We start from the raw sequence: 144,179 nt of genomic DNA, 5'->3' as shown, positions 1-144,179 counted from the left end.
GCCACTTATCAGCCCAAGTCTGGATATTGTCCAGGTCTTGCTGCATTTCTACACAGACTGCTTCAGTATCTGAGGAGTCACGAATGGTGCTGAACATTGTGCAATCATCAGTGAACATCCCCACTTCTGACCTTATGATTGAAGGAAGGTCATTGATGAAGCAGCTGAAGATGGTTGGGCCCAGGACACTACCCTGAGGAACTCCTGCAGTGATGTCCTAGAACTGAGATGATTGACCTCCAACAACCACAACTATCTTCCTTTGTGCTAGGTATGACTCCAACCAGCGGAGAGTTTTCCCTCTGATTCCCATTGACTCCAGTTTTGCGAGGGAACCTTGATGCCATACTCGGTCAAATGCTGCCTTGATGTCAAGGGCAGTCACTCTCACCTCACCTCTTGAGTTCAGCTCTTTTGTCCATGTTTGAACCAAGGCTGTAATGAGGTCAGGAGCTGAGTGTCCCTGGCAGAACCCAAACTGAGCTTCACTGAGCAGGTTATTGCTGAGCAAGTGCTGCTTGATAGCACTGTTGATGACACCTTCCATCACTTTACTGATGATCAAGAGTAGACTGATAGGGCGGTAATTGAACGGGTTGGACTTGTCCTGCTTTTTGTGTACAGGACATACCTGGGCAATTTTCCACATTGCAGGGTAGATGCCAGTGTTGTAGCTGTACTGGAACAGCTTGGCTAGGGGCACGGCAAGTTATGGAGCGCAAGTCTTCGGTACTATTGCCGGAATATTGTCAGGGCCCATAGCCTTTGCAGTATCCAGTGCCTTCAGTCGTTTCTTGATATCAAATTGGCTGAAGACTGGCATCTGTGATACTGGGGACCTCAGGAGGAGGCCGAGATGGATAATCCATTTGGCACTTCTGGCTGATGGATGCAAATGTTTCAGCCTTGTCTTTCGCACTGATGTGCTGGGCTCCCCCATCATTGAGGATGGGGATATTTGTGGAGCCACCTCCTCCAGTTAGTTGTTTAATTGTCCACCACCATTCATGACTGGATGTGGCAGGACTGCAGAGCTTAGATCTGAACCGTTGGTTGTGGGATCACTTATCTCTATTGCATGCTGCTTCTGCTGTTTGGCCTGCAAGTAATCCTGTGTAATAAAAACAGAAAGTGCTGGAAATATTCTGCAGGTCAACAGCATCTATGGTTGAAGAAGCAGAGTTAATATTTCAGGTCTGTGACGGGTCTTCTGGTCAAGTAGTCCTGGGTTGTAGCTTCACCAGGTTGACACCTCATTTTGAGGTATGCCTGGTGCTGCTCCTGGCATGACCTCCTGCACTCTTCATTGAACCAGGGTTGGTCTCCCGGATTGATGGTAATGGTAGAGTGGGGGATTTGCCGGACCATGAGGTTACAGATTGTAGTTGAATACAATTCTGCTGCTTCTGATGGCCCGCAGTGCCTCATGGATGCCCAGTTTTGGGTTGCTAGATCTGGTAGTGCCACACAACTCAATGTGAAGACAGGACTTCGTCTCCACAAGAACTGTGCGGTGTTCATCCCTACCAATACTGTCATGGACAATGCATCTGCGACAGGTAGATTGGTGAGAACAAAGTGAAGTCTATTTTTCCCTCTTGCTGTTTCTCCCACCACCAGCCGCAGACTCAGTCTAGCAGCTATGTCCTTTAGGACTTGGCCAGCTCGGTCAGTAGTGGTGCTACCGTGCCACTCTTGGTGATGGACATTGAAGTCCCTCACCCAGAGTACATTCTGTGCCCATGTGGCGTTCAACATAGAGAAGCATAGATTCATCAGCCGAGGTGGGGCAGTAGGCGGTAATCAGCAGGAGGTTTCCTTGCCCATGTCTCACCTGATGCCATGAGACTTCATTGGGTCCAGAGTCAATGTTGAGGACTCCCACTCCCTCCTGTTGAGGACTGTCAGGGCAACTCCTTCCTGACTGTATACCACTGTGCCGCCACCTCTGGTCGGTCTATCCTGCCGGTGGGACAGAGCATACCCAGAGATAGTGATGGTGGTGTCAGGGATATTGGCTGTAGGGTATGATTCCGTGAGTATGACTATGTCAGGCTGTTGCTTGACTAGTCTGGGACAGCTCTCCCAAATGTTAGTAAGGAGGATTTTGTAGAGTTGACAGGGCTGGGTTTGCCATTGTTGTTTCTGGTGCCTAGGTCGATGCCGAGTGGTCCGTCCAGTTTCATTCCTTTTCTTCGGCATTGCAGCAGTTTGACACAACTGATGAGCTTGCTAGGCCATTTCAAAGGGCATGTCGGCCAGGCCAGATAAGGATGGGAGGTTTCATTCCCATTCCTTCCAGATGGTTTCATGGTCACCACTTTTTTAATTCCAGGTTTATTAATTGAATTCAAATTCCGCCATCTGCCATGGTGGAATTCGAACCCATGTCCACTGAGCATTATCCTGGGTCCAGTGACATTCCCACTGTGCCGTCGCCTCCCCCAATTGGACTGGTCGCAGGCAGTAATATTATTGGTGCTGAGCAGCAGGCTGTATGAGAACTGTCACAGTGATAAACAGCAGCACAGGAAAAGGATTGTTGTGTACAGATCAAAATCTGCATCTTGCTTCTGCAAGGCCTGCAAGGAAGGCAGCTGCCGTCTGTTAAAACTGGGATGGGCCTGCATGAAAATTGCAGCAAGTTTTATTGCTTCATTTTCTCTGTCTCACCCTTCCTGGAAAATCTGGCATTGTCTACTTTTCCAGCCCATTCTGGGAACGAGATGTCGTGGGAATGAAAGCTGAGATGCTTGTGTGTATATTACTGCATTATCTGTATAAATTGAGAAGTCAAGGGTCTGAACTATGCACAGGGGAATTGCTAATAGCATCCCTCTCTTGTCTCTCTAATTTATCGATCAGTGTCCTTCTGAAATTTATTCTTTTGTCTCTGTCAAGCTGCAAATCTCCCATTTTACTCACTCTTCCTCCAAGTGTCGCCAACCCAGCAGGATTGCCCCGGAGTCTCCAGGAATTGCAGATTAATCTCGAGAACACTGCTGCAAACAAAAACCCAGGGGAAAAATTTAAAGGGCTTAAAACAAAACTACGTTTTTTTTTTAAATCATTTCCATCAAACACTTTCATGTATAAGTAATAAAAATATTGGATGGGGCAGGGGTGGGTGGGGCTGTTTGACTGACAGTCATGCTTGATCCAATCAGGTAACAAAGGGTCTGTTAGCTTTCCAATTGGCCGTGGGAATGACGTGTGCTCATACGATGAACCAATGGCAGGAGTGTGGGGGTTCGAGATGGGAGGTCATGTGATGAAACCTCCAGCAATTCAGCCAACCAAAGAGGCCAACATTCCTCTTCCTCCCCGACTTCTCTGTGTTGAAATCAAGAGTCATCACACACCGTCCCCTACTCTAACTCAATCTTCGGATTTCTTCCTCTCCCTCGGTTTTCTTTTCCTCCTACAGTCTACAGGCTTTTAAATCCCAAGCTTGGCCGCACCTAATCTAACCTACCTATTTGTCGCTTAACCTCATTCTTACGCTTCTCAACTTTGTCATGCCCAATATTCTGGGCCTCGGCTCTTCGCCTTGGTTTCTTAATTAAAGAAAAACATCATAAAGAGACAATATCTTCAGCAGTAGTTGTTCACAAACTCCTCAGATACTGAAGCAGTCTGTGTAGAAATGCAGCAAGACCTGGACAATATCCAGACTTGGGCTGATAAGTGGCAAGTAACATTCACGCCGCACAAGTGCCAGGCAATAACTATCTCCAACAAGAGAGAATCTAACCATCTCCCCTTGACATTCAATGGCATTACCATCACTGAATCCCCCACTATCAACATCCTGGGGGCTACCATTGACCAGAAACTGAACTGGAGTAGCCACATAAATACCGTGGATACAAGAGCAGGTCAGAGGCTAGGAATCCTGCGGCGAGTAACTCACCTCCTGACTCCCCAAAGCCTGTCCACCATCTACAAGGCACAAGTCAGGAGTGTGATGGAACACTCTCCACTTGCCTGGATGGGTGCAGCTCCAACAACACTCAAGAAGCTCAACACCATCCAGGACAAAGCAGCCCGCTTGATTGGCACCCCATCCACAACATTCACTCCCTCCAGCACCGACACACAGTGGCAGCAGTGTGTACCATCTTCAAGATGCACTGCAGCAACGCACCAACGCTCCTTCGACAGCACGTTCCAAACCCGCGACTTCTACCAACTAGAAGGACAAGGGCAGCAGATGCATAGGAACACCACCACCTGCAAGTTCCCCTCCAAGAGTAAAAGGGTAGCTAGGGAGAGAGTAGGTCCCCTTAAGGATCAGTGTGGTAATCTATGCGTGGAGCCACGGGAAATGGGCGAGGTCTTAAAAGAATACTTCTCATCTGTATTTACCGTGGAGAAGGTCATGGAAGCTAGTGAGTTCAAGGGAGGGAACACCAATATCCTGGAGCATATCAACATTACAAAGGAGGAGGTGTTGGAGGTTTTGAAGCGCATTAAGGTGGATAAATCGCCAGGGCCTGACCAGGTGTATCCTAGGATGCTATGGGAAGCAAGGGAGGAGATTGCTGGGGCCCTGGCAGAGATTTTTGTATCATCGTTAGCCACGGGTGAGATACCGGAAGACTGGAGGATAGCTAATGTTGTGCCTTTATTTAAGAAGGGCAGCAGGGATAAGCCAGGGAACTGCAGGCCGGTGAGCCTTACATCAGTGGTGGGAAAGTTATTGGAAGGGATTCTGAGAGACAGGATTTATATGCATCTGGAAAGGCATGGTCTGATTGGGGATAGTCAGCATGGCTTTGTGCGTGGGAAATCATGTCTCACAAATTTGATTGAGTTTTTTGAGAAGGTGACCAAGAGGATTGATGAGGGCAGGGCGATGAATGTTGTCTACATGGACTTTAGCAAGGCCTTTGACAAGGTCCCGCATGGTAGGCTGGTCTGGAAGGTTTGAACACATGGGATCCAGGGTGAGCTAGCCAATTGGATACAAAATTGGCTTGGTGATAGGAGGCAGAGGGGGGTAGTGGAGGGTTGTTTTTCAGATTGGAGGCCGGTGACCAATGGTGTGCCGCAGGGATCGGTGCTGGGCCCTCTGTTGTTTGTCATATATATTAATGACTTGGATGTGAATGTAGGGGGCATGACTAGTAAGTTTGCAGATGACACCAAAATTGGTGGTACAGTGGACAGTGAAGAAGGTTGTCTAAGGTTACAACAGGATATAGATAAACTGGGAAAGTGGGCAAGGGATTGGCAAATGGAATTTAACGCAGACAAGTGTGAAGTGATGCATTTTGGGAAGTTAGACCAGGGCAGGACATATACAGTGAATGGCAGGGCCCTGGGGAGTGTTGTTGAGCAAAGAAACCTTGGGGTGCAAGTACATAGTTCCCTGAAAGTGGCAACACAGGTAGACAGGGTGGTGAAGAAGGCGTATGGCATGCTTGCCTTCATCGGCCGAGGCATTGAGTACAAGAGTTGGGACGTCATGTTACAGTTGTACATAATGTTGGTTAGGCCGCATTTGGAGTACTGTGTGCAGTTCTGGTCACCGCACTACAGGAAAGATGTGATTAAGCTAGAGAAGGTGCAGAAAAGATTCACAAGGATGTTGCCTGGTTTGGAGGGCTTGAGTTATAAAGAGAGATTGGATAGGCTGGGTCTGTTTTCCCTGGAGTGAAGGAGGCTGAGAGGGGGCATGATAGAGGTATATAAAATTATGAGAGGCATAGGTAGGGTAATCAAATCTAAATCGGGGGACATAATCACTGACCAACGCAAACAGATGGACCGCTGGGTTGAGCACTACCTAGAACTGTACTCCAGGGATAATGCTGTCACTGAGACTGCCCTCAATGCAGCCCAGCCTCTACCAGTCATGGATGAGCTGGACATACAGCCAACCAAATCGGAACTCAGTGATGCCATTGATTCCCTAGCCAGCGGTAAAGCCCCTGGGAAGGACAGCATTACCCCTGAAATAATCAAGAGTGCCAAGCCTGCTATACTCTCAGCACTACATGAACTGCTATGCCTGTGCTGGGACGAGGGAGCAGTACCCCAGGACATGCGCGATGCCAATATCATCACCCTCTATAAAAACAAAGGTGACCGCGGTGACTGCAACAACTACCGTGGAATCTCCCTGCTCAGCATAGTGGGGAAAGTCTTTACTCGAGTCGCTCTGAACAGGCTCCAGAAGCTAGCCGAGCGCGTCTACCCTGAGGCACAGTGTGGCTTTCGTGCAGAGAGATCGACTATTGACATGCTGTTCTCCCTTCGTCAGATACAGGAGAAATGCCGTGAACAACAGATGCCCCTCTACATTGCTTTCATTGATCTCACCAAAGCCTTTGACCTCGTCAGCAGACGTGGTCTCTTCAGACTACTAGAAAAGATCGGATGTCCACCAAAGCTACTAAGTATCATCACCTCATTCCATGACAATATGAAAGGCACAATTCAACATGGTGGCTCCTCATCAGAGCCCTTTCCTATCCTGAGTGGTGTGAAACAGGGCTGTGTTCTCGCACCCACACTTTTTGGGATTTTCTTCTCCCTGCTGCTTTCACATGCGTTCAAATCCTCTGAAGAAGGAATTTTCCTCCACACAAGATCAGGGGGCAGGTTGTTCAACCTTGCCCGTCTAAGAGCGAAGTCCAAAGTACGGAAAGTCCTCATCAGAGAACTCCTCTTTGCTGACGATGCTGCTTTAACATCTCACACTGAAGAATGCCTGCAGAGTCTCATCGACAGGTTTGCGTCTGCCTGCAATGAATTTGGCCTAACCATCAGCCTCAAGAAAACGAACATCATGGGGCAGGATGTCAGAAATGCTCCATCCATCAATATTGGCGACCACGCTCTGGAAGTGGTTCAAGAGTTCACCTACCTAGGCTCAACTATCACCAGTAACCTGTCTCTAGATGCAGAAATCAACAAGCGCATGGGTAAGGCTTCCACTGCTATGTCCAGACTGGCCAAGAGAGTGTGGGAAAATGGCGCACTGACACGGAACACAAAAGTCCGAGTGTATCAGGCCTGTGTCCTCAGTACCTTGCTCTACGGCAGCGAGGCCTGGACAACGTATGCCAGCCAAGAGCGACGTCTCAATTCATTCCATCTTCGCTGCCTTCGGAGAATACTTGGCATCAGGTGGCAGGACTATATCTCCAACACAGAAGTCCTTGAAGCGGCCAACACCCCCAGCTTATACACACTACTGAGTCAGCGGCGCTTGAGATGGCTTGGCCATGTGAGCCGCATGGAAGATGGCAGGATCCCCAAAGACACATTGTACAGCGAGCTCGCCACTGGTATCAGACCCACCGGCCGTCCATGTCTCCGTTATAAAGACGTCTGCAAACGCGACATGAAATCGTGTGACATTGATCACAAGTCGTGGGAGTCAGTTGCCAGCATTCGCCAGAGCTGGCGGGCAGCCATAAAGACAGGGCTAAATTGTGGCGAGTCGAAGAGACTTAGTAGTTGGCAGGAAAAAAGACAGAGGCGCAAGGGGAGAGCCAACTGTGCAACAGCCCCAACAAACAAATTTCTCTGCAGCACCTGTGGAAGAGCCTGTCACTCCAGAATTGGCCTTTATAGCCACTCCAGGCGCTGCTTCACAAACCACTGACCACCTCCAGGCGCGTATCCATTGTCTCTCGAGATAAGGAGGCCCAAAAGAAAGAATAGGTAGGGTAGATAGCCAGAGTCTGTTTCCCATGGTAGGGGTGACTAAAACTAGAGGGCATAGATTTAAGGTGAGAGGGAGGAGGTTTAAAGGGGTTCAAAGGGGTAAATTTTTCACACAAAGAATAGTGGGTATCTGAAATGAGCTGCCTGAGGAGGTGGTGGAGGCAGGAACAGTAGCGACATTTAAGAGGCATCTGGACAGGTACTTGAATGAGCAAGGCATAGAGGGATATGGAATTAATGCAGGCAGGTGGGATTAGTATAAATAGGCATTATGGTCGGCATGGACCCAGTGGGCCAAAGGGCCTGTTTCGATGCTGTACGATTTTATGACTCGATGACTCCAAGCCACACACAATCCTGACTTGGAACTATATCGCCGTTCCTTCACTATCGCTGGGTCAAAATCCTGGAACTCCCTTCCTAACAGCACTGTGGGTGTACTTATTCCCCATGGAATGCAGTGGTTCAAGAAGGCAGCTCACCACCCACCTTCTCAAGGGCAATTAGGAATAGGCAATAAATGCTGGCCTGGCCAGTGACGCAAAAATCCCATGATTGAATAAAAAATAATCTTTTTGTTAAACTTGGGAGGGGACAGGAAAGAGCCAGGTAAGGTCTCGTCGAGTAATGTGCTGATGTGATTAGTGAGAATTCGATCATTGATATGTGATATCTTCTTCCTCTCTTACAGAAGTGGTAAGTAATGTCTTTGTCACCTCATGCATCAAGATATTGAATGGACCTCACCTCCTCTACCCGCCAGTGTCCTTCTTCTTCCAGGACTCAGACACTTATTACCAGTGTCCTTTCCAAGCTCCACAGGCTCCCCACCTCCCCATCAAGATCCTTGACCTGGTCCACAAGTCGCCCCTTCTTCAGCTGTGTGTGTTATCCCTCATCCTCCACCCTGCATGTCCCTCAGCTCCACCATCACAGGCCCATTGGTCAGTCTACATCCCTCAGCTCCACCATCGCAGGCCCATTGGTCATACTACAACACTCAGCTCCAGCATCGCAAGCCCATTGGTCAGTCTACATCCCTCAGCTTCACCATCGCAGGCCCATTGGTCATACTACAACACTCAGCTCCAGCATCGCAAGCCCATTGGTCAGTTTTCATCTCTCACATCCACCATCTCAGGCCCATTGGTAAGTCTACATCTCTCAGATCCACCATCGTAGGCCTGTCAGTCTACATCCCTCAGCTCAACCATCGTAGGCCCATTGGTCAGTCTACATCCCTCAGCCCCACCATCCGAGGACCATTGGTCAGTCTACATCCCTCAGCTGCATAATCGCAGGCCATTGGTAAGTCTACATTTCTCAGCTCCACCATCGCAGGCCCACTGGTCAGTCTACATCTCTCAGATCCACCATCTCAGGCCCATTGGTAAGTCTACATCTCTCAGCTCCACCATTGTAGGCCCATTGGTCAGTCTACATCTCTCAGCTCCACCATCACAGGCCCATTGGTCAGTCTACATCCCTCAGCTCCACCATCGCAGGCCCATTGGTCATACTACAACACTCAGCTCCAGCATCGCAAGCCCATTGGTCAATCTACAACCCTCAGCCCCACCATCGCAGGCCCATTGGTCAGTCTACATCGCTCAGATCCATCATCGCAAGCCCATTGGTCAGTTTTCATCTCTCACATCCACCATCTCAGGCCCATTGGTAAGTCTACATCTCTCAGATCCACCATCGTAGGCCTGTCAGTCTACATCCCTCAGCTCAACCATCGTAGGCCCATTGGTCAGTCTACATCCCTCAGCCCCACCATCCGAGGCCCATTGGTCAGTCTACATCCCTCAGCTGCATAATCGCAGGCCATTGGTAAGTCTACATTTCTCAGCTCCACCATCGCAGGCCCATTGGTCAGTCTACATCCCTCAGCTGCATAATCGCAGGCCATTGGTAAGTCTACATTCCTCAGCTCCAACATCGCAGGCCCATTGGTCAGTCTACATCCCTCAGCCCCACCATCGCAAGCCCATTGGTCAGTCTACATCCCTCAGCTGCATAATTGCAGTCCATTGGTAAGTCTACATCTCTCAGCTCCACCATCACAGCCCATTGGTCAGTCTACGTCCCTCAGCACCAAAATCACAGACCCATTGGTCAGTCTACATCCCTCAGCTCCAACATCGCAAGCCCATTGGTCAGTCTACTTCCCTCAGCACCAACATCACAGACCCATTGGTCAGTCTACATCTCTCAGCTCCACCATCGCAAGCCCATTGGTCAGTCTACATCCCTCAGCTCCACCATCACAGGCCCATTGGTCAGTCTACATCCCTCAGCTCCACCATCACAGGCCCATTGGTCAGTCTACTTCCCTCAGCACCAACATCACAGACCCATTGGTCAGTCTACATCCCTCAGCTCCAACATCGCAAGCCCATTGGTCAGTCTACATCTCTCAACTCCACCATCGCAGGCCCATTGGTCAGTCTACATCTCTCAACTCCACCATCGCAGGCCCATTGGTCAGTCTACATCTCTCAACTCCACCATCGCAGGCCCATTGGTCAGTCTACATCCCTCAGCTCCACCATCACAGGCCCATTGGTCAGTCTACATCCCTCAGCTCCACCATCGCAAGCCCATTGGTCAGTATACATCCCTCAACTCCACCATCACAAGTCCATTTGGTCAGTCTACATCTCTCAGCTCCACCATCACAGGCCCATTGGTCAGTCCAAATCCCTCAGCTCCACCATCTGAGGCCCATTGGTCAGTCTACATCCCTCAGCTGCATAATCGCAGGCCATTGGTCAGTCCAAATCCCTCAGCTCCACCATCACAGACCCATTGGTCAGTCTACATTTCTCAGCTCCGCCATCACAGACCCATTGGTCAGTCTACTTCCCTCAGCACCAACATCACAGACCCATTGGTAAGTCTACATCTCTCAGCTCCACCATCGCAGGCCCATTGGTCAGTCTACCTTTCTCAGCTCCACCATCGCAGGCCCATTGGTCAGTCTACATCTCTCAACTCCACCATCGCAGGCCCATTGGTCAGTCTACATCCCTCAGCTCCACCATCACAGGCCCATTGGTCAGTCTACATCCCTCAGCTCCACCATCGCAAGCCCATTGGTCAGTCTACATCCCTCAACTCCACCATCACAAGCCCATTTGGTCAGTCTACATCTCTCAGCTCCACCATCGCAGGCCCATTGGTCAGTCCAAATCCCTCAGCTCCACCATCACAGGCCCATTGGTCAGTCTACATCCCTCAGCTCCATCATCGCAGGCCCATTGGTCAGTCTACATCCCTCAGTTCCACCATCGCAAGCCCATTGGTCAGCCTACATCTCTCAGATCCACCATCGCAAGCCCAGTGATCAGTCTACATCCCTCAGCTCCACCATCGCAGGCCATTGGTAAGTCTACATCCCTCAGCTCCACATATCGTAGGCCCATTGGTCAGTCTACATCCCTCAGCTCCACATATCGTAGGCCCATTGGTCAAGTCTACATCCCTCAGCTCCACCATCACAGGCCCATTGGTCAGTCTACATCCCTCAGCTCCACCATCGCAAGCCCATTGGTCAGTCTACATCCCTCAACTCCACCATCACAAGCCCATTTGGTCAGTCTACATCTCTCAGCTCCACCATCGCAGGCCCATTGGTCAGTCCAAATCCCTCAGCTCCACCATCACAGGCCCATTGGTCAGTCTACATCCCTCAGCTCCATCATCGCAGGCCCATTGGTCAGTCTACATCCCTCAGTTCCACCATCGCAAGCCCATTGGTCAGCCTACATCTCTCAGATCCACCATCGCAAGCCCAGTGATCAGTCTACATCCCTCAGCTCCACCATCGCAAGCCCATTGGTCAGTCTACATCTCTCAGCTCCACCATCGCAAGCCCATTGGTCAGTCGACATCTCTCAGCTCCACATATCGTAGGCCCATTGGTCAGTCTACATCCCTCAGCTCCACCATCGCAGGCTCATTGGTCAGTCTACATCCCTCAGCTCCACCATCGCAGGCCCATTGGTCAGCCTACATCCCTCAGCTCCACCATCGCAGGCCCATTGGTCAGTCTACATCTCTCAGCTCCACATATCGTAGGCCCATTGGTCAGTCTACATCTCTCAGCTCCATCATCGCAGGACCATTGGTCAGTCTACATCCCTCAGCTCCACCATCGCAGGCCCATTGGTCAGTCTACATCTCTCAGCTCCACATATCGTAGACCCATTGGTCAGTCTACATCCCTCAGCTCCACATATCGTAGGCCCATTGGTCAAGTCTACATCCCTCAGCTCCACCATCACAGGACCATTGGTCAGTCTACATCCCTCAGCTCCATCATCGCAGGACCATTGGTCAGTCTACATCCCTCAGCTCCATCATCGCAGTACCATTGGTCAGTTTACATCCCTCAGCTCCATCATCGCAGGACCATTGGTCAGTCTACATCCCTCAGCTCCATCATCGCAGGACCATTGGTCAGTTTACATCCCTCAGCTCCATCATCGCAGTACCATTGGTCAGTTTACATCCCTCAGCTCCATCATCGCAGGACCATTGGTCAGTCTACATCCCTCAGCTCCATCATCGCAGGACCATTGGTCAGTCTACATCCCTCAGCTCCATCATCGCAGTACCATTGGTCAGTCTACATCCCTCAGCTCCATCATCGCAGTACCATTGGTCAGTTTACATCCCTCAGCTCCATCATCGCAGGACCATTGGTCAGTCTACGTCCCTCAGCTCCATCATCGCAGTACCATTGGTCAGTTTACATCCCTCAGCTCCATCATCGCAGGACCATTGGTCAGTCTACATCCCTCAGCTCCATCATCGCAGGACCATTGGTCAGTCTACATCCCTCAGCTCCATCATCGCAGTACCATTGGTCAGTTTACATCCCTCAGCTCCATCATCGCAGGACCATTGGTCAGTCTACATCCCTCAGCTCCATCATCGCAGGACCATTGGTCAGTCTACATCCCTCAGCTCCATCATCGCAGTACCATTGGTCAGTTTACATCCCTCAGCTCCATCATCGCAGGACCATTGGTCAGTCTACATCCCTCAGCTCCATCATCGCAGGACCATTGGTCAGTCTACGTCCCTCAGCTCCATCATCGCAGGACCATTGGTCAGTCTACATCCCTCAGCTCCATCATCGCAGTACCATTGGTCAGTCTACATCCCTCAGCTCCATCATCGCAGGACCATTGGTCAGTCTACATCCCTCAGCTCCATCATCGCAGTACCATTGGTCAGTTTACATCCCTCAGCTCCATCATCGCAGGACCATTGGTCAGTCTACATCCCTCAGCTCCATCATCGCAGGACCATTGGTCAGTCTACATCCCTCAGCTCCATCATCGCAGTACCATTGGTCAGTTTACATCCCTCAGCTCCATCATCGCAGGACCATTGGTCAGTCTACATCCCTCAGCTCCATCATCGCAGGACCATTGGTCAGCCTACATCCCTGATCTCAGTAATTCTTGTCAAACTACTTCACCACAACCCCCTTTCTCTCTTCCTCCAAAGGGAGCTTTATAACCCACCTCTTTAATCACGCCCTCAGTTTGTTCCCTTCGCCTTGCCATCTCCTGCTTGGCCACTGCGTGTTTACAAAAGACAAAAGGTGTGCTGAACACTTTCAATTGAAGATGGTTCCCCTTTTTCGGAGCGGTGCCAGCTCAGGGAGGGGCTGCTCATTGGACTCAGAACCTGTTCCGTTTTACCACAAGGGCTGCTGCAGAGGGAGCTCCTGCACAGACTGTACAAATACAAATTTATTAAAACAAGCTTCCATTCTTTAAATATTGTTTCCCACTGACTCCTGCGATGATGTAATTGCATTCCTAGTTGTGTTGCCTCATTCTCTGAGTGTTTATTCGTTGGGTTCGTTTATCACAGCACACTCTTTAAAAAGACACTTTTTGTAATTACAAGCTTCACAAACGTGGTGCAATCATCTGATGTTTCCTAATACTGTGAGCACAAGCTTGGCTGGAAACAGCCCAGCCACAGTGAGTGAACTTGACATCCATTCACCTGCGAGACTGCAGCTTGGGCAACTGCCAGACCCTGGAGCAAACAATAAGCCTGGAGCACACATGCTGATGTGTATTAGGGGGCCTGATTCTCCCACTACTAAGCACAAGCTGCTCTCAGTCCTGCTGCAGACCCACTGCCAATGTACCCAACAGGCTAAGGAATTTTACAAGTCAAGACCTCAGGCACTGACCCCAGCAGAGAGACTCAGATGAACAGAAAACAAATAAGTGTAAACCAAATACTTGCAGCCAATCACAGGACAAAGGACCAATGGGAGTGGGGGGGAGGGGGCTAGTGATAGTATGAATTCTGTACTTACAGCACAGAAACAGGCCATTCAGCTCAATAGCTACATGCTACCCTTCTCCATCAAATCCCATCAACACAACCTTCGATTGCTTTCTCCCTCATGTGCTTCAGAAGAACATCTGCACCTAATATACTGACAGTTCCTGGAATTTTTGAGCACCCAATGTTACAACTAGTTCATACTGAGGTTGATTATTTAATGTTTAGTCAAAGATCAACAAAAGACAATTTGATTGAAATAGTACAGGGGTGATTAATGTATCATTGTGGTAGCAAGCCTACCAATCGCTGGCTAACTTGGTGAATACAAAAGAACACATGACAGCCGGTATCTAGAAAAGCTCTTTGGATAAAAGGAACAGGTTCGACCTCAGCATTTAATATTGCATCTTCGATCACTACCTTCTTAGAAATAGCTGTAGGTAAAGTCTGCCATTCTGTGTTAGAAACATAGAAAATAGGAGCAGGAGTAGGCCATTCGGCCCTTCGAGCCTGCTCCGCCATTCATTATGATCATGGCTAATCATCCAACTCAGTAACCTGTTCCAGCTTTCGCCCCATACCCTTTGATCCCTTTGGACCCAAGTAATAGAGTGGTGCAGTGGTTAGCACCGCAGCCTCACAGCTCCAGCGACCCGGGTTCAGTTCTGGGTACTACCTGTGCGGAGTTTGCAAGTTCTCCCTGTGACTGCGTGGGTTTCCGCCGGGTGCTCCGGTTTCCTGCCAAAGACTTGCAGGTTGATAGGTAAACTGGCCATTGTAAATTGCCCCTCGTGCAGGTAGGTGGGAGGAGAATGGTGGAGATGTGGAAGAGAATATGGGATTAATGTAGGATTAGTATAAATGGGTGGTTGTTGGTCGGCACAGACTCAGTGGGCTGAAGAGCCTGTTTCAGTGCTGTATCTCTCTATGACTCTAATACCCCAGAGCCATGTGTTCAAATCACACTATAGCAACAGGAAAAATTAAATCAATTGAGATAAATCTGGAATAAAAAGTTAGTTTCAGTAATGATTACCTTGAAATGACCAGATTCTCATAAAAGTCCATTTAGTTCACCAATATCCTCCACTTACGTGGACAGCAGCAGGCCTTCTACAGGATCAAAGACCTCAGCAACGGAGGTCCTGCCCTTGGAGAGCTGCTAGCCAATCAGAGGCTGGCAGCTGCAGTTCTGCTGCTGGAGGAGCACCTACCAGAGGGCCGAGGAGCATCGCTGGACCCAGGCCACAGGTAGGTCAGGGTGGGAGTCATGGGGTGGGGGGGAACATGGCTCTCAGCAGAAGCCCACCCCCCACCCCTGCTCCTGATGCCAGGTACCCCGTTCAGGCAGTAAGTGCCTTTTAACACAGACCTCCCCCCCTCCCTGGAGCCAGGAAGCAGCCCGCATAGTTTTCTGTGCCCTGCTTCCCATACAGCAACAGGGCTGCCTGCCGCACAGCTAATTGTGGCTGCAGAGGGAAGAGGTCCTTAATTTGGGGTTAATTGCCCAGTTAAGGACTTCAATTAGCAGCCGGGCGGGTAGGCCATTCACAGGCCTTCCCACCCCGGACTAAAGCTTGGCAGAGACAGGATGGTGGTGGGAACCCCACTAATTAGCCCCCAACCACCATCCCACCTGATTTTATGCTCTCCCCACCTCCAAACCTGCCATGGGGGAGAGCATAAAGTTCCTCCCAGAATCTACTCTGGGCAGAGTCTTCAATGTCCATCACCAAAAGTAGCTCAGTAGCACCAATGCTGACTGAGTCCTGAAGAAAATATCTGCCAGGCTGGGCCTGTGACAGGTGGTGAGTGACCTAACAAGAGGAAAAACCAATTGACCTCATTCTTACCAATCTACCTGTCACAGATGCATCTGTCCATGACAGTGTTGGTAGGAGTGACCATCACACAGTCCTTGTGGAGACAAAGTTTCATTTTCACACTGAGGATGCCCTCTATCGTGTTGCGTGGCAGTACCACCATGACAAATGGTATAGTTTAAGAACAGATTTAACAGCTCAAAACTGGACACCCAGGAAACACAGTGGGCCATCAGCAGCAGCAGAATTATATACCACCACAATCTGTAACCTCATGACTCTCACTCTACCATAACCATCAAGCCAGGGGATCAAACCTGATTTAATGATAAGTGTAGGAGAGCATGCCAGGGACAGCACCAGACACACCTCAAAATGAGGTGTCAACCTAGTGGAGCTACAACACAGGACTATAAGCATGTTAAATAGCAGAAGTAGCATGCTGAAGACACAGCTAAGCGATCCCACAACCAACAGATTAGAGAAACATAGAAAATAGGAGCAGGAGTAGGCCATTCAGCCCTTCGAGCCTGCTCCGCCATTCATTATGATCATGGCTCATCATCCAACTCAGTAACTTGTTCCCGCTTTCTCCTCATATCCTTTGATCCCTTTCGCCCCAAGAGCTATATTTAACTCCTTCCTGAAAACATACAATGTTTTGGCCTCAACTGCTTTCTGTGGTAGCGAATTCCACAGGCCACCACTCTCTGGGTGAAGAAATTTCTCCTCATCTCAGTCCTGAAAGGTTTACCCCGTATCCTTAGACTATGACCCCTGGTTCTGGACTCCCCCACCATCGGGAACATCCTTCCTGCATCTACCCTGTCAAGTCCTGTTAGAATTTTATAGGTTTCTATGAGATCCCCCTCACTCTTCTGAACTCCAACGAATATAATCCTAACCGACTCAATCTCTCCTCATATGTCAGTCCCGCCATCCCAGGAATCAGTCTGGTAAACCTTCCCTGCACTCCCTCTACAGCAAGAACATCCTTCCTCAGATAAGGAGACCAAAACTGCACACAATATTCCAGGTGTAGCCTCACCAAGGCCCTGTATAATTGCAGCAAGACATCCCTGCTCCTGTACTCGAATCCTCTCGCTATGAAGGCCAACATACCATTTGCCCTTTTTACCGCCTGTTGCACCTGCATGCTTACCTTCAGCGACTGGTGTACGAGAACACCCAGGTCTTGTTGTATATTCCCCTCTCTCAGTTTATAGCCATTCAGATAATAATCTGCCTTCCTGTTTTTGCTACCAAAGTGGATAACCTCACATTTATCCACATTATACTGCATCTGCCATGCATTTGCCCACTCACTCAACTTGTCCAAATCACCCTGAAGCTTCTCTGCATCCTCCTCACAACTCACCCTCCCACCCAGTTTTGTGTCATCTGCAAATTTGGAGATATTACATTTAGTTCCCTCATCTAAATCATTAATATATATTGTGAATAGCTGGGGTCCTAGCACCGATCCCTGTGGTACCTCACTAGTCACTGCCTGTCATTCGTAAAAAGACCCATTTATTCCTACTCTTTGTTTCCTGCCTGCCAACCAATTTTCTATCCTTTGCAATACATTACCCCCAATCCCATGCGTTTTAATTTTACATGCTAATCTCTTAAGTGGGACTTTGTCGAAAGTTTTCTGAAAGTCCAAATAAACCACATCCACTGGTTCCCCCTCATCAACTCTACTAGTTACATCCTCGAAGAATTCTAGTAGATTTGTCAAGCATGATTTCCCTTTTGTAAATCCATGCTGACTCTGCCCAATTCTACCACTGTTCTCCAAGTGCTCTGCTGTAAAATCTTTGATAATGGACTCTAGAATTTTCCCCACTACCGACATCAGGCTGACTGGTCTATAATTCCCTGCTTTCTCTCTACCTCCCTTTTAAATAGTGGGGTTACATTAGCTCTAAGATTAGATCTAAGCTCTGCAGTCCTGCCACATACAGTTGTAAATGGTGGTGGACAATGAAACAACTAAACGGAGGAGGAGACTCCACAAATATCCCCATCCTCAATGATGGGGGAGCCCAGCACATTCAGTGCAAAAGACAATGCTGAATCATTTGCATCCATCTTCAGCCAGAAGTGCCGAGTGGATGATCCATCTCGGCCTCTTCCTGAGCTCCCCAGCATCACAGAATCCATTCTTCAGCCAATTCAATTCCACGTGATATTAAGAAATGGCTGAAGGCACTGGATACTGCAAAGGCTATGGGCCCTGACAATATTCCAGCAATAGTACTGAAGACCTGTGCTCCAGAACTATCCGTGCTCCTAGCCAAGTTGTTCCAGTACAGCGACAACACTGGCACCTACCCGGCAATGTGGAAAATTGCTCAGGTATGTCCTGTATACAAAAAGTAAGACAAATCCAACCCAGCCAATTACCACCTCACCACCTCATCAGTCTACTCTTGATCATCAGTAAAGTGATGGAAAGTGTCGTTGACAGTGCTATCAAGTGGCACTTACTCACCAACAATGTGCTCACTGACACTCAGTTTGGGTTCCGCCAGGGCCACTCAGTTCCTGACCTCATCACAGCCTTGATCCAAACATGGACAAAAGAGCTGAACTCAAGAGGTGAAAGTGACTGACCTTGATGTCAAGGCAGCATTTGACCAAGAATGGCATCAAGAAGTCTGAATAAAATTGAAGCTCATGGGAATTGGGGAAACAAATCAGGGGGAAAACTCTCTGCTGGTTGGAGTCATACCAAGCGCAAAGGAAGATGGTTGTGGTTGTTGGAGGTCAATCATCTGAGCTCCAGGACATCACTGCAGGAGTTCCTCAGGGTAGTGTCCTAGGCCCAACCATCTTCAGCTGCTTCATCAATGACCATCCCTCCATCATAAGGTCAGAAGTGTGGATGTTCGCTGATGATTGCACAATGTTCAGCACCATTCGTGACTCCTCAGATACTGAAGCAGTCTGTGACTCTGAGTGACTCTGAGTAACTCTGCACTTATTAAAAGTTGGAGCAATCAGCAGCAATCACCAAACAAATCCAGAAATCTCAAAGTCCTCCAGCTATGTAACTGCAACTTGAGAGCTAGCCACCAAAGCCTTTGACAAGGTCCCACATGGGAGACTTATCAAGAAAGCAAATGTACATGTGATAGAAGGTAACTTGATAAGGTGGATTCAAAATTGGCTTAGCTGTAGGAGACAGAGAGTGATGACAGATGGTCGTTTTAGTGACTGGAAGCCAGTGTCCAGTGGCGTACCACAGGGATCTGTGCTGGGTCCCCTATTGTTTGTCATTTATATAAATGACATAGATGACTATGTGTGGGGTAGGATCAGTAAGGTCGCGGATGACACAAAGATTGGCCGAGTGGTTAACAGTGAGGTGGAGTGTCTTAGGTTACAGGAAGATATAGACGGGATGGTCAAATGAGCAGAAAAGTGGCAGATGGAACTTAATGCTGAAAAGTGTGAGGTGATACACTTTGGAAGGAGTAATGTGACACGGAAGTATTCAATGAATGGCCTGACACTGGGAAGTTCCGAGGAACAAAGGGACCTTGGCGTGTTTGTCCATAGATCTCTGAAGGCAGAAGGGCAGGTTAATAGGGTGGTGAAAAAGGCATATGGGACACTTGCCTTTATCAATCGAGACATAGATTACAAAAGCAGGGAGGTCATGTTGGAGTTGTATAGAACTTTGGTAAGGCCACAGCTGAAGTACTGTGTGCAATTCTGGTCGCCACATTATAGGAAGGATGTGATTGAATTGGAGGGGGTGCAGAGGCGATTCACCAGGATGGTGCCTGGGATGGAACATTTAAGCTATGAAGAGAGGTTGGATAGGCTTGGGTTATTTTCGCTGGAGCAGAGAAGACTGAGGGGTGACCGAATCGAGGTGTACAAGATTATGAGGGGCATGGACAGGGTGGATAGGGAGCAGCTGTTCCCCTTTGTTGAAGGGTCAGTTACTAGGGGACACAAGTTTAAGGTGAGGGGCAGGAGGTTTAAGGGGGATTTGAGGAAGAACTTTTTTGCCCAGAGGGTGGTGACGGTCGGGAATGCCCTGCCTGGGAGGGTGGTAGAGGCGGGTTGCCTCACATCCTTTAAAAAGTACCTGGATGAGCACTTGGCACGTCATAACATTCAAGGCTCTGGGCCAAGTGCTGGCAAATGGGATTAGGTAGACAGGTCAGGTGTTTTAATGCATCGGTGCAGACTCGATGGGCCGAAGGGCCTCTTCTGCACTGTATTATTCTGTGATTCTGTGAACATGTTTAACCATGTGAAAATAAGCCTCAAACAGACTGACAGTATCTACTGCCTGACAATAATATTCATTATAGTGTTTCATTTCTTTTGTTAAACGCAAACATTTTTAAAAATTTACAATTTTTTCAATGCCTGCCAAATACTGTTCTCTAAGATAACTCTTTCGTGCATGCAGGTCAGGAAGGTTCCAAGTTGTTTATCAGTGTGTGCTGTGAATGATCTCGGTCGGCACGATAGTGGGAGTACTGTAGTTGACATTGGAGCTTAAATTGCAATAACAAGTTGCATAAACTTGGTTTGTGTTACTTTGAGTTTCGAAGTTTGAGTGATGATCTAATCCAGGTATTATCATGAAGACTCCACCTACCAAGTATGTGGCATATTAAGTTTGTAATATGAACAATGATTTTAAACTGTTGCTGGAGTGAAGAGATGACTTGTTTAAAGAGATCAGCTGTGGCTGGAAAACATTTGTTTCCTAAGAGACAGTGCCTGGAGAGACAATAGAACAGCTACCTGATCCAATTAAACCAAATGGATTTTGATCACCAGACATTGAATGTGAAAGTAAGCCAGCATTCCAGGGTGTCTGCTAAGATGGAAAATCCACAAACGCAGGAGTTTGTTAAAACAACTAGTCACATGACCTACATCTCCTCTACATTGGGGAGACCAAGCGCAGACTGGGTGACCGCTTTGCGGAACATCTCCGCTCAGTCCGCAAGCAGGACCCTGAGCTTCCAGTTGCTTGCCATTTCAACACTCCCCCCTGCTCTCATGCTCACATCTCTGTCCTGGGATTGCTGCAGTGTTCCAGTGAACATCAACGCAAGCTCGAGGAACAGCATCTCATCTACCGATTAGGCACACTACAGCCTGCCGGACTGAACATTGAGTTCAATAATTTCAGAGCATGACAGCCCCCCATTTTACTTTCATTTTTAGTTATTTTTTCTTCCTTGTTTTTACATTCTTTTTTACATTTTTTCCAATCTTTTTTTTGCATTTATTTCATTTCATCTTAGTTTGTTCAGTTTGCTTACCCACTGTTTTTTTCAGGTTTGCACTTGCTGCTGTTCAATATTCAGTGTATTAACACCTAATCTGTACTAATGCTTTGTCTTTCAACACACCATTAACATATTGTTTGCCTTTGCTCCGTGACCTTTTGGTCAGCTATGTGGCCTGGTCCAATCTGCACCTCCTTTGTTATCTCTTGCCCCACCCCCACCTCACTTGCTTATAATCTGTGACTTTTCTAATATTTGTCAGTTCCGAAGAAGGGTTACTGACCCGAAATGTTAACTCTGCTTCTCTTTCCACAGATGCTGCCAGACCTGCTGAGTGATTCCAGCATTTCTTGTTTTTATATTATATATTATATTAGTCACATGACTAATCTGCTGGCCCAGGTTTTTGTTTGAACTGCTCACAGCATAGTTCGGGTCAGTTTGCAACTGAACTTGGCTGAAGAGAGCCTCTCTCCTGGCTAGCACTCTCTCTCTCTCTCTCACGACTCTCCGGATCCACTGAAGTCATTTAAACCTGAAGAGAGAAAAGACTCCTACATCGAAACAAGTTTGAAAGCATCCACTGGGCCCCAATGAAATGTCAAGATTTAACTGCAATCAAAGACTCTACATCGAACGCAAAGGACAGTAAATAAACCCATGCTATTGCTTCAAACTTTTCCCCTTTATTCTTTCTACTTTTCTGTCTCTATCTGCGTGTGTGTTTATTGCGTATGCATGTTAGTGTGGTCGCGTTGCGGATTTGTAGTCATTTTAACCGAATCGGATCTTTAAGTTTAATAAACTTCACCTTTGTTGTTTAAATCTAAGAAAAACTTTCTGGTTGATTTCTTTGCCTTACAATTGGACAGCAGTGAACAAGGATTCACTGAGGGGGGAGCTAAAAACACAGTGTTTTAAAAATTAAACCCTGTTACAGTCAATCCAGGCAAAGGCTGAGAGGGAACCCCTGGACCCCTATCTCACCTGGTCGTAACAGTATTTAAAATGATAAAAATGGGTTTTATAGTTTCACCGTATCTACCCTATTTCCTCTTGTCGGAAATTCAGAACAAGGAGGCATAACCTTAAAATTCAAGCCCAGCCATTCAGGAGTGGAATCAGGAAGCACTTCTTCACACAAAGCGGAGTGGATATCTGGAACTCTCTCTCCCAAAAAGCTGTGGATACTGGAGGTCAACTAGAGTTTTCAAGAACATTAGGTGAAGGTATCGAGGGATAGGCATCAAAGGCAGCTAAATGGAGTTGAGGTACAGACTAGCCATCACCTAATTGAATGGTGGAACAGGCTTGAGGAGCTAAACGGCCTGTTTGCATTCCTATGTATTTTTTATTCGTTCCTGGAATGTGTGCGTCACTGGCCAGGCCAGCATTTATTGCCCATCCCTAATTGCCCCTTGAGAAGGTGGTGGTGAGCTGCCTTCTTGAACCGCTGCAGTCCATGTGGGGTAGGTACACCCACAGTGCTGTTAGGAAGGGAGTTCCAGGATTTTGACTCAGCGACAGTGAAGGAATGGCGATATAGTTCCAAGTCAGGATGGTGTGTGACTTGGAGGGGAACTTGCAGGTGGTGGTGTTCCCATGTATTTGCTGCCCTTGTCCTTCTCGTTGGTAGAGGTCGCGGGTTTGGAAGGTGCTGTCTAAGGAGCCTTGGTACATTGCTGCAGTGCATCTTGTAGATGGTACACACTGCTGCCAGTGTGCGTCGGTGGTGGAGGGAGTGAATGTTTGTGGATGGGGTGCCATTCAAGCGGGTTACTTTTCCCAGGATGGTGTCGAGCTTCTTGAGTGTTGTTGGAGCTGCACCCATTCAGGCAAGTGGAGAGTATTCCATCACACTCCTGACTTGTGCCTTGTAGATGGTGGACAGGCTTTGGGGAGTCAGGAGGTGAGTTACTCGCCGCAGGCTTCCTAGCCTCTGACCTGCTCTTGTAGCCATAGTTTTATGTGGCTGGTCCAGTTCAGTTTCTGGTCAATGGTAACCCCCAGGATGTTGATAGTGGGGGATTCAGCGATGGTAATGCCATTGAATATCGAGGGGAGATGGTTAGATTCTCTCTTTTTGGAGATGGTCATTGCCTGGCACTTGTGTGGCGCGAATGTTACTTGCCACTTATCAGCCCAAGCCTGGATGTTGTCCAGGTCTTGCTGCATTTCTACATGAACTGCTTCAGTATCTGAGGAGTCACGAATGGTGCTGAACGTTGTGCAATCATCAGAGAACATCCCCACTTCTGACCTTATGATTGAAGGAAGGTCATTGATAAAGCAGCTGAAGATGGTTGGGCCTAGGACACTACCCGAGAAGGGAGTAAATTATGCTTCAGTCAGTAACCCTGAAAGGAAAAGATCAGGTAGCTTCCTGCTCCTGACTGCTTGTGCCACCTGCTGCAAGTGCTTAGGTTAAGTCAAGATTGAGCTGAGCTGTGACAACCTCCATGGCCAAATATCCTATCAGCTCTCACTGTCCAGATTCACATAAAATAGCAGAAACCCTCATGATCAACCATGCGGAAATTGGAAAAACTAAGAAGGTTCAGAAATAGCCTCAAAATGCTTCCAAATAGTTCTTATTGGGTTACAGCTCTGACAGCGGTAGTGATAGGGGACAGTATAGTGAGAGGGATGGATACTGTTCTCTGCAGGCATGGCCGGTAGTTCTGAATGTTGTGTTACCTGCCTGGTACCAGGGTCAAGGACATCTCCTCGTGGCCAGAGATGAACTTGGAGAGGGAGGCAGAAGATCCAGTTGTCTTGGTTCACGTAGGAACCAACGACATAGATAGAACTAGGAATGATGATCTGCTGAGAGATTTTGAGGAGTTAGGTCCAAATTAAGATAAAAAACCTCAAAGATCATAATCTCTGGATTGTTACCTGAGCCACATACCAATTGGCAGAGGGACAAGCAGATTAGAGAATTAAATGTGTGGCTCAAAGAATGGTGTGGGAAAAGGGTGTTTGATTCATGGGGCACTGGCACCAGTATTCGGGAAAGAGGGAGCTGTTCCACTGGGTTGGGCTCCACATAAACCAGGCTGGGATCAATGTCCTGGGGAATCATTTAACTATGGCTGTGGATAGGACTTTAAACTAAAAGAGGGAGGGAGGATTCAGGTGAAGGGAGATTTAGAAATCTCAAGAGAAAAGTGAAGGTAATAGAGCAGTTTAGCGATTTGGGTGAATACAAACAGAGTAGGGCAGGAAGGGACAACAGTTTAATGGTAATAGTGCATCAGCTAATAAGGTACATGCAAAGAATAGTGGTAAAATATGAAATTAAAGACTCTTCATCTGAATGCACGAAGCAGTCACGATAAGGTAGATGAATCAATGGCACAAATAGAGATAAATGAGTTAGATCTAATTGCCATTACAGAAATATGGTTACAAGGTGACCAAGGTTCGGAAATAAATATTCCAGGGTACACAACATTTTGAAAAGACAGACCGAATGGAAAAGGAGGAGTAGCATTGAGAGTAAAGGATGATGTAAGAACAGTAGTGAGAAAGGAGTTTGGCTCAAAAGATCAGGAAGTAGAATCAGTATGGGTGGAGATTAGGACTAACAAGCATCAGAAAACGGTGGTGGGAGTAGTTTATAGGCACCCTAACATATTTATACCTTTGGACACAGCATTACACAATAAATAATTGGAACTTATAACAAAGACAATGTAATAATTGTGGGGGAATTTAATCTTCATATGGATTGGACAAATCAAATTGGCAAAGGTAGTCTGGAAGATGAATTTGCAGAACGCTTTCATGACAGTTTCCTGGAAAAATACATTATGGAAACCGAGAGATACAGCTATTTTAGATCCAGTACTGTGAGGGTTAATTAGTAATCTCATGGTAAAAGATCCATTGGGAAAAAGTGATCATAATACAACTGAGTTCCATATTAAGTTTGAAAGTGACATACTCCAGTCCCAAACAAGAATCTTAAACTTAAACACAGCCAATTACATAGGTATGAGGTGAGATCTGGCTGAGATTCATTGGGTAAATATACTAAAAGGTATGGCAGTAAATAAACAGTGGGAAACATTTAAAGAAACAGTTCAAAATGTTCAATTAGAATACATTGCTTTAAAAAAACTGTAGGGGTGGCACAGTGACGCAGTGGTTAGCACCGCAGCCTCACAACTCCAGCGACCCGGGTTCAGTTCTGGGTACTACCCGTGTGGAGTTTGCAAGTTCTCCCTGTGACCATGTGGGTTTCTGACAGGTGCTGCAGTTTCCTCTCACAGCCAAAGACTTGCAGGTTGATAGGTAAATTGGCCATTGTAAATTGTTCCTAGTGTAGGTAGGTGGTAGAAGAATGGTGGGGATATGGTAGGGGATATGGGATTAATGTAGGATTAGTATAAATGGGTGGTTGTTGGTCAGCACAGACTCGATGGGCCGAAGGGCCTGTTTCAGTGCTGTATCTCTCAATGACTCAGCAAGAAAGACTTACTAGGGAAGTTAAGGATAGTATTAGATTAAAAGATAACATGGTAAAGAATTGTAATGAGCCTGAGTGTTGGGAGTGTTTTAAAAACCAGCAAAGGATGACAAAAAGTTGATAAAAGGGGAAAATAATAAATATGAGAGTAAGCTAGCCAGGAATATAAAAACAGATTGTAAGAGCTTTTACTAGTATATAATAAGGAGGAGAGTAGCTAAAGTAAATGTTAGTCCCTTAGAGGCTGAGACAGGAGAAATTATCAAGAGGAATGAGGAAATGGAAGAGATGTTGAACAATTATTTCGTGTCTGTTTTGACAGTTGAAGACACAAATTACATACCAGAAATCGAGGGCAACAAAGGGGATAATAAGAGTGAGAAAGCTAAGGTAATTAATATCAGCAGAGAAAAGGTATTGGAGAAACGTAAGAGACTAAAGGCCAACAAATCTCCAGGAACTGAAGGCACACATTCTAGTGTCAAAAAGAGGTCGTTGTAAATATAGTTGATATGCTAGTTCTGACTTTACAAAATTCCCTAGATTCCAGAACGGTCCCAGTGGATTCAAAGTTAGCAAACGTAACAACGCTATTCAAGAAAGGTGGGAGAGAGAAAACAGGGAGCTACAGGCCAGTTAGCCTGTCATCAGTCATTGGAAAAATGCTGGAATCTATTATTAAGGAAATCTTAACAATGCACTTAGAAAAGCACAGTATGATCAGACAAAGTCAACATGGTTTTCCGAAAGGGAAATCATGTTTGACAAATTTAACAGAGATTTTTGAAGATGTAACTAGTCGGGTAGTTAAAGGAGAACCAGTAGATGTAGTATACCTGGATTTCCAAAAGGTATTTGATAAGGTGCCACACCAAAGGTTAATATGCAAGATAAGGGCTCATTGAGTTGGGTGTAATATAATAGCATGAATAGAGGATTGATTAATGACAGAAAGCAGAGAGTAGGGATAAATGGGGCATTTTCAAGTTGGCAGGCTGTAACCAATGGAGTGCTGGGGCCTCAGCTATTTACAATCTATATTAATGACTTAGAAGAAGAGACCAAGAGTAATGTCTTTAACTTGGCTAACTACTAAGTTAGGTGGGAATGGAAGCTGGGTGGAGGACACAAAGAGGCTGTAAAGAGATATAGACAGGTTAAGTCAATGGGCAGCAAGGTGGCAGATGGTGTATAATGTGTGGAAGTGTGAAGTTGTTCACTTTGGTAGTAAGAATAGAAAATCAGAATATTTTTAAAAGGCATAAAATTTCTAAATATTGATGTTCAGAGGGACGTGGGTGTTCTCGTACAAGGAACACAGAATGTTAGCATGCAGGTACAGCAAGCAATTAGAGAGGCAAATGGCATGTTGTCCTTTATTGCAAAGGGATTAGAGAACTAGAATAAGGAAGTCTGGCTACAATTGTACAGGGCTTTGGTGAGACCACACCTGGAATACTGTGTGCAGCTTTGGGTTTCCATATCTTGTCCTGGAAGTAGTACAGCGAAGGTTCCCAGATTCACGAGATTGGTTCCGAAGATGAGTGGCTGGGGTTTAGAAGAATGAGACATGATCTCATTAAAACATACAAGATTCTGAAGGAGTTGACAGGGTAGACACTGAAAGGTTGTTTCCCCTGGCCGGGGAATCTAGAACACGGAGGCAAAGTCTCAGGATAAGGGGTCGATCATTTAGGACTGAGATGAGGAGAAATTTCTTCACTCAAACAGTTGTGAATCTTTGGAATTCTCTACCCCAGAGGGTTGTGGATGCTCCATCAGTGAATACATTTAAGGCTGGGATAGATAGATTTTTGGTATCTTGGGGAATCAAAAGGTATGGTGAGTGGGTGGAAAAGTGGAGTTGAGGCAGAAGATCAGACATGATCATATTAAATGGTGGAGCAGGCTCGAGGGGCCGAATGCTCTCCTCCTGCTCCTATTTCTTATGGTCTTATGAACACCCTAGACCCTAAATCTAACCATGGAGTTCTTTCGATGCCATCCTGGGTGCCCCTTTTATCTGTGCAGGTAGAGGATAGAGGGCTTATACCACGTAAACACACAGAAATTATGGAGATGTCCACATTACATTCTCTAGATATCATTTTATAATAAATGAATTCAAACTGTGGGCATTTCTGACTCAAGTACAAAACCAACCTGGAAATTGGATGGGATTGTTGTCAGAGATCCCTGCCATCTTGCACCCACTTTACTCTGGTGTGCCCAGTGGGAAAAGTATTCTCATATCTTCAGGAGAGGAAGGGGAAATAGAAATAGAGATTTGGGTAGGGGAGAAATAGATTTGTGCAGCCCTTTTGCCCCAACAGTTTTTCCAAAGAAAGTGATTACCAAGTTAGAAATGTGAAAGACGTGGAGTTGAAATTACTGTCTGAGAAAGGGCCAGATATTCATGGAATCCACCTCATCAGATATCAAGCCAGCTCCCGTAAATTAGACTGATGATGATATCTCATACATGGCTTACACATAACTTCCTCTTCCTAAGATGTGTTCAGGGATGCGGGGGAGGGGATGTCATATAAAACAAGGCAGATCAAATGCACCCGGTGCTATCTTAAGGTGAGGCCCTTCAAACTGTTTGCAAAGTGTGTCCAGCACAGCTGCAGAAGGTCACAGACACTCCTCAGAGTCATGGGAAGAAGCTTCTATTTAATATTGTCTTCGCTTTGATCTGACTGGTGGTGCTGTTAATTTAGGAAAGATGCCACAGGCGAGCTCTTTGCAAATTTTTCCATGTCATGTTATAAACTGTCCTGCTAACAGGCTGGAAAAATACAGGTCACAGCAAAAAAAGGAGGATTGTGTGTGTGTTACTGTCACTGATCACATTCATCAGAAATTGCCAAAACCCCAACTCCTTAAAGTGCCATCCTGCGCTTCAGGAAATGCAACTGTTTGCTAATTTTCTCTCCTCTTACTGGGTGCAGCTTCTATAATGCCAAGCACTCCAGTGCTTCACCCAACTGGCCATTCTTTAAGCAGGATATTTGAGCACAGTGGCACCATAAAGGAGCCTAATCCTGTCCTGTCTCCAACCAACACACATATCTTCCACTAGGAGGCAATTGGCTTGTGGTCAGGAACATGAACCCTGGCTGATATTTCTTCTCCCTAACTCAAGAGCACTGCGAATAATGATCATCATCCTTCAGCTACCTACCCAGGTCAAATAACTCAGTGTAAACAAGGGATGGAGCCTTGTCTGTGTAGCAGAGTATCACACTGGGTGGTATTTCTTTCACTGAGTGCAGAGGAGGCTCCATGATATATGTTGCTTAAGAAATTGCAAATGAAACATGAAGCTGACTCTTAACAACTGGGGAGTAACTGAAAGCACAATATTTAGCAGTCAGGAGGGTGTCAATATGAGTTGAGCACGACACTGGGCAGTGCAGCTCAAAAATTGCGTGCTCTGATTTTTCCAGACCAGTTCTTCGAGGTACTTGCTTCTCAGTGGCAATGGAGCTGGTATCGTAATTACAGAGCCACAATGCCCTGTTGACCACCTGAGACCCACTCATGGAAAGGACAGACTTCATTTAAATTAACCTGTCTGGGACCTTCTACTTGGGGCTTGTTTGTATAGCATCTTGGGATGTTTCACTACTTTAAAGAAGCTATATAAATGCAAGCTGTTTCATGTTATTATTGTTTAATTTTTTTCATCAACATGTGGGCCATTCTGTCTTGCACTTCTTTGTAAGGTGCAAATTATTGAATGGATGGGAGGTGGAGAGCCAAAGAGTTCAGAGACAGAATTCCAGAGAATGGGGTCCAAATGGCTGAAGGAACATCCACCAATGGCGAGGCGAAGGGATTTTCTGGATGTACAAATGACAAGAGATTAAAGAATAGAGTTCTCAGAGGTTGTAGGGTGAGAGGGGGTTTCAGAGATAGGGAGTTGTGAACATGAAGATGAGAGTTTTAAGTTTGAGATGTTAAAGGACCTGGAGCCAATGCAGGTCAGTGAGAATTGGGGTGATGGCTGAACAGGAACTGGTTCGAGTTAGGATATGGGCAGCAGAACTTTGGATAACCCAAAATTTATGCAGGGTGGAGAACGGGAGGTAGGCCAGAAAAGCATTGGGATAATAATGTCCGGAGGTGACAAAGGCATGGATAAGGGTTATAGCAGCAGATGAGCTAAGGTAGGGGCAGAAAAAGGCAATGGTTTGGAGGAGAAAATCAGCATTCTTTGTGATGGAGAGGATATTGAGTCAGATACTCCCCTCTGGAGTAAATAGGACACTGAGGTTGCAAACAGTCTCAGAGGGTTGTGCGGCTTTGGAAATCACTGCCTCAGAAGGTTGTGGAGATGGAGACATTGAATATTTTGGTAGATAGATTCTTGTGAGGCAAGGGAATCAAAGGTTATCGGGGGTAGATGGGAGTGTGGAATTCGAGACACAAACAGATCAGCCATGAGCTTATTGGATGGCGGAACAGGCTTGAGGGGCTGCATGGCCTAATTCTGCTCCTAATTCGTATGTTCGGATGTGGTCTGGTTCATTTCGGAGACAGTGGCTGGGGAGGGGGAGGAATTGGTGCTGAGGGAAACGAATTTATGTCAAGGGTGAAAATGAAATGTGTTTTGGAGACAGTTATGTTGGTGTGTAAGTAATTGTTTATTCAGCAGGATAATAATTATTGACTGTGTATCTGTATGGATTCACTATTACTGAGGTCAGGGCCCCTCACTGTGTAACTGCACAGAGTCACTGTTTATTCAGGGTGAGGGTCGCTTACTGTGTAACTGTACAGAGTCACTGTTTATTCAGGGTGAGGATCACTCACTGTGTAACAGTACAGAGTCACTGTTTATTCAGTGTGAGGGTCACTCACTGTGTAACTGTACAGAGTCACTGTTTATTCAGTGTGAGGGTCACTCACTGTGTAACTGTACAGAGTCACTGTTTATTCAGGGTGAGGGCCCCTCACTGTGCAACTGTACAGAGCCACTGTTTACTCAGGGTGAGGATCGCTCACTGTGTAACTGTACAGAGTCACTGTTTATTCAGGGTGAGGGTCGCTTACTGTGTAACTGTACAGAGTCACTGTTTATTCAGGGTGAGGGTCGCTCACTGTGTAACTGTACAGAGTCACTATTTATTCAGGGTGAGGGTCACTCATTGTGTAACTGTACAGAGTCACTGTTTATTCAGGGTGAGGGTCGCTTACTGTGTAACTGTACAGAGTCACTGTTTATTCAGGGTGAGGATCACTCACTGTGTAACTGTACAGAGTCACTGTTTATTCAGGGTGAGGATCACTCGCTGTGTAACTGTACAGAGTCACTGTTTATTCAGGGTGAGGGTCGCTTACTGTGTAACTGTACAGAGTCACTGTTTATTCAGGGTGAGGATCACTCACTGTGTAACTGTACAGAGTCACTGTTTATTCAGAGTGAGGATCACTCACTGTGTAACTGTACAGAGTCACCGTTTATTCAGGGTGAGGATCACCCACTGTGTAACTGTACAGAGTCACTATTTATTCAGGGTGAGGGTCACTCATTGTGTAACTGTACAGAGTCACTGTTTATTCAGGGTGAGGGTCGCTTACTGTGTAACTGTACAGAGTCACTGTTTATTCAGGGTGAGGGTCACTCACTGTGTAACTGGACAGAGTCACTGTGTATTCAGGGTGAGGGTCACTCACTGTGTAACTGTACAGAGTCACTGTTTATTCAGGGTGAGGATCGCTCACTGTGTAACTGTACAGAGTCACTGTTTACTCAGGGTGAGGGTCACTCACTGTGTAACTGTACAGAGTCACTGTTTATTCAGGGTGAGGGCCCCTCACTGTGTAACTGTACAGAGTCACTGTTTATTCAGTGTGAGGGTCACTCACTGTGTAACTGTACAGAGTCACTGTTTATTCAGGGTGAGGGCCCCTCACTGTGTAACTGTACAGAGTCACTGTTTATTCAGGGTGAGGATCGCTCACTGTGTAACTGTACAGAGTCACTGTTTATTCAGGGTGAGGGTCGCTTACTGTGTAACTGTACAGAGTCACTGTTTATTGAGGGTGAGGATCACTCACTGTGTAACTGCACAGAGTCACCGTTTATTCAGGGTGAGGGTCACTCACTGTGTAACTGTACAGAGTCACTGCTTATTCAAGGTGAGGATCACTCACTGTGTAACTGCACAGAGTCACCGTTTATTCAGGGTGAGGGTCACACACTGTGTAAATGTACAGAGTCACCGTTTATTCAGGGTGAGGGTCACTCATTGTGTAACTGCACAGAGTCACTATTTATTCAGGGTGAGGGTCACTCATTGTGTAACTGCACAGAGTCACCGTTTATTCAGGGTGAGGGTCACACACTGTAAAAATGTACAGAGTCTCTGTTTATTCAGGGTGAGGATCACTCACTGTGTAACTGTACATAGTCACTGTTTATTCAGGGTGAGGGTCACTCACTGTGTAACTGTACAGAGTCACTATTTATTCAGGGTGAGGATCACTCACTGTGCAACTGTACAGAGTCTCTGTTTATTCAGGGTGAGGATCACTCACTGTGTAACTGCACAGAGTCACCGTTTATTCAGGGTGAGGGTCACACACTGTGTAAATGTACAGAGTCACCGTTTATTCAGGGTGAGGATCACTCACTGTGTAACTGCACAGAGTCACCGTTTATTCAGGGTGAGGGTCACACACTGTGTAAATGTACAGAGTCACCGTTTATTCAGGGTGAGGGTCACTCACTGTGTAACTGGACAGAGTCACTATTTATTCAGGGTGAGGGTCACTCACTGTGTAACTGTACAGAGTCACTATTTATTCAGGGTGAGGATCACTCACTGTGCAACTGTACAGAGTCTCTGTTTATTCAGGGTGAGGATCACTCACTGTGTAACTGTACAGAGTCACTATTTATTCAGGGTGAGGGTCACTCACTGTGTAACTGTACAGAGTCACTGTTTATTCAGGGAGTGCATCACTCACTGTGTAACTGTACAGAGTCACTATTTATTCAGGGTGAGGATCACTCACTGTGCAACTGTACAGAGTCTCTGTTTATTCAGGGTGAGGATCACTCACTGTGTAACTGTACAGAGTCACTATTTATTCAGGGTGAGGATCACTCACTGTGCAACTGTACAGAGTCTCTGTTTATTCAGGGTGAGGATCACTCACTGTGTAACTGTACAGAGTCACTATTTATTCAGGGTGAGGATCACTCACTGTGCAACTGTACAGAGTCTCTGTTTATTCAGGGTGAGGATCACTCACTGTGTAACTGTACAGAGTCACTGTTTATTCAGGGAGTGCATCACTCACTGTGTAACTGTACAGAGTCACTATTTATTCAGGGTGAGGATCACTCACTGTGCAACTGTACAGAGTCTCTGTTTATTCAGGGTGAGGATCACTCACTGTGTAACTGTACAGAGTCACTGTTTATTCAGGGAGTGCATCACTCACTGTGTAACTGTACAGAGTCACTATTTATTCAGGGTGAGGATCACTCACTGTGCAACTGTACAGAGTCTCTGTTTATTCAGGGTGAGGATCACTCACTGTGTAACTGTACAGAGTCACTATTTATTCAGGGTGAGGATCACTCACTGTGCAACTGTACAGAGTCTCTGTTTATTCAGGGTGAGGGTCACACACTGTGTAACTGTACAGAGTCTCTGTTTATTCAGGGTGAGGATCACTCACTGTGTAACTGTACAGAGTCACTGTTTATTCAGGGTGAGGATCACTCACTGTGTAACTGTACAGAGTCTCTGTTTATTCAGGGTGAGGATCATTAACTGTGTAACTGTACAGAGTCACTGTTTATTCAGGGTGAGGATCATTAACTGTGTAACTGTACAGAGTCACTGTTTATTCAGGGTGAGGATCACTCACTGTGTAACTGTACAGAGTCTCTGTTTATTCAGGGTGAGGATCATTAACTGTGTAACTGTACAGAGTCACTGTTTATTCAGGGTGAGGATCACTCACTGTGTAACTGTACAGAGTCACTGTTTATTCAGGGTGAGGATCGCTCACTGTGTAACTGCACAGAGTCACTATTTATTCAGGGTGAGGATCATTAACTGTGTAACTGTACAGAGTCACTATTTATTCAGGGTGAGGATCACTCACTGTGCAACTGTACAGAGTCACTGTTTATTCAGGGTGAGGGTCATTCACTGTGTAACTGTACAGAGTCACTATTTATTCAGGGTGAGGATCACTCACTGTGCAACTGTACAGAGTCTCGGTTTATTCAGGGTGAGGATCATTCACTGTGTAACTGTACAGAGTCACTGTTTATTCAGGGTGAGGATCACTCACTGTGTAACTGTACAGAGTCACTGTTTATTCAGAGTGAGGGTCACTCACTGTGTAACTGTACAGAGTCTCGGTTTATTCAGGGTGAGGGCCCCTCACTGTGTAACTGTACAGAGTCACTGTTTATTCAGGGTGAGGATCACTCACTGTGTAACTGTACAGAGTCACTATTTATTCAGGGTGAGGATCACTCACTGTGCAACTGTACAGAGTCTCTGTTTATTCAGGGTGAGGATCACTCACTGTGTAACTGTACAGAGTCACTATTTATTCAGGGTGAGGATCACTCACTGTGCAACTGTACAGAGTCTCTGTTTATTCAGGGTGAGGATCACTCACTGTGTAACTGTACAGAGTCACTATTTATTCAGGGTGAGGATCACTCACTGTGCAACTGTACAGAGTCTCTGTTTATTCAGGGTGAGGATCACTCACTGTGTAACTGTACAGAGTCACTGTTTATTCAGGGAGTGCATCACTCACTGTGTAACTGTACAGAGTCACTATTTATTCAGGGTGAGGATCACTCACTGTGCAACTGTACAGAGTCTCTGTTTATTCAGGGTGAGGATCACTCACTGTGTAACTGTACAGAGTCACTGTTTATTCAGGGAGTGCATCACTCACTGTGTAACTGTACAGAGTCACTATTTATTCAGGGTGAGGATCACTCACTGTGCAACTGTACAGAGTCTCTGTTTATTCAGGGTGAGGATCACTCACTGTGTAACTGTACAGAGTCACTATTTATTCAGGGTGAGGATCACTCACTGTGCAACTGTACAGAGTCTCTGTTTATTCAGGGTGAGGGTCACACACTGTGTAACTGTACAGAGTCTCTGTTTATTCAGGGTGAGGATCACTCACTGTGTAACTGTACAGAGTCACTGTTTATTCAGGGTGAGGATCACTCACTGTGTAACTGTACAGAGTCTCTGTTTATTCAGGGTGAGGATCATTAACTGTGTAACTGTACAGAGTCACTGTTTATTCAGGGTGAGGATCATTAACTGTGTAACTGTACAGAGTCACTGTTTATTCAGGGTGAGGATCACTCACTGTGTAACTGTACAGAGTCTCTGTTTATTCAGGGTGAGGATCATTAACTGTGTAACTGTACAGAGTCACTGTTTATTCAGGGTGAGGATCACTCACTGTGTAACTGTACAGAGTCACTGTTTATTCAGGGTGAGGATCGCTCACTGTGTAACTGCACAGAGTCACTATTTATTCAGGGTGAGGATCATTAACTGTGTAACTGTACAGAGTCACTATTTATTCAGGGTGAGGATCACTCACTGTGCAACTGTACAGAGTCACTGTTTATTCAGGGTGAGGGTCATTCACTGTGTAACTGTACAGAGTCACTATTTATTCAGGGTGAGGATCACTCACTGTGCAACTGTACAGAGTCTCGGTTTATTCAGGGTGAGGATCATTCACTGTGTAACTGTACAGAGTCACTGTTTATTCAGGGTGAGGATCACTCACTGTGTAACTGTACAGAGTCACTGTTTATTCAGAGTGAGGGTCACTCACTGTGTAACTGTACAGAGTCTCGGTTTATTCAGGGTGAGGGCCCCTCACTGTGTAACTGTACAGAGTCACTGTTTATTCAGGGTGAGGATCGCTCACTGTGTAACTGCACAGAGTCACTGTTTATTCAGGGTGAGGATCATTCACTGTGTAACTGTACAGAGTCACTGTTTATTCAGGGTGAGGATCACTCACGATGTAACTGTACAGAGTCTCTGTTTATTCAGGGTGAGGATCACTCACTGTGTAACTGTACAGAGTCACTGTTTATTCAGGGTGAGGATCAATCACTGTGTAACTGTACAGAGTCACTGTTTATTCAGGGTGAGGGTCGCTCACTGTGTAACTGTACAGAGTCACTGTTTATTCAGGGTGAGGATCACTCACTGTGTAACTGTACAGAGTCACTGTTTATTCAGGGTGAGGATCATTCACTGTGTAACTGTACAGAGTCACTGTTTATTCAGGGTGAGGATCACTCACGATGTAACTGTACAGAGTCTCTGTTTATTCAGGGTGAGGATCACTCACTGTGTAACTGTACAGAGTCACTGTTTATTCAGGGTGAGGATCAATCACTGTGTAACTGTACAGAGTCACTGTTTATTCAGGGTGAGGGTCGCTCACTGTGTAACTGTACAGAGTCACTGTTTATTCAGGGTGAGGATCACTCACTGTGTAACTGTACAGAGTCACTGTTTATTCAGGATGAGGATCACTCACTGTGTAACTGTACAGAGTCACTGTTTATTCAGGGTGAGGGTCACTCACTGTGTTACCGTACAGAGTCGCTGTTTATTCAGGGTGAGGGTCACTCACTGTGTAACTGTACAGAGTCACTGTTTATTCAGTGTGAGGGTCACTCACTGTGTAACTGTACAGAGTCACTGTTTATTCAGTGTGAGGGTCATTCACTGTGTAACTGTACAGAGTCACTGTTTATTCAGGGTGAGGGCCCCTCACTGTGTAACTGTACAGAGTCACTGTTTATTCAGGGTGAGGATCGCTCACTGTGTAACTGTACAGAGTCACTGTTTATTCAGGGTGAGGATCGCTCACTGTGTAACTGTACAGAGTCACTGTTTATTCAGGGTGAGGGTCACTCACTGTGTAACTGTACAGAGTCACTGTTTATTCAGGGTGAGGGCCCCTCACTGTGTAACTGTACAGAGTCACTGTTTATTCAGTGTGAGGGTCACTCACTGTGTAACTGTACAGAGTCACTGTTTATTCAGGGTGAGGGTCGCTTACTGTGTAACTGTACAGAGTCACTGTTTATTCAGGGTGAGGGTCGCTTACTGTGTAACTGTACAGAGTCACTGTTTATTCAGGGTGAGGATCACTCACTGTGTAACTGTACAGAGTCACTGTTTATTCAGGGTGAGGGTCACTCACTGTGTAACTGTACAGAGTCACTGTTTATTCAGGGTGAGGATCACTCACTGTGCAACTGTACAGAGTCTCGGTTTATTCAGGGTGAGGATCATTCACTGTGTAACTGTACAGAGTCACTATTTATTCAGGGTGAGGATCACTCACTGTGTAACTGTACAGAGTCACTGTTTATTCAGAGTGAGGGTCACTCACTGTGTAACTGTACAGAGTCTCGGTTTATTCAGGGTGAGGATCATTCACTGTGTAACTGTACAGAGTCACTGTTTATTCAGGGTGAGGATCACTCACGATGTAACTGTACAGAGTCTCTGTTTATTCAGGGTGAGGATCACTCACTGTGCAACTGTACAGAGTCACTGTTTATTCAGGGTGAGGGTCACTCACTGTGTAACCGTACAGAGTCGCTGTTTATTCAGGGTGAGGGTCACTCACTGTGTAACTGTACAGAGTCACTGTTTATTCAGTGTGAGGGTCACTCACTGTGTAACTGTACAGAGTCACTGTTTATTCAGTGTGAGGGTCATTCACTGTGTAACTGTACAGAGTCACTGTTTATTCAGGGTGAGGGTCACTCACTGTGTAACTGTACAGAGTCACTGTTTATTCAGGGTGAGGATCGCTCACTGTGTAACTGTACAGAGTCACTGTTTATTCAGGGTGAGGATCGCTCACTGTGTAACTGTACAGAGTCACTGTTTATTCAGGGTGAGGGTCACTCACTGTGTAACTGTACAGAGTCACTGTTTATTCAGGGTGAGGGCCCCTCACTGTGTAACTGTACAGAGTCACTGTTTATTCAGTGTGAGGGTCACTCACTGTGTAACTGTACAGAGTCACTGTTTATTCAGGGTGAGGGCCCCTCACTGTGTAACTGTACAGAGTCACTGTTTATTCAGGGTGAGGGTCGCTTACTGTGTAACTGTACAGAGTCACTGTTTATTCAGGGTGAGGGTCGCTTACTGTGTAACTGTACAGAGTCACTGTTTATTCAGGGTGAGGATCACTCACTGTGTAACTGTACAGAGTCACTGTTTATTCAGGGTGAGGATCACTCACTGTGTAACTGTACAGATTCACTATTTATTCAGGGTGAGGGTCACTCATTGTGTAACTGTACAGAGTCACTGTTTATTCAGGGTGAGGGTCGCTTACTGTGTAACTGTACAGAGTCACTGTTTATTCAGGGTGAGCGTCACTCACTGTGTAACTGTACAGAGTCGCTGTTTATTCAGGGTAAGGGCCCCTCACTGTGTAACTGTACAGAGTCACTGTTTATTCAGGGTGAGGATCGCTCACTGTGTAACTGTACAGAGTCACTGTTTATTCAGGGTGAGGGCCCCTCACTGTGTAACTGTACAGAGTCACTGTTTATTCAGGGTGAGGGTCGCTTACTGTGTAACTGTACAGAGTCTCTGTTTATTCAGGGTGAGGATCACTCACTGTGTATCTGTACAGAGTCACTATTTATTCAGGGTGAGGGTCACTCACTGTGTAACTGTACAGAGTCACTGTTTATTCAGGGTGAGGGCCCCTCACTGTGTAACTGTACAGAGTCACTGTTTATTCAGGGTGAGGGTCGCTTACTGTGTAACTGTACAGAGTCTCTGTTTATTCAGGGTGAGGATCACTCACTGTGTATCTGTACAGAGTCACTATTTATTCAGGGTGAGGGTCACTCACTGTGTAACTGTACAGAGTCACTGTTTATTCAGGGTGAGGGTCGCTTACTGTGTAACTGTACAGAGTCTCTGTTTATTCAGGGTGAGGATCACTCACTGTGTATCTGTACAGAGTCACTGTTTATTCAGGGTGAGGGCCCCTCACTGTGTAACTGTACAGAGTCACTGTTTATTCAGGGTGAGGGTCGCTTACTGTGTAACTGTACAGAGTCTCTGTTTATTCAGGGTGAGGATCACTCACTGTGTATCTGTACAGAGTCACTATTTATTCAGGGTGAGGGTCACTCACTGTGTATCTGTACAGAGTCACTGTTTATTCAGGGTGAGGGTCACTCACTGTGTAACTGTACAGAGTCACTATTTATTCAGGGTGAGGATCACTCACTGTGCAACTGTACAGAGTCTCTGTTTATTCAGGGTGAGGATCACTCACTGTGTAACTGTACAGAGTCACTGTTTATTCAGGGTGAGGGTCACTCACTGTGTAACTGTACAGAGTCTCGGTTTATTCAGGGTGAGGATCATTCACTGTGTAACTGTACAGAGTCACTGTTTATTCAGGGTGAGGATCACTCACTGTGCAACTGTACAGAGTCACTGTTTATTCAGGGTGAGGGTCACTCACTGTGTAACCGTACAGAGTCGCTGTTTATTCAGGGTGAGGGTCACTCACTGTGTAACTGTACAGAGTCACTGTTTATTCAGTGTGAGGGTCACTCACTGTGTAACTGTACAGAGTCACTGTTTATTCAGTGTGAGGGTCACTCACTGTGTAACTGTACAGAGTAAATGTTTATTCAGTGTGAGGGTCACTCACTGTGTAACTGTACAGAGTCACTGTTTATTCAGGGTGAGGGTCACTCACTGTGTAACTGTACAGAGTCACTGTTTATTCAGGGTGAGGATCGCTCACTGTGTAACTGTTCAGAGTCACTGTTTATTCAGGGTGAGGATCACTCACTGTGTAACTGTACAGAGTCACTGTTTATTCAGGGGGAGGATCACTCACTGTGTAACTGTACAGAGTCACTGTTTATTCAGGGTGAGGGTCACTCACTGTGTAACTGTACAGAGTCACTGTTTATTCAGGGTGAGGATCACTCACTGTGTAACTGTACAGAGTCACTGTTTATTCAGGGTGAGGATCGCTCACTGTGTAACTGTACAGAGTCACTGTTTATTCAGGGTGAGGATCACTCACTGTGTAACTGTACAGAGTCACTGTTTATTCAGGGTGAGGATCGCTCACTGTGTAACTGCACAGTCACCGTTTATTCAGGGTGAGGATCACTCACTGTGTAACTGTACAGAGTCACTGTTTATTCAGGGTGAGGGTCGCTCACTGTGTAACTGTACAGAGTCACTGTTTATTCAGGGTGAGGATCACTCACTGTGTAACTGTACAGAGTCACTATTTATTCACGGTGAGGGTCACTCACTGTGTAACTGTACAGAGTCCCTGTTTATTCAGGGTGAGGGTCACTCACTGTGTAACTGTACAGAGTCTCTGTTTATTCAGGGTGAGTATCACTCACTGTGTAACTGTACAGAGTCACTATTTATTCACGGTGAGGGTCACTCACTGTGTAACTGTACAGAGTCACTGTTTATTCAGGGTGAGGATCGCTCACTGTGTAACTGTACAGAGTCACTGTTTATTCAGGGTGAGGATCGCTCACTGTGTAACTGTACAGAGTCACTGTTTATTCAGTGTGAGGATCGCTCACTGTGTAACTGTACAGAGTCACTGTTTATTCAGGGTGAGGGTCATTCACTGTGTAACTGTACAGAGTCACTATTTATTCACGGTGAGGGTCACTCACTGTGTAACTGTACAGAGTCACTGTTTATTCAGGGTGAGGATCACTCACTGTGTAATTGTACAGAGTCACTGTTTATTCAGGATGAGGATCACTCACTGTGTAACTGTACAGGGTCACTGTTTATTCCGGGTGAGGGTCACTCACTGTAACTGTACAGAGTCACTGTTTATTCAGGGTGAGGGTCACTCACTGTGTAACTGTACAGAGTCACTGTTTATTCAGGGTGAGGATCACTCACTGTGTAACTGTACAGAGTCACTGTTTATTCAGGGTGAGGATCACTCACTGTGTAACTGTACAGAGTCACTGTTTATTCAGGGTGAGGATCACTCACTGTGTAACTGTACAGAGTCACTGTTTATTCAGGGTGAGGGTCACTCACTGTGTAACTGTACAGAGTCACTGTTTACTCAGGGTGAGGGTCATTCACTGTGTAACTGTACAGAGTCACTGTTTATTCAGGGTGAGGGTCATTCACTGTGTAACTGTACAGAGTCACTGTTTATTCAGGGTGAGGGTCACTCACTGTGTAACTGTACAGAGTCACTGTTTATTCAGGGTGAGGGTCACTCACTGTGTAACTGTACAGAGTCACTGTTTATTCAGGGTGAGGGTCACTCACTGTGTAACTGTACAGAGTCACTGTTTATTCAGGGTGAGGATCACTCACTGTGTAACTGTACAGAGTCACTGTTTATTCAGGGTGAGGATCGCTCACTATGTAACTGTACAGAGTCACTGTTTATTCAGGGTGAGGGTCACTCACTGTGTAACTGTACAGAGTCACTGTTTATTCAGGGCGAGGGTCACTCACTGTGTAACTGTACAGAGTCACTGTTTATTCAGGGTGAGGATCACTCACTGTGTAACTGTACAGAGTCACTGTTTATTCAGGGTGAGGATCGCTCACTGTGTAACTGTACAGAGTCACTGTTTATTCAGGGTGAGGGTCACTCACTGTGTAACTGTACAGAGTCACTGTTTATTCAGGGTGAGGATCGCTCACTGTGTAACTGTACAGAGTCACTGTTTATTCAGGGTGAGGGTCACTCACTGTGTAACTGTACAGAGTCACTGTTTATTCAGGGTGAGGATCACTCACTGTGTAACTGTACAGAGTCACTGTTTATTCAGGGTGAGGATCACTCACTGTGTAACTGTACAGAGTCTCTGTTTATTCAGGGTGAGGGTCACTCACTATGTAACTGTACAGAGTCTCTGTTTATTCAGGGTGAGGGTCACTCACTGTGTAACTGTACAGAGTCAGTGTTTATTCAGGGTGAGGGTCACTCACTGTGTAACTGTACAGAGTCACTGTTTATTCAGGGTGAGGATCACTCACTGTGTAACTGTACAGAGTCACTGTTTATTCAGGGTGAGGATCACTCACTGTGTAACTGTACAGAGTCACTGTTTATTCAGGGTGAGGATCACTCACTGTGTAACTGTACAGAGTCACTGTTTATTCAGGGTGAGGGTCATTCACTGTGTAACTGTACAGAGTCACTGTTTATTCAGGGTGAGGGTCACTCACTGTGTAACTGTACAGAGTCACTGTTTATTCAGGGTGAGGGTCACTCACTGTGTAACTGTACAGAGTCACTGTTTATTCAGGGTGAGGGTCACTCTCTGTGTAACTGTACAGAGTCACTGTTTATTCAGGGTGAGGATCACTCACTGTGTAACTGTACAGAGTCACTGTTTATTCAGGGTGAGGATCGCTCACTGTGTAACTGTACAGAGTCTCTGTTTATTCAGGGTGAGGGTCACTCACTGTGTAACTGTACAGAGTCAGTGTTTATTCAGGGTGAGGGTCACTCACTGTGTAACTGTACAGAGTCACTGTTTATTCAGGGTGAGTGTCACTCACTATGTAACTGTACAGAGTCTCTGTTTATTCAGGGTGAGGGTCACTCACTGTGTAACTGTACAGAGTCAGTGTTTATTCAGGGTGAGGGTCACTCACTGTGTAACTGTACAGAGTCACTGTTTATTCAGGGTGAGGGTCACTCACTGTGTAACTGTGCAGAGTCTCTGTTTATTCAGGGTGAGGGTCACTCACTGTGTAACTGTACAGAGTCACTGTTTATTCAGGGTGAGGGTCACTCACTGTGTAACTGTACAGAGTCACTGTTTATTCACGGTGAGGATCACTCACTGTGTAACTGTACAGAGTCACTGTTTATTCAGGGTGAGGGTCACTCACTGTGTAACTGTACAGAGTCACTGTTTATTCAGGGTGAGGGTCACTCACTGTGTAACTGGACAGAGTCACTGTTTATTCAGGGTGAGGATCACTCACTGTGTAACTGTACAGAGTCTCTGTTTATTCAGGGTGAGGATCACTCACTGTGTAACTGCACAGAGTCACTGTTTATTCAGGGTGAGGATCACTCACTGTGTAACTGTACAGAGTCACTGTTTATTCAGGGTGAGGATCACTCACTGTGTAACTGTACAGAGTCACCGTTTATTCAGGGTGAGGGTCACTCACTGTGTAACTGTACAGAGTCACTGTTTATTCAGGGTGAGGATCACTCACTGTGTAACTGCACAGAGTCACCGTTTATTCAGGGTGAGGGTCACACACTGTGTAACTGTACAGAGTCACTGTTTATTCAGGGTGAGGGTCACTCACTGTGTAACTGTACAGAGTCACTGTTTATTCAGGGTGAGGATCACTCACTGTGCAACTGTACAGAGTCTCTGTTTATTCAGGGTGAGGATCATTCACTGTGTAACTGGACAGAGTCACTGTTTATTCAGGGTGAGGATCACTCACTGTGTAACTGTACAGAGTCACTATTTATTCACGGTGAGGGTCACACACTGTGTAACTGTACAGAGTCACTGTTTATTCAGGGTGAGGATCACTCACTGTGTAACTGTACAGAGTCACTGTTTATTCAGGGTGAGGATCACTCACTGTGCAACTGTACAGAGTCTCTGTTTATTCAGGGTGAGGATCATTCACTGTGTAACTGGACAGAGTCACTGTTTATTCAGGGTGAGGATCACTCACTGTGTAACTGTACAGAGTCACTATTTATTCAGGGTGAGGATCACTCACTGTGCAACTGTACAGAGTCTCTGTTTATTCAGGGTGAGGATCATTCACTGTGTAACTGGACAGAGTCACTGTTTATTCAGGGTGAGGATCACTCACTGTGTAACTGTACAGAGTCACTATTTATTCAGGGTGAGGATCACTCACTGTGCAACTGTACAGAGTCTCTGTTTATTCAGGGTGAGGATCATTCACTGTGCAACTGTACAGAGTCTCTGTTTATTCAGGGTGAGGATCACTCACTGTGTAACTGTACAGAGTCACTGTTTATTCAGGGTGAGGATCACTCACTGTGTAACTGTACAGAGTCACTGTTTATTCAGGGTGAGGATCACTCACTGTGTAACTGTACAGAGTCACTGTTTATTCAGGGTGAGGATCACTCACTGTGTAACTGTACAGAGTCACTGTTTATTCAGAGTGAGGGTCACTCCCTGTGTATCTGTACAGAGTCACTGTTTATTCAGAGTTAGGATCACTCACTGTGTAACTGTACAGAGTCACTGTTTATTCAGAGTGAGGATCACTCACTGTGTAACTGTACAGAGTCACTGTTTATTCAGAGTGAGGATCACTCACTGTGTAACTGTACAGAGTCTCTGTTTATTCAGGGTGAGGATCACACACTGTGCAACTGTACAGAGTCTCTGTTTATTCAGGGTGAGGATCACTCACTGTGTAACTGTACAGAGTCACTGTTTATTCAGGGTGAGGATCACTCACTGTGTAACTGTACAGAGTCTCTGTTTATTCAGGGTGAGGATCACTCACTGTGCAACTGTACAGAGTCTCTGTTTATTCAGGGTGAGGATCACTCACTGTGTAACTGTACAGAGTCACAGTTTATTCAGGGTGAGGATCACTCACTGTGTAACTGTACAGAGTCTCTGTTTATTCAGGGTGAGGATCATTCACTGTGTAACTGGACAGAGTCACTGTTTATTCAGGGTGAGGATCACTCACTGTGCAACTGTACAGAGTCTCTGTTTATTCAGGGTGAGGATCATTCACTGTGTAACTGGACAGAGTCTCTGTTTATTCAGGGTGAGGATCATTCACTGTGTAATTGGACAGAGTCACTGTTTATTCAGGGTGAGGTTCACTCACTGTGCAACTGTACAGAGTCTCTGTTTATTCAGGGTGAGGATCATTCACTGTGCAACTGGACAGAGTCACTGTTTATTCAGGGTGAGGATCACTCACTGTGTAACTGTACAGAGTCACTGTTTATTCAGGGTGAGGGTCACTCACTGTGTAACTGCACAGAGTCACCGTTTATTCAGGGTGAGGGTCACACACTGTGTAACTGTACAGAGTCACTGTTTATTCCGGGTTAGGGTCACTCACTGTGTAACTGTACAGAGTCACCGTTTATTCAGGGTGAGGGTCACTCACTGTTTAACTGTACAGAGTCACTGTTTATTCAGGGTGAGGGTCACTCACTGTGTAAATGTACAGAGTCACTGTTTATTCAGGGTGAGGATCACTCACTGTGTAACTGTACAGAGTCACTGTTTATTCAGGGTGAGGATCACTCACTGTGTAACTGTACAGAGTCACTGTTTATTCAGGGTGAGGGTCACTCACTGTGTAAATGTACAGAGTCACTGTTTATTCAGGGTGAGGATCACTCACTGTGTAACTGTACAGAGTCACTGTTTATTCAGGGTGAGGATCACTCACTGTGTAACTGTACAGAGTCACTATTTATTCACGGTGAGGGTCACTCACTGTGTAACTGTACAGAGTCACTGTTTATTCAGGGAGTGCATCACTCACTTTGCAACTGTACAGAGTCACTATTTATTCAGGGTGAGGATCACTCACTGTGCAACTGTACAGAATCACTGTTTATTCAGGGTGAGGGTCAATCACTGTGCAACTGTACAGAGTCACTGTTTATTCAGGGTGAGGATCATTCACTGTGCAACTGTACAGAGTCACTGTTTATTCAGGGTGAGGATCACTCACTGTGCAACTGTACAGAGTCACTGTTTATTCAGGGTGAGGGTCACTCACTGTGTAACTGTACAGTCACCGTTTATTCAGGGCGTGGGTCACTCACTGTGTAACTGTACAGAGTCACAGTTTATTCAGGGTGAGTGTCACTCACAGTGTAACTGTACAGAGTCACCGTTTATTCAGGGTGAGGGTCACTCACTGTGTAACTGTACAGAGTCAGTTTATTCAGGGCGAGGGTCACTCACTGTGTAACTGTACAGAGTCACCTTATATTCAGGGCGAGGGTCACTCACTGTGTAACTGTACAGAGTCACCGTTTATTCAGGGTGAGGATCACTCACTGTGTAACTGTACAGAGTCACTGTTTATTCAGGGTGAGGATCACTCACTGTGCAACTGTACAGAGTCTCTGTTTATTCAGGGTGAGGATCATTCACTGTGTAACTGGACAGAGTCACTGTTTATTCAGGGTGAGGATCACTCACTGTGTAACTGTACAGAGTCACTATTTATTCAGGGTGAGGATCACTCACTGTGCAACTGTACAGAGTCTCTGTTTATTCAGGGTGAGGATCATTCACTGTGCAACTCTACAGAGTCTCTGTTTATTCAGGGTGAGGATCACTCACTGTGTAACTGTACAGAGTCACTGTTTATTCAGGGTGAGGATCACTCACTGTGTAACTGTACAGAGTCACTGTTTATTCAGGGTGAGGATCACTCACTGTGTAACTGTACAGAGTCACTGTTTATTCAGGGTGAGGATCACTCACTGTGTAACTGTACAGAGTCACTGTTTATTCAGAGTGAGGGTCACTCACTGTGTATCTGTACAGAGTCACTGTTTATTCAGAGTTAGGATCACTCACTGTGTAACTGTACAGAGTCACTGTTTATTCAGAGTGAGGATCACTCACTGTGTAACTGTACAGAGTCACTGTTTATTCAGAGTGAGGATCACTCACTGTGTAACTGTACAGAGTCTCTGTTTATTCAGGGTGAGGATCACACACTGTGCAACTGTACAGAGTCTCTGTTTATTCAGGGTGAGGATCACTCACTGTGTAACTGTACAGAGTCACTGTTTATTCAGGGTGAGGATCACTCACTGTGTAACTGTACAGAGTCTCTGTTTATTCAGGGTGAGGATCACTCACTGTGCAACTGTACAGAGTCTCTGTTTATTCAGGGTGAGGATCACTCACTGTGTAACTGTACAGAGTCACTGTTTATTCAGGGTGAGGATCACTCACTGTGTAACTGTACAGAGTCTCTGTTTATTCAGGGTGAGGATCATTCACTGTGTAACTGGACAGAGTCACTGTTTATTCAGGGTGAGGATCACTCACTGTGCAACTGTACAGAGTCTCTGTTTATTCAGGGTGAGGATCATTCACTGTGTAACTGGACAGAGTCTCTGTTTATTCAGGGTGAGGATCATTCACTGTGTAATTGGACAGAGTCACTGTTTATTCAGGGTGAGGTTCACTCACTGTGCAACTGTACAGAGTCTCTGTTTATTCAGGGTGAGGATCATTCACTGTGCAACTGGACAGAGTCACTGTTTATTCAGGGTGAGGATCACTCACTGTGTAACTGTACAGAGTCACTGTTTATTCAGGGTGAGGGTCACTCACTGTGTAACTGCACAGAGTCACCGTTTATTCAGGGTGAGGGTCACACACTGTGTAACTGTACAGAGTCACTGTTTATTCCGGGTGAGGGTCACTCACTGTGTAACTGTACAGAGTCACCGTTTATTCAGGGTGAGGGTCACTCACTGTGTAAATGTACAGAGTCACTGTTTATTCAGGGTGAGGATCACTCACTGTGTAACTGTACAGAGTCACTGTTTATTCAGGGTGAGGATCACTCACTGTGTAACTGTACAGAGTCACTGGTTATTCAGGGTGAGGGTCACTCACTGTGTAAATGTACAGAGTCACTGTTTATTCAGGGTGAGGATCACTCACTGTGTAACTGTACAGAGTCACTGTTTATTCAGGGTGAGGATCACTCACTGTGTAACTGTACAGAGTCACTATTTATTCACGGTGAGGGTCACTCACTGTGTAACTGTACAGAGTCACTGTTTATTCAGGGAGTGCATCACTCACTTTGCAACTGTACAGAGTCACTATTTATTCAGGGTGAGGATCACTCACTGTGCAACTGTACAGAGTCTCTGTTTATTCAGGGTGAGGATCATTCACTGTGTAACTGTACAGAGTCACTGTTTATTCAGGGTGAGGATCACTCACTGTGCAACTGTACAGAGTCACTGTTTATTCAGGGTGAGGGTCACTCACTGTGCAACTGTACAGAGTCTCTGTTTATTCAGGGTGAGGATCATTCACTGTGTAACTGTACAGAGTCACTGTTTATTCAGGGTGAGGATCACTCACTGTGCAACTGTACAGAGTCACTGTTTATTCAGGGTGAGGGTCACTCACTGTGTAACTGTACAGTCACCGTTTATTCAGGGCGTGGGTCACTCACTGTGTAACTGTACAGAGTCACAGTTTATTCAGGGTGAGGGTCACTCACTGTGTAACTGTACAGAGTCACCGTTTATTCAGGGTGAGGGTCACTCACTGTGTAACTGTACAGAGTCAGTTTATTCAGGGCGAGGGTCACTCACTGTGTAACTGTACAGAGTCACCTTATATTCAGGGCGAGGGTCACTCACTGTGTAACTGTACAGAGTCACCGTTTATTCAGGGCGAGGGTCACTCACTGTGTAACTGTACAGAATCACCGTTTATTCAGGGCGAGGGTCACTCACTGTGTAACTGTACAGAGTCACTGTTTATTCAGGGTGAGGATCATTCACTGTGTAACTGGACAGAGTCACTGTTTATTCAGGGTGAGGTTCACTCACTGTGCAACTGTACAGAGTCTCTGTTTATTCAGGGTGAGGATCATTCACTGTGCAACTGGACAGAGTCACTGTTTATTCAGGGTGAGGATCACTCACTGTGTAACTGTACAGAGTCACTGTTTATTCAGGGTGAGGGTCACTCACTGTGTAACTGCACAGAGTCACCGTTTATTCAGGGTGAGGGTCACACACTGTGTAACTGTACAGAGTCACTGTTTATTCCGGGTGAGGGTCACTCACTGTGTAACTGTACAGAGTCACCGTTTATTCAGGGTGAGGGTCACTCACTGTTTAACTGTACAGAGTCACTGTTTATTCAGGGTGAGGGTCACTCACTGTGTAAATGTACAGAGTCACTGTTTATTCAGGGTGAGGATCACTCACTGTGTAACTGTACAGAGTCACTGTTTATTCAGGGTGAGGATCACTCACTGTGTAACTGTACAGAGTCACTGTTTATTCAGGGTGAGGGTCACTCACTGTGTAAATGTACAGAGTCACTGTTTATTCAGGGTGAGGATCACTCACTGTGTAACTGTACAGAGTCACTGTTTATTCAGGGTGAGGATCACTCACTGTGTAACTGTACAGAGTCACTATTTATTCACGGTGAGGGTCACTCACTGTGTAACTGTACAGAGTCACTGTTTATTCAGGGAGTGCATCACTCACTTTGCAACTGTACAGAGTCACTATTTATTCAGGGTGAGGATCACTCACTGTGCAACTGTACAGAGTCTCTGTTTATTCAGGGTGAGGATCATTCACTGTGTAACTGTAAAGAGTCACTGTTTATTCAGGGTGAGGATCACTCACTGTGCAACTGTACAGAGTCACTGTTTATTCAGGGTGAGGGTCACTCACTGTGCAACTGTACAGAGTCTCTGTTTATTCAGGGTGAGGATCATTCACTGTGTAACTGTACAGAGTCACTGTTTATTCAGGGTGAGGATCACTCACTGTGCAACTGTACAGAGTCACTGTTTATTCAGGGTGAGGGTCACTCACTGTGTAACTGTACAGTCACCGTTTATTCAGGGCGTGGGTCACTCACTGTGTAACTGTACAGAGTCACAGTTTATTCAGGGTGAGTGTCACTCACAGTGTAACTGTACAGAGTCACCGTTTATTCAGGGTGAGGGTCACTCACTGTGTAACTGGACAGAGTCAGTTTATTCAGGGCGAGGGTCACTCACTGTGTAACTGTACAGAGTCACCTTATATTCAGGGCGAGGGTCACTCACTGTGTAACTGTACAGAGTCACCGTTTATTCAGGGCGAGGGTCACTCACTGTGTAACTGTACAGAATCACCGTTTATTCAGGGCGAGGGTCACTCACTGTGTAACTGTACAGAGTCACTGTTTATTCAGGGTGAGGATCATTCACTGTGTAACTGGACAGAGTCACTGTTTATTCAGGGTGAGGATCACTCACTGTGTAACTGTACAGAGTCACTATTTATTCAGGGTGAGGATCACTCACTGTGCAACTGTACAGAGTCTCTGTTTATTCAGGGTGAGGATCATTCACTGTGTAACTGGACAGAGTCACTGTTTATTCAGGGTGAGGATCACTCACTGTGTAACTGTACAGAGTCACTATTTATTCAGGGTGAGGATCACTCACTGTGCAACTGTACAGAGTCTCTGTTTATTCAGGGTGAGGATCATTCACTGTGCAACTCTACAGAGTCTCTGTTTATTCAGGGTGAGGATCACTCACTGTGTAACTGTACAGAGTCACTGTTTATTCAGGGTGAGGATCACTCACTGTGTAACTGTACAGAGTCACTGTTTATTCAGGGTGAGGATCACTCACTGTGTAACTGTACAGAGTCACTGTTTATTCAGGGTGAGGATCACTCACTGTGTAACTGTACAGAGTCACTGTTTATTCAGAGTGAGGGTCACTCACTGTGTATCTGTACAGAGTCACTGTTTATTCAGAGTTAGGATCACTCACTGTGTAACTGTACAGAGTCACTGTTTATTCAGAGTGAGGATCACTCACTGTGTAACTGTACAGAGTCACTGTTTATTCAGAGTGAGGATCACTCACTGTGTAACTGTACAGAGTCTCTGTTTATTCAGGGTGAGGATCACACACTGTGCAACTGTACAGAGTCTCTCTTTATTCAGGGTGAGGATCACTCACTGTGTAACTGTACAGAGTCACTGTTTATTCAGGGTGAGGATCACTCACTGTGTAACTGTACAGAGTCTCTGTTTATTCAGGGTGAGGATCACTCACTGCGCAACTGTACAGAGTCTCTGTTTATTCAGGGTGAGGATCACTCACTGTGTAACTGTACAGAGTCACTGTTTATTCAGGGTGAGGATCACTCACTGTGTAACTGTACAGAGTCTCTGTTTATTCAGGGTGAGGATCATTCACTGTGTAACTGGACAGAGTCACTGTTTATTCAGGGTGAGGATCACTCACTGTGCAACTGTACAGAGTCTCTGTTTATTCAGGGTGAGGATCATTCACTGTGTAACTGGACAGAGTCTCTGTTTATTCAGGGTGAGGATCATTCACTGTGTAATTGGACAGAGTCACTGTTTATTCAGGGTGAGGTTCACTCACTGTGCAACTGTACAGAGTCTCTGTTTATTCAGGGTGAGGATCATTCACTGTGCAACTGGACAGAGTCACTGTTTATTCAGGGTGAGGATCACTCACTGTGTAACTGTACAGAGTCACTGTTTATTCAGGGTGAGGGTCACTCACTGTGTAACTGCACAGAGTCACCGTTTATTCAGGGTGAGGGTCACACACTGTGTAACTGTACAGAGTCACTGTTTATTCCGGGTGAGGGTCACTCACTGTGTAACTGTACAGAGTCACTGTTTATTCAGGGTGAGGGTCACTCACTGTTTAACTGTACAGAGTCACTGTTTATTCAGGGTGAGGGTCACTCACTGTGTAACTGTACAGAGTCACTGTTTATTCAGGGTGAGGATCACTCACTGTGTAACTGTACAGAGTCACTGTTTATTCAGGGTGAGGGTCACTCACTGTGTAAATGTACAGAGTCACTGTTTATTCAGGGTGAGGATCACTCACTGTGTAACTGTACAGAGTCACTGTTTATTCAGGGTGAGGATCACTCACTGTGTAACTGTACAGAGTCACTATTTATTCACGGTGAGGGTCACTCACTGTGTAACTGTACAGAGTCACTGTTTATTCAGGGAGTGCATCACTCACTTTGCAACTGTACAGAGTCACTATTTATTCAGGGTGAGGATCACTCACTGTGTAACTGTACAGAGTCTCTGTTTATTCAGGGTGAGGATCATTCACTGTGTAACTGTACAGAGTCACTGTTTATTCAGGGTGAGGATCACTCACTGTGCAACTGTACAGAGTCACTGTTTATTCAGGGTGAGGGTCACTCACTGTGCAACTGTACAGAGTCTCTGTTTATTCAGGGTGAGGATCATTCACTGTGTAACTGTACAGAGTCACTGTTTATTCAGGGTGAGGATCACTCACTGTGCAACTGTACAGAGTCACTGTTTATTCAGGGTGAGGGTCACTCACTGTGTAACTGTACAGTCACCGTTTATTCAGGGCGTGGGTCACTCACTGTGTAACTGTACAGAGTCACAGTTTATTCAGGGTGAGTGTCACTCACAGTGTAACTGTACAGAGTCACCGTTTATTCAGGGTGAGGGTCACTCACTGTGTAACTGTACAGAGTCAGTTTATTCAGGGCGAGGGTCACTCACTGTGTAACTGTACAGAGTCACCTTATATTCAGGGCGAGGGTCACTCACTGTGTAACTGTACAGAGTCACCGTTTATTCAGGGCGAGGGTCACTCACTGTGTAACTGTACAGAATCACCGTTTATTCAGGGCGAGGGTCACTCACTGTGTAACTGTACAGAGTCACTGTTTATTCAGGGTGAGGGTCACTCACTGTGTAACTGTACAGAGTCACTGTTTATTCAGGGCGAGGGCACTCACTGTGTAATTGTACAGAGTCATTGTTTATTCAGGGAGTGCATCACTCACTGTGTAACTGTACAGAGTCACTGTTTATTCAGGGTGAGGATCACTCACTGTGTAACTGTACAGAGTCACCGTTTATTCAGGGTGAGGGTCACACACTGTGTAAATGTACAGAGTCACCGTTTATTCAGGGTGAGGGTCACTCATTGTGTAACTGCACAGAGTCACTATTTATTCAGGGTGAGGGTCACTCATTGTGTAACTGCACAGAGTCACCGTTTATTCAGGGTGAGGGTCACACACTGTAAAAATGTACAGAGTCTCTGTTTATTCAGGGTGAGGATCACTCACTGTGTAACTGTACATAGTCACTGTTTATTCAGGGTGAGGGTCACTCACTGTGTAACTGGACAGAGTCACTGTTTATTCAGGGTGAGGATCACTCACTGTGTAACTGTACAGAGTCTCTGTTTATTCAGGGTGAGGATCACTCACTGTGTAACTGCACAGAGTCACTGTTTATTCAGGGTGAGGATCACTCACTGTGTAACTGTACAGAGTCACTGTTTATTCAGGGTGAGGATCACTCACTGTGTAACTGTACAGAGTCACCGTTTATTCAGGGTGAGGGTCACTCACTGTGTAACTGTACAGAGTCACTGTTTATTCAGGGTGAGGATCACTCACTGTGTAACTGCACAGAGTCACCGTTTATTCAGGGTGAGGGTCACACACTGTGTAACTGTACAGAGTCACTGTTTATTCAGGGTGAGGGTCACTCACTGTGTAACTGTACAGAGTCACTGTTTATTCAGGGTGAGGATCACTCACTGTGCAACTGTACAGAGTCTCTGTTTATTCAGGGTGAGGATCATTCACTGTGTAACTGGACAGAGTCACTGTTTATTCAGGGTGAGGATCACTCACTGTGTAACTGTACAGAGTCACTATTTATTCACGGTGAGGGTCACACACTGTGTAACTGTACAGAGTCACTGTTTATTCAGGGTGAGGATCACTCACTGTGTAACTGTACAGAGTCACTGTTTATTCAGGGTGAGGATCACTCACTGTGCAACTGTACAGAGTCTCTGTTTATTCAGGGTGAGGATCATTCACTGTGTAACTGGACAGAGTCACTGTTTATTCAGGGTGAGGATCACTCACTGTGTAACTGTACAGAGTCACTATTTATTCAGGGTGAGGATCACTCACTGTGCAACTGTACAGAGTCTCTGTTTATTCAGGGTGAGGATCATTCACTGTGTAACTGGACAGAGTCACTGTTTATTCAGGGTGAGGATCACTCACTGTGTAACTGTACAGAGTCACTATTTATTCAGGGTGAGGATCACTCACTGTGCAACTGTACAGAGTCTCTGTTTATTCAGGGTGAGGATCATTCACTGTGCAACTGTACAGAGTCTCTGTTTATTCAGGGTGAGGATCACTCACTGTGTAACTGTACAGAGTCACTGTTTATTCAGGGTGAGGATCACTCACTGTGTAACTGTACAGAGTCACTGTTTATTCAGGGTGAGGATCACTCACTGTGTAACTGTACAGAGTCACTGTTTATTCAGGGTGAGGATCACTCACTGTGTAACTGTACAGAGTCACTGTTTATTCAGAGTGAGGGTCACTCACTGTGTATCTGTACAGAGTCACTGTTTATTCAGAGTTAGGATCACTCACTGTGTAACTGTACAGAGTCACTGTTTATTCAGAGTGAGGATCACTCACTGTGTAACTGTACAGAGTCACTGTTTATTCAGAGTGAGGATCACTCACTGTGTAACTGTACAGAGTCTCTGTTTATTCAGGGTGAGGATCACACACTGTGCAACTGTACAGAGTCTCTGTTTATTCAGGGTGAGGATCACTCACTGTGTAACTGTACAGAGTCACTGTTTATTCAGGGTGAGGATCACTCACTGTGTAACTGTACAGAGTCTCTGTTTATTCAGGGTGAGGATCACTCACTGTGCAACTGTACAGAGTCTCTGTTTATTCAGGGTGAGGATCACTCACTGTGTAACTGTACAGAGTCACAGTTTATTCAGGGTGAGGATCACTCACTGTGTAACTGTACAGAGTCTCTGTTTATTCAGGGTGAGGATCATTCACTGTGTAACTGGACAGAGTCACTGTTTATTCAGGGTGAGGATCACTCACTGTGCAACTGTACAGAGTCTCTGTTTATTCAGGGTGAGGATCATTCACTGTGTAACTGGACAGAGTCTCTGTTTATTCAGGGTGAGGATCATTCACTGTGTAATTGGACAGAGTCACTGTTTATTCAGGGTGAGGTTCACTCACTGTGCAACTGTACAGAGTCTCTGTTTATTCAGGGTGAGGATCATTCACTGTGCAACTGGACAGAGTCACTGTTTATTCAGGGTGAGGATCACTCACTGTGTAACTGTACAGAGTCACTGTTTATTCAGGGTGAGGGTCACTCACTGTGTAACTGCACAGAGTCACCGTTTATTCAGGGTGAGGGTCACACACTGTGTAACTGTACAGAGTCACTGTTTATTCCGGGTTAGGGTCACTCACTGTGTAACTGTACAGAGTCACCGTTTATTCAGGGTGAGGGTCACTCACTGTTTAACTGTACAGAGTCACTGTTTATTCAGGGTGAGGGTCACTCACTGTGTAAATGTACAGAGTCACTGTTTATTCAGGGTGAGGATCACTCACTGTGTAACTGTACAGAGTCACTGTTTATTCAGGGTGAGGATCACTCACTGTGTAACTGTACAGAGTCACTGTTTATTCAGGGTGAGGGTCACTCACTGTGTAAATGTACAGAGTCACTGTTTATTCAGGGTGAGGATCACTCACTGTGTAACTGTACAGAGTCACTGTTTATTCAGGGTGAGGATCACTCACTGTGTAACTGTACAGAGTCACTATTTATTCACGGTGAGGGTCACTCACTGTGTAACTGTACAGAGTCACTGTTTATTCAGGGAGTGCATCACTCACTTTGCAACTGTACAGAGTCACTATTTATTCAGGGTGAGGATCACTCACTTTGCAACTGTACAGAGTCTCTGTTTATTCAGGGTGAGAATCATTCACTGTGTAACTGTACAGAGTCACTGTTTATTCAGGGTGAGGATCACTCACTGTGCAACTGTACAGAATCACTGTTTATTCAGGGTGAGGGTCAATCACTGTGCAACTGTACAGAGTCACTGTTTATTCAGGGTGAGGATCATTCACTGTGCAACTGTACAGAGTCACTGTTTATTCAGGGTGAGGATCACTCACTGTGCAACTGTACAGAGTCACTGTTTATTCAGGGTGAGGGTCACTCACTGTGTAACTGTACAGTCACCGTTTATTCAGGGCGTGGGTCACTCACTGTGTAACTGTACAGAGTCACAGTTTATTCAGGGTGAGTGTCACTCACAGTGTAACTGTACAGAGTCACCGTTTATTCAGGGTGAGGGTCACTCACTGTGTAACTGTACAGAGTCAGTTTATTCAGGGCGAGGGTCACTCACTGTGTAACTGTACAGAGTCACCTTATATTCAGGGCGAGGGTCACTCACTGTGTAACTGTACAGAGTCACCGTTTATTCAGGGTGAGGATCACTCACTGTGTAACTGTACAGAGTCACTGTTTATTCAGGGTGAGGATCACTCACTGTGCAACTGTACAGAGTCTCTGTTTATTCAGGGTGAGGATCATTCACTGTGTAACTGGACAGAGTCACTGTTTATTCAGGGTGAGGATCACTCACTGTGTAACTGTACAGAGTCACTATTTATTCAGGGTGAGGATCACTCACTGTGCAACTGTACAGAGTCTCTGTTTATTCAGGGTGAGGATCATTCACTGTGTAACTGGACAGAGTCACTGTTTATTCAGGGTGAGGATCACTCACTGTGTAACTGTACAGAGTCACTATTTATTCAGGGTGAGGATCACTCACTGTGCAACTGTACAGAGTCTCTGTTTATTCAGGGTGAGGATCATTCACTGTGCAACTCTACAGAGTCTCTGTTTATTCAGGGTGAGGATCACTCACTGTGTAACTGTACAGAGTCACTGTTTATTCAGGGTGAGGATCACTCACTGTGTAACTGTACAGAGTCACTGTTTATTCAGGGTGAGGATCACTCACTGTGTAACTGTACAGAGTCACTGTTTATTCAGGGTGAGGATCACTCACTGTGTAACTGTACAGAGTCACTGTTTATTCAGAGTGAGGGTCACTCACTGTGTATCTGTACAGAGTCACTGTTTATTCAGAGTTAGGATCACTCACTGTGTAACTGTACAGAGTCACTGTTTATTCAGAGTGAGGATCACTCACTGTGTAACTGTACAGAGTCACTGTTTATTCAGAGTGAGGATCACTCACTGTGTAACTGTACAGAGTCTCTGTTTATTCAGGGTGAGGATCACACACTGTGCAACTGTACAGAGTCTCTCTTTATTCAGGGTGAGGATCACTCACTGTGTAACTGTACAGAGTCACTGTTTATTCAGGGTGAGGATCACTCACTGTGTAACTGTACAGAGTCTCTGTTTATTCAGGGTGAGGATCACTCACTGTGCAACTGTACAGAGTCTCTGTTTATTCAGGGTGAGGATCACTCACTGTGTAACTGTACAGAGTCACTGTTTATTCAGGGTGAGGATCACTCACTGTGTAACTGTACAGAGTCTCTGTTTATTCAGGGTGAGGATCATTCACTGTGTAACTGGACGGAGTCACTGTTTATTCAGGGTGAGGATCACTCACTGTGCAACTGTACAGAGTCTCTGTTTATTCAGGGTGAGGATCATTCACTGTGTAACTGGACAGAGTCTCTGTTTATTCAGGGTGAGGATCATTCACTGTGTAATTGGACAGAGTCACTGTTTATTCAGGGTGAGGTTCACTCACTGTGCAACTGTACAGAGTCTCTGTTTATTCAGGGTGAGGATCATTCACTGTGCAACTGGACAGAGTCACTGTTTATTCAGGGTGAGGATCACTCACTGTGTAACTGTACAGAGTCACTGTTTATTCAGGGTGAGGGTCACTCACTGTGTAACTGCACAGAGTCACCGTTTATTCAGGGTGAGGGTCACACACTGTGTAACTGTACAGAGTCACTGTTTATTCCGGGTGAGGGTCACTCACTGTGTAACTGTACAGAGTCACCGTTTATTCAGGGTGAGGGTCACTCACTGTGTAAATGTACAGAGTCACTGTTTATTCAGGGTGAGGATCACTCACTGTGTAACTGTACAGAGTCACTGTTTATTCAGGGTGAGGATCACTCACTGTGTAACTGTACAGAGTCACTGGTTATTCAGGGTGAGGGTCACTCACTGTGTAAATGTACAGAGTCACTGTTTATTCAGGGTGAGGATCACTCACTGTGTAACTGTACAGAGTCACTGTTTATTCAGGGTGAGGATCACTCACTGTGTAACTGTACAGAGTCACTATTTATTCACGGTGAGGGTCACTCACTGTGTAACTGTACAGAGTCACTGTTTATTCAGGGAGTGCATCACTCACTTTGCAACTGTACAGAGTCACTATTTATTCAGGGTGAGGATCACTCACTGTGCAACTGTACAGAGTCTCTGTTTATTCAGGGTGAGGATCATTCACTGTGTAACTGTACAGAGTCACTGTTTATTCAGGGTGAGGATCACTCACTGTGCAACTGTACAGAGTCACTGTTTATTCAGGGTGAGGGTCACTCACTGTGCAACTGTACAGAGTCTCTGTTTATTCAGGGTGAGGATCATTCACTGTGTAACTGTACAGAGTCACTGTTTATTCAGGGTGAGGATCACTCACTGTGCAACTGTACAGAGTCACTGTTTATTCAGGGTGAGGGTCACTCACTGTGTAACTGTACAGTCACCGTTTATTCAGGGCGTGGGTCACTCACTGTGTAACTGTACAGAGTCACAGTTTATTCAGGGTGAGTGTCACTCACAGTGTAACTGTACAGAGTCACCGTTTATTCAGGGTGAGGGTCACTCACTGTGTAACTGTACAGAGTCAGTTTATTCAGGGCGAGGGTCACTCACTGTGTAACTGTACAGAGTCACCTTATATTCAGGGCGAGGGTCACTCACTGTGTAACTGTACAGAGTCACCGTTTATTCAGGGCGAGGGTCACTCACTGTGTAACTGTACAGAATCACCGTTTATTCAGGGCGAGGGTCACTCACTGTGTAACTGTACAGAGTCACTGTTTATTCAGGGTGAGGATCATTCACTGTGTAACTGGACAGAGTCACTGTTTATTCAGGGTGAGGTTCACTCACTGTGCAACTGTACAGAGTCTCTGTTTATTCAGGGTGAGGATCATTCACTGTGCAACTGGACAGAGTCACTGTTTATTCAGGGTGAGGATCACTCACTGTGTAACTGTACAGAGTCACTGTTTATTCAGGGTGAGGGTCACTCACTGTGTAACTGCACAGAGTCACCGTTTATTCAGGGTGAGGGTCACACACTGTGTAACTGTACAGAGTCACAGTTTATTCCGGGTGAGGGTCACTCACTGTGTAACTGTACAGAGTCACCGTTTATTCAGGGTGAGGGACACTCACTGTTTAACTGTACAGAGTCACTGTTTATTCAGGGTGAGGGTCACTCACTGTGTAAATGTACAGAGTCACTGTTTATTCAGGGTGAGGATCACTCACTGTGTAACTGTACAGAGTCACTGTTTATTCAGGGTGAGGATCACTCACTGTGTAACTGTACAGAGTCACTGTTTATTCAGGGTGAGGGTCACTCACTGTGTAAATGTACAGAGTCACTGTTTATTCAGGGTGAGGATCACTCACTGTGTAACTGTACAGAGTCACTGTTTATTCAGGGTGAGGATCACTCACTGTGTAACTGTACAGAGTCACTATTTATTCACGGTGAGGGTCACTCACTGTGTAACTGTACAGAGTCACTGTTTATTCAGGGAGTGCATCACTCACTTTGCAACTGTACAGAGTCACTATTTATTCAGGGTGAGGATCACTCACTGTGCAACTGTACAGAGTCTCTGTTTATTCAGGGTGAGGATCATTCACTGTGTAACTGTAAAGAGTCACTGTTTATTCAGGGTGAGGATCACTCACTGTGCAACTGTACAGAGTCACTGTTTATTCAGGGTGAGGGTCACTCACTGTGCAACTGTACAGAGTCTCTGTTTATTCAGGGTGAGGATCATTCACTGTGTAACTGTACAGAGTCACTGTTTATTCAGGGTGAGGATCACTCACTGTGCAACTGTACAGAGTCACTGTTTATTCAGGGTGAGGGTCACTCACTGTGTAACTGTACAGTCACCGTTTATTCAGGGCGTGGGTCACTCACTGTGTAACTGTACAGAGTCACAGTTTATTCAGGGTGAGTGTCACTCACAGTGTAACTGTACAGAGTCACCGTTTATTCAGGGTGAGGGTCACTCACTGTGTAACTGGACAGAGTCAGTTTATTCAGGGCGAGGGTCACTCACTGTGTAACTGTACAGAGTCACCTTATATTCAGGGCGAGGGTCACTCACTGTGTAACTGTACAGAGTCACCGTTTATTCAGGGCGAGGGTCACTCACTGTGTAACTGTACAGAATCACCGTTTATTCAGGGCGAGGGTCACTCACTGTGTAACTGTACAGAGTCACTGTTTATTCAGGGTGAGGATCATTCACTGTGTAACTGGACAGAGTCACTGTTTATTCAGGGTGAGGATCACTCACTGTGTAACTGTACAGAGTCACTATTTATTCAGGGTGAGGATCACTCACTGTGCAACTGTACAGAGTCTCTGTTTATTCAGGGTGAGGATCATTCACTGTGTAACTGGACAGAGTCACTGTTTATTCAGGGTGAGGATCACTCACTGTGTAACTGTACAGAGTCACTATTTATTCAGGGTGAGGATCACTCACTGTGCAACTGTACAGAGTCTCTGTTTATTCAGGGTGAGGATCATTCACTGTGCAACTCTACAGAGTCTCTGTTTATTCAGGGTGAGGATCACTCACTGTGTAACTGTACAGAGTCACTGTTTATTCAGGGTGAGGATCACTCACTGTGTAACTGTACAGAGTCACTGTTTATTCAGGGTGAGGATCACTCACTGTGTAACTGTACAGAGTCACTGTTTATTCAGGGTGAGGATCACTCACTGTGTAACTGTACAGAGTCACTGTTTATTCAGAGTGAGGGTCACTCACTGTGTATCTGTACAGAGTCACTGTTTATTCAGAGTTAGGATCACTCACTGTGTAACTGTACAGAGTCACTGTTTATTCAGAGTGAGGATCACTCACTGTGTAACTGTACAGAGTCACTGTTTATTCAGAGTGAGGATCACTCACTGTGTAACTGTACAGAGTCTCTGTTTATTCAGGGTGAGGATCACACACTGTGCAACTGTACAGAGTCTCTCTTTATTCAGGGTGAGGATCACTCACTGTGTAACTGTACAGAGTCACTGTTTATTCAGGGTGAGGATCACTCACTGTGTAACTGTACAGAGTCTCTGTTTATTCAGGGTGAGGATCACTCACTGCGCAACTGTACAGAGTCTCTGTTTATTCAGGGTGAGGATCACTCACTGTGTAACTGTACAGAGTCACTGTTTATTCAGGGTGAGGATCACTCACTGTGTAACTGTACAGAGTCTCTGTTTATTCAGGGTGAGGATCATTCACTGTGTAACTGGACAGAGTCACTGTTTATTCAGGGTGAGGATCACTCACTGTGCAACTGTACAGAGTCTCTGTTTATTCAGGGTGAGGATCATTCACTGTGTAACTGGACAGAGTCTCTGTTTATTCAGGGTGAGGATCATTCACTGTGTAATTGGACAGAGTCACTGTTTATTCAGGGTGAGGTTCACTCACTGTGCAACTGTACAGAGTCTCTGTTTATTCAGGGTGAGGATCATTCACTGTGCAACTGGACAGAGTCACTGTTTATTCAGGGTGAGGATCACTCACTGTGTAACTGTACAGAGTCACTGTTTATTCAGGGTGAGGGTCACTCACTGTGTAACTGCACAGAGTCACCGTTTATTCAGGGTGAGGGTCACACACTGTGTAACTGTACAGAGTCACTGTTTATTCCGGGTGAGGGTCACTCACTGTGTAACTGTACAGAGTCACTGTTTATTCAGGGTGAGGGTCACTCACTGTTTAACTGTACAGAGTCACTGTTTATTCAGGGTGAGGGTCACTCACTGTGTAAATGTACAGAGTCACTGTTTATTCAGGGTGAGGATCACTCACTGTGTAACTGTACAGAGTCACTGTTTATTCAGGGTGAGGATCACTCACTGTGTAACTGTACAGAGTCACTGTTTATTCAGGGTGAGGGTCACTCACTGTGTAAATGTACAGAGTCACTGTTTATTCAGGGTGAGGATCACTCACTGTGTAACTGTACAGAGTCACTGTTTATTCAGGGTGAGGATCACTCACTGTGTAACTGTACAGAGTCACTATTTATTCACGGTGAGGGTCACTCACTGTGTAACTGTACAGAGTCACTGTTTATTCAGGGAGTGCATCACTCACTTTGCAACTGTACAGAGTCACTATTTATTCAGGGTGAGGATCACTCACTGTGTAACTGTACAGAGTCTCTGTTTATTCAGGGTGAGGATCATTCACTGTGTAACTGTACAGAGTCACTGTTTATTCAGGGTGAGGATCACTCACTGTGCAACTGTACAGAGTCACTGTTTATTCAGGGTGAGGGTCACTCACTGTGCAACTGTACAGAGTCTCTGTTTATTCAGGGTGAGGATCATTCACTGTGTAACTGTACAGAGTCACTGTTTATTCAGGGTGAGGATCACTCACTGTGCAACTGTACAGAGTCACTGTTTATTCAGGGTGAGGGTCACTCACTGTGTAACTGTACAGTCACCGTTTATTCAGGGCGTGGGTCACTCACTGTGTAACTGTACAGAGTCACAGTTTATTCAGGGTGAGTGTCACTCACAGTGTAACTGTACAGAGTCACCGTTTATTCAGGGTGAGGGTCACTCACTGTGTAACTGTACAGAGTCAGTTTATTCAGGGCGAGGGTCACTCACTGTGTAACTGTACAGAGTCACCTTATATTCAGGGCGAGGGTCACTCACTGTGTAACTGTACAGAGTCACCGTTTATTCAGGGCGAGGGTCACTCACTGTGTAACTGTACAGAATCACCGTTTATTCAGGGCGAGGGTCACTCACTGTGTAACTGTACAGAGTCACTGTTTATTCAGGGTGAGGGTCACTCACTGTGTAACTGTACAGAGTCACTGTTTATTCAGGGCGAGGGCACTCACTGTGTAATTGTACAGAGTCATTGTTTATTCAGGGAGTGCATCACTCACTGTGTAACTGTACAGAGTCACTGTTTATTCAGGGTGAGGATCACTCACTGTGTAACTGTACAGAGTCACCGTTTATTCAGGGCGAGGGCACTCACTGTGTAATTGTACAGAGTCACTGTTTATTCAGGGCGAGGGCACTCACTGTGTAATTGTACAGAGTCACTGTTTATTCAGGGTGAGAGTCACTCACTGTGTAACTACAGAGTCACTGTTTATTCAGGGTGAGGGTCACTCACTGTGTAACTGTACAGAGTCACAGTTTATTCAGGGTGAGGGTCACTCACTGTGTAACTGTACAGAGTCACTGTTTATTCAGTGTGAGGGTCACTCACTGTGTAACTGTGCAGAGTCACTGTTTATTCAGTGTGAGGATCATTCACTGTGTAACTGCACAGAGTCACTGTTTATTCAGGGTGAGGGCCCCTCACTGTGTAACTGTACAGAGTCACTGTTTTTGCAGGGTGAGGATCGCTCACTGTGTAACTGTACAGAGTCACTGTTTATTCAGGGTGAGGGTCGCTTACTGTGTAACTGTACATAGTCACTGTTTATTCAGGGTGAGGGTCGCTTACTGTGTAACTGTACAGAGTCACTGTTTATTCAGGGTGAGGATCACTCACTGTGTAACTGTACAGAGTCACCGTTAATTCAGGGTGAGGGTCACACACTGTGTAAATGTACAGAGTCACTGTTTATTCAGGGTGAGGATCACTCACTGTGTAACTGTACAGAGTCACTATTTATTCAGGGTGAGGGTCACTCATTGTGTAACTGTACAGAGTCACTGTTTATTCAGGGAGTGCATCACTCACTTTGCAACTGTACAGTGTCACTATTTATTCAGGGTGAGGATCACTCACTGTGCAACTGTACAGAGTCTCTGTTTATTCAGGGTGAGGATCATTCACTGTGTAACTGTACAGAGTCACTGTTTATTCAGAGTGAGGATCATTCACTGTGTAACTGTACAGAGTCACTGTTTATTCAGGGTGAGGATCATTAACTGTGTAACTGTACAGAGTCACTGTTTATTCAGGGTGAGGGTCACTCACTGTGCAACTGTACAGAGTCTCTGTTTATTCAGGGTGAGGATCATTCACTGTGTAACTGTACAGAGTCACTGTTTATTCAGGGTGAGGATCACTCACTGTGCAACTGTACAGAGTCACTGTTTATTCAGGGTGAGGGTCACTCACTGTGTAACTGTACAGTCACCGTTTATTCAGGGCGTGGGTCACTCACTGTGTAACTGTACAGAGTCACAGTTTATTCAGGGTGAGTGTCACTCACAGTGTAACTGTACAGAGTCACCGTTTATTCAGGGTGAGGGTCACTCACTGTGTAACTGTACAGAGTCAGTTTATTCAGGGCGAGGGTCACTCACTGTGTAACTGTACAGAGTCACCTTATATTCAGGGCGAGGGTCACTCACTGTGTAACTGTACAGAGTCACCGTTTATTCAGGGCGAGGGTCACTCACTGTGTAACTGTACAGAATCACCGTTTATTCAGGGCGAGGGTCACTCACTGTGTAACTGTACAGAGTCACTGTTTATTCAGGGTGAGGATCACTCACTGTGTAACTGTACAGAGTCACTGTTTATTCAGGGTGAGGGTCACTCACTGTGTAACTGTACAGAGTCACTGTTTATTCAGGGTGAGGGTCACTCACTGTGTAACTGTACAGAGTCACTGTTTATTCAGGGCGAGGGCACTCACTGTGTAATTGTACAGAGTCATTGTTTATTCAGGGAGTGCATCACTCACTGTGTAACTGTACAGAGTCACCGTTTATTCAGGGCGAGGGCACTCACTGTGTAATTGTACAGAGTCACTGTTTATTCAGGGCGAGGGCACTCACTGTGTAATTGTACAGAGTCACTGTTTATTCAGGGTGAGAGTCACTCACTGTGTAACTACAGAGTCACTGTTTATTCAGGGTGAGGGTCACTCACTGTGTAACTGTACAGAGTCACAGTTTATTCAGGGTGAGGGTCACTCACTGTGTAACTGTACAGAGTCACTGTTTATTCAGTGTGAGGGTCATTCACTGTGTAACTGCACAGAGTCACTGTTTATTCAGGGTGAGGGCCCCTCACTGTGTAACTGTACAGAGTCACTGTTTTTGCAGGGTGAGGATCACTCACTGTGTAACTGTACAGAGTCACTGTTTATTCAGGGTGAGGATCGCTCACTGTGTAACTGTACAGAGTCACTGTTTATTCAGGGTGAGGATCACTCACTGTGTAACTGTACAGAGTCACTGTTTATTCAGGGTGAGGGTCGCATACTGTGTAACTGTACATAGTCACTGTTTATTCAGGGTGAGGGTCGCTTACTGTGTAACTGTACAGAGTCACAGTTTATTCAGTGTGAGGGTCACTCACTGTGTAACTGTGCAGAGTCACTGTTTATTCAGTGTGAGGGTCATTCACTGTGTAACTGCACAGAGTCACTGTTTATTCAGGGTGAGGGCCCCTCACTGTGTAACTGTACAGAGTCACTGTTTTTGCAGGGTGAGGATCGCTCACTGTGTAACTGTACAGAGTCACTGTTTATTCAGGGTGAGGGTCGCTTACTGTGTAACTGTACATAGTCACTGTTTATTCAGGGTGAGGGTCGCTTACTGTGTAACTGTACAGAGTCACTGTTTATTCAGGGTGAGGATCACTCACTGTGTAACTGTACAGAGTCACCGTTTATTCAGGGTGAGGGTCACACACTGTGTAAATGTACAGAGTCACTGGTTATTCAGGGTGAGGATCACTCACTGTGTAACTGTACAGAGTCACTATTTATTCAGGGTGAGGGTCACTCATTGTGTAACTGTACGGAGTCACTGTTTATTCAGGGAGTGCATCACTCACTTTGCAACTGTACAGTGTCACTATTTATTCAGGGTGAGGATCACTCACTGTGCAACTGTACAGAGTCTCTGTTTATTCAGGGTGAGGATCATTCACTGTGTAACTGTACAGAGTCACTGTTTATTCAGAGTGAGGATCATTCACTGTGTAACTGTACAGAGTCACTGTTTATTCAGGGTGAGGATCATTAACTGTGTAACTGTACAGAGTCACTGTTTATTCAGGGTGAGGATCATTCACTGTGTAACTGTACAGAGTCACTGTTTATTCAGGGTGAGGATCATTAACTGTGTAACTGTACAGAGTCACTCTTTATTCAGGGTGAGGATCACTCACTGTGTAACTGTACAGAGTCTCTGTTTATTCAGGGTGAGGATCACTCACTGTGCAACTGTACAGAGTCACTGTTTATTCAGGGTGAGGGTCACTCACTGTGTAACTGTACAGAGTCACCGTTTATTCAGGGCGTGGGTCACTCACTGTGTAACTGTACAGAGTCACAGTTTATTCAGGGTGAGTGTCACTCACAGTGTAACTGTACAGAGTCACCGTTTATTCAGGGTGAGGGTCACTCACTGTGTAACTGTACAGAGTCAGTTTATTCAGGGCGAGGGTCACTCACTGTGTAACTGTACAGGCTCACCGTTTATTCAGGGTGAGGGTCGCACACTGTGTAACTGTACAGAGTCACCGTTTATTCAGGGCGAGGGTCACTCACTGTGTAACTGTGCAGAATCACCGTTTATTCAGTGCGAGATTCACTCTCTCTGTAGCTGTACAGAGTCACTGTTTATTCAGGGTGAGGGTCACTCACTGTGTAACTGTACAGAGTCACCGTTTATTCAGGGCGTGGGTCACTCACTGTGTAACTGTACAGAGTCACAGTTTATTCAGGGTGAGTGTCACTCACAGTGTAACTGTACAGAGTCACCGTTTATTCAGGGTGAGGGTCACTCACTGTGTAACTGTACAGAGTCAGTTTATTCAGGGCGAGGGTCACTCACTGTGTAACTGTACAGAGTCACCGTTTATTCAGGGTGAGGGTCGCACACTGTGTAACTGTACAGAGTCACTGTTTATTCAGGGTGAGGATCACTCACTGTGTAACTGTACAGAGTCACTGTTATTCAGGGTGAGGGTCACTCACTGTGTAACTGTACAGAGTCACCGTATATTCAGGGTGAGGGTCACTCACTGTGTAACTACAGAGTCACTGTTTATTCAGGGTGAGGATGACTCACTGTGTAACTGTACAGAATCACTGTTTATTCAGGGTGAGGGTCACTCACTGTGTAACTGTACAGAGTCACTGTTTATTCAGGGTGAGGGTCACTCACTGTGTAACTGTACAGAGTCACTGTTATTCAGGGTGAGGGTCACTCACTGTGTAACTGTACAGAGTCACAGTTTATTCAGGGTGAGGGTCACTCACTGTGTAACTGCACAGAGTCACTGTTTATACAGGGTGAGGGTCACTCACTGTGTAACTGTACAGAGTCACTGTTATTCAGGGTGAGGGTCACTCACTGTGTAACTGTACAGAGTCACTGTTTATTCAGGGTGAGGGTCACTCACTGTGTAACTGTACAGAGTCACTGTTTATTCAGGGTGAGGATGACTCACTGTGTAACTGTACAGAGTCACTGTTATTCAGGGTGAGGGTCACTCACTGTGTAACTGTACAGAGTCACTGTTTATTCAGGGTGAGGGTCACTCACTGTGTAACTGTACAGAGTCACTGTTATTCAGGGTGAGGGTCACTCACTGTGTAACTGTACAGAGTCACAGTTTATTCAGGGTGAGGGTCACTCACTGTGTAACTGCACAGAGTCACTGTTTATACAGGGTGAGGGTCACTCACTGTGTAACTGTACAGAGTCACTGTTTATTCAGGGTGTGGATCACTCACTGTGTAACTGTACAGAGTCACTGTTTATTCAGGGTGAGGGTCACTCACTGTGTAACTGTACAGAGTCACTGTTTATTCAGGGTGAGGGTCACTCACTGTGTAACTGTACAGAGTCACTGTTTATTCAGGGTGAGGGTCACTCACTGTGTCACTGTACAGAATCACCGTTTATTCAGGGCGAGGGTCACTCACTGTGTCACTGTACAGAGTCACCGTTTATTCAGGGCGAGGGTCACTCACTGTGTAACTGTACAGAGTCACTGTTTATTCAGGGGGTGCATCACTCTCTGTGTAACTGTACAGAATCACCGTTTATTCAGGGCGAGGGTCACTCTCTGTGTAACTGTACAGAGTCACTGTTTATTCAGGGGGTGCATCACTCTCTGTGTAACTGTACAGAGTCACCGTTTATTCAGGGAGTGCATCACTCACTTTGCAACTGTACAGAGTCACTATTTATTCAGGGTGAGGATCACTCACTGTGCAACTGTACAGAGTCACTGTTTATTCAGGGTGAGGGTCACTCACTGTGCAACTGTACAGAGTCACTGTTTATTCAGGGTGAGGGTCGCTCACTGTGTAACTGTACAGAGTCACTGTTTATTCAGGGTGAGGGTCACTCACTGTGTAACTGTACAGAGTGTCTGTTTATTCAGGGTGAGGATCACTCACTGTGTCACTGTACAGAGTCACTGTTTATTCAGGGTGAGGGTCACTCACTGTGTAACTGTACAGAGTCACTGTTTATTCAGGGTGAGGATCACTCACTGTGTAACTGTACAGAGTCACTGTTTATTCAGGGTGAGGGTCACTCACTGTGTAACTGTACAGAGTGTCTGTTTATTCAGGGTGAGGATCACTCACTGTGTCACTGTACAGAGTCACTGTTTATTCAGGGTGAGGGTCACTCACTGTGTAACTGTACAGAGTGTCTGTTTATTCAGGGTGAGGGTCACTCACTGTGTAACTGTACAGAGTGTCTGTTTATTCAGGGTGAGGATCACTCACTGTGTCACTGTACAGAGTCACTGTTTATTCAGGGTGAGGGTCACTCACTGTGTAACTGTACAGAGTGTCTGTTTATTCAGGGTGAGGATCACTCACTGTGTCACTGTACAGAGTCACTGTTTATTCAGGGTGAGGGTCACTCACTGTGTAACTGTACAGAGTCACTGTTTATTCAGGGTGAGGATCACTCACTGTGTAACTGTACAGAGTCACTGTTTATTCAGGGTGAGGATCACTCACTGTGTAACTGTACAGAGTCACTGTTTATTCCGGGTGAGGATCACTCACTGTGTAACTGTACAGAGTCTCTGTTTATTCAGGGTGAGGATCACTCACTGTGTAACTGTACAGAGTCACTGTTTATTCAGGGTGAGGATCACTCACTGTGTAACTGTACAGAGTCACTGTTTATTCAGGGTGAGGATCACTCACTGTGTAACTGTACAGAGTCACTGTTTATTCAGGGTGAGGATCACTCACTGTGTAACTGTACAGAGTCACTGTTTATTCAGGGTGAGGATCACTCACTGTGCAACTGTACAGAGTCACTGTTTATTCAGGGTGAGGGTCACTCACTGTGTAACTGTACAGAGTCTCTGTTTATTCAGGGTGAGGATCACTCACTGTGCAACTGTACAGAGTCACTGTTTATTCAGGGTGAGGGTCACTCACTGTGTAACTGTACAGTCACCGTTTATTCAGGGCGTGGGTCACTCACTGTGTAACTGTACAGAGTCACTGTTTATTCAGGGTGAGTGTCACTCACAGTGTAACTGTACAGAGTCACCGTTTATTCAGGGTGAGGGTCACTCACTGTGTAACTGTACAGAGTCACAGTTTATTCAGGGTGAGTGTCACTCACAGTGTAACTGTACAGAGTCACCGTTTATTCAGGGTGAGGGTCACTCACTGTGTAACTGTACAGAGTCAGTTTATTCAGGGCGAGGGTCACTCACTGTGTAACTGTACAGAGTCACCGTTTATTCAGGGCGAGGGTCACTCACTGTGTAACTGTACAGAATCACCGTTTATTCAGGGCGAGGGTCACTCACTGTGTAACTGTACAGAGTCACTGTTTATTCAGGGTGAGGGTCACTCACTGTGTAACTGTACAGAGTCACTGTTTATTCAGGGTGAGGGTCACTCACTGTGTAACTGTACAGAGTCACATTTTATTCAGGGTGAGGATCACTCACTGTGTAACTGTACAGAGTCACCGTTTATTCAGGGCGAGGGTCACTCACTGTGTAACTGTACAGAGTCACTGTTTATTCAGGGTGAGGGTCACTCACTGTGTAACTGTACAGAGTCACTGTTTATTCAGGGCGAGGGCACTCACTGTGCAATTGTACAGAGTCACTGTTTATTCAGGGCGAGGGCACTCACTGTGTAACTGTACAGAGTCACCGTTTATTCAGGGTGAGAGTCACTCACTGTGTAACTACAGAGTCACTGTTTATTCAGGGTGAGGGTCACTCACTGTGTAACCGTACGGAGTCACAGTTTATTCAGGGTGAGGGTCACTCACTGTGTAACTGCACAGAGTCACTGTTTATTCAGTGTGAGGGTCACTCACTGTGTAACTGTGCAGAGTCACTGTTTATTCAGTGTGAGGGTCATTCACTGTGTAACTGCACAGAGTCACTGTTTATTCAGGGTGAGGGCCCCTCACTGTGTAACTGTACAGAGTCACTGTTTTTGCAGGGTGAGGATCGCTCACTGTGTAACTGTACAGAGTCACTGTTTATTCAGGGTGAGGGTCGCTTACTGTGTAACTGTACATAGTCACTGTTTATTCAGGGTGAGGGTCGCTTACTGTGTAACTGTACAGAGTCACTGTTTATTCAGGGTGAGGATCACTCACTGCGTAACTGTACAGAGTCACAGTTTATTCAGGGTGAGGGTCACTCACTGTGTAACTGCACAGAGTCACTGTTTATTCAGGGTGAGGGTCAATCACTGTGTAACTGTACAGAGTCACTGTTTATTCAGGCTGAGGATCACTCACTGTGTAACTGTACAGAGTCACTGTTTATTCAGGGCGAGGGTCACTCACTGTGTCACTGTACAGAATCACCGTTTATTCAGGGCGAGGGTCACTCTCTGTGTAACTGTACAGAGTCACTGTTTATTCAGGGAGTGCATCACTCTCTGTGTAACTGTACAGAGTCACCGTTTATTCAGGGAGTGCATCACTCACTTTGCAACTGTACAGAGTCACTATTTATTCAGGGTGAGGATCACTCACTGTGCAACTGTACAGAGTCACTGTTTATTCAGGGTGAGGGTCACTCACTGTGTAACTGTACAGAGTCTCTGTTTATTCAGGGTGAGGATCATTCACTGTGTAACTGTACAGAGTCACTGTTTATTCAGGGTGAGGATCACTCACTGTGCAACTGTACAGAGTCACTGTTTATTCAGGGTGAGGGTCACTCACTGTGTAACTGTACAGAGTCACAGTTTATTCAGGGTGAGTGTCACTCACAGTGTAACTGTACAGAGTCACCGTTTATTCAGGGTGAGGGTCACTCACTGTGTAACTGTACAGAGTCAGCTTATTCAGGGCGAGGGTCACTCACTGTGTAACTGTACAGAGTCACCTTATATTCAGGGTGAGGGTCACTCACTGTGTAACTGTACAGAGTCACTGTTTATTCAGGGTGAGGGTCACTCACTGTGTAACTGTACAGAATCACCGTTTATTCAGGGCGAGGGTCACTCACTGTGTAACTGTACAGAGTCACTGTTTATTCAGGGTGAGGGTCACTCACTGTGTAACTGTACAGAGTCACTGTTTATTCAGGGCGAGGGCACTCACTGTGTAATTGTACAGAGTCATTCTTTATTCAGGGCGAGGGCACTCACTGTGTAATTGTACAGAGTCACTGTTTATTCAGGGTGAGAGTCACTCACTGTGTAACTACAGAGTCAATGTTTATTCAGGGTGAGGGTCACTCACTGTGTAACCGTACAGAGTCACAGTTTATTCAGGGTGAGGGTCACTCACTGTGTAACTGTACAGAGTCACTGTTTATTCAGTGTGAGGGTCACTCACTGTGTAACTGTGCAGAGTCACTGTTTATTCAGTGTGAGGGTCATTCACTGTGTAACTGCACAGAGTCACTGTTTATTCAGGGTGAGGGCCCCTCACTGTGTAACTGTACAGAGTCACTGTTTTTGCAGGGTGAGGATCGCTCACTGTGTAACTGTACAGAGTCACTGTTTATTCAGGGTAAGGGTCGCTTACTGTGTAACTGTACATAGTCACTGTTTATTCAGGGTGAGGGTCGCTTACTGTGTAACTGTACAGAGTCACTGTTTATTCAGGGTGAGGATCACTCACTGTGTAACTGTACAGAGTCACCGTTTATTCAGGGTGAGGGTCACACACTGTGTAAATGTACAGAGTCACTGTTTATTCAGGGTGAGGGTCACTCACTGTGTAACTGTACAGAGTCACTGTTTATTCAGGGAGTGCATCACTCACTTTGCAACTGTACAGAGTCACTATTTATTCAGGGTGAGGGTCACTCATTGTGTAACTGTACAGAGTCACTGTTTATTCAGGGAGTGCATCACTCACTTTGCAACTGTACAGAGTCACTATTTATTCAGGGTGAGGATCACTCACTGTGCAACTGTACAGAGTCTCTGTTTATTCGGGGTGAGGGTCACTCACTGTGTAACTGTACAGAGTCACTGTTTATTCAGGGTGAGGATCATTAACTGTGTAACTGTACAGAGTCACTGTTTATTCAGGGTGAGGATCATTAACTGTGTAACTGTACAGAGTCACTGTTTATTCAGAGTGAGGATCATTCACTGTGTAACTGTACAGAGTCACTGTTTATTCAGGGTGAGGATCATTAACTGTGTAACTGTACAGAGTCACTGTTTATTCAGAGTGAGGATCATTCACTGTGTAACTGTACAGAGACACTGTTTATTCAGGGTGAGGATCACTCACTGTGTAACTGTACAGAGTCACTGTTTATTCAGGGTGAGGATCACTCACTGTGTAACTGTACAGAGACACTGTTTATTCAGAGTGAGGATCACTCACTGTATCTGCACAGAGTCACTGTTTATTCAGGGTGAGGATCACTCACTGTATCTGCACAGAGTCACTGTTTATTCAGGGTGAGGATCACTCACTGTGTAACTGTACAGAGTCACTGTTTATTCAGAGTGAGGATCATTCACTGTGTAACTGTACAGAGTCACTCTTTATTCTGGGTGAGGATCACTCACTGTGCAACTGTACAGAGTCACTGTTTATTCAGGGTGAGGGTCACTCACTGTGTAACTGTACAGAGTCACCGTTTATTCAGGGCGTGGGTCACTCACTGTGTAACTGTACAGAGTCACAGTTTATTCAGGGTGAGTGTCACTCACAGTGTAACTGTACAGAGTCACCGTTTATTCAGGGTGAGGGTCACTCACTGTGTAACTGTACAGAATCACCGTTTATTCAGGGCGAGGGTCACTCACTGTGTAACTGTACAGAGTCACTGTTTATTCAGGGTGAGGGTCACTCACTGTGTAACTGTACAGAGTCATTGTTTATTCAGGGAGTGCATCACTCACTGTGTAACTGGACAGAGTCACCGTTTATTCAGGGCGAGGGTCACTCACTGTGTAACTGTACAGAGTCACTGTTTATTCAGGGTGAGGATCACTCACTGTGTAACTGTACAGAGTCACAGTTTATTCAGGGTGAGTGTCACTCACAGTGTAACTGTACAGAGTCACTGTTTATTCAGGGTGAGGATCACTCACTGTGTAACTGTACAGAGTCACTGTTTATTCAGGGTGAGGATCACTCACTGTATAACTGTACAGAGTCACCGTTTATTCAGGGCGAGGATCACTCACTGTGTAACTGTACAGAGTCACCGTTTATTCAGGGTGAGGATCACTCACTGTGTAACTGTACAGAGTCAGTTTATTCAGGGCGAGGGTCACTCACTGTGTAACTGTACAGAGTCACTGTTTATTCAGGGTGAGGATCACTCACTGTGTAACTGTACAGAGTCACAGTTTATTCAGGGTGAGTGTCACTCACAGTGTAACTGTACAGAGTCACTGTTTATTCAGGGTGAGGATCACTCACTGTGTAACTGTACAGAGTCACTGTTTATTCAGGGTGAGGATCACTCACTGTATAACTGTACAGAGTCACCGTTTATTCAGGGCGAGGATCACTCACTGTGTAACTGTACAGAGTCACCGTTTATTCAGGGTGAGGATCACTCACTGTGTAACTGTACAGAGTCACTGTTATTCAGGGTGAGGGTCACTCACTGTGTAACTGTACAGAGTCACTGTTTATTCAGGGTGAGGGTCACTCACTGTGTAACTGTACAGAGTCACTGTTTATTCAGGGTGAGGATCACTCACTGTGTAACTGTACAGAGTCAGTGTTTATTCAGGGTGAGGGTCACTCACTGTGTAACTGTACAGAGTCACCGTTTATTCAGGGCGAGGATCACTCACTGTGTAACTGTACAGAGTCACTGTTTATTCAGGGCGAGGATCACTCACTGTGTAACTGTACAGAGTCACTGTTTATTCAGGGCGAGGATCACTCACTGTGTAACTGTACAGAGTCACTGTTTATTCAGGGTGAGGATCACTCACTGTATAACTGTACAGAGTCACCGTTTATTCAGGGTGAGGATCACTCACTGTATAACTGTACAGAGTCACTGTTTATTCAGGGTGAGGATCACTCACTGTGTAACTGTACAGAGTCACCGTATATTCAGGGTGAGGGTCACTCACTGTGTAACTGTACAGAGTCACCGTTTATTCAGGGCGAGGATCACTCACTGTGTAACTGTACAGAGTCACCGTATATTCAGGGTGAGGGTCACTCACTGTGTAACTACAGAGTCACTGTTTATTCAGGGTGAGGATGACTCACTGTGTAACTGTACAGAGTCACTGTTATTCAGGGTGAGGGTCACTCACTGTGTAACTGTACAGAGTCACTGTTTATTCAGGGTGAGGATGACTCACTGTGTAACTGTACAGAGACACTGTTTATTCAGGGTGAGGATCACTCACTGTGTAACTGTACAGAGTCACTGTTATTCAGGGTGAGGGTCACTCACTGTGTAACTGCACAGAGTCACTGTTTATTCAGGGTGAGGGTCACTCACTGTGTAACTGCACAGAGTCACTGTTTATACAGGGTGAGGGTCACTCACTGTGTAACTGTACAGAGTCACTGTTTATTCAGGGTGTGGATCACTCACTGTGTAACTGTACAGAGTCACAGTTTATTCAGGGTGAGGGTCACTCACTGTGTAACTGCACAGAGTCACTGTTTATTCAGGGTGAGGGTCACTCACTGTGTAACTGTACAGAGTCACTGTTTATTCAGGGTGAGGATCACTCACTGTGTAACTGTACAGAGTCACCGTTTATTCAGGGCGAGGGTCACTCACTGTGTCACTGTACAGAATCACCGTTTATTCAGGGCGAGGGTCACTCTCTGTGTAACTGTACAGAGTCACTGTTTATTCAGGGGGTGCATCACTCTCTGTGTAACTGTACAGAGTCACCGTTTATTCAGGGAGTGCATCACTCACTTTGCAACTGTACAGAGTCACTATTTATTCAGGGTGAGGATCATTCACTGTGTAACTGTACAGAGTCACTGTTTATTCAGGGTGAGGATCACTCACTGTGCAACTGTACAGAGTCACTGTTTATTCAGGGTGAGGATCACTCACTGTGTAACTGCACAGAGTCACCGTTTATTCAGGGTGAGGATCACTCACTGTGTAACTGTACAGAGTCACTGTTTATTCAGGGCGAGGGTCACTCACTGTGTCACTGTACAGAATCACCGTTTATTCAGGGCGAGGGTCACTCTCTGTGTAACTGTACAGAGTCACTCTTTATTCAGGGGGTGCATCACTCTCTGTGTAACTGTACAGAGTCACCGTTTATTCAGGGAGTGCATCACTCACTGTGCAACTGTACAGAGTCTCTGTTTATTCAGGGTGAGGATCATTCACTGTGTAACTGTACAGAGTCACTGTTTATTCAGGGTGAGGATCACTCACTGTGCAACTGTACAGAGTCACTGTTTATTCAGGGTGAGGGTCACTCACTGTGTAACTGTACAGTCACCGTTTATTCAGGGCGTGGGTCACTCACTGTGTAACTGTACAGAGTCACAGTTTATTCAGGGTGAGTGTCACTCACAGTGTAACTGTACAGAGTCACCGTTTATTCAGGGTGAGGGTCACTCACTGTGTAACTGTACAGAGTCAGTTTATTCAGGGCGAGGGTCACTCACTGTGTAACTGTACAGAGTCACCTTATATTCAGGGCGAGGGTCACTCACTGTGTAACTGTACAGAGTCACCGTTTATTCAGGGCGAGGGTCACTCACTGTGTAACTGTACAGAATCACCGTTTATTCAGGGCGAGGGTCACTCACTGTGTAACTGTACAGAGTCACTGTTTATTCAGGGTGAGGGTCACTCACTGTGTAACTGTACAGAGTCACTGTTTATTCAGGGCGAGGGCACTCACTGTGTAATTGTACAGAGTCATTGTTTATTCAGGGAGTGCATCACTCACTGTGTAACTGTACAGAGTCACCGTTTATTCAGGGCGAGGGCACTCACTGTGAAATTGTACAGAGTCACTGTTTATTCAGGGCGAGGGCACTCACTGTGTAATTGTACAGAGTCACTGTTTATTCAGGGTGAGAGTCACTCACTGTGTAACTACAGAGTCACTGTTTATTCAGGGTGAGGGTCACTCACTGTGTAACCGTACAGAGTCACAGTTTATTCAGGGTGAGGGTCACTCACTGTGTAACTGTACAGAGTCACTGTTTATTCAGTGTGAGGGTCACTCACTGTGTAACTGTGCAGAGTCACTGTTTATTCAGTGTGCGGGTCATTCACTGTGTAACTGCACAGAGTCACTGTTTATTCAGGGTGAGGGCCCCTCACTGTGTAACTGTACAGAGTCACTGTTTTTGCAGGGTGAGGATCGCTCACTGTGTAACTGTACAGAGTCACTGTTTATTCAGGGTGAGGGTCGCTTACTGTGTAACTGTACATAGTCACTGTTTATTCAGGGTGAGGGTCGCTTACTGTGTAACTGTACAGAGTCACTGTTTATTCAGGGTGAGGATCACTCACTGTGTAACTGTACAGAGTCACCGTTTATTCAGGGTGAGGGTCACACACTGTGTAAATGTACAGAGTCACTGTTTATTCAGGTTGAGGATCACTCACTGTGTAACTGTACAGAGTCACTATTTATTCAGGGTGAGGGTCACTCATTGCGTAACTGTACAGAGTCACTGTTTATTCAGGGAGTGCATCACACACTTTGCAACTGTACAGAGTCACTGTTTATTCAGGGTGAGGATCACTCACTGTGTAACTGTACAGAGTCACTGTTTATTCAGGGAGTGCATCACTCACTTTGCAACTGTACAGAGTCACTGTTTATTCAGGGTGAGGGTCACTCATTGTGTAACTGTACAGAGTCACTGTTTATTCAGGGAGTGCATCACTCACTTTGCAACTGTACAGAGTCACTGTTTATTCAGAGTGAGGATCATTCACTGTGTAACTGTACAGAGTCATTGTTTATTCAGGGTGAGGATCATTAACTGTGTAACTGTACAGAGTCACTGTTTATTCAGGGTGAGGATCATTAACTGTGTAACTGTACAGAGTCACTGTTTATTCAGGGTGAGGATCATTAACTGTGTAACTGTACAGAGTCACTCTTTATTCAGGGTGAGGATCACTCACTGTGTAACTGTACAGAGTCTCTGTTTATTCAGGGTGAGGATCACTCACTGTGCAACTGTACAGAGTCACTGTTTATTCAGGGTGAGGGTCACTCACTGTGTAACTGTACAGAGTCACCGTTTATTCAGGGCGTGGGTCACTCACTGTGTAACTGTACAGAGTCACAATTTATTCAGGGTGAGGGTCACTCACTGTGTAACTGTACAGAGTCACCGTTTATTCAGGGTGAGGGTCGCACACTGTGTAACTGTACAGAGTCACCGTTTATTCAGGGCGAGGGTCACTCACTGTGTAACTGTGCAGAATCACCGTTTATTCAGTGCGAGATTCACTCTCTCTGTAACTGTACAGAGTCACTGTTTATTCAGGGCGAGGGTCACTCACTGTGTCACTGTACAGAGTCACTGTTTATTCAGGGTGAGGGTCACTCACTGTGTAACTGTACAGAGTCACCGTTTATTCAGGGAGTGCATCACTCACTGTGTAACTGTACAGAGTCACTGTTTATTCAGGGTGAGGATCACTCACTGTGTAACTGTACAGAGTCACTGTTTATTCAGTGTGAGGGTCACTCACTGTGTAACTGTACAGAGTCACTGTTATTCAGGGTGAGGGTCACTCACTGTGTAACTACAGAGTCACCGTTTATTCAGGGTGAGGGTCACTCACTGTGTAACTGTACAGAGTCACTGTTTATTCAGGGTGAGGATCACTCACTGTGTAACTGTACAGAGTCTCTGTTTATTCAGGGTGAGGATCACTCACTGTGTAACTGTACAGAGTCACTGTTTATTCAGGGTGAGGGTCACTCACTGTGTAACTGTACAGAGTCACTGTTATTCAGGGTGAGGATCACTCACTGTGTAACTGTACAGAGTGTCTGTTTATTCAGGGTGAGGGTCACTCACTGTGTAACTGTACAGAGTCACTGTTTATTCAGGGTGTGGGTCACTCACTGTGTAACTGTACAGAGTGTCTGTTTATTCAGGGTGAGGGTCACTCACTGTGTAACTGTACAGAGTCACTGTTTATTCAGGGTGAGGGTCACTCACTGTGTAACTGTACAGAGTCACTGTTATTCAGGGTGAGGGTCACTCACTGTGTAACTACAGAGTCACCGTTTATTCAGGGTGAGGGTCACTCACTGTGTAACTGTACAGAGTCACTGTTTATTCAGGGTGAGGATCACTCACTGTGTAACTGTACAGAGTCTCTGTTTATTCAGGGTGAGGATCACTCACTGTGTAACTACAGAGTCACTGTTATTCAGGGTGAGGATGACTCACTGTGTAACTGTACAGAGTCACTGTTATTCAGGGTGAGGATCACTCACTGTGTAACTGTACAGAGTGTCTGTTTATTCAGGGTGAGGGTCACTCACTGTGTAACTGTACAGAGTCACTTTTTATTCAGGGTGTGGGTCACTCACTGTGTAACTGTACAGAGTGTCTGTTTATTCAGGGTGAGGGTCACTCACTGTGTAACTGTACAGAGTCACTGTTTATTCATGGTGAGGGTCACTCACTGTGTAACTGTACAGAGTCACTGTTTATTCAGGGTGAGGGTCACTCACTGTGTAACTACAGAGTCACTGTTATTCAGGGTGAGGATGACTCACTGTGTAACTGTACAGAGTCACTGTTATTCAGGGTGAGGATCACTCACTGTGTAACTGTACAGAGTCACTGTTTATTCAGGGTGAGGGTCACTCACTGTGTAACTGTACAGAGTCACTGTTTATTCAGGGTGAGGATCACTCACTGTGCAACTGTACAGAGTCTCTGTTTATTCGGGGTGAGGGTCACTCACTGTGTAACTGTACAGAGTCACTGTTATTCAGGGTGAGGATCACTCACTGTGCAACTGTACAGAGTCTCTGTTTATTCGGGGTGAGGGTCACTCACTGTGTAACTGTACAGAGTCACTGTTTATTCAGGGTGAGGATCATTAACTGTGTAACTGTACAGAGTCACTGTTTATTCAGGGTGAGGATCACTCACTGTGTAACTGTACAGAGTCTCTGTTTATTCGGGGTGAGGGTCACTCACTGTGTAACTGTACAGAGTCACTGTTTATTCAGGGTGAGGATCATTAACTGTGTAACTGTACAGAGTCACTGTTTATTCAGGGTGAGGATCACTCACTGTGTAACTGTACAGAGTCACTGTTATTCAGGGTGAGGATCACTCACTGTGCAACTGTACAGAGTCTCTGTTTATTCGGGGTGAGGGTCACTCACTGTGTAACTGTACAGAGTCACTGTTTATTCAGGGTGAGGATCATTAACTGTGTAACTGTACAGAGTCACTGTTTATTCAGGGTGAGGATCACTCACTGTGTAACTGTACAGAGTCTCTGTTTATTCGGGGTGAGGGTCACTCACTGTGTAACTGTACAGAGTCACTGTTTATTCAGGGTGAGGATCATTAACTGTGTAACTGTACAGAGTCACTGTTTATTCAGGGTGAGGATCATTAACTGTGTAACTGTACAGAGTCACTGTTTATTCAGAGTGAGGATCATTCACTGTGTAACTGTACAGAGTCACTGTTTATTCAGGGTGAGGATCATTAACTGTGTAACTGTACAGAGTCACTGTTTATTCAGAGTGAGGATCATTCACTGTGTAACTGTACAGAGACACTGTTTATTCAGGGTGAGGATCACTCACTGTGTAACTGTACAGAGTCACTGTTTATTCAGGGTGAGGATCACTCACTGTGTAACTGTACAGAGTCACAGTTTATTCAGGGTGAGTGTCACTCACAGTGTAACTGTACAGAGTCACCGTTTATTCAGGGTGAGGGTCACTCACTGTGTAACTGTACAGAGTCAGTTTATTCAGGGCGAGGGTCACTCACTGTGTAACTGTACAGAGTCACCGTTTATTCAGGGCGAGGGTCACTCACTGTGTAACTGTGCAGAATCACCGTTTATTCAGTGCGAGATTCACTCTCTCTGTAGCTGTACAGAGTCACTGTTTATTCAGGGAGTGCATCACTCACTGTGTAACTGTACAGAGTCACCGTTTATTCAGGGTGAGGGTCACTCACTGTGTAACTGTACAGAGTCACCGTATATTCAGGGTGAGGGTCACTCACTGTGTAACTGTACAGAGTCACCGTATATTCAGGGTGAGGGTCACTCACTGTGTAACTGTGCAGAATCACCGTTTATTCAGTGCGAGATTCACTCTCTCTGTAGCTGTACAGAGTCACTGTTTATTCAGGGAGTGCATCACTCACTGTGTAACTGTACAGAGTCACCGTTTATTCAGGGTGAGGGTCACTCACTGTGTAACTGTACAGAGTCACTATTTATTCAGGGTGAGGGTCACTCACTGTGTAACTGTACAGAGTCACTGTTTATTCAGGGAGTGCATCACTCACTGTGTAACTGTACAGAGTCACCGTTTATTCAGGGTGAGGGTCACTCACTGTGTAACTGTACAGAGTCACCGTATATTCAGGGTGAGGATCACTCACTGTGTAACTACAGAGTCACTGTTTATTCAGGGTGAGGATGACTCACTGTGTAACTGTACAGAGTCACTGTTATTCAGGGTGAGGGTCACTCACTGTGTAACTGTACAGAGTCACTGTTTATTCAGTGTGAGGATGACTCACTGTGTAACTGTACAGAGTCACTGTTATTCAGGGTGAGGGTCACTCACTGTGTAACTGTACAGAGTCACAGTTTATTCAGGGTGAGGGTCACTCACTGTGTAACTGCACAGAGTCACTGTTTATACAGGGTGAGGGTCACTCACTGTGTAACTGTACAGAGTCACTGTTTATTCAGGGTGTGGATCACTCACTGTGTAACTGTACAGAGTCACAGTTTATTCAGGGTGAGGGTCACTCACTGTGTAACTGCACAGAGTCACTGTTTATTCAGGGTGAGGGTCACTCACTGTGTAACTGTACAGAGTCACTGTTTATTCAGGGTGAGGATCACTCACTGTGTAACTGTACAGAGTCACCGTTTATTCAGGGCGAGGGTCACTCACTGTGTCACTGTACAGAATCACCGTTTATTCAGGGCGAGGGCCACTCTCTGTGTAACTGTACAGAGTCACCGTTTATTCAGGGAGTGCATCACTCACTTTGCAACTGTACAGAGTCACTATTTATTCAGGGTGAGGATCACTCACTGTGCAACTGTTCAGAGTCTCTGTTTATTCAGGGTGAGGATCATTCACTGTGTAACTGTACAGAGTCACTGTTTATTCAGGGTGAGGATCACTCACTGTGCAACTGTACAGAGTCACTGTTTATTCAGGGTGAGGGTCACTCACTGTGTAACTGTACAGTCACCGTTTATTCAGGGCGTGGGTCACTCACTGTGTAACTGTACAGAGTCACAGTTTATTCAGGGTGAGTGTCACTCACAGTGTAACTGTACAGAGTCACCGTTTATTCAGGGTGAGGGTCACTCACTGTGTAACTGTACAGAGTCAGTTTATTCAGGGCGAGGGTCACTCACTGTGTAACTGTACAGAGTCACCTTATATTCAGGGCGAGGGTCACTCACTGTGTAACTGTACAGAGTCACCGTTTATTCAGGGCGAGGGTCACTCACTGTGTAACTATACAGAGTCACTGTTTATTCAGGGTGAGGGTCACTCACTGTGTAACTGTACAGAATCACCGTTTATTCAGGGCGAGGGTCACTCACTGTGTAACTGTACAGAGTCACTGTTTATTCAGGGTGAGGGTCACTCACTGTGTAACTGTACAGAGTCACTGTTTATTCAGGGTGAGGATCACTCACTGTGTAACTATACAGAGTCACTGTTTATTCAGGGTGAGGGTCGCTCACTGTGTAACTGTACAGAGTCACTGTTTATTCAGGGTGAGGATCACTCACTGTGTAACTATACAGAGTCACCGTTTATTCAGGGTGAGGATCACTCACTGTGTAACTGTACAGAATCACCGTTTATTCAGGGCGCGGGTCACTCACTGTGTAACTGTACAGAGTCACTGTTTATTCAGGGTGAGGGTCACTCACTGTGTAACTGTACAGAGTCACTGTTTATTCAGGGCGAGGGCACTCACTGTGTAATTGTACAGAGTCATTGTTTATTCAGGGAGTGCATCACTCACTGTGTAACTGTACAGAGTCACCGTTTATTCAGGGCGAGGGCACTCACTGTGTAATTGTACAGAGTCACTGTTTATTCAGGGCGAGGGCACTCACTGTGTAATTGTACAGAGTCACTGTTTATTCAGGGTGAGAGTCACTCACTGTGTAACTACAGAGTCACTGTTTATTCAGGGTGAGGGTCACTCACTGTGTAACCGTACAGAGTCACAGTTTATTCAGGGTGAGGGTCACTCACTGTGTAACTGTACAGAGTCACTGTTTATTCAGTGTGAGGGTCACTCACTGTGTAACTGTGCAGAGTCACTGTTTATTCAGTGTGAGGGTCATTCACTGTGTAACTGCACAGAGTCACTGTTTATTCAGGGTGAAGGCCCCTCACTGTGTAACTGTACAGAGTCACTGTTTTTGCAGGGTGAGGATCGCTCACTGTGTAACTGTACAGAGTCACTGTTTATTCAGGGTGAGGGTCGCTTACTGTGTAACTGTACATAGTCACTGTTTATTCAGGGTGAGGGTCGCTTACTGTGTAACTGTACAGAGTCACTGTTTATTCAGGGTGAGGATCACTCACTGTGTAACTGTACAGAGTCACCGTTTATTCAGGGTGAGGGTCACACACTGTGTAAATGTACAGAGTCACTGTTTATTCAGGTTGAGGATCACTCACTGTGTAACTGTACAGAGTCACTATTTATTCAGGGTGAGGGTCACTCATTGTGTAACTGTACAGAGTCACTGTTTATTCAGGGAGTGCATCACTCACTTTGCAACTGTACAGAGTCACTGTTTATTCAGGTTGAGGATCACTCACTGTGTAACTGTACAGAGTCACTATTTATTCAGGGTGAGGGTCACTCATTGTGTAACTGTACAGAGTCACTGTTTATTCAGGGAGTGCATCACTCACTTTGCAACTGTACAGAGTCACTGTTTATTCAGGGTGAGGGTCACACACTGTGTAAATGTACAGAGTCACTGTTTATTCAGGTTGAGGATCACTCACTGTGTAACTGTACAGAGTCACTATTTATTCAGGGTGAGGGTCACTCATTGTGTAACTGTACAGAGTCACTGTTTATTCAGGGAGTGCATCACTCACTTTGCAACTGTACAGAGTCACTGTTTATTCAGAGTGAGGATCATTCACTGTGTAACTGTACAGAGTCATTGTTTATTCAGGGTGAGGATCATTAACTGTGTAACTGTACAGAGTCACTGTTTATTCAGGGTGAGGATCATTAACTGTGTAACTGTACAGAGTCACTGTTTATTCAGAGTGAGGATCATTCACTGTGTAACTGTACAGAGTCACTGTTTATTCAGGGTGAGGATCATTAACTGTGTAACTGTACAGAGTCACTCTTTATTCAGGGTGAGGATCACTCACTGTGTAACTGTACAGAGTCTCTGTTTATTCAGGGTGAGGATCACTCACTGTGCAACTGTACAGAGTCACTGTTTATTCAGGGTGAGGGTCACTCACTGTGTAACTGTACAGAGTCACCGTTTATTCAGGGCGTGGGTCACTCACTGTGTAACTGTACAGAGTCACAGTTTATTCAGGGTGAGTGTCACTCACTGTGTAACTGTACAGAGTCAGTTTATTCAGGGCGAGGGTCACTCACTGTGTAACTGTACAGAGTCACTGTTTACTCAGGGAGTGCATCACTCACTGTGTAACTGTACAGAGTCACCGTTTATTCAGGGTGAGGGTCACTCACTGTGTAACTGTACAGAGTCAGTTTATTCAGGGCGAGGGTCACTCACTGTGTAACTGTACAGAGTCAGTTTATTCAGGGCGAGGGTCACTCACTGTGTAACTGTACAGAGTCACTGTTTATTCAGGGTGAGGGTCGCACACTGTGTAACTGTACAGAGTCAGTTTATTCAGGGCGAGGGTCACTCACTGTGTAACTGTACAGAGTCACTGTTTATTCAGGGTGAGGGTCGCACACTGTGTAACTGTACAGAGTCACCGTTTATTCAGGGCGAGGGTCACTCACTGTGTAACTGTACAGAGTCACCGTTTATTCAGGGTGAGGGTCGCACACTGTGTAACTGTACAGAGTCACCGTTTATTCAGGGCGAGGGTCACTCACTGTGTAACTGTGCAGAATCACCGTTTATTCAGTGCGAGATTCACTCTCTCTGTAGCTGTACAGAGTCACTGTTTATTCAGGGAGTGCATCACTCACTGTGTAACTGTACAGAGTCGCTGTTTATTCAGGGCGAGGATGACTCACTGTGTAACTGTACAGAGTCACTGTTTATTCAGGGAGTGCATCACTCACTGTGTAACTGTACAGAGTGTCTGTTTATTCAGGGCGAGGATGACTCACTCTGTAACTGTACAGAGTCACTGTTTATTCAGGGTGAGGGTCACTCACTGTGTAACTGTACAGAGTCACCGTATATTCAGGGTGAGGGTCACTCACTGTGTAACTACAGAGTCACTGTTTATTCAGGGCGAGGATGACTCACTGTGTAACTGTACAGAGTCACTGTTATTCAGGGTGTGGGTCACTCACTGTGTAACTGTGCAGAGTCACTGTTATTCAGGGTGTGGGTCACTCACTGTGTAACTGTGCAGAGTCACTGTTATTCAGGGTGAGGGTCACTCACTGTGTAACTGTACAGAGTCACTGTTTATTCAGGGTGTGGGTCACTCACTGTGTAACTGTGCAGAGTCACTGTTATTCAGGGTGAGGGTCACTCACTGTGTAACTGTACAGAGTCACTGTTTATTCAGGGTGTGGGTCACTCACTGTGTAACTGTACAGAGTCACTGTTATTCAGGGTGTGGGTCACTCACTGTGTAACTGTGCAGAGTCACTGTTATTCAGGGTGAGGGTCACTCACTGTGTAACTGTACAGAGTCACTGTTTATTCAGGGTGTGGGTCACTCACTGTGTAACTGTGCAGAGTCACTGTTATTCAGGGTGAGGGTCACTCACTGTGTAACTGTACAGAGTCACTGTTTATTCAGGGTGAGGATCACTCACTGTGTAACTGTACAGAGTCACAGTTTATTCAGGGTGAGGGTCACTCACTGTGTAACTGCACAGAGTCACTGTTTATTCAGGGTGAGGGTCACTCACTGTGTAACTGAACAGAGTCACTGTTATTCAGGGTGAGGGTCACTCACTGTGTAACTGTACAGAGTCACAGTTTATTCAGGGTGAGGGTCACTCACTGTGTAACTGCACAGAGTCACTGTTTATACAGGGTGAGGGTCACTCACTGTGTAACTGTACAGAGTCACTGTTTATTCAGGGTGTGGATCACTCACTGTGTAACTGTACAGAGTCACAGTTTATTCAGGGTGAGGGTCACTCACTGTGTAACTGCACAGAGTCACTGTTTATTCAGGGTGAGGGTCACTCACTGTGTAACTGTACAGAGTCACTGTTTATTCAGGGTGAGGGTCACTCACTGTGTAACTGTACAGAGTCACTGTTTATTCAGAGTGAGGATCATTCACTGTGTAACTGTACAGAGTCACTGTTTATTCAGGGTGAGGATCATTAACTGTGTAACTGTACAGAGTCACTGTTTATTCAGAGTGAGGATCATTCACTGTGTAACTGTGCAGAGTCACTGTTTATTCAGGGTGAGGATCATTAACTGTGTAACTGTACAGAGTCACTCTTTATTCAGGGTGAGGATCACTCACTGTGTAACTGTACAGAGTCTCTGTTTATTCAGGGTGAGGATCACTCACTCTGCAACTGTACAGAGTCACTGTTTATTCAGGGTGAGGGTCACTCACTGTGTAACTGTACAGAGTCACCGTTTATTCAGGGCGTGGGTCACTCACTGTGTAACTGTACAGAGTCACAGTTTATTCAGGGTGAGTGTCACTCACAGTGTAACTGTACAGAGTCACCGTTTATTCAGGGTGAGGGTCACTCACTGTGTAACTGTACAGAGTCAGTTTATTCAGGGCGAGGGTCACTCACTGTGTAACTGTACAGAGTCACCGTTTATTCAGGGTGAGGGTCGCACACTGTGTAACTGTACAGAGTCACCGTTTATTCAGGGCGAGGGTCACTCACTGTGTAACTGTACAGAGTCACTGTTTATTCAGGGCGAGGGTCACTCACTGTGTAACTGTACAGAGTCACCGTTTATTCAGGGTGAGGGTCGCACACTGTGTCACTGTGCAGAATCACCGTTTATTCAGTGCGAGATTCACTCTCTCTGTAGCTGTACAGAGTCACTGTTTATTCAGGGAGTGCATCACTCACTGTGTAACTGTACAGAGTCACTGTTTATTCAGGGTGAGGGTCACTCACTGTGTAACTGTACAGAGTCACTGTTTATTCAGGGTGAAAGTCACTCACTGTGTAACTGTACAGAGTCTCTGTTTATTCAGGGTGAGGATGACTCACTGTGTAACTGTACAGAGTCACTGTTATTCAGGGTGAGGGTCACTCACTGTGTAACTGTACAGAGTCACTGTTTATTCAGGGTGAGGATCACTCACTGTGTAACTGTACAGAGTCACTGTTTATTCAGGGTGAGGATCACTCACTGTGTAACTGTACAGAGTCACAGTTTATTCAGGGTGAGGGTCACTCACTGTGTAACTGCACAGAGTCACTGTTTATTCAGGGTGAGGGTCACTCACTGTGTAACTGAACAGAGTCACTGTTATTCAGGGTGAGGGTCACTCACTGTGTAACTGTACAGAGTCACAGTTTATTCAGGGTGAGGGTCACTCACTGTGTAACTGCACAGAGTCACTGTTTATACAGGGTGAGGGTCACTCACTGTGTAACTGTACAGAGTCACTGTTTATTCAGGGTGTGGATCACTCACTGTGTAACTGTACAGAGTCACAGTTTATTCAGGGTGAGGGTCACTCACTGTGTTACTGCACAGAGTCACTGTTTATTCAGGGTGAGGGTCACTCACTGTGGAACTGTACAGAGTCACTGTTTATTCAGGGTGAGGATCACTCACTGTGTAACTGTACAGAGTCATCGTTTATTCAGGGCGAGGGTCACTCACTGTGTCACTGTACAGAATCACCGTTTATTCAGGGCGAGGGTCACTCTCTGTGTAACTGTACAGAGTCACCGTTTATTCAGGGAGTGCATCACTCACTTTGCAACTGTACAGAGTCACTATTTATTCAGGGCGAGGGTCACTCACTGTGTCACTGTACAGAATCACCGTTTATTCAGGGCGAGGGTCACTCTCTGTGTAACTGTACAGAGTCACTGTTTATTCAGGGAGTGCATCACTCTCTGTGTAACTGTACAGAGTCACTGTTTTTTCAGGGTGAGGATCACTCACTTTGCAATTGTACAGAGTCACTATTTATTCAGGGTGAGGATCACTCACTGTGCAACTGTACAGAGTCTCTGTTTATTCAGGGTGAGGATCATTCACTGTGTAACTGTACAGAGTCACTGTTTATTCAGGGTGAGGATCATTCACTGTTTAACTGTACAGAGTCTCTGTTTATTCAAGGTGAGGATCACTCACTGTGCAACTGTACAGAGTCACTGTTTATTCAGGGTGAGGGTCACTCACTGTGTAACTGTACAGTCACCGTTTATTCAGGGCGAGGGTCACTCACTGTGTCACTGTACAGAATCACAGTTTATTCAGGGTGAGGATCATTCACTGTGTAACTGTACAGAGTCACTGTTTATTCAGGGTGAGGATCACTCACTGTGTAACTGTACAGAGTCACAGTTTATTCAGGGTGAGGATCATTCACTGTGTAACTGTACAGAGTCTCTGTTTATTCAGGGTGAGGATCACTCACTGTGCAACTGTACAGAGTCACAGTTTATTCAGGGTGAGGATCATTCACTGTGTAACTGTACAGAGTCACTGTTTATTCAGGGCGAGGGTCACTCACTGTGTAACTGTACAGAGTCTCTGTTTATTCAGGGTGAGGATCACTCACTGTGCAACTGTACAGAGTCACTGTTTATTCAGGGTGAGGGTCACTCACTGTGTAACTGTACAGTCACCGTTTATTCAGGGCGTGGGTCACTCACTGTGTAACTGTACAGAGTCACAGTTTATTCAGGGTGAGTGTCACTCACAGTGTAACTGTACAGAGTCACCGTTTATTCAGGGTGAGGGTCACTCACTGTGTAACTGTACAGAGTCAGCTTATTCAGGGCGAGGGTCACTCACTGTGTAACTGTACAGAGTCACCTTATATTCAGGGCGAGGGTCACTCACTGTGTAACTGTACAGAGTCACCGTTTATTCAGGGCGAGGGTCACTCACTGTGTAACTGTACAGAGTCACTGTTTATTCAGGGTGAGGGTCACTCACTGTGTAACTGTACAGAGTCACTGTTTATTCAGGGTGAGGGTCACTCACTGTGTAACTGTACAGAGTCACTGTTTATTCAGGGCGAGGGCACTCACTGTGTAATTGTACAGAGTCATTGTTTATTCAGGGCGAGGGCACTCACTGTGTAATTGTACAGAGTCACTGTTTATTCAGGGTGAGAGTCACTCACTGTGTAACTACAGAGTCACTGTTTATTCAGGGTGAGGGTCACTCACTGTGTAACCGTACAGAGTCACAGTTTATTCAGGGTGAGGGTCACTCACTGTGTAACTGTACAGAGTCACTGTTTATTCAGTGTGAGGGTCACTCACTGTGTAACTGTGCAGAGTCACTGTTTATTCAGTGTGAGGGTCATTCACTGTGTAACTGCACAGAGTCACTGTTTATTCAGGGTGAGGGCCCCTCACTGTGTAACTGTACAGAGTCACTGTTTTTGCAGGGTGAGGATCGCTCACTGTGTAACTGTACAGAGTCACTGTTTATTCAGTGTAAGGGTCGCTTACTGTGTAACTGTACATAGTCACTGTTTATTCAGGGTGAGGGTCGCTTACTGTGTAACTGTACAGAGTCACTGTTTATTCAGGGTGAGGATCACTCACTGTGTAACTGTACAGAGTCACCGTTTATTCAGGGTGAGGGTCACACACTGTGTAAATGTACAGAGTCACTGTTTATTCAGGGTGAGGGTCACTCACTGTGTAACTGTACAGAGTCACTGTTTATTCAGGGAGTGCATCACTCACTTTGCAACTGTACAGAGTCACTATTTATTCAGGGTGAGGGTCACTCATTGTGTAACTGTACAGAGTCACTGTTTATTCAGGGAGTGCATCACTCACTTTGCAACTGTACAGAGTCACTATTTATTCAGGGTGAGGATCACTCACTGTGCAACTGTACAGAGTCTCTGTTTATTCAGGGTGAGGATCATTCACTGTGTAACTGTACAGAGTCACTGTTTATTCAGAGTGAGGATCATTCACTGTGTAACTGTACAGAGTCACTGTTTATTCAGGGTGAGGATCATTAACTGTGTAACTGTACAGAGTCACTGTTTATTCAGGGTGAGGATCATTCACTGTGTAACTGTACAGAGTCACTGTTTATTCAGGGTGAGGATCACTCGCTGTGTAACTGTACAGAGTCACTGTTTATTCAGGGTGAGGATCATTAACTGTGTAACTGTACAGAGTCACTGTTTATTCAGGGTGAGGATCATTCACTGTGTAACTGTACAGAGTCACTGTTTATTCAGGGAGTGCATCACTCACTTTGCAACTGTACAGAGTCACTATTTATTCAGGGTGAGGATCACTCACTGTGCAACTGTACAGAGTCACTGTTTATTCAGGGTGAGGATCATTAACTGTGTAACTGTACAGAGTCACTGTTTATTCAGGGTGAGGATCATTAACTGTGTAACTGTACAGAGTCACTGTTTATTCAGAGTGAGGATCATTCACTGTGTAACTGTACAGAGTCACTGTTTATTCAGGGTGAGGGTCACTCACTGTGTAACTGTACAGAGTCACTGTTTATTCAGGGTGAGGATCATTAACTGTGTAACTGTACAGAGTCACTGTTTATTCAGAGTGAGGATCATTCACTGTGTAACTGTACAGAGTCACTGTTTATTCAGGGTGAGGGTCACTCACTGTGTAACTGTACAGAGTCACTGTTTATTCAGGGTGAGGATCATTAACTGTGTAACTGTACAGAGTCACTCTTTATTCAGGGTGAGGATCACTCACTGTGTAACTGTACAGAGTCTCTGTTTATTCAGGGTGAGGATCACTCACTCTGCAACTGTACAGAGTCACTGTTTATTCAGGGTGAGGGTAATTCACTGTGTAACTGTACAGAGTCACCGTTTATTCAGGGCGTGGGTCAATCACTGTGTAACTGTACAGAGTCACAGTTTATTCAGGGTGAGTGTCACTCACAGTGTAACTGTACAGAGTCACCGTTTATTCAGGGTGAGGGTCACTCACTGTGTAACTGTACAGAGTCAGTTTATTCAGGGCGAGGGTCACTCACTGTGTAACTGTACAGAGTCACCGTTTATTCAGGGTGAGGGTCGCACACTGTGTAACTGTACAGAGTCACCGTTTATTCAGGGCGAGGGTCACTCACTGTGTAACTGTACAGAGTCACCGTTTATTCAGGGTGAGGTTCACTCACTGTGTAACTGTACAGAGTCACTGTTTATTCAGGGTGAGGGTCACTCACTGTGTAACTGTACAGAGTCACAGTTTATTCAGGGTGAGGGTCACTCACTGTGTAACTGCACAGAGTCACTGTTTATACAGGGTGAGGGTCACTCACTGTGTAACTGTACAGAGTCACTGTTTATTCAGGGTGTGGATCACTCACTGTGTAACTGTAGAGAGTCACAGTTTATTCAGGGTGAGGGTCACTCACTGTGTAACTGCACAGAGTCACTGTTTATTCAGGGTGAGGGTCACTCACTGTGTAACTGTACAGAGTCACTGTTTATTCAGGGTGAGCATCACTCACTGTGTAACTGTACAGAATCACCGTTTATTCAGGGCGAGGGTCACTCTCTGTGTAACTGTACAGAGTCACTGTTTATTCAGGGAGTGCATCACTCTCTGTGTAAATGTACAGAGTCACTGTTTATTCAGGGTGAGGGTCACTCACTGTGGAACCGTGCAGAGTCGCTGTTTATTCAGGGTGAGGGTCACTCACTGTGTAACTGTACAGTCACCGTTTATTCAGGGCGTGGGTCACTCACTGTGTAACTGTACAGAGTCAGTTTATTCAGGGTGAGTGTCACTCACAGTGTAACTGTACAGAGTCACCGTTTATTCAGGGTGAGGGTCACTCACTGTGTAACTGTACAGAGTCAGTTTATTCAGGGCGAGGGTCACTCACTGTGTAACTGTACAGAGTCACCTTATATTCAGGGCGAGGGTCACTCACTGTGTAACTGTACAGAGTCACCGTTTATTCAGGGCGAGGGTCACTCACTGTGTAACTGTACAGAGTCACTGTTTATTCAGTGTGAGGGTCACTCACTGTGTAACTGTACAGAGTCACTGTTTATTCAGTGTGAGGGTCACTCACTGTGTAACTATACAGAGTCACCTTATATTCAGGGCGAGGGTCACTCACTGTGTAACTGTGCAGAGTCACTGTTTATTCAGGGTGAGGGTCACTCACTGTGTAACTGTACAGAGTCATTGTTTATTCAGGGAGTGCATCACTCACTGTGTAACTGTACAGAGTCACCGTTTATTCAGGGCGAGGGTCACTCACTGTGTAACTGTACAGAGTCACCGTTTATTCAGGGCGAGGGCACTCACTGTGTAATTGTACAGAGTCACTGTTTATTCAGGGTGAGGGTCACTCACTGTGTAACTGTACAGAGTCACTGTTTATTCAGGGTGAGGGTCACTCACTGTGTAACTGTACAGAGTCACTGTTTATTCAGGGTGAGGGTCACTCACTGTGTAACTGTACAGAGTCACTGTTTATTCAGGGTGAGGATCACTCACTGTGGAACTGTACAGAGTCACTGTTTATACAGGGTGAGGATCGCTCACTGTGTAACTGTACAGAGTCACTGTTTATTCAGGGTGAGGATCACTCACTGTGTAACCGTACGGAGTCGCTGTTTATTCAGGGTGAGGGTCACTCACTGTGTAACTGTACAGAGTCACTGTTTATTCAGTGTGAGGGTCACTCACTGTGTAACTGTACAGAGTCACTGTTTATTCAGTGTGAGGGTCATTCTCTGTGTAACTGTCCAGAGTCACTGTTTATTCAGGGTGAGGGCCCCTCAATGTGTAACTGTACAGAGTCACTGTTTATTCAGGTTGAGGATCGCTCACTGTGTAACTGTACAGAGTCACTGTTTATTCAGGGTGAGGGTCGCTTACTGTGTAACTGTACATAGTCACTGTTTATTCAGGGTGAGGGTCGCTTACTGTGTAACTGTACAGAGTCACTGTTTATTCAGGGTGAGGATCACTCACTGTGTAACTGTACAGAGTCACTGTTTATTCAGGGTGAGGATCACTCACTGTGTAAGTGTACAGAGTCACTGTTTATTCAGGGTGAGGATCACTCACTGTGTAACTGTACAGAGTCACTATTTATTCAGGGTGAGGGTCACTCACTGTGTAACTGTACAGAGTCACTGTTTATTCAGGGTGAGGATCACTCACTGTGTAAGTGTACAGAGTCACTGTTTATTCAGGGTGAGGATCACTCACTGTGTAACTGTACAGAGTCACTATTTATTCAGGGTGAGGGTCACTCACAGTGTAACTGTACAGAGTCACTGTTTATTCAGGGTGAGGATCACTCACTGTGTAAGTGTACAGAGTCACTGTTTATTCAGGGTGAGGATCACTCACTGTGTAACTGTACAGAGTCACTGTTTATTCAGGGAGTGCATCACTCACTTTGCAACTGTACAGAGTCTCTGTTTATTCAGGGTGAGGATCATTCACTGTGTAACTGTACAGAGTCACTGTTTATTCAGGGTGAGGATCACTCACTGTGTAACTGTACAGAGTCTCTGTTTATTCAGGGTGAGGATCACTCACTGTGTAACTGTACAGTCACCATTTATTCAGGGCGTGGGTCACTCACTGTGTAACTGTACAGAGTCACAGTTTATTCAGGGTGAGTGTCACTCACAGTGTAACTGTACAGAGTCACCGTTTATTCAGGGTGAGGGTCACTCACTGTGTAACTGTACAGAGTCAGCTTATATTCAGGGCGAGGGTCACTCACTGTGTAACTGTACAGAGTCACCGTTTATTCAGGGCGAGGGTCACTCACTGTGTAACTGTACAGAGTCACCGTTTATTCAGGGCGAGGGTCACTCACTGTGTAACTGTACAGAATCACCGTCTATTCAGGCCGAGGGTCACTCACTGTGTAACTGTACAGAGTCACCGTTTATTCAGGGCGATTGCATTCACTGTGTAATTGTACAGGGTCACTGTTTATTCAGGGTGAGGGTCACTCACTGTGTAACTGTACAGAGTCATTGTTTATTCAGGGAGTGCATCACTCACTGTGTAACTGGACAGAGTCACCGTTTATTCAGGGCGACGGTCACTCACTGTGTAACTGTACAGAGTCACCGTTTATTCAGGGCGAGGGCACTCACTGTGTAATTGTACAGAGTCACTGTTTATTCAGGGTGATGGTCGCTCACTGTGAAAAGGTACAGAGTCACTGTTTATTCAGGGTGAGGGTCACTCACTGTGTAACCGTACAGAGTCGCTGTTTATTCAGGGTGAGGGTCACTCACTGTGTAACTGTACAGAGTCACCGTTTATTCAGGGCGATTGCATTCACTGTGTAATTGTACAGAGTCACTGTTTATTCAGGGTGAGGGTCACTCACTGTGTAACTGTACAGAGTCATTGTTTATTCAGGGAGTGCATCACTCACTGTGTAACTGGACAGAGTCACCGTTTATTCAGGGCGACGGTCACTCACTGTGTAACTGTACAGAGTCACCGTTTATTCAGGGCGAGGGCACTCACTGTGTAATTGTACAGAGTCACTGTTTATTCAGTGTGAGGGTCACTCACTGTGTAACCGTACAGAGTCGCCGTTTATTCAGGGTGAGGGTCACTCACTGTGTAACTGTACAGAGTCACTGTTTATACAGTGTGAGGGTCACTCACTGTGAAAAGGTACAGAGTCACTGTTTATTCAGGGTGAGGGTCACTCACTGTGTAACCGTACAGAGTCGCTGTTTATTCAGGGTGAGGGTCACTCACTGTGTAACTGTACAGAGTCACTGTTTATACAGTGTGAGGGTCACTCACTGTGTAACTGTACAGAGTCACTGTTTATTCAGTGTGAGGGTCACTCACTGTGTAACCGTACAGAGTCGCCGTTTATTCAGTGTGAGGGTCACTCACTGTGTAACTGTACAGAGTCACTGTTTATTCAGTGTGAGGGTCATTCACTGTGTAACTGTACAGAGTCACTGTTTATTCAGGGTGAGGGCCCCTCACTGTGTAACTGTACAGAGTCACTGTTTATTCAGGGTGAGGGTCGCTTACTGTGTAACTGTACATAGTCACTGTTTATTCAGGGTGAGGGTCGCTTACTGTGTAACTGTACAGAGACACTGTTTATTCAGGGTGAGGATCACTCACTGTGTAACTGTACAGAGTCACCGTTTATTCAGGGTGAGGGTCACACACTGTGTAACTGTACAGAGTCTCTGTTTATTCAGGGTGAGGATCACTCACTGTGCAACTGTACAGAGTCACTGTTTATTCTGGGTGAGGGTCACTCACTGTCTAACTGTACAGTCACCGTTTATTCAGGGCGTGGGTCACTCACTGTGTAACTGTACAGAGTCACAGTTTATTCAGGGTGAGTGTCACTCACAGTGTAACTGTACAGAGTCACTGTTTATTCAGGGCGTGGGTCACTCACTGTGTAACTGTACAGAGTCACCGTTTATTCAGGGTGAGGGTCACTCACTGTGTAACTGTACAGAGTCAGTTTATTCAGGGCGAGGGTCACTCACTGTGTAACTGTACAGAGTCACCTTATATTCAGGGCGAGGGTCACTCACTGTGTAACTGTACAGAGTCACCGTTTATTCAGGGCGAGGGTCACTCACTGTGTAACTATACAGAATCACCGTTTATTCAGGGCGAGGGTCACTCACTGTGTAACTGTACAGAGTCACTGTTTATTCAGGGTGAGGGTCACTCACTGTGTAACTGTACAGAGTCATTGTTTATTCAGGGAGTGCATCACTCACTGTGTAACTGTACAGAGTCACTGTTTATTCAGGGTGAGGATCACTCACTGTGTAACTGTACAGAGTCACTGTTTATTCAGGGTGAGGATCACTCACTGTGTAACTGTACAGAGTCACTGTTTATTCAGGGTGAGGATCACTCACTGTGTAACTGTACAGAGTCACTGTTTATTCAGGGTGAGGATCACTCACTGTGTAACTGTACAGAGTCACAGTTTATTCAGGGTGAGGGTCACTCACTGTGTAACTGTACAGAGTCACTGTTTATTCAGGGTGAGGATCACTCACTGTGTAACTGTACAGAGTCACTGTTTATTCAGGGTGAGGGTCACTCACTGTGTAACTGTACAGAGTCACTGTTTATTCAGGGTGAGGATCACTCACTGTGTAACTGTACAGAGTCACTGTTTATTCAGGGTGAGGATCACTCACTGTGTAACTGTACAGAGTCACAGTTTATTCAGGGTGAGGGTCACTCACTGTGTAACTGTACAGAGTCACTGTTTATTCAGGGTGAGGATCACTCACTGTGTAACTGTACAGAGTCACTGTTTATTCAGGGTGAGGGTCACTCACTGTGTAACTGTACAGAGTCACTGTTTATTCAGTGTGAGGATCACTCACTGTGTAACTGTACAGAGTCACTGTTTATTCAGGGTGAGGATCACTCACTGTGTAACTGTACAGAGTCACTGTTTATTCAGGGTGAGGGTCACTCACTGTGTAACTGTACAGAATCACCGTTTATTCAGGGTGAGGGTCACTCTCTGTGTAACTGTACAGAGTCACTGTTTATTCAGGGTGAGGATCACTCACTGTGTAACTGTACAGAGTCACTGTTTATTCAGGGTGAGGTTCACTCACTGTGTAACTGTACAGAGTCTCTGTTTATTCAGGGTGAGGATCACTCACTGTGCAACTGTACAGAGTCACTGTTTATTCTGGGTGAGGGTCACTCACTGTCTAACTGTACAGTCACCGTTTATTCAGGGCGTGGGTCACTCACTGTGTAACTGTACAGAGTCACAGTTTATTCAGGGTGAGTGTCACTCACAGTGTAACTGTACAGAGTCACTGTTTATTCAGGGCGTGGGTCACTCACTGTGTAACTGTACAGAGTCAGTTTATTCAGGGCGAGGGTCACTCACTGTGTAACTGTACAGAGTCACAGTTTATTCAGGGTGAGTGTCACTCACAGTGTAACTGTACAGAGTCACTGTTTATTCAGGGTGAGGATCACTCACTGTGTAACTGTACAGAGTCACAGTTTATTCAGGGTGAGTGTCACTCACAGTGTAACTGTACAGAGTCACCGTTTATTCAGGGTGAGGGTCACTCACTGTGTAACTGTACAGAGTCAGTTTATTCAGGGCGAGGGTCACTCACTGTGTAACTGTACAGAGTCACCGTTTATTCAGGGCGAGGGTCACTCACTGTGTAACTATACAGAATCACCGTTTATTCAGGGCGAGGGTCACTCACTGTGTAACTGTACAGAGTCACTGTTTATTCAGGGTGAGGGTCACTCACTGTGTAACTGTACAGAGTCATTGTTTATTCAGGGAGTGCATCACTCACTGTGTAACTGTACAGAGTCACTGTTTATTCAGGGTGAGGATCACTCACTGTGTAACTGTACAGAGTCACTGTTTATTCAGGGTGAGGATCACTCACTGTGTAACTGTACAGAGTCACTGTTTATTCAGGGTGAGGATCACTCACTGTGTAACTGTACAGAGTCACTGTTTATTCAGGGTGAGGATCACTCACTGTGTAACTGTACAGAGTCACAGTTTATTCAGGGTGAGGGTCACTCACTGTGTAACTGTACAGAGTCACTGTTTATTCAGGGTGAGGATCACTCACTGTGTAACTGTACAGAGTCACTGTTTATTCAGGGTGAGGGTCACTCACTGTGTAACTGTACAGAGTCACTGTTTATTCAGGGTGAGGATCACTCACTGTGTAACTGTACAGAGTCACTGTTTATTCAGGGTGAGGATCACTCACTGTGTAACTGTACAGAGTCACAGTTTATTCAGGGTGAGGGTCACTCACTGTGTAACTGTACAGAGTCACTGTTTATTCAGGGTGAGGATCACTCACTGTGTAACTGTACAGAGTCACTGTTTATTCAGGGTGAGGGTCACTCACTGTGTAACTGTACAGAGTCACTGTTTATTCAGTGTGAGGATCACTCACTGTGTAACTGTACAGAGTCACTGTTTATTCAGGGTGAGGATCACTCACTGTGTAACTGTACAGAGTCACTGTTTATTCAGGGTGAGGGTCACTCACTGTGTAACTGTACAGAATCACCGTTTATTCAGGGTGAGGGTCACTCTCTGTGTAACTGTACAGAGTCACTGTTTATTCAGGGTGAGGATCACTCACTGTGTAACTGTACAGAGTCACTGTTTATTCAGGGTGAGGATCACTCACTGTGCAACTGTACAGAGTCACTGTTTATTCTGGGTGAGGGTCACTCACTGTCTAACTGTACAGTCACCGTTTATTCAGGGCGTGGGTCACTCACTGTGTAACTGTACAGAGTCACAGTTTATTCAGGGTGAGTGTCACTCACAGTGTAACTGTACAGAGTCACTGTTTATTCAGGGCGTGGGTCACTCACTGTGTAACTGTACAGAGTCACCGTTTATTCAGGGTGAGGGTCACTCACTGTGTAACTGTACAGAGTCAGTTTATTCAGGGCGAGGGTCACTCACTGTGTAACTGTACAGAGTCACCTTATATTCAGGGCGAGGGTCACTCACTGTGTAACTGTACAGAGTCACCGTTTATTCAGGGCGAGGGTCACTCACTGTGTAACTATACAGAATCACCGTTTATTCAGGGCGAGGGTCACTCACTGTGTAACTGTACAGAGTCACTGTTTATTCAGGGTGAGGGTCACTCACTGTGTAACTGTACAGAGTCATTGTTTATTCAGGGAGTGCATCACTCACTGTGTAACTGTACAGAGTCACTGTTTATTCAGGGTGAGGATCACTCACTGTGTAACTGTACAGAGTCACTGTTTATTCAGGGTGAGGATCACTCACTGTGTAACTGTACAGAGTCACTGTTTATTCAGGGTGAGGATCACTCACTGTGTAACTGTACAGAGTCACTGTTTATTCAGGGTGAGGATCACTCACTGTGTAACTGTACAGAGTCACAGTTTATTCAGGGTGAGGGTCACTCACTGTGTAACTGTACAGAGTCACTGTTTATTCAGGGTGAGGATCACTCACTGTGTAACTGTACAGAGTCACTGTTTATTCAGGGTGAGGGTCACTCACTGTGTAACTGTACAGAGTCACTGTTTATTCAGGGTGAGGATCACTCACTGTGTAACTGTACAGAGTCACTGTTTATTCAGGGTGAGGATCACTCACTGTGTAACTGTACAGAGTCACAGTTTATTCAGGGTGAGGGTCACTCACTGTGTAACTGTACAGAGTCACTGTTTATTCAGGGTGAGGATCACTCACTGTGTAACTGTACAGAGTCACTGTTTATTCAGGGTGAGGGTCACTCACTGTGTAACTGTACAGAGTCACTGTTTATTCAGTGTGAGGATCACTCACTGTGTAACTGTACAGAGTCACTGTTTATTCAGGGTGAGGATCACTCACTGTGTAACTGTACAGAGTCACTGTTTATTCAGGGTGAGGGTCACTCACTGTGTAACTGTACAGAATCACCGTTTATTCAGGGTGAGGGTCACTCTCTGTGTAACTGTACAGAGTCACTGTTTATTCAGGGTGAGGATCACTCACTGTGTAACTGTACAGAGTCACTGTTTATTCAGGGTGAGGTTCACTCACTGTGTAACTGTACAGAGTCTCTGTTTATTCAGGGTGAGGATCACTCACTGTGCAACTGTACAGAGTCACTGTTTATTCTGGGTGAGGGTCACTCACTGTCTAACTGTACAGTCACCGTTTATTCAGGGCGTGGGTCACTCACTGTGTAACTGTACAGAGTCACAGTTTATTCAGGGTGAGTGTCACTCACAGTGTAACTGTACAGAGTCACTGTTTATTCAGGGCGTGGGTCACTCACTGTGTAACTGTACAGAGTCACCGTTTATTCAGGGTGAGGGTCACTCACTGTGTAACTGTACAGAGTCAGTTTATTCAGGGCGAGGGTCACTCACTGTGTAACTGTACAGAGTCACCTTATATTCAGGGCGAGGGTCACTCACTGTGTAACTGTACAGAGTCACCGTTTATTCAGGGCGAGGGTCACTCACTGTGTAACTATACAGAATCACCGTTTATTCAGGGCGAGGGTCACTCACTGTGTAACTGTACAGAGTCACTGTTTATTCAGGGTGAGGGTCACTCACTGTGTAACTGTACAGAGTCATTGTTTATTCAGGGAGTGCATCACTCACTGTGTAACTGTACAGAGTCACTGTTTATTCAGGGTGAGGATCACTCACTGTGTAACTGTACAGAGTCACTGTTTATTCAGGGTGAGGATCACTCACTGTGTAACTGTACAGAGTCACTGTTTATTCAGGGTGAGGATCACTCACTGTGTAACTGTACAGAGTCACTGTTTATTCAGGGTGAGGATCACTCACTGTGTAACTGTACAGAGTCACAGTTTATTCAGGGTGAGGGTCACTCACTGTGTAACTGTACAGAGTCACTGTTTATTCAGGGTGAGGATCACTCACTGTGTAACTGTACAGAGTCACTGTTTATTCAGGGTGAGGGTCACTCACTGTGTAACTGTACAGAGTCACTGTTTATTCAGGGTGAGGATCACTCACTGTGTAACTGTACAGAGTCACTGTTTATTCAGGGTGAGGATCACTCACTGTGTAACTGTACAGAGTCACAGTTTATTCAGGGTGAGGGTCACTCACTGTGTAACTGTACAGAGTCACTGTTTATTCAGGGTGAGGATCACTCACTGTGTAACTGTACAGAGTCACTGTTTATTCAGGGTGAGGGTCACTCACTGTGTAACTGTACAGAGTCACTGTTTATTCAGTGTGAGGATCACTCACTGTGTAACTGTACAGAGTCACTGTTTATTCAGGGTGAGGATCACTCACTGTGTAACTGTACAGAGTCACTGTTTATTCAGGGTGAGGGTCACTCACTGTGTAACTGTACAGAATCACCGTTTATTCAGGGTGAGGGTCACTCTCTGTGTAACTGTACAGAGTCACTGTTTATTCAGGGTGAGGATCACTCACTGTGTAACTGTACAGAGTCACTGTTTATTCAGGGTGAGGTTCACTCACTGTGTAACTGTACAGAGTCACTGTTTATTCAGGGTGAGGATCACTCACTGTGTAACTGTACAGAGTCACTGTTTATTCAGTGTGAGAGTCACTCACTGTGTAACTGTACAGAGTCACTGTTTATTCAGGGTGAGGATCACTCACTGTGTAACTGTACAGAGTCACTGTTTATTCAGGGTGAGGATCACTCACTGTGTAACTGTACAGAGTCACAGTTTATTCAGGGTGAGGGTCACTCACTGTGTAACTGTGCAGAGTCACAGTTTATTCAGGGTGAGGGTCACTCACTGTGTAACTGTACAGAGTCACAGTTTATTCAGGGTGAGGGTCACTCACTGTGTAACTGTACAGAGTCACTGTTTATTCAGGGTGAGGATCACTCACTGTGTAACTGTACAGAGTCACTGTTTATTCAGTGTGAGAGTCACTCACTGTGTAACTGTACAGAGTCACTGTTTATTCAGGGTGAGGATCACTCACTGTGTAACTGTACAGAGTCACTGTTTATTCAGGGTGAGGATCACTCACTGTGTAACTGTACAGAGTCACTGTTTATTCAGGGTGAGGGTCACTCACTGTGTAACTGTGCAGAGTCACAGTTTATTCAGGGTGAGGGTCACTCACTGTGTAACTGTGCAGAGTCACAGTTTATTCAGGGTGAGGGTCACTCACTGTGTAACTGTGCAGAGTCACAGTTTATTCAGGGTGAGGGTCACTCACTGTGTAACTGTACAGAGTCACAGTTTATTCAGGGTGAGGATCACTCACTATGTAACTGTACAGAGTCACTGTTTATTCAGGGTGAGGGTCACTCACTGTGTAACTGTACAGAGTCACAGTTTATTCAGGGTGAGGGTCACTCACTGTGTAACTGTGCAGAGTCACAGTTTATTCAGGGTGAGGGTCACTCACTGTGTAACTGTACAGAGTCACAGTTTATTCAGGGTGAGGGTCACTCACTGTGTAACTGTACAGAGTCACAGTTTATTCAGGGTGAGGGTCACTCACTGTGTAACTGTACAGAGTCACTGTTTATTCAGGGTGAGGATCACTCACTGTGTAACTGTACAGAGTCACTGTTTATTCAGGGTGAGGGTCACTCACTGTGTAACTGTACAGAGTCACAGTTTATTCAGGGTGAGGGTCACTCACTGTGTAACTGTACAGAGTCACAGTTTATTCAGGGTGAGGGTCACTCACTGTGTAACTGTACAGAGTCACAGTTTATTCAGGGTGAGGGTCACTCACTGTGTAACTGTACAGAGTCACTGTTTATTCAGGGTGAGGATCACTCACTGTGTAACTGTACAGAGTCACTGTTTATTCAGGGTGAGGGTCACTCACTGTGTAACTGTACAGAGTCACAGTTTATTCAGGGTGAGGGTCACTCACTGTGTAACTGTACAGAGTCACAGTTTATTCAGGGTGAGGGTCACTCACTGTGTAACTGTACAGAGTCACAGTTTATTCAGGGTGAGGATCACTCACTGTGTAACTGTACAGAGTCACAGTTTATTCAGGGTGAGGGTCACTCACTGTGTAACTGTACAGAGTCACAGTTTATTCAGGGTGAGGGTCACTCACTGTGTAACTGTACAGAGTCACTGTTTATTCAGGGTGAGGATCACTCACTGTGTAACTGTACAGAGTCACTGTTTATTCAGGGTGAGGGTCACTCACTGTGTAACTGTACAGAGTCACAGTTTATTCAGGGTGAGGATCACTCACTGTGTAACTGTACAGAGTCACAGTTTATTCAGGGTGAGGGTCACTCACTGTGTAACTGTACAGAGTCACAGTTTATTCAGGGTGAGGGTCACTCACTGTGTAACTGTACAGAGTCACTGTTTATTCAGGGTGAGGATCACTCACTGTGTAACTGTACAGAGTCACTGTTTATTCAGGGTGAGGGTCACTCACTGTGTAACTGTACAGAGTCACAGTTTATTCAGGGTGAGGGTCACTCACTGTGTAACTGTACAGAGTCACAGTTTATTCAGGGTGAGGGTCACTCACTGTGTAACTGTACAGAGTCACAGTTTATTCAGGGTGAGGATCACTCACTGTGTAACTGTACAGAGTCACAGTTTATTCAGGGTGAGGGTCACTCACTGTGTAACTGTACAGAGTCACAGTTTATTCAGGGTGAGGGTCACTCACTGTGTAACTGTACAGAGTCACAGTTTATTCAGGGTGAGGGTCACTCACTATGTAACTGTACAGAGTCACTGTTTATTCAGGGTGAGGATCACTCACTGTGTAACTGTACAGAGTCACAGTTTATTCAGGGTGAGGATCACTCACTGTGTAACTGTACAGAGTCACTGTTTATTCACGGTGAGTGTCACTCACTGTGTAACTGTACAGAGTCACTGTTTATTCAGGGTGAGGATCACTCACTGTGTAACTGTACAGAGTCACTGTTTATTCAGGGTGAGGGTCACTCACTGTGTAACTGTACAGAGTCACTGTTTATTCAGGGTGAGGGTCACTCACTGTGTAACTGTACAGAGTCACTGTTTATTCACGGTGAGGGTCAATCACTGTGTAACTGTACAGAGTCACTGTTTATTCAGGGTGAGGGTCACTCACTGTGTAACTGTACAGAGTCACTGTATATTCAGGGTGAGGATCACTCACTGTGTAACTGTACAGAGTCACTGTTTATTCAGGGTGAGGATCGCTCACTGTGTAACTGTACAGAATCACTGTTTATTCAGGGTGAGGATCACTCACTGTGTAACTGTACAGAGTCACTGTTTATTCAGGGAGTGCATCACTCTCTGTGTAACTGTACAGAGTCACCGTTTATTCAGGGTGAGGGTCACTCTCTGTGTAACTGTACAGAGTCACTGTTTATTCAGGGTGAGGATCGCTCACTGTGTAACTGTACAGAGTCACTGTTTATTCAGGGTGAGGATCGCTCACTGTGTAACTGTACAGAATCACTGTTTATTCAGGGTGAGGATCACTCACTGTGTAACTGTACAGAGTCACTATTTATTCAGGGTGAGGGTCACTCACTGTGTAACTGTACAGAGTCATTGTTTATTCAGGGTGAGGATCACTCACTGTGTAACTGTACAGAGTCACTATTTATTCAGGGTGAGGATCACTCACTGTGTAACTGTACAGAATCACTGTTTATTCAGGGTGAGGATCGCTCACTGTGTAACTGTACAGAATCACTGTTTATTCAGGGTGAGGATCACTCACTGTGTAACTGTACAGAGTCACTGTTTATTCAGGGTGAGGATCGCTCACTGTGTAACTGTACAGAATCACTGTTTATTCAGGGTGAGGATCACTCACTGTGTAACTGTACAGAATCACTGTTTATTCAGGGTGAGGATCGCTCACTGTGTAACTGTACAGAGACACTGTTTATTCAGGGTGAGGGTCACTCACTATGTAACTGTACAGAGTCACTGTTTATTCAGGGAGTGCATCACTCTCTGTGTAACTGTACAGAGTCACCGTTTATTCAGGGTGAGGGTCACTCTCTGTGTAACTGTACAGAGTCACCGTTTATTCAGGGCGAGGGTCACTCACTGTGTAACTGTACAGAGTCACTGTTTATTCAGGGTGAGGATCACTCACTGTGTAACTGTACAGAGTCACTGTTTATTCAGGGTGAGGGTCGCTCACTGTGGAACCGTACAGAGTCGCTGTTTATTCAGGGTGAGGGTCACTCACTGTGTAACTGTACAGAGTCACTGTTTATTCAGGGTGAGGGTCGCTCACTGTGTAAATGTACAGAGTCACTGTTTATTCAGGGTGAGGGTCACTCACTGTGGAACCGTACAGAGTCGCTGTTTATTCAGGGTGAGGGTCACTCACTGTGTAACTGTACAGAGTCACTGTTTATTCAGGGTGAGGGTCACACACTGTGTAACTGTACAGAGTCAGTTTATTCAGGGTGAGTGTCACTCACAGTGTAACTGTACAGAGTCACCGTTTATTCAGGGTGAGGGTCACTCACTGTGTAACTGTACAGAGTCAGTTTATTCAGGGTGAGTGTCACTCACAGTGTAACTGTACAGAGTCACCGTTTATTCAGGGTGAGGGTCACTCACTGTGTAACTGTACAGAGTCACTGTTTATTCAGGGTGAGGGTCACTCACTGTGTAACTGTACAGAGTCAGTTTATTCAGGGTGAGTGTCACTCACAGTGTAACTGTACAGAGTCACCTTATATTCAGGGCGAGGGTCACTCACTGTGTAACTGTACAGAGTCACTGTTTATTCAGGGTGAGGGTCACTCACTGTGTAACTGTACAGAGTCACTGTTTATTCAGGGCGAGGGTCACTCACTGTGTAACTGTACAGAGTCACCGTTTATTCAGGGCGAGGGTCACTCACTGTGTAACTGTACAGAGTCACCTTATATTCAGGGCGAGGGTCACTCACTGTGTAACTGTACAGAGTCACCGTTTATTCAGGGCGAGGGTCACTCACTGTGTAACTGTACAGAGTCACTGTTTATTCAGTGTGAGGGTCACTCACTGTGTAACTGTACAGAGTCACTGTTTATTCAGTGTGAGGGTCACTCACTGTGTAACTGTACAGAGTCACCTTATATTCAGGGCGAGGGTCACTCACTGTGTAACTGTGCAGAGTCACTGTTTATTCAGGGTGAGGGTCGCTCACTGTGAAAAGGTACAGAGTCACTGTTTATTCAGGGTGAGGGTCACTCACTGTGTAACTGTACAGAGTCACTGTTTATTCAGGGAGTGCATCACTCACTGTGTAACTGTACAGAGTCACTGTTTATTCAGGGTGAGGATCACTCACTGTGTAACTGTACAGAGTCACTGTTTATTCAGGGTGAGGGTCACTCACTGTGTAACTGTACAGAGTCATTGTTTATTCAGGGAGTGCATCACTCACTGTGTAACTGTACAGAGTCACCGTTTATTCAGGGCGAGGGTCACTCACTGTGTAACTGTACAGAGTCACCGTTTATTCAGGGCAAGGGCACTCACTGTGTAATTGTACAGAGTCACTGTTTATTCAGGGTGAGGGTCGCTCACTGTGAAAAGGTACAGAGTCACTGTTTATTCAGGGTGAGGGTCACTCACTGTGTAACTGTACAGAGTCACTGTTTATTCAGGGTGAGGGTCACTCACTGTGTAACTGTACAGAGTCACCGTTTATTCAGGGCGAGGGCACTCACTGTGTAATTGTACAGAGTCACTGTTTATTCAGGGTGAGGGTCGCTCACTGTGAAAAGGTACAGAGTCACTATTTATTCAGGGTGAGGATCACTCACTGTGCAACTGTACAGAGTCACTGTTTATTCAGTGTGAGGGTCACTCACTGTGTAACTGTACAGAGTCACTGTTTATTCAGTGTGAGGGTCATTCTCTGTGTAACTGTCCAGAGTCACTGTTTATTCAGGGTGAGGGCCCCTCAATGTGTAACTGTACAGAGTCACTGTTTATTCAGGTTGAGGATCGCTCACTGTGTAACTGTACAGAGTCACTGTTTATTCAGGGTGAGGGTCGCTTACTGTGTAACTGTACATAGTCACTGTTTATTCAGGGTGAGGGTCGCTTACTGTGTAACTGTACAGAGTCACTGTTTATTCAGGGTGAGGATCACTCACTGTGTAACTGTACAGAGTCACTGTTTATTCAGGGTGAGGATCACTCACTGTGTAAGTGTACAGAGTCACTGTTTATTCAGGGTGAGGATCACTCACTGTGTAACTGTACAGAGTCACTATTTATTCAGGGTGAGGGTCACTCACTGTGTAACTGTACAGAGTCACTGTTTATTCAGGGTGAGGATCACTCACTGTGTAAGTGTACAGAGTCACTGTTTATTCAGGGTGAGGATCACTCACTGTGTAACTGTACAGAGTCACTATTTATTCAGGGTGAGGGTCACTCACAGTGTAACTGTACAGAGTCACTGTTTATTCAGGGTGAGGATCACTCACTGTGTAAGTGTACAGAGTCACTGTTTATTCAGGGTGAGGATCACTCACTGTGTAACTGTACAGAGTCACTGTTTATTCAGGGAGTGCATCACTCACTTTGCAACTGTACAGAGTCTCTGTTTATTCAGGGTGAGGATCATTCACTGTGTAACTGTACAGAGTCACTGTTTATTCAGGGTGAGGATCACTCACTGTGTAACTGTACAGAGTCTCTGTTTATTCAGGGTGAGGATCACTCACTGTGCAACTGTACAGAGTCACTGTTTATTCAGGGTGAGGGTCACTCACTGTGTAACTGTACAGTCACCATTTATTCAGGGCGTGGGTCACTCACTGTGTAACTGTACAGAGTCACAGTTTATTCAGGGTGAGTGTCACTCACAGTGTAACTGTACAGAGTCACCGTTTATTCAGGGTGAGGGTCACTCACTGTGTAACTGTACAGAGTCAGCTTATATTCAGGGCGAGGGTCACTCACTGTGTAACTGTACAGAGTCACCGTTTATTCAGGGCGAGGGTCACTCACTGTGTAACTGTACAGAGTCACCGTTTATTCAGGGCGAGGGTCACTCACTGTGTAACTGTACAGAATCACCGTCTATTCAGGCCGAGGGTCACTCACTGTGTAACTGTACAGAGTCACCGTTTATTCAGGGCGATTGCATTCACTGTGTAATTGTACAGAGTCACTGTTTATTCAGGGTGAGGGTCACTCACTGTGTAACTGTACAGAGTCATTGTTTATTCAGGGAGTGCATCACTCACTGTGTAACTGGACAGAGTCACCGTTTATTCAGGGCGACGGTCACTCACTGTGTAACTGTACAGAGTCACCGTTTATTCAGGGCGAGGGCACTCACTGTGTAATTGTACAGAGTCACCGTTTATTCAGGGCGAGGGCACTCACTGTGTAATTGTACAGAGTCACTGTTTATTCAGGGTGAGGGTCGCTCACTGTGAAAAGGTACAGAGTCACTGTTTATTCAGGGTGAGGGTCACTCACTGTGTAACCGTACAGAGTCGCTGTTTATTCAGGGTGAGGGTCACTCACTGTGTAACTGTACAGAGTCACTGTTTATACAGTGTGAGGGTCACTCACTGTGTAACTGTACAGAGTCACTGTTTATTCAGTGTGAGGGTCACTCACTGTGTAACCGTACAGAGTCGCCGTTTATTCAGTGTGAGGGTCACTCACTGTGTAACTGTACAGAGTCACTGTTTATTCAGTGTGAGGGTCATTCACTGTGTAACTGTACAGAGTCACTGTTTATTCAGGGTGAGGGCCCCTCACTGTGTAACTGTACAGAGTCACTGTTTATTCAGGGTGAGGGTCGCTTACTGTGTAACTGTACATAGTCACTGTTTATTCAGGGTGAGGGTCGCTTACTGTGTAACTGTACAGAGACACTGTTTATTCAGGGTGAGGATCACTCACTGTGTAACTGTACAGAGTCACCGTTTATTCAGGGTGAGGGTCACACACTGTGTAACTGTACAGAGTCTCTGTTTATTCAGGGTGAGGATCACTCACTGTGCAACTGTACAGAGTCACTGTTTATTCTGGGTGAGGGTCACTCACTGTGTAACTGTACAGAGTCACTGTTTATTCAGGGTGAGGATCACTCACTGTGTAACTGTACAGAGTCACAGTTTATTCAGGGTGAGTGTCACTCACAGTGTAACTGTACAGAGTCACCGTTTATTCAGGGTGAGGGTCACTCACTGTGTAACTGTACAGAGTCAGTTTATTCAGGGCGAGGGTCACTCACTGTGTAACTGTACAGAGTCACTGTTTATTCTGGGTGAGGGTCACTCACTGTGTAACTGTACAGAGTCACTGTTTATTCAGGGTGAGGATCACTCACTGTGTAACTGTTGAGAGTCACCTTATATTCAGGGCGAGGGTCACTCACTGTGTAACTGTACAGAGTCACCGTTTATTCAGGGCGAGGGTCACTCACTGTGTAACTGTACAGAGTCACTGTTTATTCAGGGTGAGGGTCACTCACTGTGTAACTGTACAGAGTCATTGTTTATTCAGGGAGTGCATCACTCACTGTGTAACTGTACAGAGTCACTGTTTATTCAGGGTGAGGATCACTCACTGTGTAACTGTACAGAGTCACCGTTTATTCAGGGTAAGGATCACTCACTGTGTAACTGTACAGAGTCACTGTTTATTCAGGGCGAGGGTCACTCTCTGTGTAACTGTACAGAGTCACTGTTTATTCAGGGTGAGCATCACTCACTGTGTAACTGTACAGAGTCACTGTTTATTCAGGGCGAGGGTCACTCTCTGTGTAACTGTACAGAGTCACTGTTTATTCAGGGTGAGGGTCGCTCACTGTGTAACTGTACAGAGTCACTGTTTATTCAGGGTGAGGGTCACTCACTGTGGAACCGTACAGAGTCACTGTTTATTCAGGGTGAGGATCACTCACTGTGTAACTGTACAGAGTCACTATTTATTCAGGGTGAGGATCACTCACTGTGTAACTGTACAGAGTCACTGTTTATTCAGGGTGAGGGTCACTCACTGTGGAACCGTACAGAGTCGCTGTTTATTCAGGGTGAGGGTCACTCACTGTGTAACTGTACAGTCACCGTTTATTCAGGGCGTGGGTCACTCACTGTGTAACTGTACAGAGTCAGTTTATTCAGGGTGAGTGTCACTCACAGTGTAACTGTACAGAGTCACCGTTTATTCAGGGTGAGGGTCACTCACTGTGTAACTGTACAGAGTCATTGTTTATTCAGGGAGTGCATCACTCACTGTGTAACTGTACAGAGTCACTGTTTATTCAGGGCGAGGGTCACTCACTGTGTAACTGTACAGAGTCACCGTTTATTCAGGGCGAGGGCACTCAGTGTGTAATTGTACAGAGTCACTGTTTATTCAGGGTGAGGGTCGCTCACTGTGAAAAGGTACAGAGTCACTGTTTATTCAGGGTGAGGGTCACTCACTGTGTAACTGTACAGAGTCACTGTTTATTCAGGGTGAGGATCACTCACTGTGTAACCGTACGGAGTCGCTGTTTATTCAGGGTGAGGGTCACTCACTGTGTAACTGTACAGAGTCACTGTTTATTCAGTGTGAGGGTCACTCACTGTGTAACTGTACAGAGTCACTGTTTATTCAGTGTGAGGGTCATTCTCTGTGTAACTGTCCAGAGTCACTGTTTATTCAGGGTGAGGGCCCCTCAATGTGTAACTGTACAGAGTCACTGTTTATTCAGGTTGAGGATCGCTCACTGTGTAACTGTACAGAGTCACTGTTTATTCAGGGTGAGGGTCGCTTACTGTGTAACTGTACATAGTCACTGTTTATTCAGGGTGAGGGTCGCTTACTGTGTAACTGTACAGAGTCACTGTTTATTCAGGGTGAGGATCACTCACTGTGTAACTGTACAGAGTCACTGTTTATTCAGGGTGAGGATCACTCACTGTGTAAGTGTACAGAGTCAGTGTTTATTCAGGGTGAGGATCACTCACTGTGTAACTGTACAGAGTCACTATTTATTCAGGGTGAGGGTCACTCACTGTGTAACTGTACAGAGTCACTGTTTATTCAGGGTGAGGATCACTCACTGTGTAAGTGTACAGAGTCACTGTTTATTCAGGGTGAGGATCACTCACTGTGTAACTGTACAGAGTCACTATTTATTCAGGGTGAGGGTCACTCACAGTGTAACTGTACAGAGTCACTGTTTATTCAGGGTGAGGATCACTCACTGTGTAAGTGTACAGAGTCACTGTTTATTCAGGGTGAGGATCACTCACTGTGTAACTGTACAGAGTCACTGTTTATTCAGGGAGTGCATCACTCACTTTGCAACTGTACAGAGTCACTGTTTATTCAGGGTGAGGATCACTCACTGTGCAACTGTACAGAGTCACTGTTTATTCAGGGTGAGGGTCACTCACTGTGTAACTGTACAGAGTCACCTTATATTCAGGGCGAGGGTCACTCACTGTGTAACTGTACAGAGTCACCGTTTATTCAGGGCGAGGGTCACTCACTGTGTAACTGTACAGAGTCACTGTTTATTCAGGGTGAGGGTCACTCACTGTGTAACTGTACAGAGTCATTGTTTATTCAGGGAGTGCATCACTCACTGTGTAACTGTACAGAGTCACTGTTTATTCAGGGTGAGGATCACTCACTGTGTAACTGTACAGAGTCACCGTTTATTCAGGGTAAGGATCACTCTCTGTGTAACTGTACAGAGTCACTGTTTATTCAGGGCGAGGGTCACTCTCTGTGTAACTGTACAGAGTCACTGTTTATTCAGGGTGAGCATCACACACTGTGTAACTGTACAGAGTCACTGTTTATTCAGGGCGAGGGTCACTCTCTGTGTAACTGTACAGAGTCACTGTTTATTCAGGGTGAGCATCACTCACTGTGTAACTGTACAGAGTCACCGTTTATTCAGGGCGAGGGTCGCTCACTGTGTAAATGTACAGAGTCACTGTTTATTCAGGGTGAGGGTCACTCACTGTGGAACCGTACAGAGTCGCTGTTTATTCAGGGTGAGGGTCACTCACTGTGTAACTGTACAGTCACCGTTTATTCAGGGCGTGGGTCACTCACTGTGTAACTGTACAGAGTCACTGTTTATTCAGGGAGTGCATCACTCACTTTGCAACTGTACAGAGTCACTGTTTATTCAGGGTGAGGATCACTCACTGTGCAACTGTACAGAGTCACTGTTTAATCAGGGTGATGGTCACTCACTGTGTAACTGTACAGAGTCACCTTATATTCAGGGCGAGGGTCACTCACTGTGTAACTGTACAGAGTCACCGTTTATTCAGGGCGAGGGTCACTCACTGTGTAACTGTACAGAGTCACTGTTTATTCAGGGTGAGGGTCACTCACTGTGTAACTGTACAGAGTCATTGTTTATTCAGGGAGTGCATCACTCACTGTGTAACTGTACAGAGTCACTGTTTATTCAGGGTGAGGATCACTCACTGTGTAACTGTACAGAGTCACCGTTTATTCAGGGTAAGGATCACTCACTGTGTAACTGTACAGAGTCACTGTTTATTCAGGGCGAGGGTCACTCTCTGTGTAACTGTACAGAGTCACTGTTTATTCAGGGTGAGCATCACTCACTGTGTAACTGTACAGAGTCACTGTTTATTCAGGGTGAGGATCACTCACTGTGTAACTGTACAGAGTCACCGTTTATTCAGGGCGAGGGTCGCTCACTGTGTAAATGTACAGAGTCACTGTTTATTCAGGGTGAGGGTCACTCACTGTGGAACCGTACAGAGTCGCTGTTTATTCAGGGTGAGGGTCACTCACTGTGTAACTGTACAGTCACCGTTTATTCAGGGCGTGGGTCACTCACTGTGTAACTGTACAGAGTCAGTTTATTCAGGGTGAGTGTCACTCACAGTGTAACTGTACAGAGTCACCGTTTATTCAGGGTGAGGGTCACTCACTGTGTAACTGTACAGAGTCATTGTTTATTCAGGGAGTGCATCACTCACTGTGTAACTGTACAGAGTCTCCGTTTATTCAGGGCGAGGGTCACTCACTGTGTAACTGTACAGAGTCACCGTTTATTCAGGGCGAGGGCACTCACTGTGTAATTGTACAGAGTCACTGTTTATTCAGGGTGAGGGTCGCTCACTGTGAAAAGGTACAGAGTCACTGTTTATTCAGGGTGAGGGTCACTCACTGTGTAACTGTACAGAGTCACTGTTTATTCAGGGTGAGGATCACTCACTGTGTAACCGTACGGAGTCGCTGTTTATTCAGGGTGAGGGTCACTCACTGTGTAACTGTACAGAGTCACTGTTTATTCAGTGTGAGGGTCACTCACTGTGTAACTGTACAGAGTCACTGTTTATTCAGTGTGAGGGTCATTCTCTGTGTAACTGTCCAGAGTCACTGTTTATTCAGGGTGAGGGCCCCTCAATGTGTAACTGTACAGAGTCACTGTTTATTCAGGTTGAGGATCGCTCACTGTGTAACTGTACAGAGTCACTGTTTATTCAGGGTGAGGGTCGCTCACTGTGTAACTGTACAGAGTCACCGTTTATTCAGGGCGAGGGTCACTCACTGTGTAACTGTACAGAGTCACCGTTTATTCAGGGCGAGGGTCACTCACTGTGTAACTGTACAGAGTCACCGTTTATTCAGGGCGAGGGTCACTCACTGTGTAACTGTACAGAGTCACTGTTTATTCAGGGTGAGGATCACTCACTGTGTAACTGTACAGAGTCACCGTTTATTCAGGGCGAGGGTCACTCACTGTGTAACTGTACAGAGTCACTGTTTATTCAGGGTGAGCATCACTCACTGTGTAACTGTACAGAGTCACCTTATATTCAGGGCGAGGGTCACTCACTGTGTAACTGTACAGAGTCACCGTTTATTCAGGGCGAGGGTCACTCACTGTGTAACTGTACAGAGTCACTGTTTATTCAGGGTGAGGGTCACTCACTGTGTAACTGTACAGAGTCATTGTTTATTCAGGGAGTGCATCACTCACTGTGTAACTGTACAGAGTCACTGTTTATTCAGGGTGAGGATCACTCACTGTGTAACTGTACAGAGTCACCGTTTATTCAGGGTAAGGATCACTCACTGTGTAACTGTACAGAGTCACTGTTTATTCAGGGCGAGGGTCACTCTCTGTGTAACTGTACAGAGTCACTGTTTATTCAGGGTGAGCATCACTCACTGTGTAACTGTACAGAGTCACTGTTTATTCAGGGCGAGGGTCACTCTCTGTGTAACTGTACAGAGTCACTGTTTATTCAGGGTGAGGGTCACTCACTGTGTAACTGTACAGAGTCACCGTTTATTCAGGGCGAGGGTCGCTCACTGTGTAAATGTACAGAGTCACTGTTTATTCAGGGTGAGGGTCACTCACTGTGGAACCGTACAGAGTCGCTGTTTATTCAGGGTGAGGGTCACTCACTGTGTAACTGTACAGTCACCGTTTATTCAGGGCGTGGGTCACTCACTGTGTAACTGTACAGAGTCAGTTTATTCAGGGTGAGTGTCACTCACAGTGTAACTGTACAGAGTCACCGTTTATTCAGGGTGAGGGTCACTCACTGTGTAACTGTACAGAGTCATTGTTTATTCAGGGAGTGCATCACTCACTGTGTAACTGTACAGAGTCTCCGTTTATTCAGGGCGAGGGTCACTCACTGTGTAACTGTACAGAGTCACCGTTTATTCAGGGCGAGGGCACTCACTGTGTAATTGTACAGAGTCACTGTTTATTCAGGGTGAGGGTCGCTCACTGTGAAAAGGTACAGAGTCACTGTTTATTCAGGGTGAGGGTCACTCACTGTGTAACTGTACAGAGTCACTGTTTATTCAGGGTGAGGATCACTCACTGTGTAACCGTACGGAGTCGCTGTTTATTCAGGGTGAGGGTCACTCACTGTGTAACTGTACAGAGTCACTGTTTATTCAGTGTGAGGGTCACTCACTGTGTAACTGTACAGAGTCACTGTTTATTCAGTGTGAGGGTCATTCTCTGTGTAACTGTCCAGAGTCACTGTTTATTCAGGGTGAGGGCCCCTCAATGTGTAACTGTACAGAGTCACTGTTTATTCAGGTTGAGGATCGCTCACTGTGTAACTGTACAGAGTCACTGTTTATTCAGGGTGAGGGTCGCTTACTGTGTAACTGTACATAGTCACTGTTTATTCAGGGTGAGGGTCGCTTACTGTGTAACTGTACAGAGTCACTGTTTATTCAGGGTGAGGATCACTCACTGTGTAACTGTACAGAGTCACTGTTTATTCAGGGTGAGGATCACTCACTGTGTAAGTGTACAGAGTCAGTGTTTATTCAGGGTGAGGATCACTCACTGTGTAACTGTACAGAGTCACTATTTATTCAGGGTGAGGGTCACTCACTGTGTAACTGTACAGAGTCACTGTTTATTCAGGGTGAGGATCACTCACTGTGTAAGTGTACAGAGTCACTGTTTATTCAGGGTGAGGATCACTCACTGTGTAACTGTACAGAGTCACTATTTATTCAGGGTGAGGGTCACTCACAGTGTAACTGTACAGAGTCACTGTTTATTCAGGGTGAGGATCACTCACTGTGTAAGTGTACAGAGTCACTGTTTATTCAGGGTGAGGATCACTCACTGTGTAACTGTACAGAGTCACTGTTTATTCAGGGAGTGCATCACTCACTTTGCAACTGTACAGAGTCACTGTTTATTCAGGGTGAGGATCACTCACTGTGCAACTGTACAGAGTCACTGTTTATTCAGGGTGAGGGTCACTCACTGTGTAACTGTACAGTCACCGTTTATTCAGGGCGTGGGTCACTCACTGTGTAACTGTACAGAGTCTCTGTTTATTCAGGGTGAGGATCACTCACTGTGCAACTGTACAGAGTCACTGTTTATTCAGGGTGAGGATCACTCACTGTGTAACTGTACAGAGTCACTGTTTATTCAGGGTGAGGATCACTCACTGTGTAACTGTACAGAGTCACTGTTTATTCAGGGTGAGGGTCACTCACTGTGTAACTGTACAGTCACCGTTTATTCAGGGCGTGGGTCACTCACTGTGTAACTGTACAGAGTCACCGTTTATTCAGGGCGAGGGTCACTCACTGTGTAACTGTACAGAGTCACCGTTTATTCAGGGCGAGGGTCACTCACTGTGTAACTGTACAGAGTCACCGTTTATTCAGGGCGAGGGCACTCACTGTGTAATTGTACAGAGTCACTGTTTATTCAGGGTGAGGGTCGCTCACTGTGAAAAGGTACAGAGTCACTGTTTATTCAGGGTGAGGGTCACTCACTGTGTAACCGTACAGAGTCACTGTTTATTCAGGGTGAGGGTCACTCACTGTGTAACTGTACAGAGTCACTGTTTATACAGTGTGAGGGTCACTCACTGTGTAACTGTACAGAGTCACTGTTTATTCAGTGTGAGGGTCACTCACTGTGTAACCGTACAGAGTCGCCGTTTATTCAGTGTGAGGGTCACTCACTGTGTAACTGTACAGAGTCACTGTTTATTCAGTGTGAGGGTCATTCACTGTGTAACTGTACAGAGTCACTGTTTATTCAGGGTGAGGGCCCCTCACTGTGTAACTGTACAGAGTCACTGTTTATTCAGGGTGAGGGTCGCTTACTGTGTAACTGTACATAGTCACTGTTTATTCAGGGTGAGGGTCGCTTACTGTGTAACTGTACAGAGACACTGTTTATTCAGGGTGAGGATCACTCACTGTGTAACTGTACAGAGTCACCGTTTATTCAGGGTGAGGGTCACACACTGTGTAACTGTACAGAGTCTCTGTTTATTCAGGGTGAGGATCACTCACTGTGCAACTGTACAGAGTCACTGTTTATTCTGGGTGAGGGTCACTCACTGTGTAACTGTACAGTCACCGTTTATTCAGGGCGTGGGTCACTCACTGTGTAACTGTACAGAGTCACAGTTTATTCAGGGTGAGTGTCACTCACAGTGTAACTGTACAGAGTCACCGTTTATTCAGGGTGAGGGTCACTCACTGTGTAACTGTACAGAGTCAGTTTATTCAGGGCGAGGGTCACTCACTGTGTAACTGTACAGAGTCACTGTTTATTCTGGGTGAGGGTCACTCACTGTGTAACTGTACAGTCACCGTTTATTCAGGGTGAGGGTCACTCACTGTGTAACTGTACAGAGTCAGTTTATTCAGGGCGAGGGTCACTCACTGTGTAACTGTACAGAGTCACTGTTTATTCTGGGTGAGGGTCACTCACTGTGTAACTGTACAGAGTCACTGTTTATTCAGGGTGAGGATCACTCACTGTGTAACTGTACAGAGTCAGTTTATTCAGGGTGAGGGTCACTCACTGTGTAACTGTACAGAGTCACTGTTTATTCTGGGTGAGGGTCACTCACTGTGTAACTGTACAGTCACCGTTTATTCAGGGCGTGGGTCACTCACTGTGCAACTGTACAGAGTCACTGTTTATTCTGGGTGAGGGTCACTCACTGTGTAACTGTACAGTCACCGTTTATTCAGGGCGTGGGTCACTCACTGTGTAACTGTACAGAGTCAGTTTATTCAGGGCGAGGGTCACTCACTGTGTAACTGTACAGAGTCACCTTATATTCAGGGCGAGGGTCACTCACTGTGTAACTGTACAGAGTCATTGTTTATTCAGGGAGTGCATCACTCACTGTGTAACTGTACAGAGTCACTGTTTATTCAGGGTGAGGATCACTCACTGTGTAACTGTACAGAGTCACCGTTTATTCAGGGCGAGGGTCACTCACTGTGTAACTGTACAGAGTCACTGTTTATTCAGGGTGAGCATCACTCACTGTGTAACTGTACAGAGTCACCGTTTATTCAGGGCGAGGGTCACTCACTGTGTCACTGTACAGAATCACCGTTTATTCAGGGCGAGGGTCACTCTCTGTGTAACTGTACAGAGTCACTGTTTATTCAGGGTGAGGATCACTCACTGTGTAACTGTACAGAGTCACTGTTTATTCAGGGTGAGGATCACTCACTGTGTAACTGTACAGAGTCACCGTTTATTCAGGGCGAGGGTCACTCACTGTGTAACTGTACAGAGTCACTGTTTATTCAGGGTGAGCATCACTCACTGTGTAACTGTACAGAGTCACCGTTTATTCAGGGCGAGGGTCACTCACTGTGTCACTGTACAGAATCACCGTTTATTCAGGGCGAGGGTCACTCTCTGTGTAACTGTACAGAGTCACTGTTTATTCAGGGTGAGGGTCACTCTCTGTGTAACTGTACAGAGTCACCGTTTATTCAGGGCGAGGGTCACTCACTGTGTCACTGTACAGAATCACCGTTTATTCAGGGCGAGGGTCACTCTCTGTGTAACTGTACAGAGTCACTGTTTATTCAGGGTGAGGGTCACTCACTGTGGAACCGTACAGAGTCGCTGTTTATTCAGGGTGAGGGTCACTCACTGTGTAACTGTACAGTCACCGTTTATTCAGGGCGTGGGTCACTCACTGTGTAACTGTACAGAGTCAGTTTATTCAGGGTGAGTGTCACTCACAGTGTAACTGTACAGAGTCACCGTTTATTCAGGGTGAGGGTCACTCACTGTGTAACTGTACAGAGTCATTGTTTATTCAGGGAGTGCATCACTCACTGTGTAACTGTACAGAGTCACCGTTTATTCAGGGCGAGGGTCACTCACTGTGTAACTGTACAGAGTCACCGTTTATTCAGGGCGAGGGCACTCACTGTGTAATTGTACAGAGTCACTGTTTATTCAGGGTGAGGGTCGCTCACTGTGAAAAGGTACAGAGTCACTGTTTATTCAGGGTGAGGGTCACTCACTGTGTAACTGTACAGAGTCACTGTTTATTCAGGGTGAGGATCACTCACTGTGTAACCGTACGGAGTCGCTGTTTATTCAGGGTGAGGGTCACTCACTGTGTAACTGTACAGAGTCACTGTTTATTCAGTGTGAGGGTCACTCACTGTGTAACTGTACAGAGTCACTGTTTATTCAGTGTGAGGGTCATTCTCTGTGTAACTGTCCAGAGTCACTGTTTATTCAGGGTGAGGGCCCCTCAATGTGTAACTGTACAGAGTCACTGTTTATTCAGGTTGAGGATCGCTCACTGTGTAACTGTACAGAGTCACTGTTTATTCAGGGTGAGGGTCGCTTACTGTGTAACTGTACATAGTCACTGTTTATTCAGGGTGAGGGTCGCTTACTGTGTAACTGTACAGAGTCACTGTTTATTCAGGGTGAGGATCACTCACTGTGTAACTGTACAGAGTCACTGTTTATTCAGGGTGAGGATCACTCACTGTGTAAGTGTACAGAGTCACTGTTTATTCAGGGTGAGGATCACTCACTGTGTAACTGTACAGAGTCACTATTTATTCAGGGTGAGGGTCACTCACTGTGTAACTGTACAGAGTCACTGTTTATTCAGGGTGAGGATCACTCACTGTGTAAGTGTACAGAGTCACTGTTTATTCAGGGTGAGGATCACTCACTGTGTAACTGTACAGAGTCACTATTTATTCAGGGTGAGGGTCACTCACAGTGTAACTGTACAGAGTCACTGTTTATTCAGGGTGAGGATCACTCACTGTGTAACTGTACAGAGTCACTGTTTATTCAGGGTGAGGATCACTCACTTTGCAACTGTACAGCGTCACTGTTTATTCAGGGTGAGGATCACTCACTGTGCAACTGTACAGAGTCACTGTTTATTCAGGGTGAGGGTCACTCACTGTGTAACTGTACAGTCACCGTTTATTCAGGGCGTGGGTCACTCACTGTGTAACTGTACAGAGTCTCTGTTTATTCAGGGTGAGGATCACTCACTGTGCAACTGTACAGAGTCACTGTTTATTCAGGGTGAGGATCACTCACTGTGTAACTGTACAGAGTCACTGTTTATTCAGGGTGAGGATCACTCACTGTGTAACTGTACAGAGTCACTGTTTATTCAGGGTGAGGGTCACTCACTGTGTAACTGTACAGTCACCGTTTATTCAGGGCGTGGGTCACTCACTGTGTAACTGTACAGAGTCACAGTTTATTCAGGGTGAGTGTCTCTCACAGTGTAACTGTACAGAGTCACCGTTTATTCAGGGTGAGGGTCACTCACTGTGTAACTGTACAGAGTCAGCTTATATTCAGGGCGAGGGTCACTCACTGTGTAACTGTACAGAGTCACCGTTTATTCAGGGCGAGGGTCACTCACTGTGTAACTGTACAGAGTCACCGTTTATTCAGGGCGAGGGTCACTCACTGTGTAACTGTACAGAATCACCGTCTATTCAGGCCGAGGGTCACTCACTGTGTAACTGTACAGAGTCACCGTTTATTCAGGGCGATTGCATTCACTGTGTAATTGTACAGAGTCACTGTTTATTCAGGGTGAGGGTCACTCACTGTGTAACTGTACAGAGTCATTGTTTATTCAGGGAGTGCATCACTCACTGTGTAACTGGACAGAGTCACCGTTTATTCAGGGCGAGGGTCACTCACTGTGTAACTGTACAGAGTCACCGTTTATTCAGGGCGAGGGCACTCACTGTGTAATTGTACAGAGTCACCGTTTATTCAGGGCGAGGGCACTCACTGTGTAATTGTACAGAGTCACTGTTTATTCAGGGTGAGGGTCGCTCACTGTGAAAAGGTACAGAGTGACTGTTTATTCAGTGTGAGGGTCACTCACTGTGTAACCGTACAGAGTCGCTGTTTATTCAGTGTGAGGGTCACTCACTGTGTAACTGTACAGAGTCACTGTTTATTCAGTGTGAGGGTCATTCACTGTGTAACTGTACAGAGTCACTGTTTATTCAGGGTGAGGTTCACTCACTGTGTAACTGTACAGAGTCACTGTTTATTCAGGGTGAGGGCCCCTCACTGTGTAACTGTACAGAGTCACTGTTTATTCAGGGTGAGGGTCGCTTACTGTGTAACTGTACATAGTCACTGTTTATTCAGGGTGAGGGTCGCTTACTGTGTAACTGTACAGAGACACTGTTTATTCAGGGTGAGGATCACTCACTGTGTAACTGTACAGAGTCACCGTTTATTCAGGGTGAGGGTCACACACTGTGTAACTGTACAGAGTCTCTGTTTATTCAGGGTGAGGATCACTCACTGTGTAATTGTACAGAGTCACTGTTTATTCTGGGTGAGGATCACTCACTGTGCAACTGTACAGAGTCACTGTTTATTCTGGGTGAGGGTCACTCACTGTGTAACTGTACAGTCACCGTTTATTCAGGGCGTGGGTCACTCACTGTGTAACTGTACAGAGTCAAAGTTTATTCAGGGTGAGTGTCACTCACAGTGTAACTGTACAGAGTCACCGTTTATTCAGGGTGAGGGTCACTCACTGTGTAACTGTACAGAGTCAGTTTATTCAGGGCGAGGGTCACTCACTGTGTAACTGTACAGAGTCACCTTATATTCAGGGCGAGGGTCACTCACTGTGTAACTGTACAGAGTCACCGTTTATTCAGGGCGAGGGTCACTCACTGTGTAACTATACAGAATCACCGTTTATTCAGGGCGAGGGTCACTCACTGTGTAACTGTACAGAGTCACTGTTTATTCAGGGTGAGGGTCACTCACTGTGTAACTGTACAGAGTCATTGTTTATTCAGGGAGTGCATCACTCACTGTGTAACTGTACAGAGTCACTGTTTATTCAGGGTGAGGATCACTCACTGTGTAACTGTACAGAGTCACCGTTTATTCAGGGCGAGGGCACTCACTGTGTAATTGTACAGAGTCACTGTTTATTCAGGGTGAGGGTCGCTCACTGTGAAAATGTACAGAGTCACTGTTTATTCAGGGTGAGGGCACTCACTGTGTAATTGTACAGAGTCACTGTTTATTCAGGGTGAGGGTCACTCACTGTGTAACTGTACAGAGTCACCGTTTATTCAGGGCGAGGGCACTCACTGTGTAATTGTACAGAGTCACTGTTTATTCAGGGTGAGGGTCGCTCACTGTGAAAATGTACAGAGTCACTGTTTATTCAGGGTGAGGGTCACTCACTGTGTAACTGTACAGAGTCACTGTTTATTCAGGGTGAGGGTCGCTCACTGTGAAAATGTACAGAGTCACTGTTTATTCAGGGTGAGGGTCACTCACTGTGTAACCGTACAGAGTCGCTGTTTATTCAGGGTGAGGGTCACTCACTGTGTAACTGTACAGAGTCACTGTTTATTCAGTGTGAGGGTCACTCACTGTGTAACTGTACAGAGTCACTGTTTATTCAGTGTGAGGGTCACTCACTGTGTAACCGTACAGAGTCGCTGTTTATTCAGTGTGAGGGTCACTCACTGTGTAACTGTACAGAGTCACTGTTTATTCAGTGTGAGGGTCATTCACTGTGTAACTGTACAGAGTCACCGTTTATTCAGGGTGAGGGTCACACACTGTGTAAATGTACAGAGTCACTGTTTATTCAGGGTGAGGATCACTCACTGTGTAACTGCACAGAGTCACTATTTATTCAGGGTGAGGGTCACTCATTGTGTAACTGTACAGAGTCACTGTTTATTCAGGGAGTGCATCACTCACTTTGCAACTGTACAGAGTCAGTATTTATTCAGGGTGAGGATCACTCACTGTGTAACTGTACAGAGTCACTGTTTATTCAGGGTGAGGGTCACTCACTGTGTAACTGTACAGAGTGTCTGTTTAATCAGGGTGAGGGTCATTCACTGTGTAACTGTACAGAGTCACCGTTTATTCAGGGTGAGGGTCTCTCACTGTGTAACTGTACAGAGTCACTGTTTATTCAGGGTGAGGATCACTCACAGTGTAACTGTACAGAGTCACTGTTTATTCAGGGTGAGGATCACTCACTGTGTAACTGTACAGAGTCACAGTTTATTCAGGGTGAGGGTCACTCACTGTGTAACTGCACAGAGTCACTGTTTATTCAGGGTGAGGGTCACTCACTGTGTAACTGTACAGAGTCACTGTTTATTCAGGGTGAGCATCACTCACTGTGTAACTGTACAGAGTCACCGTTTATTCAGGGAGTGCATCACTCACTGTGTAACTGTACAGAGTCACCGTTTATTCAGGGCGAGGGTCACTCACTGTGTAACTGTACAGAGTCACCGTTTATTCAGGGCGAGGGCACTCACTGTGTAATTGTACAGAGTCACTGTTTATTCAGGGTGAGGGTCGCTCACTGTGAAAAGGTACAGAGTCACTGTTTATTCAGGGTGAGGGTCACTCACTGTGTAACCGTACAGAGTCGCTGTTTCTTCAGGGTGAGGGTCACTCACTGTGTAACTGTACAGAGTCACTGTTTATTCAGTGTGAGGGTCACTCACTGTGTAACTGTACAGAGTCACTGTTTATTCAGTGTGAGGGTCACTCACTGTGTAACCGTACAGAGTCGCTGTTTATTCAGTGTGAGGGTCACTCACTGTGTAACTGTACAGAGTCACTGTTTATTCAGTGTGAGGGTCATTCACTGTGTAACTGTACAGAGTCACCGTTTATTCAGGGTGAGGGTCACACACTGTGTAAATGTAAAGAGTCACTGTTTATTCAGGGTGAGGATCACTCACTGTGTAACTGCACAGAGTCACTATTTATTCAGGGTGAGGGTCACTCATTGTGTAACTGTACAGAGTCACTGTTTATTCAGGGAGTGCATCACTCACTTTGCAACTGTACAGAGTCAGTATTTATTCAGGGTGAGGATCACTCACTGTGTAACTGTACGGACTCACTGTTTATTCAGGGTGAGGGTCACTCACTGTGTAACTGTACAGAGTGTCTGTTTATTCAGGGTGAGGGTCATTCACTGTGTAACTGTACAGAGTCACCGTTTATTCAGGGTGAGGGTCACTCACTGTGTAACTGTACAGAGTCACTGTTTATTCAGGGTGAGGATCACTCACAGTGTAACTGTACAGAGTCACTGTTTATTCAGGGTGAGGATCACTCACTGTGTAACTGTACAGAGTCACCGTTTATTCAGGGTGAGGGTCACACACTGTGTAACTGTACAGAGTCACCGTTTATTCAGGGTGAGGGTCACACACTGTGTAACTGTACAGAGTCACTGTTTATTCTGGGTGAGGGTCGCTTACTGTGTAACTGTACAGAGACACTGTTTATTCAGGGTGAGGATCACTCACTGTGTAACTGTACAGAGTCACCGTTTATTCAGGGTGAGGGTCACTCATTGTGTAACTGTACAGAGTCACTGTTTATTCAGGGAGTGCATCACTCACTTTGCAACTGTACAGAGTCAGTATTTATTCAGGGTGAGGATCACTCACTGTGTAACTGTACAGACTCACTGTTTATTCAGGGTGAGGGTCACTCACTGTGTAACTGTACAGAGTGTCTGTTTATTCAGGGTGAGGGTCATTCACTGTGTAACTGTACAGAGTCACCGTTTATTCAGGGTGAGGGTCACTCACTGTGTAACTGTACAGAGTCACTGTTTCTTCAGGGTGAGGGTCGCTTACTGTGTAACTGTACAGAGACACTGTTTATTCAGGGTGAGGATCACTCACTGTGTAACTGTACAGAGTCACTGTTTATTCAGGGTGAGGGTCACTCACTGTGTAACTGTACAGAGTCACTGTTTATTCAGGGTGAGGGTCACTCACTGTGTAACTGTACAGAGTCACCGTTTATTCAGGGCGTGGGTCACTCACTGTGTAACTGTACAGAGTCACAGTTTATTCAGGGTGAGTGTCACTCACAGTGTAACTGTACAGAGTCACCGTTTATTCAGGGTGAGGGTCACTCACTGTGTAACTGTACAGAGTCAGTTTATTCAGGGCGAGGGTCACTCACTGTGTAACTGTACAGAGTCACCTTATATTCAGGGCGAGGGTCACTCACTGTGTAACTGTACAGAGTCACCGTTTATTCAGGGCGAGGGTCACTCACTGTGTAACTGTACAGAGTCACTGTTTATTCAGGGTGAGGGTCACTCACTGTGTAACTGTACAGAGTCATTGTTTATTCAGGGAGTGCATCACTCACTGTGTAACTGGACAGAGTCACCGTTTATTCAGGGCGAGGGTCACTCACTGTGTAACTGTACAGAGTCATTGTTTATTCAGGGAGTGCATCACTCACTGTGTAACTGTGCAGAGTCACTATTTATTCAGGGTGAGGGTCACTCACTGTGTAACTGTACAGAGTCACTGTTTATTCAGGGTGAGGGTCACTCACTGTGTAACTGTACAGAGTCATTGTTTATTCAGGGAGTGCATCACTCACTGTGTAACTGTGCAGAGTCACTATTTATTCAGGGTGAGGGTCACTCACTGTGTAACTGTACAGAGTCACTGTTTATTCAGGGCGAGGGTCACTCACTGTGTAACTGTACAGAGTCACTGTTTATTCAGGGTGAGGGTCACTCACTGTGTAACTGTACAGAATCACCGTTTATTCAGGGCGAGGGTCACTCACTGTGTAACTGTACAGAGTCACTGTTTATTCAGGGTGAGGGTCACTCACTGTGTAACTGTACAGAGTCATTGTTTATTCAGGGAGTGCATCACTCCCTGTGTAACTGGACAGAGTCACCGTTTATTCAGGGCGAGGGTCACTCACTGTGTAATTGTACAGAGTCACTGTTTATTCAGGGCGAGGGTCACTCACTGTGTAATTGTACAGAGTCACTGTTTATTCAGGGCGAGGGTCACTCACTGTGTAATTGTACAGAGTCACTGTTTATTCAGGGTGAGGGTCACTCACTGTGTAACTGTACAGAGTCACCGTTTATTCAGGGCGAGGGCACTCACTGTGTAATTGTACAGAGTCACTGTTTATTCAGGGTGAGGGTCGCTCACTGTGAAAAGGTACAGAGTCACTGTTTATTCAGGGTGAGGGTCACTCACTGTGTAACCGTACAGAGTCGCTGTTTATTCAGGGTGAGGGTCACTCACTGTGTAACTGTACAGAGTCACTGTTTATTCAGTGTGAGGGTCACTCACTGTGTAACTGTACAGAGTCACTGTTTATTCAGTGTGAGGGTCACTCACTGTGCAACCGTACAGAGTCGCTGTTTATTCAGTGTGAGGGTCACTCACTGTGTAACTGTACAGAGTCACTGTTTATTCAGTGTGAGGGTCATTCACTGTGTAACTGTACAGAGTCACTGTTTATTCAGGGAGTGCATCACTCACTTTGCAACTGTACAGAGTCAGTATTTATTCAGGGTGAGGATCACTCACTGTGTAACTGTACAGACTCACTGTTTATTCAGGGTGAGGGTCACTCACTGTGTAACTGTACAGAGTGTCTGTTTATTCAGGGTGAGGATCATTCACTGTGTAACTGTACAGAGTCACCGTTTATTCAGGGTGAGGATCACTCACTGTGTAACTGTACAGAGTGTCTGTTTATTCAGGGTGAGGGTCATTCACTGTGTGACTGTACAGAGTCACCGTTTATTCAGGGTGAGGGTCACTCACTGTGTAACTGTACAGAGTCACTGTTTATTCAGGGTGAGGATCACTCACAGTGTAACTGTACAGAGTCACTGTTTATTCAGGGTGAGGATCACTCACTGTGTAACTGTACAGAGTCACCGTTTATTCAGGGTGAGGGTCACTCGCTGTGTAATTGTACAGAGTCACTGTTTATTCAGGGTGAGGGTCACTCACTGTGTAACTGTACAGAGTCACCGTTTATTCAGGGTGAGGGTCACTCTCTGTGTAACTGTACAGCGTCACTGTTTATTCAGGGTGAGGTTCACTCACTGTGCAACTGCACAGAGTCACCGTTTATTCAGGGTGAGGGTCACTCTCTGTGTAAGTGTACAGAGTGTCTGTTTATTCAGGGTGAGGGTCACTCACTGTGTAACTGTACAGAGTTACCGTTTATTCAGGGTGAGGATCACTCATTGTGTAATTGTACAGAGTCACTGTTTATTCAGGGTGAGGGTCACTCACTGTGTAACCGTACAGAGTCGCTGTTTATTCAGGGTGAGGGTCACTCACAGTGTAACCGCTCAGAGTCGCTGTTTATTCAGGGTGAGGGTCACTCACTGTGTAACCGCACAGAGTCGCTGTTTATTCAGGGTGAGGGTCGCTCACTGTGTAATTGTACAGAGTCACTGTTTATTCAGGGTGAGGGTCACTCACTGTGTAACTGTAGAGAGTCACCATTTATTCAGGGTGAGGGTCACTCTTTGTGGAACTGTACAGAGTGTCTGTTTATTCAGGATGAGGGTCACTCACTGTGTAACTGTACAGAGTCACCGTTTATTCAGGGTGAGGGTCACTCACTGTGTAACTACAGAGTCACTGTTTTTTCAGGGTGAGGATCACTCACTGTGTAACTGTACAGAGTCACTGTTTATTCAGGGTGAGGGTCACTCACTGTGTAACTGTACAGAGTCACTGCTTATTCAGGGTGAGGATGACTCACTGTGTAACTGTACAGAGTCACTGTTTATTCAGTGTGAGGGTCACTCACGGTGTAACTGCACAGAGTCACCCTTTATTCAGGGTGAGGATCGCACACTGTGTAACTGTACAGAGTCACCGTTTATTCAGGGTGAGGGTCACTCTCTGTGTAACTGTACAGAGTGTCTGTTTATTCAGGGTGAGGGTCATTCACTGTGTAACTGTACAGAGTCACTGTTTATTCCGGGTGAGGATCACTCACTGTGTAACTGTACAGAGTCACCGTTTATTCAGGGTGAGGATCACTCGCTGTGTAACTGTACAGAGTCACTGTTTATTCAGGGTGAGGGTCACTCACTGTGTAACTGTACAGAGTCACTGTTTATTCAGGGTGAGGGTCACTCACTGTGTAACTGTACAGAGTCACCGTTTATTCAGGGTGAGGGTCACTCACTGTGTAACTGTACAGAGTGTCTGTTTATTCAGGATGAGGGTCATTCACTGTGTAACTGTACAGAGTCACCGTTTATTCAGGGTGAGGGTCACTCACTGTGTAACTGTACAGAGTGTTTTTATTCAGGGTGAGGATCATTCACTGTGTAACTGTACAGAGTCACCGTTTATTCAGGGTGAGGATCACTCACTGTGTAACTGTACAGAGTCACCGTTTATTCTGGGTGAGGGTCACTCACTGTGTAACTGTACAGAGTCACCGTTTATTCAGGGTGAGGGTCACTCACTGTGTAACTGTACAGAGTCACCGTTTATTCACGGTGAGGGTCACTCACTGTGTAACTGTACAGAGTCACCGTTTATTCAGGGTGAGGGTCACTCACTGTGTAACTGTACAGAGTCACTGTTTATTCAGGGTGAGGGTCACTCACTGTGTAACTGTCCAGAGTCACTGTTTATTCAGGGTGCGGGTCACTCACTGTGTAACTGTACAGAGTCACCGTTTATTCAGGGTGAGGGTCACTCACTGTGTAACTGTACAGAGTGTCTGTTGATTCAGGGTGAGGGTCATTCACTGTGTAACTGTAAATAGTCACCGTTTATTCAGGGTGAGGGTCACTCACTGTGTAACTGTACAGAGTCACCGTTTATTCAGGGTGAGGGTCACTCACTGTGTAACTGTACAGAGTCACCGTTTATTCAGGGTGAGGGTCACTCACTCTGTAACTGTACAGAGTGTCTGTTGATTCAGGGTGAGGGTCATTCACTGTGTAACTGTAAATAGTCACCGTTTATTCAGGGTGAGGGTCACTCACTGTGTAACTGTACAGAGTCACTGTTTATTCAGTGTGAGGATCACTCACTGTGTAACTGTACAGAGTCACCGTTTATTCAGGGTGAGGATCACTCACTGTGTAACTGTACAGAGTCACCGTTTATTCAGGGTGAGGATCACTCACTGTGTAACTGTACAGAGTCACCGTTTATTCAGGGTGAGGGTCACTCACTGTGTAACTGTACAGAGTCACCGTTTATTCAGGGTGAGGATCACTCACTGTGTAACTGTACAGAGTCACCGTTTATTCAGGGTGAGGGTCACTCACTGTGTAACTGTACAGAGTCACTGTTTATTCAGGGTGAGGGTCACTCACTGTGTAACTGTACAGAGTCACCGTTTATTCAGGGTGAGGGTCACTCTCTGTGTAACTGTACAGAGTCACTGTTTATTCAGGGTGAGGGTCACTCACTGTGTAACTGTCCAGAGTGTCTGTTGATTCAGGGTGAGGGTCACTCACTGTGTAACTGTACAGAGTGTCTGTTTATTCAGGGTGAGTGTCACTCACTGTGTAACTGTACAGAGTGTCTGTTTATTCAGGGTGAGGTTCACTCACTGTGTAACTGTACAGAGTCACTGTTTATTCAGGGCGAGGGTCACTCACTGTGTAACTGTACAGAGTCACCATTTATTCAGGGCGAGGGTCACTCACTGTGTAACTGAACAGAGTCACTGTTTATTCAGGGAGTGCATCACTCACTGTGTAACTGTACAGAGTCACCGTTTATTTAGGGCGAGGGTCACTCACTGTGTAATTGAACAGAGTCACCGTTTATTCAGGGGGAGAGTCACGCACTGTGTAACTGTACAGAGTGTCAGTTTATTCAGGGTGAGGGTCACTCTCTGTGTAACTGTACAGAGTGTCCGTTTATTCAGGGTGAGGATCACTCACTGTGTAACTGTACAGAGTCTCTGTTTGTTCAGGGTGAGGATCACTCACTGTGCAACTGTACAGAGTCACTGTTTATTCAGGGTGACGGTCACTCACTGTGTAACTGTACAGAGTCACCTTATATTCAGGGCGAGGGTCACTCACTGTGTAACTGTACAGAGTCACCGTTTATTCAGGGCGAGGGTCACTCACTGTGTAACTGTACAGAATCACCGTTTATTCAGGGCGAGGGTCACTCACTGTGTAACTGTACAGAGTCACTGTTTATTCAGGGTGAGGGTCACTCACTGTGTAACTGTACAGAGTCATTGTTTATTCAGGGAGTGCATCACTCACTGTGTAACTGTACAGAGTCACTGTTTATTCAGGGTGAGGGTCACTCACTGTGTAACTGGACAGAGTCACCGTTTATTCAGGGCGAGGGTCACTCACTGTGTAATTGTACAGAGTCACTGTTTATTCAGGGCGAGGGTCACTCACTGTGTAACTGTACAGAATCACCGTTTATTCAGGGCGAGGGTCACTCACTGTGTAACTGTACAGAGTCATTGTTTATTCAGGGAGTGCATCACTCACTGTGTAACTGTACAGAGTCACTGTTTATTCAGGGTGAGGGTCACTCACTGTGTAACTGTACAGAGTCATTGTTTATTCAGGGAGTGCATCACTCACTGTGTAACTGTACAGAGTCACTGTTTATTCAGGGTGAGGGTCACTCACTGTGTAACTGGACAGAGTCACCGTTTATTCAGGGCGAGGGTCACTCACTGTGTAATTGTACAGAGTCACTGTTTATTCAGGGCGAGGGTCACTCACTGTGTAATTGTACAGAGTCACTGTTTATTCAGGGCGAGGGTCACTCACTGTGTAATTGTACAGAGTCACTGTTTATTCAGGGTGAGGGTCACTCACTGTGTAACTGTACAGAGTCACCGTTTATTCAGGGCGAGGGCACTCACTGTGTAATTGTACAGAGTCACTGTTTATTCAGGGTGAGGGTCGCTCACTGTGAAAAGGTACAGAGTCACTGTTTATTCAGGGTGAGGGTCACTCACTGTGTAACCGTACAGAGTCGCTGTTTATTCAGGGTGAGGGTCACTCACTGTGTAACTGTACAGAGTCACTGTTTATTCAGTGTGAGGGTCACTCACTGTGTAACTGTACAGAGTCACTGTTTATTCAGTGTGAGGGTCACTCACTGTGTAACCGTACAGAGTCGCTGTTTATTCAGTGTGAGGGTCACTCACTGTGTAACTGTACAGAGTCACTGTTTATTCAGTGTGAGGGTCATTCACTGTGTAACTGTACAGAGTCACTGTTTATTCAGGGAGTGCATCACTCACTTTGCAACTGTACAGAGTCAGTATTTATTCAGGGTGAGGATCACTCACTGTGTAACTGTACAGACTCACTGTTTATTCAGGGTGAGGGTCACTCACTGTGTAACTGTACAGAGTGTCTGTTTATTCAGGGTGAGGATCATTCACTGTGTAACTGTACAGAGTCACCGTTTATTCAGGGTGAGGATCACTCACTGTGTAACTGTACAGAGTGTCTGTTTATTCAGGGTGAGGGTCATTCACTGTGTGACTGTACAGAGTCACCGTTTATTCAGGGTGAGGGTCACTCACTGTGTAACTGTACAGAGTCACTGTTTATTCAGGGTGAGGATCACTCACAGTGTAACTGTACAGAGTCACTGTTTATTCAGGGTGAGGATCACTCACTGTGTAACTGTACAGAGTCACCGTTTATTCAGGGTGAGGGTCACTCGCTGTGTAATTGTACAGAGTCACTGTTTATTCAGGGTGAGGGTCACTCACTGTGTAACTGTACAGAGTCACCGTTTATTCAGGGTGAGGGTCACTCTCTGTGTAACTGTACAGCGTCACTGTTTATTCAGGGTGAGGTTCACTCACTGTGCAACTGCACAGAGTCACCGTTTATTCAGGGTGAGGGTCACTCTCTGTGTAAGTGTACAGAGTGTCTGTTTATTCAGGGTGAGGGTCACTCACTGTGTAACTGTACAGAGTTACCGTTTATTCAGGGTGAGGATCACTCATTGTGTAATTGTACAGAGTCACTGTTTATTCAGGGTGAGGGTCACTCACTGTGTAACCGTACAGAGTCGCTGTTTATTCAGGGTGAGGGTCACTCACAGTGTAACCGCTCAGAGTCGCTGTTTATTCAGGGTGAGGGTCACTCACTGTGTAACCGCACAGAGTCGCTGTTTATTCAGGGTGAGGGTCGCTCACTGTGTAATTGTACAGAGTCACTGTTTATTCAGGGTGAGGGTCACTCACTGTGTAACTGTAGAGAGTCACCATTTATTCAGGGTGAGGGTCACTCTTTGTGGAACTGTACAGAGTGTCTGTTTATTCAGGATGAGGGTCACTCACTGTGTAACTGTACAGAGTCACCGTTTATTCAGGGTGAGGGTCACTCACTGTGTAACTACAGAGTCACTGTTTTTTCAGGGTGAGGATCACTCACTGTGTAACTGTACAGAGTCACTGTTTATTCAGGGTGAGGGTCACTCACTGTGTAACTGTACAGAGTCACTGCTTATTCAGGGTGAGGATGACTCACTGTGTAACTGTACAGAGTCACTGTTTATTCAGTGTGAGGGTCACTCACGGTGTAACTGCACAGAGTCACCCTTTATTCAGGGTGAGGATCGCACACTGTGTAACTGTACAGAGTCACCGTTTATTCAGGGTGAGGGTCACTCTCTGTGTAACTGTACAGAGTGTCTGTTTATTCAGGGTGAGGGTCATTCACTGTGTAACTGTACAGAGTCACTGTTTATTCCGGGTGAGGATCACTCACTGTGTAACTGTACAGAGTCACCGTTTATTCAGGGTGAGGATCACTCGCTGTGTAACTGTACAGAGTCACTGTTTATTCAGGGTGAGGGTCACTCACTGTGTAACTGTACAGAGTCACTGTTTATTCAGGGTGAGGGTCACTCACTGTGTAACTGTACAGAGTCACCGTTTATTCAGGGTGAGGGTCACTCACTGTGTAACTGTACAGAGTGTCTGTTTATTCAGGATGAGGGTCATTCACTGTGTAACTGTACAGAGTCACCGTTTATTCAGGGTGAGGGTCACTCACTGTGTAACTGTACAGAGTGTTTTTATTCAGGGTGAGGATCATTCACTGTGTAACTGTACAGAGTCACCGTTTATTCTGGGTGAGGGTCACTCACTGTGTAACTGTACAGAGTCACCGTTTATTCAGGGTGAGGGTCACTCACTGTGTAACTGTACAGAGTCACCGTTTATTCACGGTGAGGGTCACTCACTGTGTAACTGTACAGAGTCACCGTTTATTCAGGGTGAGGGTCACTCACTGTGTAACTGTACAGAGTCACTGTTTATTCAGGGTGAGGGTCACTCACTGTGTAACTGTCCAGAGTCACTGTTTATTCAGGGTGAGGATCACTCACTGTGTAACTGTACAGAGTCACTGTTTATTCAGGGTGAGGGTCATTCACTGTGTAACTGTAAATAGTCACCGTTTATTCAGGGTGAGGGTCACTCACTGTGTAACTGTACAGAGTCACCGTTTATTCAGGGTGAGGGTCACTCACTGTGTAACTGTACAGAGTGTCTGTTGATTCAGGGTGAGGGTCATTCACTGTGTAACTGTAAATAGTCACCGTTTATTCAGGGTGAGGGTCACTCACTGTGTAACTGTACAGAGTCACCGTTTATTCAGGGTGAGGGTCACTCACTGTGTAACTGTACAGAGTCACCGTTTATTCAGGGTGAGGGTCACTCACTCTGTAACTGTACAGAGTGTCTGTTGATTCAGGGTGAGGGTCATTCACTGTGTAACTGTAAATAGTCACCGTTTATTCAGGGTGAGGGTCACTCACTGTGTAACTGTACAGAGTCACTGTTTATTCAGTGTGAGGATCACTCACTGTGTAACTGTACAGAGTCACCGTTTATTCAGGGTGAGGATCACTCACTGTGTAACTGTACAGAGTCACCGTTTATTCAGGGTGAGGATCACTCACTGTGTAACTGTACAGAGTCACCGTTTATTCAGGGTGAGGGTCACTCACTGTGTAACTGTACAGAGTCACCGTTTATTCAGGGTGAGGATCACTCACTGTGTAACTGTACAGAGTCACCGTTTATTCAGGGTGAGGGTCACTCACTGTGTAACTGTACAGAGTCACTGTTTATTCAGGGTGAGGGTCACTCACTGTGTAACTGTACAGAGTCACCGTTTATTCAGGGTGAGGGTCACTCTCTGTGTAACTGTACAGAGTCACTGTTTATTCAGGGTGAGGGTCACTCACTGTGTAACTGTCCAGAGTGTCTGTTGATTCAGGGTGAGGGTCACTCACTGTGTAACTGTACAGAGTGTCTGTTTATTCAGGGTGAGTGTCACTCACTGTGTAACTGTACAGAGTGTCTGTTTATTCAGGGTGAGGTTCACTCACTGTGTAACTGTACAGAGTCACTGTTTATTCAGGGCGAGGGTCACTCACTGTGTAACTGTACAGAGTCACCATTTATTCAGGGCGAGGGTCACTCACTGTGTAACTGAACAGAGTCACTGTTTATTCAGGGAGTGCATCACTCACTGTGTAACTGTACAGAGTCACCGTTTATTTAGGGCGAGGGTCACTCACTGTGTAATTGAACAGAGTCACCGTTTATTCAGGGGGAGAGTCACGCACTGTGTAACTGTACAGAGTGTCAGTTTATTCAGGGTGAGGGTCACTCTCTGTGTAACTGTACAGAGTGTCCGTTTATTCAGGGTGAGGATCACTCACTGTGTAACTGTACAGAGTCTCTGTTTGTTCAGGGTGAGGATCACTCACTGTGCAACTGTACAGAGTCACTGTTTATTCAGGGTGACGGTCACTCACTGTGTAACTGTACAGAGCCACTGTTTATTCAGGGTGAGTGTCACTCACTGTGTAACTGTACAGAGTCACTGTTTATTCAGGGCGAGGGTCACTCACTGTGTAACTGTACAGAGTCACCGTTTATTCAGGGCGAGTGTCACTCACTGTGTAACTGTGCAGAGTCACCGTTTATTCAGAGCGAGGGTCACTCACTGTGTAACTGTACAGAGTCACCGTTTATTCAGGGCGAGGGTCACTCACTGTGTAACTGTACAGAGTCACAGTTTATTCAGGGTGAGGTTCACTCACTGTGTAACTGTACAGAGTCACTGTTTATTCAGGGTGAGGGTCACTCACTGTGTAACTGTACAGAGTCACCTGATATTCAGGGTGAGGGTCACTCACTGTGTAACTGTACAGAGTCACCGTTTATTCAGGGCGAGGGTCACTCACTGTGTAACTGTACAGAGTCACCGTTTATTCAGAGCGAGGGTCACTCACTGTGTAACTGTACAGAGTCACTGTTTATTCAGGGTGAGGATCACTCACTGTGTAACTGTACAGAGTCACAGTTTATTCAGGGTGAGGATCACTCACTGTGTAACTGTACAGAGTCACAGTTTATTCAGGGTGAGGATCACTCACTGTGTAACTGTACAGAGTCACAGTTTATTCAGGGTGAGGGTCACTCACTGTGTAACTGTACAGAGTCACAGTTTATTCAGGGTGAGGATCACTCACTGTGTAACTATACAGAGTCACTGTTTATTCAGGGTGAGGGTCACTCATTGTGTAACTGTACAGCGTCACCGTTTATTCAGGGTGAGGATCACTCACTGTGTAACTGTACAGAGTCACAGTTTATTCAGGGTGAGGGTCACTCACTGTGTAACTGTACAGAGTCACTGTTTATTCAGGTTGAGGGTCACTCACTGTGTAACTATACAGAGTCACCGTTTATTCAGGGTGATGGTCACTCACTGTGTAACTGTACAGAGTCACCGTTTATTCAGGGTGAGGATCACTCACTGTGTAACTGTACAGAGTCACTGTTTATTCAGGGTGAGGGTCACTCACTGTGTAACTGTACAGAGTCACCGTTTATTCAGGGTGAGGGTCACTCACTGTGTAACTGTACAGAGTCACAGTTTATTCAGGGTGAGGGTCACTCACTGTGTAACTGTACAGAGTCACTGTTTATTCAGGGTGAGGATCACTCACTGTGTAACTGTACAGAGTCACAGTTTATTCAGGGTGAGGATCACTCACTGTGTAACTGTACAGAGTCACAGTTTATTCAGGGTGAGGATCACTCACTGTGTAACTGTACAGAGTCACAGTTTATTCAGGGTGAGGGTCACTCACTGTGTAACTGTACAGAGTCACAGTTTATTCAGGGTGAGGATCACTCACTGTGTAACTATACAGAGTCACTGTTTATTCAGGGTGAGGGTCACTCATTGTGTAACTGTACAGCGTCACCGTTTATTCAGGGTGAGGATCACTCACTGTGTAACTGTACAGAGTCACAGTTTATTCAGGGTGAGGGTCACTCACTGTGTAACTGTACAGAGTCACTGTTTATTCAGGTTGAGGGTCACTCACTGTGTAACTATACAGAGTCACCGTTTATTCAGGGTGATGGTCACTCACTGTGTAACTGTACAGAGTCACCGTTTATTCAGGGTGAGGATCACTCACTGTGTAACTGTACAGAGTCACTGTTTATTCAGGGTGAGGGTCACTCACTGTGTAACTGTACAGAGTCACCGTTTATTCAGGGTGAGGGTCACTCACTGTGTAACTGTACAGAGTCACTGTTTATTCAGGGTGAGGATCACTCACTGTGTAACTATACAGAGTCACTGTTTATTCAGGGTGAGGTTCACTCACTGTGTAACTGTCCAAAGTTGCTGTTTCTCTGGTGGGAGAAAGGTTTACATTTGCAGAACTATATGTACAGGAGAAATAATTTTGTTTTATGAATAGTAAAAGTAATGGAATTGAAATTAAAAATATTTCTCTTTCGGAATGTGATTCAATAAAAAAAATGGTATTAAAATTTCATGCCATTCAGCTGAATACGAATAAAGGAGACACATGCTCAAGGTTGGCAGCAAAAGCAGTGATTGGAGCCAACATACATTGCGTGACACGAGGCCGTCGTCAGCAGCCTGTTCAGGATGTGCAGGAAGGAGAGTCTCCCCGGCACGCTGAGTAATGATATCGCTGTCAAAATAAATAAGCAAAGGTCTGCCTGGCTGGGGTCTGGATACAGACTGATGCTTCTCCCCCGTTGCACAACACAAACAGGGAGACACTGTCCGGCCAGTCTGTTCAGCTACATGCTTCAGACTTGTTGTGCTTGAGGATTGCTTTACTGTCCTCTGGGGACAATTATGACAGTATCTGATAGTCAAATGTGCGTTCAGCTTCTCAGAGTAACTTGGCAGAATGCTGCCACCAGTAAAAATCAGTGATGGAGATCAATCGGGACACCACACCTAGAGTGGATCTGATTTACACTTTCGCCTTATTAGCTGGATGTTGCTGACCCCGCAACCACGGGCTTGGGACCATCACGAGTGCAAATTGCAGGAGAAACAGGAGAATTTGCAAATATGGGAGGAGAGACATCTTCCTCCTCCTAGACGGAAGATGCAGATACTTTAAGCCACAGTCATCCTTCAGCATCCTCCCCAAGAGTCCAGACAATGAGTGTCAATGGGATATTGCACCATGGGGTTATCACAGTCCTGACTTCACCTTGCACGCATTTTCTGGCAATCAGGAGCAAGAATCTTGGCCGATCTTCCACCTCCCTCAACCAGCCATACTCAAGCCAAATGTAGCACCCCTAGCACTGGACCAGCTGAGGCCAACTAACTCAGCAGGGATTAAAGATGAGTTCTTCTCTCCCCCCGCACCCTCTGATTCGTCAGGGAGCTGACAAATGAATACATTTCAATACAAGGTCAATAATTCAGCAATTGCACAGAGTGACCCAAGACTGATGCAACATCACACTAGAAAACTGTCAATTCTTTCAAATAAATTTCCAGCACTCCTGGTGCACAACGCATGATGTGCTGGGAATGTGCACAAGATCAGGAGCAAAGTATCTGGGGTCATAAACTCTTAAAGAGCAGCTTACCTCTTTTAAAGGAGAACTGGCTCCAAATTTCAAAAACAAAGAACAGGAGAAAGCAGCAGAGCACCATTCCAAGTAATATTCACACCAGACGAGTGCCAGGTGATGACCATCTCCAATAAGACAGAGTCTAACCACTTCCCATTGATATTCCATAGCATTACCATTGTCGAAATCCCCACCATCAACAGCCTGGGAGTCACCATTTACCAGAAACTTAACTGAACCAGTGATATAAGCACTGTGTCTTCAGAAGCAGGTCAGAGGCTGTGAATCCTGCGGCGAGTAACTCACCTCCTGACTCCCCAAAGCCTGTCCACCATCTACAAGGCACAACTCAGGAGTGTGATGGAATACTCTCCACTTGCCTGGATGGGTGCAGCTCCAACAACACTCAGAGATGGGCAATAAATGCTGGCCTTGCCAGCAGTTACCTACATCCTCTGAATGAATAAACAAATAAAAAGTTGGCAGTATTTGTGAGTTTTGTAGAGAAGGGTGGACCTTGCATAGGATGGGAAACCTCCAGTCAATTGTACTGCTAGAGCAGACAGGGTGTGTTGATATTGTCTTGCCCATGGTCCTAATTTCAGAAGAGGGACGTTAATAGCAACTCACAGTCACCACTTTGGGAACTCTGCATCTACCAAATACATTAGAATGCCCATGCAAGTCACCTGGCATTGCTGTTATCACAAAGCATTTACATGTGAGTAGCAACAAACACCAAGCACACTATCACAGAATTGTTACAGCACAGAAGGAGGCCATTCGGCCCATCGTCTCTGCACTGGCTCTCTGAAAGAGCAACTCCCTCAGTTCCATTCCCCCGCCATCTCCCCATAACCCTGGACATTCTTCCCTTTCATATAACTGTCTAATTCCCTTTTGAATGTTCCAATTGAACCTGCCTCCACCACACCCTCAGACAGCACATTCCAGACCTTAACCACTCGCTGTGTGAAAAAGTTTTCCTCATGTCACTTTTGCCTCTCTTACCAAATACTTTAAATCTGTGCCCTCTCGTTCTCGATCCTTTCACGAGTGGGAACAGTTTCTCTCTATCTACTCTGTCCAGACCCCTCATGGTTTTGAATACCTCTATCAAATCACCTCTCAGCCTTCTCTTCTCCAAGGAAAACAGTCCTAACTTTTCCAATCTATCTTCATAACTGAAATTCCTCATCCCTGGAACCATTCTCGTGAATCTTTTCTGTACTCTCTCCAATGCCCTCACGTCTTTCCTAAAGTGCGGTGCCCAGAATTGGACGCAATACTCCAGCTGAGGCCGAACTAGTGTCTTATACAAGTTCAACATAATGTCCTCGCTCTTGTACTCTCTGCCCCTATTAATAAAGCCCAGGATACTGTATGCTTTATTAACTGCTCTGTCAACCTGTCCTGCCACCCTTAATGACTTATGCACATATACATCCAGGTCCCTCTGCTCCTGCACCCCCTTTAGAATTGTACCCTTTATTCTATATTGTCTTTCCATGTTCTTCCTACCAAAATGAATCACTTCACATTTCTCTGCATTAATCTTCATCTGCCACCTGTCTGCCCATTCCACCAACTTGTCTGTGTCCTTTTGAAGTTCTAAACTATCCTCCTCACAGTTCGCAATGCTTCCAAGTTTCATATCATCTGCAAACTTTGAAATTGTGTCCTGTACACCAAGGTCTAGGTCATTAATATATTTCAGGAAAAGCAAGGGTCCCAACACTGATCGCTGGGGAACTCCACTACAAACCTTCCTCCAGCCCGAAAAACATCCATTAACCACTACTCTTGTTTCCTGTCACTCAGCCACTTTCATATCCAAGTTGCTACCGTCCCTCTTATTCCATGAGCTACAAGTTTGCTCACAAGTCTGTTGTGTGACACTGTATCAAATACCTTTTGAAAGTCCATGTACACCACATCAACAGCATTGCCCTCATCGACCCTCTCTGTTACCTCCTCAAAAGACTCCAGCAAGTTAGTTAAACATGATTTTCCCTTAAGAAATCCATGCTGGCTTTCCTTAATTAACTCACATTTGTCCATGTGACTATTGATTTTGTCCCGAATTATTTTTTCTACAAGTTTTCCCACCACCGAAGTTAAACTGACTGGCCTATAGTTGCTGGGCTTATATTATATTTTATATTATATATTTTTTTATATTTAGAGATACAGTACTGAAACAGGCCCTTCGGCCCTCCGAGTCTGTGCCGACCAAGAACCACCCATTTATACTAACCCTACAGTAATCCCATATTCCCTATCACCTACCTACACTAGGGGCAATTTACAATGGCCAATTTACCTATCACCTGCAAGTCTTTGGTGGTGGGAGGAAACTGGAGCACCCGGCGAAAACCCACGCGGTCACAGGGAGAACTTGCAAACTCCACACAGGCAGAACCCAGAATTGAACCCGGGTCACTGGAGCTGTGAGGCTGCGGTGCTAACCACTGCGCCGCCCCACCCCCGAGTCTAAGGAAGACTGAACAATTACGGCCAGTGCCTCTGTGATTTCCACCCTCACTTCCCTCAGTATCCTTGGATGCATCTCATCCAGCCCTGGTGCTTTATCCACTTTAAGTTCAGACAGCCTATCTAATACTTCCTCTTTATCAATTTTAGACCCCTCTCATGTCTGACTTATCTTCACTTTCAGCATTACCTGGGTTGCATCTTCTTCCTTGGTAAAGACAGATGCAAAGTATTCATTTAATACCTCAGCTATGCCCTCTGCCTCCATGTGTAAATCCCCTTTCTGGTCCCTAACCAGCCCCACTCCTCCTTTTACCACCCTTTTACTATTTATATGTCTATAGAAAACTTTGGGATTTTCTTTAATGTTAGCTGCCAATCTCCTCTCATGCTCTCTCTTTGCTTCTCTTATTTGCTTTTTTCACTTCCCCTCTGTACCTTCTATATTCAGCCTGGTTCTCAATAGTATTTTCTACCTGGCATCTGTCATAAACACACTTTTTCTTGTTTATCTTAATCTCTACCTCTTTTGTCATCCAGGGAGCTCTGGATTTGTTTGCTTTACGTTTCCCCTTCGAGGGAACACACCTTGACTGAGCCCAAACTATCTCTTCTGGTTTTCCTGCCAGCTTTTGACTCCAATTTATTCGCCACAGCTCCATTCTTACCCCATTGAAGTTGGCCTTCCCCCAGTTAATTATTCTTACCCTGGATTGTTCTTTGTCCTTTTCCATAGTCAACTTAAACCTTATGATATAATGATCACTATTCCCTGAATACTCTCCTACTGATACTTGATCCACTTGGCCCACCTCATTCCAAGAACCAGGTCCAGCAGCATACCATTGTAGAAAACCCACGCAAGGTACTGCATGCTGTGTGTACATGCAATGGGTACTCAGGTTAAGCACAGCCTCTCTCCTTTTCACTATTCCATTTTAAATTCTTTTTCTTGCAGGATTTGGCTGCATATAATCAGCAGTGAATCTGAAGTGTGATGAGGCAAGGAGAGGACACTTAAGCCAGCTGGATTTCTAGGTTCGTTCCAGGAAGCAGACTGTGCAACATATCACAATGTCTTGTCATTTCAGCTCAGTTTCAAGGGATGGTTTACTGCGAGCATTCTGAAATAAGTTCTCCTGCTATTCTAATAGAGAAGGACAGAGGCCAGTGACTGGCATCAACTGAGCATTGCACAACATTCAAATACCACAATGCCGTGGTGACAAACTGCAGAACAGAAATATTCACGATGGTGAGGGGTTTGATTGAAGAATCACAGAAGGGAGGAGGTGGTGAAGCAAAGAGCAGGATCGAGGAATAGCATAGGCCACAGAGTAGAAATTGGAGCACCCAGTAACATACTATCATATTTTATTAAAATCCACATCTAACTCCGTTTTTGTTTCTATCTTTTTTTTTTCTTAAGGTGGCCTTTATACCCCAGGCACCTTTTATATATTTTATGTCGAGGGGGCCTTTATTCCTCAGGCCCCCTTAATACATATTTTTAAAATAACTTTATTAAAAAACAGATAAATAAACAAAAAACTCAAATTAAAATGCCATTCTCGGGGTCGACAATGCACTCCAGTCCCTGCGGTGCCCACCGGTCACGGAAGGCCTCAAGCGTACCGGCGGACACCGCATGCTCCTTCTCCAGGGACACCCGGGCGCGAACGTAACCGCGGAAGAGGGGCAGGCAATCGGGGAGGACGGACCCCCTGACGGCCCGCAACCTGGACCTGTGAATTGCCACCTTGGCCAGGCCCAGGAGCAGACCGACGAGGAGATCCTCCTCCCGGCCCAAGCCCCTCCGCACCGGGTGCCCAAAGATCAGGAGCGTGGGACTGAAGTGCAGCCAGAATTTGAGGAGCAGCCCCTTCAGATACTCAAATAGGGGCTGCAATCTCGCACACTCCATATATATGTGAAACACGGACTCGTCCAGTCCACAGAAAGTACAGGTGGCCTGGGAGTCCGTGAACTTATTTAAAAGTCTATTGCACAGGACTGCTCTGTGCAGCACCCTCCACCCCAGGTCCCCGATGTAAAGGGGGAAGACTCCCGCGTAGAGAGACCTCCATCGGGGTTTCCCCTCGCTGCCAGATGGGAACACGGACCGCCAGGGCGTGTCCGGCCGGCTGACGAGGGCGAGGAAGTGGAGAGTGTGCAGGAGCAGCCCGTACAGGAAACCCCTCCGCGCCGATTGGAATGGCATGGAGGGCATTTCCGAGAGGCGGCTCGGGTTGTGCCGGGCCGGCTCCCGAGGAGGGTTTTGGGGCCTGGGTCCGATGATCAGTTCAGGCCGAGCGGGGGTCAGCTCGGCCGGGTTCGCTCCGCACTCCCGAGCCCCCTCGCCACCCGCAGTGAGTGGCGTCCCGGGGGCTTCAGCTACTCCTCCGCCCGTCGGTTCATCCCCGGAGTCAGCCGCCCGGACAGCCGAGGCGCTCACCTCCGCCGGCGGGGGAGCACCTTGACTGGAGGCGACCGTGTTCCAGACTCGGAATAGATCCCGGTAAAAGACAGGCAACTCCCTCAGAGAGGCGCGGCTAACGGACTCCGCTGGGAGCTGCGTGTCGTCTTGAAGGCAGTGACATTGGCGGAAAAAATACGTCGCCAGCGCACACCATCTGGGAGGACGCTCGACGTACAGGTATCTCTGCAAGGTCCGAAGGCGGAGAGTCACAGCCTGGGTGCGGACGCACACCAGCGACTGGCCGCCCTCCTCGATCGGGGGACTCAGGACCGCGGCAGAGACCCAGTGTTTCCTCTTGCCCTAGAAAAAATCGACGAGTTTCTTCTGGATCTTGGTGGCGAATGCAGGTGGCGGGGCCAAAGTGACCAACTGGTACCACAACATGGAGGCCACCAGTTAGTTTATGACCAGCGCTTGGCCCCTGTAGGAAAGCACTCAGAGCAGTCCTGTCCAGCGCCCCAGCCGAGTGGTGACTTTTGCCTCCAACTCCTGCCAGTTTGCCGGCCAGGCTTCCTCAGCGGGGCTAAGGTGGACTCCCAAATAGAGGAGGTGCGTGGTGATCCACGCAAAAGGCGTCATCTCCTCCGGCAGGGAGTCCACCCGCCACTGACCCACCAGGAGTCCGGAACATTTCTCCCAATTGAACCTCGCGGAGGACGCGGCAGAAAAGGTCTGCTGACAGTCGCGCATCCTCCGCAAGTCAACGGGATCTGTGATTGCGAGGAGCACGTCGTCGGCGTAAGCCAAGAGGATGACCCGCATGGCCGGCTCGCGCAGAGCCAATCCTGTCAACCTCCTGTGAAGCAGGCACAGGAAGGGCTCCACGCAGATGGTATACAATTGGCCGGACATGGGGCATCCCTAACGCACTCCTCTCCCAAAGCAAAGGGGCGCCGTCAAGGACCCGTTAACCTTGACGAGACACTCTGCGGCGGCGTATAAAAGTCAGACCCGGGCCACGGAATGCGGCCCGAGTCCAAAAGCGCGCAGAGTCCCGAAAAGGTATTCGTGATCCACCCTGTCGAACGCCTTCTCCTGATCGAGGGAGAGAAAGGCGACCGACTGACCAGCCCTCTGGGAAAGATGGATCAGGTCCCAGACCTGGTGGATGTTGTCCTGGATGGACCAGCCCAGGACCGTGTAGGACTGGTCGGGGTGGATCATGTGGGCCAGCACGGAGCCCAGGCGGGTCGACATAGCCGGGGCAAAGATCTTATAATCTGTGCTGAGGAGGGCGACCGGATGCCAGTTTTTAAGCAGGTGGAAATCACCCCTCTTCGGCAGTAGGACGATGACCGCCCTGCGCCACGAGAGGGGCATCTCCCCAGTCGGGAGGCTTTCCCCCAGGACCCGTGCGTAAGCGTCCCCCAGGACGTCCCAGAACGCCCTGAGGAACTCCACGGTCAACCCATCCAGCCCTGGGGATTTGCCCCTCAAGAGCTGATGGAGGGCACCGGTCAGCTCCGCCAACGTGAGCAGAGCCTCCAATCCTTTGGCGCCCTCCGGGCTGACCTGCGGCAGGTCCTCCCACAAAACTCTGCGCGCGTCCTCGCTGGACGGATCCAGAGAGAACAACGCACTGTAATAAGGACGGACCAGGAGGCCCATTGCCTCTGGATCCGTGATGGAGGATCTGTCGTCGGCCAGCAGCTCAACGAGCTGCTTACGGACCCCCCGCCATTTTTCCAGCGAGTAGAAGAAGGGTGAGGCGCGGTCCAAATCTTCCAGGATCTGGATCCGCGACCTCACGTACGCGCCTCAGGACCCTATGAGCTGCAGGTCCCTCAGCGCGCCCTTCTTCTCTTTGTACGCCTGCCACAGGGCCGGGTCCACGATGGCATGACCGAGGCGGGACTCCAAGTCGAGCACCTCCCTCTCAAGGCTCCCGATCTCGGCTTCCCGCCTCTTGGTCGACCCCTTCGCGTACTCCTGACAGAAGTCGCGGATGTGAGTCTTGCCCACATCCCACCATAGCCTCAAGAAGGGGAAGCCCCCCTGCTTCCTTCTGCAGTCGGCCCAGAATCGACAGAATGAGTCCCGAAATCGCTCATCCTCCAGCAGCCGGTTGTTAAAGTGCCAGTACGCGGACCCCACCCGCGTGCGGAGCGGAGTGAACTCCGCCCACACCAGGCGGTGGTCCGAGCACGGCACCAGCCGCATGGAGGCCGCCAAGAAGTGGAAGACGTACGCCTGTGAAAAGTAGAGGCGGTCGATTCGGGACCCTCCTCCTCCAGACCTCCACGTGAAGGCGCTGGAGTCGGGATGGAGATTCCGCCAGATGCCCACCAAGTTAAGGGAGCTGATCAGTTCCCTCAACCTCTCCACCGACTCTTGGCCGCACTGGGGACCGCAGCAATCCCCCACCTCGAGGGTGCAGTTAAAATCCCCCCCGAGGATGATGCACTCGCCGCTATCGATGGAGCTGAAAGAAAGCGGACACTTCTTCAAAGAAGCGCGTTTGCAACGCGCCGGGCCTGGGCGCGTACACGTTCACTAAGTGGAGCGGCACGCTACCCAGGCGAACGGCGAGGTGGAGCAAGCGGCCCGGCACGAGCTCCTTGACCCCCAAGATCT

Source organism: Heterodontus francisci, chromosome 26 (genome assembly GCF_036365525.1).
Source record: "Heterodontus francisci isolate sHetFra1 chromosome 26, sHetFra1.hap1, whole genome shotgun sequence".
Lineage (NCBI taxonomy): Eukaryota > Metazoa > Chordata > Chondrichthyes > Heterodontiformes > Heterodontidae > Heterodontus > Heterodontus francisci.
This window is presented reverse-complemented; position numbering follows the sequence as displayed.